Below are 144,179 nucleotides of genomic sequence, written 5' to 3'. Positions count from 1 at the left end.
GGATTAGTTATGTGCAAACAATCACATCTATGCTGAATTACCCAGAGCACACAACAAACAAAGTATGTTGACATTATGCTTCTATCCAGACTTTCTGGCAGCTGCAGGTGCTGCAAAATGCTACCTGATCTGGCACAAAGTTAGAGTGCAGTGACAAACAACACCCAATTCTGCATAAAGCCTGACAGCATAACAAGAACCTCAGCTTTGGTTTGGTTTTAACAAATTTGCAGAAGATTGAGTTCAGGCTATGTTAGAGGGCATTTTTTATTCTGTAGCCAAGGTATTTTTAGAATGTGGTACTAAAATCCCTAATCCGGATTTACTGTATCATCAAACAGCTACTTGAGTTTAATGGCAAGAAGGGTTGTTGAGAAAATGTAACCCAAGTCAATAGAGCAAAGTCACTTGGAAAACATGATTCTCTTATTGGTTTGTCTGGTTTGACAAATGACTCTTAAGAGTCAGCTGAAAGAGGAGAAAATTGTTGATTCTGGCTTTCTGATTCAAAAAGCAGATTACTATGTATTCAGCATTATATAAAGCTATCTGAATTTAATATAAGCTGTTCACAAACATATCCCAACTATGACTTTATAGCTACAAATCAGTCTGTGGCATGTTCTGCTTCCTTGAATTAACCTCTGCATTGTTGGGCAATACATGGAAAATGGCTCTGACAGTTCATGTCATCTGGCTTAATCTTCTCCCTCCCTAACTCTCACAAAATGAAAATTTGGCAAATTACTTCATGTTAATTGCCATGAATAATATAATAAATGATATAATATAATATAATATAATATAATATAATATAATATAATATAATATAATATAACAATATAAATAATATATAATAAACATAATCTAATCTCTGTTTTAATTCTCTAAAATATCAGTATTTTCTATTTTCAAATATATTGCTGTGCTTGATAATACTCTAAAAGAGTATCTCAGTTGAAGAAAATAAGCAGTTATTTATAAATGAAGCATGGCTCTTAACTGTTTTGCATGCAAAGCATAGAATGAAATCCAAAAAATTCAGTTAATTTCCCCTGACAGGCCTGGAGAAACAGATACTTCACATGGAACCCCAGATCCTTATACTGTGCAGAGACCTGCTCAGGTTCACTAGAGAAGTCAGACATACATTAAACTGACATACACTTAGGTGCTCAATGAATGTTGGCCAAAAAGTGCTTCTGTCTGTTTGAGATCTGCCACTTGCTCCCCTTCCCCCTGCACTGGAAACGTGAAACCATTCCCTTAAGTAACTGAGCAGGATTCAGTTTTTCTTCTGAAAGTTATTGACTGGACCTTTTTACATAAAAGCCTGGGGATTATAGCAGTTGCAAATGAAGCACTTAATTAATTTTGCTTGTTACCCTGAAAGAATTCATATGCATGTCTGCCACCTCCCTCCCAGGGAAATGTGAACCCCTAAGCCACACACTGACAGAGGGTGAAGGGCAGAGCAGCAAGAAGACACACAAAGTGCTCACAGGCCCTTCTTGTGGAGCTGGAGCATGCAATTTCACAAGTCAGTGAGCCATATAAACCTGGCTTTAGAGTCTGGTGGTTAGTCAGTCATATGGAAAGAGGTATCCTGGGTTTTGACTCATCTATTTTATACTAAATAACAAGATTTAGACTGTCTGTATGAGGATTTGTGCACCCACCTCTCTCTCCCCACTTGCCAGCCACAGTGCTGACAACTGCAATGTTCACAGCTTAGTTCCAGCATGAATGCTGCAGCTTCATTTCAACTGCAGATATATGCTTGCTGCATGGAGTCCTGCATCAACAGAGGACCTAAACTTATGCTTCCCTGGACTGCAACTAAACTTATGCTTCCCTGGACCTTCATGGCATACCTGCAGAAGAGTTTCATCTAGAGTATTACTTTTGTACTGTGCTGTGATCAAGGATGCTCATCTTGTGACTGTCCTCCCTCAAGTACCTCAGTCACCTGACTTCTACAGAGGATGCTTCTGCAGAAGGTTCTGGGATACAGAACCCTGGATTTACATGCTGTCACCAAAGATTTTATGTGCTTGAATCCAGATCTGCAAAACAGTCTTTCTATGAAATTCAGTGCTAATGCTGAGTGTAGGATTGTTCATATCTGTATTAAATAGAAAATATAAAAGCAGGTAAGAGGATTCTGTCTATTTTTTTTGGCCATTTTCATAGCACAGAAGATACCTGTGACACAGCACAAAAAATCAGAGTTATGCTGTTCCATCTGTATGGAAAAATCTAAGGTGGAAAAATATCATATAGACCTTGCAATAGTGGCTATGCAAGGCGACATATTCAATATGGCTGCAGTCAGACATGATAGGTAAAACAAAAGAAATGGAATTCTGATTACATTGGTGTTTCAGGATTAATCAAAACTTTGTCACTTGGCAAAAAATATGGTATCCTGACCATATTTCAAGTTCGTAGCCTCTACCAAATTCAGGATTTTTTGGGTTTTTTTGGTTTTTTTTTACATTTTAGAAATATTACTGTAATGGTCCCAGTTGTTCCATGACATTTTTAGTGATCACAGTTTTGCGTAAGTGGAGTTATGTCTCAGAAGTATGAGTGGTTTGTCTGTGTGTAAATCCTGCCAACAGTTTATCTTTTCTAATCTCACTTTTGCCATTAACTTACGTTGCAGATCTGCATTCATAATTTAAGTTTGATTACTGGTGTCACTTAAATTTGAGCTCTGCCACTGAATTCAATGGAGTAACTTAGGCCTTTATCCATTTAATCTCCTGTTTCTGTATTACCAAGACAAGATGAAAAATTACTGTGCTGGATGCTGAAAGAGTGGTCAGGTCAGAACAGATATTATGCAGCTGAATCTTGAGATGCGTAGGCGTTTTATATTAAACTGTCACTGGTGAACACAAGTGGCACTGGGAGTCGGGGACAGAAGCCCAGCCCTGCCCCTCCAAATCGAGAGTCCAGCTTCAAACATGGGCTGCAGCAGGGGCATCTCCAACGTGCTCTTCTCCTAGCCTTGTCACTCCGGCCTGCACATCCCAGGGGATGTGATCTCCGTTACCCTCTTGCTTGGTACCTTGCCACTGGTGTGCTGGACATGTGCATTTACTCCCTTGGGATAATTCAGAAATAAATTTCAGTTCTCTCACTTCCTGAGAGTGGCTATTCTAGCAACTAAGCAGTTATGCACTCTATGCTACCATAGGGTTATGTGGTTAATTATAGTCCTGGCCACAATTAGCATTTCACTCTTCTCTGGGGACTTCTAGCTGAGTTCAAGTACCAATCCAGCTCACCCATTAAATAAGAGCAATTGGGGAGAGATAAGCATCCATTTTCCACTTCTGAGCATACATGGGAGACTAAAGGTAAAAACCTCAGAAATTTTTAAGCTAAAAGGGCATCACCTAATGAATTTATGTAGTTTACATGGGACAGCCCTGAAAATTACGACAGACTACTTTTCTCTGGGATTGTGGCAAGAGCTGAACATGCATTTCACAGTTTAGAAGGAACTTGTTCTGAGGAAATATGTCTGAGAATTGGTAGAAAAAATTAACAATATTACATTTTTCTTCCTAGATTTACAAATGTATGTTACTAGTGATATTGTGATATCTTAATATTCTTCAGATTTCTGCTAGGATTTACATCTTTGTACATCTGTGGATTTAGTTCACTGTCTGTATCACTTGCTTCCTCACAAAAGAGCAGATAATAATAGGTAGTGGGACAGGAACTCTCATCTGATTCTCCTCAGCCTTTAAGTGTTTCTATACTACCTATATTAATTAGTGATAACTTGTTTCAGATTGAGATCTTAGAAACCTGGAAGAACTGTCATACTGAGATGCATGCTAGAACATCAGCAAATGCAAATGCAAAAAAAAAAACCAAACCAAAATTACAACAAGCTAAAAAAACCCCCAAACAAACAAAACCCTCACACAACTCGACACTCCCACCACCACCCCACCACCCCCAAAAAAAAAAAAAAGTTCTCAATACTGTTTCAATACTGTTCTACATATAATATTCTCAGATCACTGGAGTGAGAGTTTAATGCAAATTTCTCAGACAGGTAAACAAGCCTGGGAAAACACCACCCTCTGGGAAAGATGCCCTGATGCATAAAGCCAGATAAACACAGAAAAATTTTTAATGAGATAGGCGGGAGACAGGACCCCAGCCTGAAGCGGAATGGAGAGGACAGGCAAAGAGCAAAGAGCAGTTTAATGAATTTGTGTTTACAGTTACTGACACAGTAAACTGAAGATATGTGCAATTGGCTCTCTCATGGCTTATTTTCCTGTGTCTCTTTGTCCTAAAATTAGAGATACTCTCCAGCATGAAAGCTGTATGGTGGCCAATCCACTACGTCAAGGTCTCTGGGAGAGGAGTAATTCTACTCAAAAATCAGAAAAAAAATCAAAAGTCAGAAATACTAGGTGATAAACACAAATAGGGAAAATCTGGCCTGAACAAAAACAGCCATTTTATCGTGCAAGCAGAGGAGTGGAGAGGACTGGCAGGAGCCGCAATTTAACCAGCTGCAGTAAGAACTGGTAGAAGCTGATGATCTCTGATACAAGTCCACTCTTTCTGTTTGCCCTTCTGTAATTCATACAGCTTTTGAATAGCTGCTAGCTTATGTAATACATAGAATTCATGGTGTGGCCTGTCTGAAGGAATAATATTTGAAAAATTCTATTTTGAATTCCTCATTACTTTTGCCAAATGAGAGTTACTGTCTTAGCTGAGACACTGAGCTTCAGTGTCTTCTAAATCACCATGCCTTTGTATAATATGTATTATTAAGTACTTTGTAAACAGCTTTATGTTCAGTAAAATGCTACAAAGAAGGAGTTTTGATGGATTAGGTTTCTTTTCTAGGATCATAATGTATTTTCCTACCTAGTTTGGAAAACATTTTGTTTCCCATGATGCATTCAGTTGAAGCATTGCTCTCTCTGTAGTGTTCTGAAGTTATAAGGTAGTATCTGCATTCATTATACAGTAATGTAAGCTGCTGCCATTCAATTCACATGGCCTTTACAACTTCACCTAATTGTGTCTCTTAAGTGAAAGACCTAAGTAAAGTCCATTGAATTTATAACCATGGATCAGCATAGTATAGTGTTATCAAATCTTTATCATGAGACTATAAGTTACAATGACTATTGTCTTCAGCCACTTTTTTTTTTTTTTTTTTTTTTTTTAATAGGACAGGAATGACTTTGCAATATTTTCCAACATCCTTACAAAGTTTCTTCTGTGAACTCAAAGGATCATCTCCTTCAACATCACTAGTGAAGTCCTTACAGCAATACCTTGGTTAAGAGATGCCAACTAACCTTACTGATTTCAGCTGATTCAGATCTTGCTGTGTACGGTGCTTTACGGGTTGGGACATGAGATTCCTGAGTTCAAAAATAAGCCTTGCATAGCAGCAGTGGTCTCATGCAGTGCTAGGAAAAGTTCAGTCCAGTGTGGATACAGCTTGGATACAAGGCTGTGTTGAGATTTTTCTCCACAGCTGTCAACATGAAAGACAGTAGCCTGTCCCAAGGAGTAAGAAGGTATCACTCAAAGGACAGGCAAGGAAGTTTCATTTAGCAAGATCTCTCTTTGTTATTTAGTCTTGGTAGGTAGTAGAACAGAGGTTTTTTAGTGTAAGCTGTTCAAGTCTGATTCTTATAGCATAAAGCTAACATTGAAATTCTGTGGTCTTCTCACCTATGCAGACTTGATGAGAATCCCCATCCATGTGGGGTGGCCTTTTCACAGATCTGGTAAATTTGTTAACAGGACTGAAACACTAATTCCAGTACACTTCTTATTTAAATGTTACTCTTTGGTTAATAAGAGCAGTGTATAGAGTATGCTCAGGTGCTCAGTGGAGAATCAGCTCAGCAACCAATGGCAAAGCTCCCAGATAAGAAAAAGAGCGATGCTAATTTTTTGTGGGAAAGCGCCATGCTGCTTGAGACACACTGTAGTTCTGCCCACACTCAGTAATAAGAAAACAATGTAGTAAAATATTATGATAATAGGTTCCCAGAACTAGCAATGAAGTATAAACACCTGTATTCCCATTCCCTGCCTTTAAATCAATTGTCAAAAATCCAATCCTTTCCTAATGAGTTAATATTTGCACCCACAGCAATCAATGAGAATTTTGTCTCTGACTTGTAAAAGGCTCCAGGGAGAGCCTTCTTTATTCAGTATTATTTAAAATATCATGGACATACGTGCAATAAAAATTCTAAATGGAGAATAAGGCATTGGAATCACTAGAAATATTCCAGCTGCCTTCTGTGGAAAGAAATTTACCTCAATGTGGCCTGGAAAAGAAATTCAAGAAAAATGTTCATACTCCAGGTATTTCTTGTTTTCTCAAAGTTTTATTTTATTGTTAGAAGGAAGTAATTTTTTATGTGATTCCCACAGAAGCTCAGATATTTAGCTTGATATAATTAGTCACAGAATATTAGAACAATTAATACTGGGTCAGAGTGAAGCACCTTGTTTCTCCCGGAGGAAAGCAGTTCATGCCTTGGAAAAGGCATCGTGCATGATACTTCACATGCCTGTTTTTTCCAGCCTTCTGCAGCCCATAGATTTCCTGAAATCACAGCTGTATCTTTTTAATTTAGGACCATGAATGCATTATTTTACTCTATACTTTTTATATTACTTTTTAACCAGTTCATATTTTTGCTTCTCTAGTAAGTATTCTTTACAGTGAATTCTGTGACTTAAGTAGTTATACACAATGCACAAGTCTTTCTTTTTCCTTGCACACTAGTGCTTGATAACTTCATTTTTTGCCCCTTAGTTTTGTCTATAAATGTCTAAATAACTACATTGTCTTCATCTTCACTGACTTACAATTTTTATCGGCGACTTCCAGCATAATCCATTGAGTCTTCTGCAAATTTACAGGTTCTAGTCAACTTAACCTGTGCTGATATGGAAGGAAATCAATATTCTTGATTATAATTGTTGCCTTTGTACCTGCTCTTGTGCTATTACATTCTTTTGACATTAATAAAGAAATAATAATCAAAATGGCATCCTGTCAAATTTATAATAATCACATTATTATTATTAGTAGTAGTAGTAGCAGTAGCAGTAGTAATAATAATAACAATAATAATAATAATAATAATTTAAAATTTATTCTAAGATTTTCACTATTCACTTTTTTAACCAGTACTGAGCATTGAACAGATTTTTACAAACTTATTTACTAACTCCAAGATCACTTTCTATAATAGTAATATTAGTTTTCAGCCCAGTATATAGATCTCATTAGAACTGGTTATGTTTATGATCCTGCATTTATAAGCGTTACATTTTCCTTGCAAGTTCATTATTCAGCCAGCAAATATTATGAATATTCATTTTTAAAACCTTGAATTGACAGAAACTGTAAAATCATCTTCCTTTTCTAAATAATTTATTATTATACTGAACAATGCAAGCCTCAGAACAGATCCTGGGCATCTCCTTTTCATGTAAAATCAGCTGGTTTTTTTCTACTCTTTTCTTGTATACTTGGATGAGATCTGAAATTTAATGGGATCTTTGATTCCAGCTATGATTCCAGCTTTATTCCTTGGAAATGAATGCTGTAAAGTAGTTTTAAAATCTACACTCTACTACATAATCTGTATTTCCCATGTCTTCCTGCTCTTGAGGAGCTTTCCAATCCTCTGGTAAATTTGTGAGGTACAACTTTCTTCTGCAATACTACTGTCCATTCTTCCTTACTATAAAATATTTATCACTTTTTGATTGATGAATGGATATTTTATGAAGGCTTCTACTAGTTTTCCTAATATGAATGTAAGATTTCACAGTCTGCAGCTCCTTAATCCTTTTTGGAAGGTTTTTTTAAAATCCCTGTCAAAATGACTACTTCTTATTACTCCATTGTTAAGATAATTACAAATATTAGCTCTTCCCATTTGATAAATAAATTCCAACTCCCTTTCTGAAAACATGGACCTGTCATTAGCTGTGCTGTGCAGTTAAAAAAAGGATGCAAATTTCTATATCTCCTCTGTGTAGGAAAAACAACCACAAAATTCTGCTTTGCTTAAAACAGTTCCCTTGTCCCACTGAAGTGAGCAGCTTTTCCTTCACAGCAGAAAACAGGTATTAGTAATGCAGTTAGTCATTGCAGTCACATCCCTGCAATCTGCCGACTGAGGCAAGCTGAGAAACCAGCTGAATCAATGACTTCACCTCTGTTTACTTTAGTGGACAGGAATTAAGGACTTACTTAATTGTACTGGGAGTTGGATACCTGCATACTCACAGAATGTGCTGAGAAGGATTGAAGTTCTGCCTTCGGGCAGGAAAGGTTTTTATTTGCTACATTTATTGCCACTGATTTCTGTTTTATCTCGGGGTAAGACCTGGAGAGGTTTGGTTCACTCTCATGAAAAGCAAACCAATTTCAGGATCACAGTGTCAGGATTTCTCTTTGAATTTATAGGACTTGAAGCCTTGGGCATCTCTGTCCAAAATTCTATATATGTCTACAGCTTGGGTTTTTTTTGATGGCTGTGTTTTTATGTTGTTTAATGTGCTACCCCTCCACATTGTTGTGATTTTGGAAAGCACTAGTCCCTGTGGCAGAAGTAATCTTCTGCCTTATTGAAGTGTGTATGTTCCCATCAGCTTCTTAGGAAAATTTAACTTCATAACTTAAATTTCTCTGGCCAAGACAGCTCTGAAAGTCTAGCAGTGTAGAACACTGCCATCAGGAAAACAGGGTTTGGAACTGAAAAAGTTTCTGCTGGGCTGATGGAAACTTGGCACATTGTATGATAACTTAATGAATGCTGCTGGAAAATAGACCCTAAAACTCCTGGCAGCAGAAAGTAAGCCAGAGCTGGAGTTTTAGTAAACAAGCTGCTCATGCACAACCCTCAAAGGGTGGGAATGCTGTTGGTCACTGCAACTTCAAGTGCTGGCTGTTAAGTGGCAAAGGACTAAGGCAGAGAGGAGCTGCACCATCAAGGTCTCCCAGATCTCTCCCCACTCCCACCCTCTCTTAAACCACATGCCAGAAAATAGCTGCCATACAGGCACTGTCCTCTAAGGTGGTGAGACCATGCTTTAGGCTATTTTATTCAGGTATCTGAGTGACTGCTGTATTTGCAAAGTCTAAAATACATAGCCTCAAAGGGCCCCCTTGGCTGTCACTTAACACTGCAGAGGTTGATTATTATAAGAACTGAAGTTTTTATCAGTTAAATTTCTTCCATATCTAAGTTTGCAACTGCTCATACATTGGAGTTGCCAAAACATCATCATGTGACTGCCTTTAGCTTAGGTTTCAAACATATTTGAGGTATATAAATCAGACATTATTCTGCCTGACTGGCTGGCAGGGCCTAAACCAGCCAGCAGACTCAGATCAAATCTAAATTTCTGCTCTTCATTTAAAGTGAGACCAGATGACATAATACCCTTTTTACTTTTGTGGTTACAGCATTACAGCATTATCCTGTACTTAATTTCCTTCTCTGCTTGAGTGCTTATCTCAGCAAGTGGATGATGAGGTGCTCATTCTGACAGAGAGCTGTGTCAAACTGCTGTCTGGGGTGTGTTTTGAGACAGCAGGAAGAGGCTTATGTTCAAATTAAACAGGAAATATTCACTGGGGAGGTGGTGAGAGCCTGGACTCTTCATCTTTCCTATCCTGGATGAGCAGGTTCTAGATGACACGAATTTCACTAGATGATGGTAAGGGTTTTTGTATCCTTTAGATTTCACTGCAGAGAGAAGGACAAATTACTGTGTTCTGAAGTGCTCAGTAATCTTAAAACTGGACATCCAAAACATGCAGATGCCCATTGCCCTGTGCTGGAAAAGTCAAAACTCTGTCTCCCAGTCTGAGGTGAGAGATTTAATTACACAGTAGGATACCAGAGGGGTAATTACACTCCTCCTCCTGTGTCTTATGAGAAAGGGGTTGTTTAGGGACCTGCAATCAAGAACAGATGATTTCTGCTGGGTCCAGGGCTGCCAGATCTGTCTCACAGCAGCTGCTCATCCCTACCTTCTTCTGGCTGTCAGCACAAACACACAAATTTGCTTCAGGCACAACAAAAGAGATCAGCTCTAACAGTGCAGATTGTTGGCATCAACTTGGTTGAATTTCCTTGGGGTGAGGTAGGGAGTTGCCCCACAGACTGAGTCATGGGTGGCCTGGGGCAGGAATCTCCAGCTAGGGAAAAGAGAAAACATCTGCTCCTGCCCTAATTTCAGGAGGGAGTTCAAAGTTAAAAATACCTTAAGTGGGAAGTTTTTCCATTTATTTCAGAACTCCATGCTGGAATGGGTTTAAAGGCTCTGGATGCACTTAAATCTCTCTTTGGAACAGTCCACTACCTAGTCATGCTTTTCTTCAAGTAAGCTCTGTTTCTCTCTTGCTTGGAGTCCAGTTCTGGTCTCTTTGAAACTATTGCCAAAATGCCCCTCAGTGTGGCAACAGAAAGACTAGGGAATGCAGGGACAAGTGCTCTGCAGTGTGTCACCTCCACTATCCTGAATGCCTCCAGACAGGTTGAGAAGGTCCCTGTCCCCAGCAACCTCTGCAATTCCCAGATTCTGGCTTCCTTCTTAAACCTCTCCTCTCCTTCCTCTTTCTTCTTGAGTACTTTTTCTTCTCACCTCCTTTTTACTAGATCTGAACTTTGACTGATACTGAATGGGGCTTTTTTCTGCAGACTTAGAAGCTTCAGTAAATTCTGCCAGGGCCAGGAGAGCCTGGGGAAGGGAGAATGAAGGAATTGGGATGGGTTGGTGTGTATCAGGTGTGCATCAGCGAGCCTTGATCCATTGTCACAACTACTCGTGCAATTGCTCCTTAACCAGTTCAGCCACATGGACATCAGTTTCAACAGATTAAGTGCCAAAAACCTTGGATCTTTTTGACCAAACAGGTTAGAAATTAAGTACATTAGCACCTTATCTTGGTGGATCTGATGGCTCTAATGGAATGAGAAGATGGAGCTGGGGATGAAATAAGCTACAGGTGTCTATAAAATTATACCCAGTCCTAACTCTACATAGAAGGGAAAGTGAAATGTCAGCTCTGTGTGCCAGCAAGGTCACTGAATCTCACTAGGACTAAGCAATTTCAGAAGAAGGCATCATCCTGGAGTAAATTCTAAGGGTGTATTTTTGGATTTGTAATTTCCAGGTTACAGACTTCTTGGTAAAAAACTTTTAGTATGTTTACCAGGGGGTGACCTGATATATATGGCTTTTTAGAAATAAAGCAACTTTTCCAGATTCCTAGTCATTTCATCTTTCATATATTTTTCTCTGCTTTGCACTGAGAAGGAAAAAATTTGCTAATATGAATTGTATAAAAGTCAGAGGGAGGAAGAAAAATAAAATTATTCACAAAATTTTATCATAGATGCCAAGAATAGGAAAGTGGAGTTTTTTATGTGGTCTTATAGAATCACAAGCTGTGATTTTCCCAGATAGTAAAATTAGCATCTATATTGCTAGGACAAAACTCCAGATTAGCTCTGTTAAGAAGACAAAAGGAAAGGTAAATAGGAGCTTTAAATATGGGTATGCTTATTTCCTTTCAGACTTGAGTCATCAAAAGAAAGGTAAATTTAATTTCATTTGGGAGGTTAGACCAATTACTGTGTGGCAAAAGAGTGTGCTAACACATGCTTTAGACTTTGCCTTCATTTGACTGGAAAGTGACTACACAATGATGTGAGCAGAGTTTTAAGTCACTTATTGTCTTTTGTGTACTGAAAAAGCAGAAGTGGCAAAAAGACCTCCCTCTTCATATCAGCAGCAGAAATGAAAATGTATTTATCACATCAATGGGGTTAATTTCTTAAAAGATTTAAACAAGACAGTTCTAGTTAGGGTTAAGATAGCATTAATTCCCCAATTAAAGAAATAGTCTTACTGGTAAACCCATGACATTTTCTTTAACTTGATATTTTTTAAACATTATTTGGACAAAGTTTATTTAAATTGAGTGCAAGTTTTACAGTATTATACATCAAATATATTGTAGCTTAAAATACATATTACTTATGAATATCACAGTGAGGTTTAATTTGGGTTTCGATTTGCATGTGTGTAAGAAACAACTGAAATTTCTTGTATTTTCAACAATATAGTTAATAGTCCCTCTGCTAAGGATAAAGCACGCTACATTATAATTTAAAGCTATCTTTATTCTAATTGTTTACAGTATTCTTTTTGTAGAGGTAAATTTGTATTCCAGTAATCATCATCATTATATCATAAGCCTCTGACATGCAATATTGCTAATCTGCTGTATCCCTTAGTTTGCCACAGTTCATTGGCACTATTATTGATATTGATGGCTTTATTTTTTCCAGACATTAAGTGAGCAATTCATCAGGAGAACAACAAAGACTGGAATAGAAAGATAAAACATCCAGGTCAGTAACTCACTGAGTGTCTCACACCTAGAAATGGTGGAACACACAAAAGCCATGAGCTGATTTGATACATGGACATGCCAACATGAGTAACAGCAGGAGTGTCAGCGTGTATAAGGGCACAGGTGCTTGCTGTGAACCCAAACTCTCATCTTACTATATATTTCAGTCATAAAAGTCCTGCTGGCAAAGATCTGAGGCATTAAAAAAAAAAAAAAAAAAAAAAAGACCAGTTAATCAATAATAAATTGTTTCCAAATTCATTTTTATGTAATACATTTCTAAATAAATGTACAGATTTTCAAACCAGCATGCAGGGACTAAGAAGTATTCCACCATCTAAAGATGCAGACAAGTGCTAGGAGAGATTTACAGAACTAACTTGGGCCCAGACTTCCCAGCATTTTGACATCAGATGATGGTCTTGAAATTAATTCAGGCCCTTTTAAAAAGTAGGAGCCTATCAAGATTGTGTGAGGAGTCCAAGCTCATGATATGGTCAGTGGACAGTATTAGCTAGACCACAGAAATGTCTCTTTCCATTGGCTGTAAAATGCCCCATGTGCATTTTTAGTATCCGCTTATTTGAGCAAACTGATGGGAAAAGGGTTTAGCACTGAAAATCCCGTTATGTATGCTCACCCCATGCTTTTCAATTACTAAATCCAAGCGTAAGTCCACCTCTAAGTAAGTGCTGCCGGTTTTGTAACTGAAAAGTTTGTGACTAAAAATGCTGTTCTTTTAAAAAGACCACCAAGAATGAGAATGAAGTTGGAATTATTTTAAAATATTAAAATATTTCTGTGCACAAGAAAACAACCACATTTTGCCTTATTTTACATAACTGGCAATCAGATGAAACAATCCTGAAATGAAGGAATAATATTTTGTTGATGTTTGAGATAAAAAGATGAGTACCTGGCATAGTATTTTTATCCTGATTATTAGTAATCTGCATTGGTAGTACCCTGGACTAGCCAGTAGGCAAGTCACTTCACAGAAGCATAAAATCCAACCTCTAACTAATTTCTAGACTATATTTTATGTATTTGCTGTTTTATATCTTTAAACATAAAAAAAAACCCAAAATCTAAATTTATCAGTATTCCCCATTATCAGCTAAGGTAAAAGTTTGAACATCTCAATGAGAACATTCATGAAACTTACACTTGAGCTCACTTTCTACTTTTCCAGTTTTTTCTTTTGTGATTTTTGATAATTTTCTATTACTGTGGCATCAATTTGATTTCTTAAAAATGTAAATGCAGACCACAAGATAAGACAGGAGATATGTCCTTTTTTATAATTTTGCCACATTATCAATGCCTTTCTCAATGCACATCCAGCTTATTGCATGTCATGATTTCTTCAATGTGCTTTTTCTTTCCCAAATCCTCTGTGTTAAAGAACATAAGCAATGCCTGAGATGGGTTTCATTCCTTTCCAGGTCATGCCAACATAGCATTAGCCAGGCCAAGGATGGTAAATTGCAATTATTCTCTAATAGATTTTCCGCACTAGTAAGTCGTCACTTAGGAATTTGGCTGCTTTTATTGTTTTTTTATCTTTTCAGAAGAAATTAGAGTTACTGAAAACATGTATCTTCCCAAAGGATATATTCTGCCCTTGGATGAATGTGAATGTGTTTAACTGTCAGTAGATTTTTTTATTTCTGCAAGAAACTTTAAATTTTGCCTAATCATTTTAACAAAAGCAGAAGGTCTTGTTTTGTTTTCTGTAGCATTATCAGGCCCATGCCAAAAAAAAATCCAAACAAAACAGCAAAACTCAAAAAAACCAAGAAACCCAAACCCAAGGAAGCCAACTCCAACTCTGAAGATATTTATTTCATTTGAACCTAAAAACATTACTTTTGCTAGCTGTGTGCCTGACTTGAGACCCTTTAGCTTGGATCACTTCAGAAAGCCTAATTCTCCTTGGAGAAAAAAAGGTAGGGTAGTAGGTTCCACCTACTAAATGGATTGCTTTGGGAAAAAATTAAAACAACCAAATCCCTAAGTAAATATGTATGAGTTAAGGGGATAAAAAAAAAAAAACAAAAACAAAAAAAAAAACAAAAGAGAATTTACTATTCTTACTAATTTGATTCCAGGTTTCAGATGGCTCACAAGGCCTTTTTGATGTACTGAAGTAAATACAGTGGTGGAGCAGTAGTTCAAGAGCAGAATGCGATAACTTGTAGCCATGCATATCACTTGTATTTTTAGTTATGTATCTGTAATTCTACTGCTTGCTACTTGCTACTTTAATCTCTATTTTTATATTCTTTTTTTTCTAACACACTCATCCTGTTTGGGTTTTTTTTGTGATGTTAGGTTCCTTGCTGTAACTACAATTTGTCTGACTACGCTTGTATCTTTTTTCCCTTCTTTTCCTTCTCTGTGTTTATAATTAGGGAGCTCATTGAAAAGCCTGTCCTTGCTTATAAAAGTCATGGACTAAATGCAGCTTTTGGAATTCTAGGCCAGCACCTCACAGAGACAACACTGGTTATGGCTCTATCACATGTGGTTTTCCAGTTTACTGTACCCAATGCTCACCACATCCTCTGTCAAAATGATCCATGTTGTCTAAATGTCCCTTTATAACCTGTTGGAACTAACCTGGCTCTTTCTGATTGGAGTGGGGTTAAAATCAGGCATAGGTTTGAGAAATACTCCATTTCTGCATTTGGAGAAAAAGATAGATTATATGTATTTTCCAAATTATTATTACAATTTTTTTTTTAATTTCCATCTGTGTCTAGTTGCATTATTAAATAGGTTCTATTATAGCCTTTTTTCTATAAACTAAGAGTCTTTCAGATAATATGGATCTTTTAGATCATTTAAAGTCATACGTACAATCTGCTTGTGCTGCTTTGTAATAATTCAGAGAAACCATGAACATTTTCAGAAATTGCAATAAAGTTACTGTTTCTGATGATAGTTTTGAAAAAAAGAGTGAAGAGCCATCTTATTCTAAGTATGTTTTCTTAATTCTGAGATAAGCAGTTAGACATCTGACATGGTAAATAATACACACATTATTGGATAATTCTCAACAAGCAATCAAAAGAATGTTTAGAGGATCATTTAATATGATCTTGTCAAAATAACCACTTGTTTTATTTAGATTGTAAGTTTGGTCAAAATCAGTGTTACACTATACTAGACTGCTGTAATACATTGCTTGATATCAGATAGTTTTGTGTTTCAGTCAAAAATTTAAATGACAAAAGATAAATACAAGGTGTAAAGAAAGGACTAAAATATTATGTGCAATATGAATTTGTTCTTTGTCAGTCACTCCTGAGACAAGATCGCTCAAGACTCACAATTTGTTCTTAGGTGAGTAATTTCTTACTATGTGCTTACCTGGGTCTGTATTCACCTGTGTGTGCACAGTGAGTTCAGGCAGAATATTGTGGTACAATCCAGTGGAAGCAGGCTAAAGCTAAGAAAAATCAATAGACAAATTATAATAATAAAACAGTTAGGAATGAGGACAATTAGTCACTAGAACCAGTTCCCTGAGTGCTCTGTGGACATCTCTTCAACCAGTGTTTTAAAATCAACACTTGCTATATTTCTAAAATAAGTGTAGTAGTTCAGCTAAATCATGTCTTTTGAATCATTAGTCCGAAGTCCAAAGAGGAGAAACAAAGACACATCCTTTTACTCTTCTGATCAGTTTATCCACTAGTGGTATTAGACTGGATTCTGTGCTTGTGTCAGTTTCCCAGTTTGTTTGGAACATCTACTGTTTTGAAATAACACTTTCTGTACTTTTTTATTTTCCCTAAAGTATTCTTTATTTTCTTTAATTTTTAAACATTTAGCCACCTCCAAGAGAAGGCATTGGAAAAGTAATATTTTCTACAGTATAAATGTTTCTGGAATTATTACTTATCATAGATACTAAAAAAAATGAGTACAAAAAATGATGATGAAGACTGAGCGTTGGGTTCAATTTTACTTTGTACTGAGTATTGCAAATATTACTTTGTAAGGCAGCTTTTTACTCCCAGTTGGCACCTGGAAGCAAAAGAAATTTTGTTGCACTTTGCTACTTTTTATAGTAGAGGATGGCTGCTGATACTTGCTTTAAAAAGAAAATATTGCTGAAATTAATGGCAAAATTTCCAAGACAAAAAAAGACATGGAACAAAGGCTGCCACAAAATCATTTATCTTTGAACATATCCTCTGAACCACTGAACAGAATAATGAACAATATATGAGTAGATGTTTGCATTCACATTGAATTCACATCTGCTTAGATATGAAAGTGACATTCCTCAGGTAAGTTCATTGATTTCCTGCCAAAACATTTTTAATATAATAATATAAAAAAAGAATATTGTCTTCATTTATGAAATGTACAAACTTTTGCTGATGGATTACACAAATTTGAAAGCAAGATTTTTATTTCTTTAGAAAATTCAAACCTAGGAACTATTTCAAGCAATCAGACACAAACCATAGTAACAGACCATTAAAGTAATTCTGTTAAGGTTTAACAAAATCAAGACACAGATATTCAAGTATGTCTATTAATTTTGGCCCCCTGTGAATATGCATTATTAAATAGTTTCTTACAATCTACCGTACCATGCATACAAATTTGTGTTTTCTAGAAGTAATTTAAAATTAGCAAAATAAAGCTGTGAAAAGCTGTTTACTGAGTAATGCCACATTAGTTTTAAAACTGGGCATCTGAGCTATGCCATTAGAATATAAACATGTTGTTAAGCACTGGATATATAAAATTATATATGGATATATAATTTTGTGCTATAATGTACAATTATGAACTGATCAGTCTTAAGAAATTGTGGCCAGGATTGGCACCTGAGCAATTTGAAAGTTCTCCATCATACACAGTGTTTTTTTGCAAATGTGCCCTAGAAGGGAAGGTGTTAATGTGCTAATGTCTCACCCCAGCTCATGCACTGTGCAAACAGTGGTGTGCATTGGACAGCTTGGGGACAAAACTGTGGTTTCTCCTCATACAATGTAGCAGCTATTCACAATCCAGTGTTAAAATTTGCATTGCTTAGGGTTACTTGTCTTGTCCAGAACACATCCAGACAGCTCTTAAGTTATCATAAACATTTCTATACAGTAATCTTATCGTCATTCCTGTTACCTGTCTTCAGCTTGCATGTAAGCCCCTCTTAAAAAGAGGTGCAATCAGTGGCAATATAAATATCAAGGCATTTATCAACATTTGCTGAAAAATTAGCACCCACTCTAGCTCTGAAAATATAGTAAATGAAGATATTTTTAGACCTACCTGAGATCCAAAGTATTGTCCTGCTCCACTAGTTCACATAAAATTAGAGAAGGCTGATATCTGTCCGATATTGGCTGAAGCACCAGGTTTAGACAGTGCAGTAACTTCAAGAGAGCAGATTAAGGCTGATCTACCTGTGGTTGTGGCATCAGGAGACATCTGTGCACATGGATGACTGTCACCTAGGGATGGGCTGGGCTCTGAGTGAATGGAATCCCACCTGAATGCACAGGGCACATATGCGCTCTCTGCTTTCTTCTGCAACATTTGATTCCCATTACTGTTCAGCATGAAAGAAGAGGTTTCTTCATATATGCATAAGGCATTAGTGTAAATGATTATCAGCATACTTAGTTAATGCATCACTTAATTTTTGACCAGGAAAAGAAGAGGCATCAGCACCTGTGGTTCATTGACCAAAGACTGAGAAGAACTGTACTTATCCCTCAGGAGGTACATATTGCATTTTTTCTTGATTGCAGGAAAAGCAATTTTCCTGAAAGTAATTTAATACCATGCAATTGTTCCTACTCACTGCTCACTCTTTATCTGTTCTGCTGTTAATTAGAAGATCACATTTTTTTAAAAGATATCATATCACTTGCAGTTACAGTTATGAACTTCACCCAGGGAGTGTCATTTCCCATGCTGATCTCAAACCAGGCGTGAACAGATAAGCTAACGTCATTTGCTATGCTCATAAGAGCAGAAAAAGAATTAATTTCTGTTGGTGTAGTAAGCTCCTCATTTAAGTGCCATAACCTTCAGTTTGGGGATCCTAAATGAAATACTTTAGGATATAGGTCAAAAGAGGAGAGTGAGTATTTGCAACAGGAGAGTTGTCATTCAGGACAGCAGCACAGCACAGAACTCTGACATTGAACTGTTCTTCTTTTAAGATAGGCCTCACACACTGTAAGCAACCTGACTGAATGCAGAGTGTTTCCACAGTCTCTCATGATTTTCGAATTGGTAATTAATGATGGATTGTTACCTGCACATAATGAAGTTATTTTCCACAGGGTTATAGTGTGAACAGACATCTGGTAATGTGCATAAGTGAAAGAGAATCATAAAAATTAGAGTGTTAGGTTATAGGACTCTTTGGGGCAAACAAATTCCCTTTCCTAGAGATAGTCTCATTTGAATTAAATTTTGAACTATCAAAAAAAATCACTCCATTGGAAACAAGCATTCTGGGACATGGCTCTTGTTTACACTATGTGTAAGCAATGCAAATTGTCTATAAAGGAATGAATATTCTATTTGCATCCACTTTACATCAGCTTTCTACTGCCAGATTGGTATAAAGGGGCCTTTGGAAATCCTTGAAGAAATTTCTGCAAATCTTAAGGGAAAATACACTGTGTTCACATTGGTTTTCATAAGATAGGAAGCCAAACTTAACAGGCATTATCTTTCATAACTTCTTCCTCAAGGTAAAATATAGGAAGTACAACAGATACAAATATCAAATCAAAATAAATTTGGAACCAAAGTGTCACTTAAGCAGTTAGTCAAGAAAATTGTTGTAAACCTCTGTGTGAAAGTGTGTGTGTTGTTTTTGTTTGGTTTTTTGTTTGTTTTTGTTTTAAATGGTTATCTGAAAAGAGCAGGCAACCAAATGTAGAAGGTATGTGTCATATGTCTGGGGTGATGTGGTAATAATATGTTCTAATGATCAGGGTATGTACCTGAAGGCATTTTATCTTTGTGTATGATTTCATTCTTCTATTTCTACTGGATTGAGGCATGCAATTTCTTTTAGAAGGGCTTTACTAGAAAATGAAAATGTGTTAAAGCACATTTCTCCTCCAATGAAAATGAGAATAAAATAAGTTTACCTTCTGAAAAAACAATGTAACTACTGAATCAGTCAAATATGGTTCATATGGTAACCTAAACAAAAAAACTGAATGCTTTTTGAAATTTGTTGGATTTTTTAAAAGAAAATTGAAAGATATATTTTAAAAGCAAACATTTTTTATTTCATTTCAGATGTAATTGTTGCAAAGTTCAAGTGCATTAAAGTGACATCCCCCATACCCCATTAGAATGTGTCTGTTGTTTATTCCCTGAAAAATCTGTAAACCATCAGACAGTTATAGCACAATACCACAAATTCAGAGTTAGGAAGCGCAGTATGGGAGAAAAGTTACTTTGAGCTGCAAGATTAAACCAAGATCTTTTCAACAGATGAAAATTTTAAAAATGCTTATCTTTTTTGAGGTATCTGTCAGGCAAAAGATAAATTCCAATTTTGGTTATTATGTTGCACTTAGCTAACAGACCCTAGAGGGTTTTTAAATTAATTATCTATCTTTCCTTATTTTTTATTTTTATTATTTGCTATTTTAAAAAATTATTTACTATTTTTATGGGCTTTTATGCCCACCTGAGGTGACAGCATTTTATCAAAATATGAAGTGTTTATTATGTAAGCTGTGAATTGGTTATTTTACAGTCCTTGAGGACAAAATGTGTACTGTCATCCAAGTACAGCTTACACATAAACTACAGTATGAAAATAAGTCAATACTTATGGTTAAAAGAAATGTAGAACCTAGGATACTGTAACAATTTGTATAGATTACTGGTAAGTCTTCTAGCACCTACATTTTTGAAGTATTTGCATGTTTAAAACACTTCCTCCTATTCCCATAACCTTCTATCATTTTGTTGCTGTTACTGTGCAATGCTGGAAAAAACCCAACCCCACACAACTGGCTTCTGAATTATGGAACTGAATTTTCAACTACAACCATGTCAGGTCTTGTCAGATGGTGTAGAGATAACTCATTTTATGTTTCATGTTAGGCTATACACACACACACACACACACACACACACACACACATATATATATATGTGTAAAACGTGTATCTATATTCTCCACAGTTCAGTGAATTTGGAATCATCTTGAAGTACCCAGAAACATATGTGAATAGCCTGTGAGTGCACAGTATCAAATCATTAGAGAAGTCCAGTCAAATTGAAAGAACTTAGAAATGATCCCACCAAAGCGAAGTGTTCCAGTTCTAGCCCAGTTTAAAATAAAACAAAAGTCTCTTTGAAGATATGATTCTTAACCAGAAAAGAGTGAAATGAGATATTTAAACATTAGATTAAAATTAATGCCTCATCCTGTATACCCATACACAACTAACGTGACTTAACATGTTAGAAAATAATTAATGTGGTTTGGTAAGTAATTTTGCAAGAGCACAGATCTGGATTTTCAGATGTTCACTTTGTGCTTTGCTTGGCTCAAACAACTCTACTTTAAAGTCTTGTGCCTTGATGGAATGATAATTGGGTGTTGATGAAATACATCAATCATCATTGTATTGTGATTTGAATGATATTCGTTCTAAAGTTGAGTGGTAAGATGTGAAATAAACCGTATGGGTTTGGTGATTGCACTTTAAAAGCTCCTTCATTTCCAGTCCAACTGTGAATCATTCTTTAAATCAATAGAGCTTACTGAATCTCTAGGATTACCTGAAAGAGTTTTGAAGTGTTGTCAGTAAGAAAAAAAATGTCCTATTTTCTATTACATCTATCTTTATGTTCCATATCCTCCCTAATACTTCTAAACCCTTAACGAGGATGTTTTTCCACCATTCTCGCTGGGACAAGCCAGACTGATTTTGAAGTTTTGTTTAGCAAGTCATTCAGTGGAAGTGTTTTCTAATCAGTAATTTAAATGATTCATGTGGAAAGAAATTAAAATAAAGATAAAACTGCACAAAGTTTCATTGATCTTAGGTTTATTTACGCTAGTTACTTTAGATCATTGGAAGGAAATTAATACTTGCCCATGGTTGAAAACAAGTATATAATTACATAAAAGAGATTAGATAAAGCCAAAATTGCTTTATATGTGAAGCTGTTTTGATTGTTACTTCCATAATAACGAGCCATTAACTACACAAGTGGTTCCTTGATCACAAGGACAGAGCTGAGGCTTGTCAGAGTTATTCTGATGACTCAGAAAGTCCAGAGGAAACAAGCCTTACAAAGGCTACAAATAATGTAATCAATATTCCTTGCAGTTCTCATGAGGGGGGTATATCTTCAGAAAGGAATACAGATGATGCTGTAGCATACTTAATCCTTGAAAGATGCATTTCAGCTGACTGTCCCTTCTGCTTTTTCCATCCTCTGGTGCTGAGACCACAAGGAAAACAGACTAGAAAATCATAAAAAATTTGTTTCCTCTGCTTAATATTTATAGGCATCAGAGAAAGAAGCTAATATGAAGGGATTTTTTTCATTCCAGTGCACAGAAGCAGAACAGAATTTTCTGTTACTGCTTTTTCACATCCAGCATGTTAAATCTTCTGAGGGTCTTAGTGCTAAATAGCCAGTGATCAGAGTTTCTGACATTAGGGTGGGATTTCATAGTTCAATAAGGTCATATATCTATATCTATCTATCTATCTATCTATCTATCTATCTATCTATCTATCTATCTATCTATCTATCTATCTATCTCTATCTATATCTATATCTATATATCTATATCTACATCTACATCTACATCTACGTCTACATCTACATCTACATCTATCTATGATGATTTCAAATACATGTTTGTGTGTGTCAGAAGGCACAAGAAGGTTCAGAGCTGAAGAAAGTTTCATGGAGCAGTTTCATGGAGCAGTTAAGTGGGAAGAGGAGGGATTATCACCTTAGGCTTTTGTTCTTTGGTGTTCCTACACCATAGAAACTAGGCTGATGTGTGAGAATGAGTCAGAAAGTTTATGACTAGGGAGCTTGGTTGATCAAGACCAACTGAGAGAGAGCTCAGTAATGTAGCAAATGAACTGGAGAAGTGTGTTGCAACTGATACAACCCAAATACGTTTGAAGATGTTGAGGGAGAAGTGAACAGTAAGAGATATACAAGGGGAGTCCTTTTTACTCTTTGCTGCAAAATATGTGGGATCTTCACTTTCCCTTTTTCTTCCCCTTGTCATCCATCTTCCCTTGTTCTCAGTAAAACACTTCTCTTTGACTTCCTCCTCTTTGGTTACAGCGTCCTTGTTTTCCACTCTGAAAGTATGATCAACATGCCTGGGAATGTGTGGTACAGACTGCTGGCTGCAGATCTTCATTTATTTTGGCTACAGAAACTACTGTTAATTGTTATATTCCTCTGCCTCTTTCCTCGTGAACACAAACTGCTTTGAAAATTATGAAATTAATTAATGATGCCACAAGATTTTTGCCTAATTTTGATTATTAAGGGTTTAGACAAATTTCAGCTTAGGCCAGATGCTGGAGTTGTATGTCTGGGTCATGTAAGTCAGAGCTTTTAGCTTTCAGCTTTTAGAAAGCAAGAATTACCTGCTTTGGGGAGAAAAAAATACACCCCCAAACAACAACAAACAAACAAACAAAAACCTTACAAAAAACCTAAGCAACAAGCCATCAAAAGAGGCCCCACATCCCACCCTTGTAAAAGCTGCAAATTTTTGCTTCCCTGGACAAATAAATAAAAATGATGCTCAGCTTCTGCTTTGTTTGTTACTTCAGTTTTCTCCAACAGTCTCTGTCCTTTGCTGCATGCATGAGGCTGTGCACTGTGTTCTCAGTCCTGTGGAAATTCATCAGATGTTGAATGTGCAGCAAAGTTCTGAATACTGCCAACAGGAAGTGCCTAAGATCCTCAGGATGATTTATGCTAACAGGCAGCTCCCAGTTGCTTCAGACCAGCTCTTCAGAAGAGCTCATTTCTTGCATAACTTTAATGAAAAACAAGATTTTGAACAGTGATGAGAAACAACAGACTCTGATTGACCAGACTTTCAAAGATACCAGCCAAGATCTAAACTTTTCATATGATGGCCACTTAATCTGAATCTAAGCAGAGGCTGAGCTTGACTTAAGACTCTAGGTATATGAGTATCTGCCTCTAAGTTTCTGAGTATATCTAAGAAAGAGGATATGACTCTAAGTTTCTTAAATTTGTCAATCTCCAAGTTTTCTCTGGCTAGATAAGGAAATTTTTTCATTAAGACTAAGTTCTGGCTTTGAATACTAGGCTTTCTTCCATGTATTGGCATGAACTTGAAGTTTTAACTTGAAAATATTTTATTAGCTATTCTCTAGAGGCATAAGTGTACAGTTTCTATGCCTAGGCATGCTAAACCCCAGCAATTCTGGTTTTATTTATCTTGACTGGGTTTTACTGTATTCCTTTAGGTCATATTATCCTCCTTGTATATTGCATGTAGTTTGTTTTTTCAAGTGATATATTAAACTGGGCTAGCAGAGACATGCTGTTATTTCCTTCATATGGAAGAAGAATGTAGGGAGACCCAACCAAACTCACCCACTGTAGTTTGTTGCAGTGACATTACAGGTCAAGGTAATGACCTCTAGAAGAGTTGGTTCTGTTTAAACCAGTAATCATTATACCATTATTTTACATACTTTCAATGCTATAAATAGTAAGAGATTAGTCACCTTATATTATTCCAAAACATAATTTAAAAAGGATTTGAGGATAGAAATTCAGTCCAAAAAAAAGTTTCTAAAAATTCCATTCAGGTTTTTAATGAGTTCTGCTCTTTTTTGCAAAGTCTGAGCAAATGATATCTCTGTATTTTTCAAAAAAAAAAAAAATAAACCAAATTAAGATATCCACAAATTTTTGCCATATCCTCTTAAGCAATCTTCATTATCTCAAAAAAATAAAAAAAATAAGCTCATAGTGAAAAGCTGAGACTTAAAATGCAAGAGGATGGGGACAAGGGAAAGAAGACTTTGTTTAACAAACATTTGGTTCTGTGTATTCAAGCCTGCATTAAGTGCTTGGCCTATCTACCTACCTGTGAAAACAGTCAAAATGCCCCAAGGTATTAAACCAAATGTGTCAGCAAATACTAGGAGTCAGGTGTTTAGTGCTCTGGGTGTGTGGATGCTTGAGATTTTGCCAGGCACCAATGAACACTTTCATCAGTGCATGGTTCATAATGTGATAAAATATGCTGAAAAAGAACAATGGTGGAAACAACAAAATAAATAGACTCTCAGCTTCAGTCTGATGTAATTCTCACTAGCAGCAAAGTGATCTCAATGTATATTTCTTTCCACCCTGAATGGTTCAGTCTCCATAAGCTTTAGGCATGTATCTTAAAGTTGGGTTTTGAGAATTTAATCAGAGGGTGGCCATAAGCAAGTTATGTATTTCTGTTTTAAAGTGTGCAAGGAAATCTTTCCAGACAGCTGCACTCCTGCTCGAGGTTCTTCATTATCTCCAGCTTCCAGAGTAGTCTTTACTACCCCAGACTCTTTGGAGTTTATTGCTCTCGCTCTCCATACACACATTATTTGCAAGGGTTCTGAGAACATCTTTCTCAGCTTCCTCTCTTAGCTGTGGAGATCAGCTGCCTGCAATCAACTGACAATGCCTGTGGCTACTTTGAGCACCATGGAAGGAATGAGAGAAGTTTGTGAGCAAGTGTCAAGAAAACTTTTAACAGCTAATGTGTGAATGAAGTTTTAGAGAAGCTAAGTGTAAACCACTGTCCTTGTAAAGGGATTTTTATCCTCCCTGAGATAAAAATCACTGTATGTTCCCATTTTTCTTGTAGTCTTTCCTTAGTATCTCTTATTAACTGATGTCATAAAAGGAAATAAAAACTGCACCTATCTGAATATACTATAAGTTTTCCAAAATATCGGGATAAAGGCTATAGAACAGAGAATGAAAATGGATATAACAGCTAAATAAAAGGTAGGATGAAAGAGAGGATCACTGAGAAGCAACATCAATCAGATCATTTTTATTAGAGCATGGGAGGCCAACTGAACTTTTTAGGATACATTGCAGGTTAGATGGAGTTAGGAAATTAACTAGTATGTACAATCTGCTGAAAAGATTGTTTCTAAAACTTTGCACAGATTTTTTTTGTGAAACAGTTTTTGTGATGATGGGGATCTTTTTTACCTGAACACTGTCTTGCTCATTTAAAAGCAAAATGTTGGTTCAGCATATACATTCAAAGAGTAGTTGACACAGACATATCCTCACCTGCCAGATATGTTACAGAAGTGTTCCTGCTGAAAAAGGTGTGGAACTAGCAACCAAGAACAGTAACACCTTAAACCAGAGAAAGTAGATTCACCCATGATCGCCTCTCAAAGCCCTAACACATCTGAAGAATTGCAGTGGAAATAACTATAGCCCAGCATAGATAGTGTGAGGAGCTCAGTTCCAGGCCTGTATGCTGTCTTTGGGCAAAAATGTGTGTCAGCTGGAGGCTGGAAGCAACTGTGAGTACCTTAGTGGGCAAGGGAAGAGCTAAGGGCGTCACCTATCTAGGCTGCTGTAAGGTCTGTGACATGATCAGTGTATCCAATAATATCATTCTCTCTAAATTGGAGAGATATTGGATTTGATGGATGGATTCTTTGGTGGGTAAGGAATTGGCTGAATGGTCACGACTCAATGTCTGGATGGAAATCATTGTTGAGTGGTGTCCTTGGGGGGGTCTTTACTGGGACCAGTACTGTTCAATTAATCTTCATCACTGGAGATCTTTAAAGATAGACTTCCTTTCACTTCCTGCTCAGGATGTTTTATGTCTAGTACATCCCAAAGGTTGGATCAATACATAAGTGTTGTGAAAGGTGTAAGTATTCTAGGTGACTTCATTACATGATGGTTAACTATTTAGGGTTTTTAGCTTTTTTTTTTTTTTTTTTTAATGTCTGTTTGACAATGATAAAACTAGCAGGAAAAATAAAATAATTAGCACAGCCAGTGTGCCTGCAATTTTCCTAAAGTTAATTTTGAAGGGCTTTGCTAAAGTCCAGAAAAATAAGACTCAAATAATGCTGGGTTAACATGGAAAACTCAATCTCTTCCCACTAGTGGGTGAAAAGTTTTGAGGGCACTAGTATTCAGAAATCAGAATCAGATGATAACGTGATGCTTGTGTAATACAATGTTTACATTTGGAGTCATTCACAGAATAAGAAGAAACAATTCACACTGTCACATATACTGCTTCTTTGATCCAACATTGTATTTATCTATAGTATAGTGAGTAGATTTGCAGTCCTAAATGATTTAGACATTCTGTACTTTCAAATGAAAGAGGACCATTATGTCCCTTAGTTTTAGCTTCTGTATAACACAGAGCAGAATCTTTCACCATGTTTTTGCTTCATATTGCAGATAAACTTTTTTGATGTCCACTGTTTTGGAAAATCATTAGAAACCAGATTTTAAGGCTTGATCTGATAGAGAGGATGCTATCCCATATTGTACTGTATTTTACTGGTGCTCTATCAACCTTGTTTTTAAATATGTGCTGTAATGAGTAAGGCTCCACAGCTACAACACTTGCTCTTAATGTGTTGTCATTGCTTTGTATAATCAACACAAGCCAGGCTAACATCTTCCCCAAAAAAGACCCTAAATTCCTAAGGCAATGAACAGTGATAGTACATCTCTCACCCAGATGCATGTTCCATGTCATCACTAGTACATAATCCCACGTGCTTGTTATTTTTTTTCCCAGTTCTATAGTCTTTAAGGAGAAATATGTTCAGCCACTTAAATATCTTAAAAATAAGAATGATGAGTCATGCCTAAATAAACTAACAGATGCTCCAGTATACCTTGGGGTCAGTACATCAGTCAGATTATTAATTATCACATAATATGCAAACACATTATCTTCATCTGTTCCTGTGGTGTATTCCCAGGAAACCTAGGCAACGTTACATTCTACCAGGAGATAATTTGGCTCAAAGCACATTCATCAAATCTTCACAATCCCTTTTTGAAGAGGTGAAATATACATAAACATTTCTAAAATAAGCAAAACCAAACAGCATAGGCTGTGTATGAAATACATTTTAGCACAATTTTGCAATAATTTTCTCTATGACCACAAAAAGAATCTTACTATGGCAAATCCAGGTGATGATTTTTGAAAAATAACCTATGAAAAAATGTGAGGATCTCCAGGATGAGTGTGTATTCAGAATATTTGAGATAATAATCCTTTGTGTGAAATTCAGGTAAAATATGGCACTGAGATCCTAAATAAACTTCATGGTTTTGCCTTCTTTTCCCTCACTGCAGTTCCCTTACAGTTTCTGAATATCAAGACTTCAATATTTGTTTACATAGTTATTTATATAGTTTCTGTGTGAAGTTCAGCAAAGCAAAGTGCAGTGCAAGGTCCTGTACCTGGGATGTGGCAGTCCCAGACACACCTGCAGGGCTGTGGAGAAGGACCTGGGAATGATGATTGATGAAAAACTCAACATGAGCTGGCAGTGTGTGCTAGCAGCCCAGAAAATCCTGGCTACATGAAAAAGACCATGACCAGCAGGTCAGGGGAGGTCATTCTCCCCCTCTATTCTGCTCTCCTGGGACCCCACCTGTAGTGCCCCCAAGAGAAGAAGAACATGGAATTGTTGGAGTGAGTCCTGAGCAGGGACACCAAGTTGGTAAAGAACATCTCCCCTACAAAGAGAGGCTGAGAAAGTTGGGGCTGTTCAGCCTGGAGAAGAGAAGTGTGCATGGAAACCTCAGAGCAACCTTTCAGTGTCTGAAGGGCCTACATGGAATCCAGACAGAGACTCCTCATCATGAATTGCAGTGATAGTAGGAGGAGTAATGGGCTCAAACTGCAACAGGGCAAAATTAGGCAAGAAATACAGAAGAAATTCTTTACAGTCAGGGTGGTGAGGCACTGGGACATCTGCCCAGAGGAACTGCAGATGGCCCATCCCTGGAAGTGTTCGTAGGCCAGGATTCATACAGCCTTGAGCAACTTAGTCTAGTGGAGGTGTCCCTGGCTATAGCAGAGGTCAGTAGGACTAAACATTCTTTAAGGCCTATTAACATTCTGTGGTTCTAGGATTTTATGATTCTATGTACAATTAGGCGCTTTTACATTCTTGGTGGCGAATTTTGCTTTCATACTGATATCTTTGAAGTTATGCCAGATTTATACAAATATGATCAAGAATCAGTAGTTATACATCACTCTATACTGTAAATGGTGATATCCATATGGATTCAAATTAATTTGCTGTAAAGGTCATGCAGCACTTTTTTGGTTATCAAGAAGGTGATAACATTATTCATGGCAAGCTTTGTAGGTGCAAAAGAGCTTGGAGAAGAAATAAAGAGGAGGGAGATCAAGTTATGATTACATATTTCTATGTATCATTTAAGTGGGTGTCCTTCAGCCAAAGACTTTTCTCAGTATCCAAATGCAACATAGAATAGCTGAAAACCAAGAATAAAGGTAAGCATAAGGAGGACAGAAAACTGTCTTGGAAAGCAATGAAGCACATAACATTTGAGTATTCAGAGAAATTAATATCTTTTGGTACTAGCAAATTATGAATGGAAGATTATGGGAAAAAGAATCCATGTGAATCTTAGTTATTTAAGAGATAACCAAGACACAAGATGGAAAAAGACAAGCAATATTATTTCTGTAAACAGCACTGTTATACTAGCTTAGCATATCAGTGCTATCATCTATACCTGAAAAGAATGCACATACATTAAAATTTTCAATCAGTCCTGAAGATGAAGTATATTTGAGAGTATAAAGCTTGTAAGTTAAAAGGAGCTCATTTTCTGTTAATTTCTTTCTTCATAGAAGACAGCCCCTATGTTCAAGTGATAGTGAGGAAAACTTTGATACTGAATGAGAAGAAAAATGTTAAAAATTCTAGTGAATGTATCTCAAACCAGGCAAATGAAACTATAAAGGAAGGTGCTTTCATAACATCAGTTAAATGCAGAGATACCTGCAGAAAGGCAGCGTATGACAGATCACTTGGAACTGTCAAAACCAGATTGTAGTTCTTTCTTAAGGAGAAGAAGTTAAACTCCTGGAAGAAAATATATGAGTGAGGAAATCAGAAATGGCAGAGTCATGTCATCACAACTGTTTTCTTGATGTTGACATTTTATTTTCCATTTTGGGGAAGTCTTTCCTATTTTCCATTCCTCTAGGAAAAAAAGAACATACTTTACAATCCATTTGCATACAATACATTTTGCATTGGACTCAGAAAAAACATGGCAATGACTATGATCAAACACAACATGCCTGATTATTTCAGGCACTTATATGCAAGAGCAAATTAACCACTTTTAATTTGGCTTTACAAGTGAGAGATGTATGTTTGAATTTCTTTGTTTGGCTAGATTTTAGTTTGAAGTTGCAGTAAATGGACAGTTCATACTGTAAATAGACAGTTCAATATACATCAGGTTAAGATTCAAAAAGGTACAAAGAATCTTAATTGTATGACCAGGGTTGGTATTCGTCCATACACCAGAGCTCAAACAGGTCAGACCAAAAATACATTCCCTTTTCTGCAGATCAGACTGGACTAGGTTTTTGTTATTGTTGTTTCATTGTTCTGTGTTTGCCAATGAGAAGAAGAGGTTGTTTATTTACTTATGATTTTCCTCTTCATGGGTTATGATTCATCTCTTTCAGATCCTTGGAACATTTCTTACTTAATGAGCTCCTTGCTACTCAAGAAGCCTCGGGCTGTGGTGGAACCTGCGTCTTTCCTGTTCACTGCTGAGAGAAAGCAGTTGTTTCAGCCCTCAAAAGATGAAATGTTTTTGTTTGACTCAATTTGTTGGCTGTAACATAAGCTATTTGGGAAAAATGGTTGTGAATGGGAGGATGTGAATACAGAAAGTTAGAATACATGACCTAAATGTCTTAACTGCTTTTAAAACTTACAGACTAGGAAAGCCATTAGCAGTTATTTGTATAGTTTTTCTTAGAAATTCCTTTCTTTTCTGTACTTATGTCATACCTCAATCATTTTGGTAAAAGAAAGGAAAAATGTAATACACTGCAAGAAAAAGCTCTGAAAATACAGGTAATGTAAAGAATTTCAAAGGGTTTGTTTCACTTTATCTTTACAACACAGATTAAATGTGTCTGAAACTTAATTGCCACCCTGCTTTCACATTATGTTGCCCTATACAACATATGAATTATAAATATTTATATAAATGCAACAGTAAAATAAAATATTTATACATTTGTCTCATTTGTTACTTAGTCTTGCACTTTCCTATTTATATTAAATTTAGATGACAAATACATTTTACTGAAATTTACTATAATTAATATATGTGTTACTATATTTCTTCTGCAGCATGAAATTACAATAAAAAATCTTAAATAAATAATCAAAAATATTCAAAAGAAGAGACACTTTAACAGGAAGCTCACTACCTGTTTAAGGGTCTAAACCACTTCCTGCTCCAAGGCCAAAAGTAAAGGATTCTTACTTCTTACAGATAGGAGCTTATGCACTGGGCCATGTTTGCTCATATTTTCCCCAATAACAAACATTTTGTGTAAATAAGATTTGACAATATGAGAAAAATAGAAGTTTCATATCATTCATATCATTTGAATAATAATAAAATGCACTGATTAAAATATACATGGTCTTTCTTGTCTTTTGGAGGGCCTACAGAAAGTATTATGTAGTTCCCAGCCCTATGACACACAAAACACTGGTTAAAAATGTATGAACTGAATGTGTCTCTCCAAGCAAAATGTGGAATTATCCACTTAATAAGTATTAAAAAAAAAAAAAATGTTTTTATTGCTGTAAAAGTGTCAGTATCTATATTCCATACAGATAATATGAATATCTTTTCAAAAACTCATAGAAATATAAATCATGGCAGTAACATATTTTCCCATTGGCTTTTTATCTTCTTTCAGTGGTGTAGGCATATCTTTTAAAAAAGCAGATGTGCTGCAACTGCGCATGCCCATCAAATAGTTTAATGTGCTTCCTTGAGTGATTATTTTTTTTAAAACAATTTTTGTAACCAAAACTTATCAAAAAGTAAACAAAAAATGTAAAATATTTTTTCTTTCATATCACTTTAGAGCAATAATAATTACATTAATAACAATTACAGCAAAAACATTCTTTGAGTTTTACTTTGCTTTTTCAATCTTGATGTTTTCTGAAATGTCCAAGTCATTAAAACTTGTCATGTGAGCAATGACAGAGCATGTAGCAGCCTTGTTGAGACTTATAGCAGTATTCTATAACACCCAGGTATATTATTTTGGACACACTTCCAGTATTTTCGATTCTCTCTACAGCAGCAAGAAATAGAAGACATCAGCATGGGAGACTTTGTGTAGCATGAAATACTGGTAATATATTGATGAGTCCAAACATTCAATTTGCTGTAGCCAGAGCGAATTTAATTTAGTGGACTACATTCAATTTATGCATTTTTACATTGTTCCTTCCTTGATAGATAATAAAGCTGTCTTTATTTGTTTTTTTAAGAAATACTTCAGATCCATAAAACCATAGCATTTTCTTCTGTTCTTTATTTGCATTGAGATCCCTTTATACTTCCCTGGCTATAAATGTCAGTTACATCCCACACTGCCAAAATGCTTTAATGGAATTTTGGAGGTAAGTGAGGATAAGGCCCACTTTGCTAAACACAGAGATAGAATATAAAATGATAGTGAACCACATTTCTCCACTTACTGACATGTACAGTCTAAATGAGCATGGAGAGAATCAAAACTAGTGGAATTTACAAGCTAGGAAAAAAGAAGAATGTATAATGAGATGGAAATTAAAGGCAATTTACACTTTCCCTACCCCTCATGCTAGCTCTTTTTCCTCTTGCCACTGTTTTTACCAAATCCTTATTATGCAGACTACAACGTCATATGCTGAGATTTACACATTTTTATTCTGATACCCATTTACCCCCTCTTATATATTTATCTTTTGACAGAGACCACACTTTCAAAGTTTTCTTTCTTTCCTTCCTTCCTTCCCCCTCCTCTGAACAACACTGGCAGCAGCAGTATCACAGGGCACATCTTCCCTCACTGCCCTGCCTCAATGCCATTCAGGGATTATTTAATCTCCTAGGTAGAGATGGGACCATATGAGGCTCTTTATTCAGGAAGAATTAATGGTTCCCTGCAGGACTGTATAACTCTTCTTTACTTATATTAGGCATAGTTTGATTCTAGTAATAGCCTGGTACTGCAGCTTTGGAAAAGACATTCATCATTGTCTTTCCGTTTCTTGTTTAGAGGGCGGGATTATGCAAAAATGGAGTGTGAAAGGGGATTTGAAATGCACTTTTTAACTTGTATGTTACAGAAACTCTGAGAAATCACAGAGGACTATTCTGAATTAGCTTTCTTATTGAAATCTGCAGTTTATTATACTGAGAAGGGGCTCTAAAGAGCAAATAAAAAAGTCTGGGTGTAATGACTTAGTGTTTACAGAATATAACTGCTACAAGACTGATTGCTTGATACATTACTTCTTTCATTGTGAGCCGCAAAACAGGTAGAGGCATGGTAGACTAATTTGGTTTATATATTCAGCTGTAAGGCTAGACACTGCATCATTCTTCTCATAAAGCAGGGACTGGAGGTATGTGGGGCCTGTAGCCATGACAACAATAAAACAGCTCCGAGCCTGAGCTGTGAGTAAGAAACTCAGCCTTGTCTCCAACCCTTCCTGCTCACGACTCAGCTCTATACGATCTCTGGAGAGGGGGCTGGGTGCTCATGAATGATCTATTGAGCAGAGGTACAGTACTGAAAAGCATGTCTACAACGAGCCTTTTAGCAGAATTTCCCACTGTTAGACTAACACGAGCTAGTGGTGACATCAGCCTGAGCATGCAGAAAGTCCTGGCAGCTGCTCTACTTCACCACACGGATTTATTGCTGTATAGTAAACACTGGTCATAAAAAGACAAACAGCTTGTCTGCATTAGAACTCCCATTGTTGCCAGCACTGATGGAGCTGCAGGAAGAGTGGCGAACACCTAGAACTCCAGCTGGAATCAATATAGTTTGCAAATACCCAAAAGTCCCTGAAGATGAGAGACAAAGTGCCTCTGCTGCCATTTTATTGGTATGAACAGGCAATATGAAAGTAATATAGGAGCTTGTGATGTGTTACATGTTAAAAATGGATTATCTGCACACCTCACGTGAAATAAGCACTAGTGATAAAAGAAAATATCAGTTTCAGACAGATCTGTTTTCAGAGCATAGCTCTTTGTTGCTAGTGGTATGTAGTGCATATGGTTGCAGCCCATGAAGACCTAGATAATCACATGATGCTAACAGAACCTGCTCTTTTCATATAATGCTTAGCACCCAAAACCAGTTGAAAATACATGAAATAGTGTAGGAATGACAAGTGGCAGTAATTGGCAAGTGAATGGGGAGAAACTCAGGGCAACTAATACAACAATTTAACCCGTCATATTTTATTTCAAATGAGAATTTCTACAAATCCTATGAGAAATCACTTCAGTGCTTTCTGCTTTCCTTCTTCCACAAAGAAGAAAATCACCTTCATATTTTATACACGTGGTTTTCCATCTCTTTTGAATCACGAGAGATCTTACATCATTAAGTTTGAACTATGCAAACTGGTCTTGCTGGTAAGTATTATTACACTAGGGCCTCTTTTCAAGAGGGTCTCAAGGCTATAAAAATCAAATGAGCAGGTTTATTATATTCCTGATGACAACTGAAGATTAATTTAGCAATGTAGTTAGTTAATGAGACCTGTGATCACCTTCATCTGGACTGGTGTCTGTAATGACTGAGAAGAACACTGAAAAGGAAGAACTGTAATGATAGGCTCTCTTTGCAGCGTTTTAGCTCAGAGTCTGTTAATTAGTTTCATTTTCATCTGATTTTGCAGTAATAATGCTTTCTGATTTTAGATATGAGAAATTACAACACTATAACTTTGATTTTGCTGGTGTTAGAGTCATCACTGGATAATAATATTGAGCAAGAAACAATTTTGACTAACTGTGGGTGTCAGTGGCTCGTTCTTTGTGTTTCCCTCACCAGATGATGGGGTCCCAGCAGATCGTAAATGTCAAGCCTGGCTTTTAGTAAGAATTCTTGGGCTCTCATGAAGATAAGAAATCCACTCACATGTCATATCCAGTAGCATATCACAGTTACTTTGAGAAACTCTTATAATTAACTCCTAGAAAGTCAATTGTTACAAGTTTGTTATCTTCTCATGAGTAATTGTAAGATAACATTTGTGCCACAATCAGTAGCAGCAGGTCATGCTTAGGATCTTGTTTTTTTCTGTCCAGTTCAGATCTCAGTAATTTTCTGTACATTGTTTTTCTACTTGTTAGTTGTTTCTCCATCTTTTTAATTTACATTCAATCACTCTGTTCAGAAAAATCTCACAAACTGAAAAATACTCTAGTTAAGTGTTTTTCATTTTATTAAGGTAATTATCTTTGTTATCCAATTAGGAAAGGCAAAATTGTAATTTTAGAATGTGAGGATTTATGTGTAAAAACAAATAAAAGAAAAAGTTGGAAAAAACCCCCAATGCATAACACTTCTTGGAAAAATGCACCAAAGATGAAAAACAAATTTGTCATCCTCACAGTCATTTTACTGTTGCTACTTGGCTATACCATTTTGATTAGGTATCAAACAATATCTGGTGTTTAATGGACCTTTTAGTTCATATGAAATAAATGTATTGCTTTTATAATTGAAACAAAGTTAAAATTACATTTGACTTGTGTATCACTAGTAATTTTGGAAATATTGAAATCTTTCAACTATAGACATAAACACACAAAGTGCCAGCATTTTACTTACTTGACAAAAAAAATATTTCTTTTAATTTACCAGAAGAATCTACCTATGCAAGCTAGTGTCAGCAATTACAATCACATAGACTTAATCCTTCATAAAAAATGAGAAGAAAACCCCAAACCAAACCACTGCATAAGGCACTTCATTTCTTATATAATAATGTTTCTGAAGGGCAATTTTTCTTCAGGACAGAAATAGATTAAATGTACTGGATGTATTGAGTTTGAAGTATTTTAACTGGGGCTCTTTTATAGCTTGGCTTTATAGCCTTGAAAAGACTTTATAGAAGCTTTGAGAAGTCTGAGATTTTTGTCATACTACCTTCAACACCAAACTAAAGTGTAGCATCCACTTAAGATATTTGGCATCACAGGTGGCAGTCAAAGAAGTGATCATTCAAAAATGTCATCCAGGCATCTAACAGCAGCTGAAGGGAAGCCCTGACTGTAACTTTGAGTTCTCTTTCTGACTGTTGCATGCATAGCTTGTCTGAACCCCCACGTTCAGATGGAGCATCTGACATGACTCTTTCTCCTTGCTTTCTTTAATATTCTATTCCAAAAATGCATCCAGGATGATCCTGGCTACTGTGCATCCCCACAGTCCTGTCCCAAGGATCCCTGCATCCCACCTGTGGCACTGGAGAGCTGGAGAGAAACTACATGGCTGTGCTGGAATTGTCTAAGTTGTCCCTTCCAGGAAGGGACAAATGCAAACCTGAAAATCGGGAAGGTTCATATTTACTGTATATTTCTGTATATAAGGGCTATATTATCACCACCTGGAGCAAGGTAGAGGAATAAGCTGGGAAAAACCTACTTTTAGCAGAGTTATAATTATAAGAACAAGTCTATAAAATAAATGAGCTCTGTCTGAAGCAGAATTGAGGATAAGAAACATGCTAAAAGTTACTGTCATAGTAAAAATTATGAGTCATAGACAAATTAAAGTGGTTTGGTTTGCTGAATGAATAAGAGTATTAAACAAATAATAATCTTTGTATCCAGTCTATCAATGGAACTCAGATAAGAAAATTCAAAATACTAATAATGCACCAGTGGAAAAACATGTTGTTTCTGCTCATTCACTAGTACTATCTTTTAATTAAATTTAGATTAACATGCTAGCAAATATAGGAAAAATTATTCAGGAATTTATCTTGTTCTTTAAAGTAAGACATAATTTTAAGTATACACTGATAGAGGTTTTATGGAGGTCTTTACAAAATTTTATAAGAAATAACTTTGTATTGAACATTTTGGATATTTTTATCAGAAAAAATGATAAAAATTATTATCTTATGAATAGCTTATGAAAGAATTTTTCTATATATGTAGGAGGAGGTATATGTGTGTGTGTGTACACATTAGCATGTGTATCCATGTATTTGTTACAAGTTGAGAATGTTAAAATCTAGAATGTTAAAATCTAAAAAGATTAATGTATTTTGGTACTATTCACAGACTTCCAGAATAAAGAATAATACAAAGAAACTTTAGTGATAGCATAACAAAACTAGTACTCAATTTAAAGATTAGAAATTATTTTAATCATTATTTGCACAGCATGAATGTATTATAATATGTATGTTACCAAAAAATACTGAATTTCAAAAGGATTTTTTTTTTTTTTGGCAGAAGAAAATACAAGGATATTTTTCTACAGTGTCATCCTTCAGGGACTTTAGAATGGTTTGCAATCATTAATTTGGCTTCAGAACAGTACTCTGATGTAATTTTTTTTGTGGGTAAAATGAGGATCAGAGTGAGTAAGTGATTTGTCAAAGTCACAAGAAGCCTTGACTTTCAATGTTTTGCTGACAAAAAAGTGTTTTACCACAGGATAACTACAGGCAGAAGCAGAGCAAACACCTTTAGGCTTCACGTGCAAAATTTGCCCCAGGCAAAGCAGAATATGTATAAACTTCCTTAGGTAACTGGCAGTGAAAGCTACAATGTCTTTATTTATGCTAAGACTTTTATGCTAAGACTTTTAAAACCCATCAAGTACCATCGGACATTTTTGTAATAGTCCTTTCTTCCTTCTAACTTCTAACAATGTTTTCAGACAAGCCGGGCAGAAAAAGGAGGAAAATTTAGGTGCATCCCCAGAATGCCTTGCTTTCAATCTGTAGACGAAGTATCCATTTTCATATAATCCTGAAGAAATGAATGATCTTACATACAAATACAGGTCTTTTTACTGGTCCATGACTGTCAAGAGCAGTACAAGGAAATAATAAAATATACACTGATCTTTGCTAAGTGCCAACTCAAATTATTATGTGGTTATTGTGCATTTAACAATGGAGCTCCCCAGTGCTGTTGCTTAGAATGAGCACTTTGTTTTTGATCAGATATGGATAGTTTCCATGAAATCTTTCTTTCAAAGTACTGTTCATGTGCAACACAGGATCTTGAAATTAATGGATATGTTCTCCTCAGATATGCTACACAAATAATATTTACTTGTGAATATTCAGTCACTTTCAAAAGGCTTTGCTGTTTATTAATTGCCCTTCTTTATGTCCCCTTTAAGACTTCATGTAACTCACCATCCTTCTTGCTAATTTTTATTACTCTGTTGTGTTCCTATTATTATTGCTGTTATAAAGTACTGCAGCTTTCTACATTGACTATCTTCATTCGCATTCTTATTTAGTCATGATCTCGTTGTGGAGAGGTAGGTGAAAAAGTGATGAGATTAGGTTTGCCCTTAGCCTTTATTACTGGAGAGCCACAAGGAAATAAAGCTTTGATGTACTTAGAAAGCTAATCCTGGTGATTATGGGGAGATATGTGCAGTGGGAACTAGAGGGATATACTTCTTTAATCTCTTGGTGTTGAATACTTAATCCAGTAAAGATTTTTGGCAAGAAGATTGAGGAAAGAACAAGTTAATTAAACTGTTCACAGGTATTGTTTTCAGGAAACCATATTTGATAGCTTTCTAATGAAGTATCTGAGATTTTTGTTTTTGTAAAAGGACACTTAAATAATATAATTTAATCAATGTACTATGAAACATACAGTTTTTATGTTTTCAAACTGTTAAACGCCCAAAGATCCAGCTTCACTTTGCAGAAACTGGACTTGAAAAGTGTGGTGGTTATAGCAGTGCAGTGATTTCTTTTCGCTTTATTCCATTTTAGCCCAAATTTGCTATTTTTAATGCAAACTGAGTATGATGAGCTATGAAAGCAGCATATAGCTAACTTCAGATTTGTCCAAGTAATCAACACAGAAACCTCAGTGCTGATCACTGGCAGCATATATGCACATTTGCGTAGACAAGTCTTCAGTTAGTATCTCAGGGAGATAAAATTGTGCCATGCATATCTTAGGGAAGAACATCATCCTGATTATCTGTGTCTGTCTTTTTTTTTTTTTTTTTTTTTTTTTGCAGACAGATTGGTCTTAGGGCCAGCACATGCTAACCAGCTATAGACAGCAGCTATGACTGTCTGCATGCTTTGATACCTGGGACAGAAATCACCCCGGTGTGCGTTCATACACGCACATGCACTTGGGATCCTGGGGTACTCAGAGCAGACAATGCTAACACCAGATTCTCCCGGGTACAAAACAGGCTTTTAGATCTCTATTACCAGTGTGTTTTTTCTTCACAGTAACACTTCTATGTAAGAATAAATAACGACATAAATGGTCGAACTTTTAATATTACAAACCTTACAAGATGATACCACTTAGAGCAAAGAGAATATAAGGATGTAGGTTTCTGCTTCTCAGTGATATTTTGAAAGTATTCAGTGTTTTATTAAAGATGCACCAAATATAAAAAGGCCTTTCTTACCAGTTGAATTTATTCAGCTTAGTCAGAAGTGGCAGCTGTTATGAGTATACATGCTTTTTATCAACAGGGGAGAATGAAGACTGTATCTGGTAAAGGGATAGTAGTGAAGTTTTGACTCAAACCCAGAATTAACATGTAATTTTATTCTTTGATAATTTACAGTGATGACATGTTGATTTAATGAATATACACTGTATATTTTAAGTTGACAAATATGTTAGATGAATTACCTGTGCACACACAGAACTGGATGAAGTGAACAAACATTGTTTGTACACCAGAAATAGGATCAGGCTTGCAGACACCATGCTTTGCTTTTTCATTTGGTTGGGTTTTTTTGTTTGGTCATACATGTTTTTTTGTTAAGGTCATACATTAAGACATGTAAACTGTGCATAAGCAATTATCTAACCACACATTTTTTATCCATCTGATAAAATATTTTGTCTTTTATTCTTCTAACATTTATTTTATTATTTTAAGGAGGTTAGAAATTACACAGAAAAAGACATTACACAGTCTTGTATATCACTGTGCCAAACTGCTGGCTATCATCTTCCCTAGCATTTATTAGGACTAGGAGCACATGTCTTTGAGATAGCAGTAGATCCTGGGCTTCTGTGTTATTGAGGTGTTTATGAAAATGAACTGTTAACAGCCAGTCCAGCTTTTAAGATTAACAGTCATAAGAGTTCCTGAAGTTGTAGTAGCCAAGGAACATACATTTATAGCAAAAATATGAGAGATGATAGATTTATACAACATAATGTGAACATTTCAGTATAAAATTAGAATGTTATTTAGCAATTTCAAAGAGTATCAATCATAGAAGACATTTACATAGAATTAAATAGCATCCCTCAATTGAGGGATATTATATTCCAGTTATATTCCAATTTAAACTTCAATCTAGGAACAGCTTTGGTGAATATGAAAGAAAACCTTTGTTCTGCTTCATTTCTTGTTGTTATCAAGTCTTGTGTTTGAAGAACACAAAGAACAATTAAGTGGTGGAGGTCATTATCACAGATTATCATTTATGAGTTTCTCATGAATATGGGTTCAAGGAGGAGTTAGACAAATATTCAGGATGGGTTTTCGAGTTTACAAAGAAGTTTGATCCAGATGTAGTTCATCTGGAACTACAGATTCTGTAGTTCAGTCAGTCTCAAAACTACTAACTGCCAGATGCTGACAGGAAGGGATTGCATGGTAAGCAGACGAGGAATGTGCCTCTCTGTGTACTGATTCCCATGCTCTTTTGCTATCTGCTTCTGGAGACAAGATGTGCACCTAGGCTGATATTAACGTTTAGTACAAAATAACCACCAAAACTTTTCCTTGGCAGAAAGACTTGAAAGAGAAAAGGAAACTCCCAAAGCTGTTTTACTCCTCTCATTTTAATATAAAAAATGTGAGATTAAATGGCTCCTGGAGAAAGCCATTCCCCTACTAAGTATTAAAGAAGACTGAATAACTTATACTAATAAGACTGCAGCCTGATCTAAATGATTCTCCATAGTTTGTCTATTCAAATTGAAACTTAAATTCCATGGAACAAAAACATAGCAAGCTTCTTGTGGTAATTAGATGTTTAAATAATAAAGATATGAATGAAGACTTTTAGAGATCCTGTGAATGACCAAGGTGCAGGATAGCCTATCATAATGACAGGAGGACTATGCTACAAATAAACTCCTTCCAAGTAAATTAACCTCTATATCCTATTACAGATTTTTCTTGCCTGTTCCAGTGAAATGCTTGGCAGTTTTAGCTATCACGTTCCTGGCTGCCTGCTTCTGGGGCTGCACTCTGCTTCAGCCTTTCCCCTGTTACTTGACTCTAATGTGAAAGGGCGGTCTGTAGGGAGAGCTTAGCTCTGCCTGCCTCCTCCTTCCCTCATAGAGCAAATTCTTCCCAGGAGTTGCACAGACAGAACTTCTTTGGCTTGTTTGTTTTGTCAAAGATTAAAACAAGAAACTGAGAAAAATTGAAAGATTAGGTATCAATCTAAAGCTGTTTTTTTTCCTCACTCAATTCTAAGCAATAGACTTTCTCATTTGCTTTTATTTGTTTACCTTTCAAAAATTCAATTTAATCCCATAACATCATATGGAAATGAAAGTCCCAAATGCAATATGTTTTCTTCCTCAAAGTACTGATTGCTTTGGCTTGCATGTTGCTCTTCAGGTTCATACTTTGGCATCATAGTCTGGTATCAATATTTTCAAAAGCTCATTTGTAGCAACTCAGACTTTGTTTTCTTCCCTGCAGCTAACATTCCCTATGTGACCTTGGTGTGTCACCTAAGATACAATCTTTTGTCTTTGAAATTAGGGGTGACACCTTCTGTGATCCTTCTTGTTTTCATTTTCTTCAGTACACTACACAGAGAGGTTCCCTTGTGCATTCTCATCCATCCTTAGTCACTCGTCTTCCAGACAGAAAAAATTATTAGTCTTGTCCAGGCAGGAAAGAAGTGAAGTGAAAGACTGTGAGTGTTATGTCACTTCAAATGTTAGTAGATGCTCAGGTAGAATTGTTATGTTTAGGCCATGGGAGTATGTAAAGAGCACTTAGTAGCGGAGTAAAGGAAGGGCATTTTTCTTTTCTGTCCTTGTATTTTAAGCAGGTATCTTTTTGAAAGGTAGATTGAAAACCAATATTATTAAGCTATTAAAAAACATAATTTTTGATTTATGAAGTTCCTTCACTGAAATGGCAGGTTATGTTCATCAGAAGAATGATATAGCAATGAAAATAAAAGAAATTGAGAATGTTTCCAAAGAACTTTGCTGTAAGACGGAAGGATAGTGCACACCTTTAATGTATCTTGCAAATATGATTCATGGTATTTTCCTCTTCTGGTTTGTACCAGTCCTGCACCTTTCAATCCAGTGGAAGTTATTCCATTTGAACAGGAATATGATCCTGCTTAATGAAGAAAGTGCTTACTAATTTTCTTGGAGAACAAAAATATACTTTGAGAAGCTCCTCAAAACTCAACTTGAAAATTTGGACAGGAGACTCTGCCAAGTAGTTTGCATTGTAGGTAATATAGAAGTTAGTTTCTGAATATTACAGAGGACATTCTCTACCACTTTAAATTCTCAATTTAAGAAGTCACATTGCATCACTGAGAAGGGAAAGGCTTGTTAAGGATACACCTGGCAAAAAAAGAAAATAAATCTGTATTTTCTCCCAGTTCCTCCCTTTTTTTTCTAAAGAGTAATAAAGTAAAGATATTTCCAGAATTTTGCATGAAAGCAGCACATAGATGCAGAAACATTGGCCACTCACTACCCTCGCAGTAAATGTGCATGCTAATTTATATCAGGTTCCCCTTCTCAAGAAGTCTTCAGATCAGGCCATGGTTTGCCATGGTTATCTTCCCACACACATTATTAATTTTTATTTTCTGGAAAACAGAAGGAAAAGACCATGCACATAAAGGTCTTCTCCTGACACAAATCATGTGTGTTTGACTGGACCTGGGAACTAAGAAGCCTTCAGAGGCTTCTCTCATTTTAGGACTTGTAGGTGTATGCCTCAAGGGCCATAAGATTAGCTGCTCCTGTTTGCTGCTCTTTGATTGAATTCCACTTTTATCACATTTTTTACTGAGTCAGAGTGGTAAGTAAAATATAATTACCTTCACTCATGTTGTGAATGTGAGCTCTTCATCTGAACTACAATAAACTCTACAGAAAATTTCTAAGCTTAAAGTCTGTTGAATCCAAATGTATTCTTATTGTTTAAGAGAGAGTAATTCATATTTGTGTCCCATCTATACCAAAAGATTTTTTAACATAGGTACAAAAATATATATCTTTAAGGATATAGAAGTTCTTCCTCTGCCTTGAAGGAACACTTATTTGGAAAATAAGTACAGATGTTTACTTTTTTGCTTTGCTTTCTTCCTGTTTTGTCCATGCTATATGGAAGGAGATTCCAGTGAATCCACCATTTACATGGAATGCTCATGTCTAGATGATGGTGTGTGTCACATATATAATATCTGTGTGGAATGATACCTTTATTTATGCTAAGAAAAACCCATGGTTTTATGTTTTTTAAGTATGTGAGCATATTTCACTCTTATTTCTGTAGCCAAAATTTTAGGTAGAGATACTGCTTTGGAGAATAAGGTCATGGAACAAACCCAGACTGAAGATGTCCTTGATCTTTGCAGGGCTTTTAGTCTAGATGTCCTTTAAAAGGTCCTTTCAAATTCAGTCTATGCTATGATTCTATGAATGGACAGATCAGCAAAAATCAGTTTATCTCAGACTAGCAGAGAATGACTGCCATTGAGGACTCTGCTCAAAATGGCAAAAATATAGAATGTTTTTAAATTTTTAGGATTTTTTATTTACTGCTGATTTACAATAATTGTGCCATAGGATGAACAGAATTTTCTACTTTACTACCTAAAGTATATCAAGGATGAGATTAGTAATTACGTGACCACCAGCAGCTGTCCCTTTCACTTGCATTGCCGTGTGTACCTGTGTCATACGGTAGCTGCTAAAAGTTCAAAGTCAAAGTGTCAAGTGGTTACAAGCGGCATTGCTGAGATGTTGGTCTGATACCATAAGATTTCCTTTGGAACCTCACAACTTATGTGATCCTATGGTTCTAAACCTGGGCAAATTTTCCACCCCAAAAAAGCCAGCCCCAACTCCTCCTTTATGTGCACACTAGAACTTGTTAAACTCAGTTTTGACATTAGAGTGCCACACAGCTTCCCAGTCACAATTCAGATTGAAGGAGGACAAGAATGGGTCAGCAGAGCTAACTACAGGGACAAGACTTCTCTTCCTGTCAGCAGCATGGATTTAAGTTTGACTACAGTGGCTTAGCAACAAATTGGGTTTTACAGAGCACCTAGACTAAGGCTAGACTTAACTCTGTAGGTGATTAAAGTCTACTGTGCTGAGCTACCTCCATTCATGGGGTGAGTGGGTGCCTCTTTGAGATCCTGGTCCAGTTGTCAAATAACTGGTGTCCGTTTTGCTCCCTCTGCTATTTTGGAAGCAACCTCCAAGAAGTAAGTAATGAGTTTTCTTGGATTGCCATTTCTAAAATTCCATCCAGTAAAGTTAAGCAAATGGGTCTCTGTAAACAGATGACTACACACATTTTCTAAAGATAATTTAAACTTGAAGTGTAACCAAGGAATAAAGCACAGAGATTTCTCTCCATACATCCAACTGGAGACAGACAGGGAAAAAAACTTGTCATCAGAGAGCTATCATTCAATAAAACAAGAAAAGATCTGACTTCAGTCATGAGAAGTAGGGCATTACAAACGGAATTGTTCTGTACTGATGACTGCAGTGAGGACTGGCAGACGCTGACAGCAGTAAATGCCAGGCGTTCATAATATTCCTTGTGGGATGAAACACTGACTGCTTAACAAAATTAGCAGGACTGTTCCAAAACTCATTCCCAGAACTCAATATCTGACCATACACTGAATGCTGGGACCACACATGAACATGTTTCTCTCTTGTCTCAAAGTGACAAGACAAAATTACATTGGAATCATCACCCAACTAATAAATCTTACTGTCAGCTGGGTCTCGTTGATGGTTATTTTTGGTTTTTTGTTTGTATTACTCCTAGCATGCCGTCTTGGATAACTGCATTAAGATGACAATATTATTTTTGTCTTTAAAAAGTATTTTTGTTCTCCCATGTGGCTGTGAACAGTGGGCATATGTGGAGACTGGAGGAAGGAATGAAGTGTATTGTTCTTGTCACACTGTTCATTTATCATTGATGACTTAAGCATATTTGCTTCTTGTACACTGTGTGTATATCCACAGGCTTGAAATCTCTCAAATATAGGAGGGAAGCTCTGTTTATGAAATGAGGAGAAGAAAAGAGAAACATTGTCAGGATATTTGGCATTGTTTATTATCTCTGATAAACCACATTCGGTATTTTAGTGTTTGGCCAATGAGCATTTGTCCATCTGGTAAATTCACCATAAGTGCAGCTGCATCTGGAGAATATTGAAGAAATTTGGTTTAATATTAGAAATTTCCATGGAATTGGAATAAGCTGTACTTGTGCAAATCACAGCTCAGAGAAGCTTTGTCTAACTCTACTAGAGGTTGGCAGTGAGGCTGGCAGTGATACAACTGTCCTGGTGGAGAGCAAGCACAGTCTGAAGTCACAGGAAATCCACAGGGCAGTTCAAGTCCTTGTCTGAGACACTGTAAATGACAAGTGTTTTGCAAAGACTGATTCTGTAGATGGAGAAGACAGCTACGCAACAGTAACATGTGATGTTGTTTTTCTTGATCTATTTTTCATATAAATTTTTCATAAGACAGAAAAAGAACCTTCAGATTAACACGTATTTTTAAGGTGTATTTAAGTGAACCTTTCTTGAGAGAATTCCCCACACTGCCTCCTAAAAAAAAAAAAAATAAAAAAAAAATCACTTGAGAAGAAAGGGAAACATCTCTGTGTGTCTCAGAGTAAACATTCCTTGCTGGGCTCTTGGCAGGCACTGAGCCCACCCCTTCAGAAAGAAATCAGATCCTGAAGCAAACTAGGTAAAGGGAAAAAAAAAAACCCCAAAAACCAAAATTAAAAAACCCAACCTAAAAAAGCAGCTGTTAAAATATTTGGGCTTTTTCCTTCAACCTAGTGCTAGGCATATGATCATTTCAGTTGTTTGGCTAATGTGCTAGAAGCCTCAGACCCTCTTAAATGTTAAAGAGAATAACATGGATGAATAACATCTTGTTCTTCTCACCACCATCCTCCTCATCACTGCCTTCATCTCCACATTCTTGGTGGACAGTCATAAGATTTATTGCATAATTTTTTGGTGGCTGTTAATCAAGTATGCAGTTACAGCTTGGTTTAATTAAGAAATCAGAGTGATTCTTTTATGTAGGTCACATCAGTTTTTGATTCTGAATCTCATAAAGTTCTAACCTTTCTGAAAAGTCAGCTATGTATCTATGAGTTTTAAAAAATCACTTTTTTAAATGCTTCTGAGTACTTTTTATGTCTGCAAATGCCATTGCTCCTTTGCTAGATATATTGTCAGATAAACCTTTGTTTGACTATGGCCCTTGGTGAAATCTATCGTTTTGCAACAGTGTTTTCAAATAGGATCCATAAATACAGTCTGAGCTCCCAATTGTTTGAAGCATGGTCGTGCCAGAAAAGGAACAATGGGTAATTTAATGTTCCTTTCTTTGCCTCTCATCATTATTCATTTCAATAGGAATTACATGAAAATCCCGTATTCACAGCCCATCAAAGAACAAGGATATGCTGGCTCAGAGTTGTGAATTTTTATAAAATTATCTGAATTACTGTTTTCACTGAAAGGGAGGAGCCTGATATCTATAATGCTTAATTCATTTCTTTTTCTTGGTAATTGGACAGCACTCAAGTCTGTGGCTACTGGCTTCTGCTCTCAGAACACCACATCTCTGTGACCACAGCACAGCTGCTCAGCACCTCACTCTCTTGTTAAATTAGGCTCAACCTCCAGGCTTGCTCCAGGTCCAGCCACCCTTCCTCTCCTTTCCGCTAAAGGAATCCTTATCCTCACATGTGACATTTTAAACCAATTTGTATTATTTTAGAAATCTTCCTGATCTTTCTCTGACTCAGTTTCAACAGAGTTAATTCAAGATTTGAGAAATATTCCTCAAAGTACATTTTTAGATATTAAGTGAAAAGACCAGTTATTCTTAAGTAGTACTGCATTTTATCTCTGATCAAGGTTTCCATGTCCTTGAAGATACAAATTGTTCAAATAATTTTTTAACCTGTTGAGAAGGTTATATCACCCTCAACAGCATCTTTATTTCTCAAGTAAAATAAGGAATATACAATGAGCAGGGTTCAAAAGTCTTCATTGCTCAAGGATAGGAGGTCCCTCTGCCAAAGAGCAATGCTAAAGTGTTCAGGAACTGCATTTTTCCCAGTATTGGCCCAAAGCTCAGAAATTAACTCCTGCAGGGACTAGGACCATCACAGGCTGAATTACCTTCTAGTGTGCAAAACCTAAATCTTTAGATCCCCTAACTTACAAAAGCACAGCAATACAAAATGCTTTATATTAAAAAAAAAAAAAAAATCCCAATAATGACAGACACAAACACATAAAAGCCCTACTGAAACAAAGCCTTTGCTGCAGTCAGCTTTTCTTCTTTTGAGACTGGTGAAAAGACAAATAGTGTGGCAAAAAATGGCAGTCACACAAATTACTTCTAATAAAAAAATAGAATTGGCCAGGTGTCTGTCCCCTAATGTGAGTGCCATATCTGTCATGCTTACTGTTAAAAAGTCTCCTCTCCTGTCTTAGTGCCTACTGACTTTTGGAGACTGTCCTGTCCTGTGTGATTCCCCAAACCATGCTTGGGATGATGCCCAAAAGATTGAGAATATGCAAGGAAGCATGTCAACACTTATACAATGGGTTGTCATAGGCCAATGCCCCACCACTATGTAATTTTCTTGTGTAGATGCAGTGCAGAGTAAGAGCCAATGTAGTCTATTAGAAAATAAGATGTAGCAGAATTGAGAAAAAGGGCAGATTCAGATGAAAAGAACAAGTTCAGCAGAGTTTACAGCATCTTACTGAGGCAGAAATTCAGATCTAGGTGTTTAATATCACACTGCAGGCAAAACAGCATTATCTACATCATCTGGAGGTGGGATGCCAACGTAATGAAGCACTGTTTATTAAACCTTTTTGAAGGAGAGTTGTAAGGAATGCTATTTCTCCACATCTGTCCAGGGAAATGTTCCAAAACAAGATTTACAGGCTGCATGAAGACTCCTACTTTTCTTCCTAGTGCAATGCAGAATCATGCTTTTCTTCACCTTGGATACTCCATTTCCTCCTCACTGCCTACACAGCCTTCCCATGTACAGCTTTTTGAGGTGGGCCCTAGCCATAAATGCCTGTGAGACCAGGATTGCAGAAAGCAGCAGTTCCTAAGACCAGGACTGTAGCAAGCAGTGGCTCTTATTTCAAAGGCAGGTTTTTCAAAACTCTGAAGTTGGCCTTTTATTTGGTATAGGATTTGCAATGACACGTTCCACTATTTTCTTGGGAACAGCCAGAGCTGAATTATGGGGAACCAGCATTGTAACACTGAAAAGTGGCGATAGGAAATATTCATAAAGAAGTATTATCTCCTGAGTTTCAGAAAAAATCATGCCCTGTTAGACTGGTCTGGATAGCAAGAATGACCTCCTATAATTGAAGTTCCAGCAGCTTCTTAATTGAAGTGCTCTTTCAATCTCTAGTAGCCAAATGTCACTTCCAAAAATTACATTAGCCAACTCTCTATCATTGCATTTCTTCCTTCTGCAGTATTTGCATGCCAATGTAGCATTTTTGCTATGAATTTACTGAGCAAGATAAGGAGGCACAAATGTTTTTTATTGTTGTACATGCAGGATGAGTATAGGTGCCTTCTAGTTATGAGGCAGTGTTGATTTAAAGCAGCTGTGCAGTTCCATCCCTTCCACTTGAAGATCTGGTTTGTTCCCCCTATCCCAGGCTGCAGCTGCATTCTGCAGAAGCAGCCACAAAGCTTTTCATCAGTTCTAAACAACTGTTTGTTGTCTTTGTTTCCTTAACTGAACCTCTGTGTGAGTTGGGTCCATGTGACTTCATTATTTTATGATGAATGACACATGAAAATTTGTCCTTACAGGTGACAACAATAAAATAACCTCCTCACTGTTTCTTTTGTGTCAGAAAAACTAAACAGCAGTTTTGACCGGGACTTTTTTATACAATTTTTTATTGTCTGGTTGTAAACCAGTTGGTTAATAATTTTATTCTAGAATGTTTCCTTCCCTTCCCCCTCATTTTTGCTAAAGTAATCTGTATTTTCCAGCAGCAACAGGGAAACTGTGCCCTGAAGCAATCCTATAAACACTTGCAAAAGAGCATAATTTTTCACAGTCAGATATTCATAAGGCAAAAACTGGGTAGCTTCATGCAGCAATAGTGAAGGGCTGCAGACAGGCTGTCTAGTGGATTGTGCACTAGGCTGGGATCCAGGAATGCTTGAATCCTAGTGCTGGCGCTTCCACCAGCTTGCTGTGTGGTCTTGGGCCTGAGCAAGCCGCAGCTCTGTCTCGCAAGTTGCCCATGTGTAAAAGGAGGATAATAATATTTGCCTGTTTCACAAGAGTCAACACCCCTGTGTTAATGTTTTTACAGGACTCTGAAAAAGCTAAAGAACTGCCAAAGCGTTTAAGCCTCTACCAAGCAAGGCATTTGTCTATGCATTTAGAATAAAACTTGCTTTAGTGAGCAAAAATATTTCAACCATTTGCAGAGCTTTTCATTGTTGGATATTCAGTGATGTTTTCAATTTATATGAGTGAAACTAGAAAGAATTTTTTAAAAGATGACCAAAGCAGTGGTTTTGCACTTTCTGTGCACTTCAGTAGACTTGCTTATCCCTTTGTCATATGCTCTGTTATATTATTGTACACTAGCCAACTGCTAGATTCCCAGATCCACTACTGAACTTAGGCAATCTATTGAACTCATGTGGTCTTTCTTTGCTCATCTGACACTTATGCCGTGAATCTTTTTAGTAAAGCTAAACTAGATAATTACAAGATCTGCAGAATAAAACCACGATAATCTAGGATAAAACTGCCACAGTCAGGGGCAATATTAATTCTATTGTCTTGAGCTATGAAAGCACTAAGCCTTCCAGAGGCAGAGAGTGTTTGCTGTAATGCTGGGAGTCCTGCATTTAACCTGACACAGACATAAAGATGCACTTTGAGACAAATTCTTTGCACAAGTTCTGTAAAATACAGTGTGGAGCACTGGGAGATGAGGAGTGCTAATTTTATTTTTCATATCCTTCAGTCCTTCTCTCCTCCTCTCCATGGTACAGCTCCATGAGTGGATGAAGCCCTATGTGAACTGAGGTTGAATTTCAAGAGCCATTTTGGTCAACATGGGAAACGTTTCAAAAACTGTGAAACATTCTGCTTAAATGTTTCTGGTTTTTAAGCACCTCTTGTGATTCGAACATCAGAAAACAGTAATTGGTGTTAAGAAGCAGTGCCCAACATCTTTCATATAAAAGCAGCATTTGCCTCTGAGAGTCCTTTCTCTGCTTCAATCCAATGGAACCTTTAGTCTTCAGACTTTTCTCTAGTGCAAATAACCTTAGTAATGCAAAAGAGAAATAATTTTAGCTTAATTCAGATTAAGCTTGGCCAGCCTGTTCACCTGTCTTACAGACCAGTCTGGTGTATACATTGCACTGGCTCTGGCCTGCCTTGTCAGCACACATTGGGAACACAGGGGAGACAAATGACTGTAGAATAAGAGAAAGAGAAGTGCTGCCTTCTTTTAGGGATCAGTAAGTAGGTACTTTAATTCATTTATATACCTGGAGTCTTAGTAGGGCTATGACCAGGTATATAGGCATTTTCCAAGTTGCAGGCTGAGTGGCAAGCAGGTCCTAACTCCTTTTGGTTTGAATACAGGTGCAGTGATGTGTTGAGATCAATCAATTGAGCCAGCCCCTCTTCTGGCTGCACACATACTGAGGGAGGGGCAGAAACCCACTGCCCTGGATAAGAAAGGATGAAAGCTCCAGATTTTTTTCACAGACACCAGTCAGCTCTGATTCAGCATAACCTGAAATCATACCCTAAGAAACACTTCAGTGGGGAAGAGGAACAAAGTCCTTAATTTGAACAAATCCCAAAGAGAGACCTAAGGTTTAGAAGACAGAATCACTACTGTTTTTATATGAGGAAGTAAAGATCTTGTGACAACCAAGATTCTTGTTTAGGAGCTACATTCACATTGAAGAGGTGAGCTACAAAGGGCAAAAGAAAGTTTGAAACTTAATCTAAATGCTAATTGTTACTGTTTTTTTTGTTTTCTTTTGGCACACCTGTATCTTTAGATGCTTTGCTTTCTCTTTAGCATATTTCATCTTAGCAAATATATACTTTTGTCTTCATGGCAGTTGAGCTCAAAATGGTTTCAATGTGGGTGCATAATGCCGAAGTCTCACATTTCTTGGAAAGAGCCAGTCCCTAAACTTTTCTCCCTATTCCATCACCTCTATTTTGTTGTGAAACAGTGCAATACAGCACCAGCCTGTGCAACAGCACCAGCCAAGAATGCTCTCTTGGCTTACAATGATGTGCCATATAATATGTGTGAACCCCAAAGATTCCTGAAAATTACTATTGCAACTCTTTCACTGCCATGTTGATGGGCTGGGGAGCTGATTTTCCCAAAGCTCTGGTACACAATTGTTTCTATCACATTGCTTGCCTCAGAATCATCGAATCTATTAGGTTGGCAAAGACACTTAAGGTTATCCAATCTATGGACCCCAGGGAAAAACATTGCAGTTACCATATTTGAGTATTATCTATAGGAAGAGATTTAGAACACATAACTTTTGTTATTTGATATTTAATAATATTGCATACATATACAGTATATTTTGTATAATTATATATGAATGTATATAATTTAACTGTAACTCATATAAGACATATTGAATTATTAGAACAATAGAATCATGTGTTGGAAGGAACCTTAAAGATCATCTTCTTCCAATGTTCCTGCCATGAGCATGGACACTTTCCACTAAACCAGGTTGCTTATAGGCCCATCCAACCTTGAAAACTTCCAAGTGCAGATGTAGAAAATGTGTACCTGAATTTTTGATCACAAATTTTTGACTTTTTCTGACCAATGACAAGGCTGAACAACAACACAGAGTTGTAGATAAGATATTCTCATGAATGTGTAAATATCCACCTTCTTCAGGGAAAGGATATTTTCAAATTTAAAATTATTTTTTTTCCTTTTTAAACATCTCTTGCTAAATAATATAAAATATCTTAGATTCTTAATCTTCTGACACCAAAAATCAGTTTCTCTATTTTTATATCCAGATTTATTATATGTTATTGACATAGCAAGCATAAGGAAGCAATCCAAATCTGTCATCCTTAAATTATGTGAATGAGGACATCAACAGCATCAGTTTTGAGCACCTTCTTAAAACATCCTTTAAAAATTCTAGAAGTCTCACTCTAATCTGCTTGACAGAATACTAAATACAGAGGTAGAAGAGGATTAAATGAAAATTGTTTGAGAATAATGAGGGAGTGATGAGTAAGATTTCTAGGTACCATTTCTACCATTTGTTTCTCCTGCAATTTTATTTGAATTGAAAAATTTGCATTTTGCACTGAAATTTATTCAAAGTCTCACATTTTTACAAGGAGACACTGATTTCCTTTACAGATTAGCTGAATGACTTGGTGCCACAAATCTTACTCTGTGTCTGGCACAGGCCTTTTACACTGTATCTTCTACTTCTATAATTTTCTCATTGGTAAAAATTATGTTGCTTTTCTTTAGACAAGATTGTGAAGCCTGAAGATGGAAAAAATATATCAGTTACAAAACCACCCCTTTTAGACCCATCTGTTTTTCTTGTTCACAGTGCAGGAATCTCAGACATTTTTTTCTCATATGTTGTCCTTTTGCATTTTAATTGTTCCACAACAAGACTTGCTACTGCTTTCCTCAGAAAAAAAAATTCTAAAAGATCCCCAAGATCAAGAAATAGTTCCAAATATGTGGCCTGTATTTGACATTTCTGTATTTTTTTCTAGATATATCTTCCCTGTTTATATTCTAAGAAATGGCTTGCCTCACTGCTATTTAGAGCAAGCAGAGATTTGTAGACCATTCTTGAAATAGACAGACAGGAAATTGGCTTAGATTTACAGTATGCTGAACTCTGTGAACCATCCAAACCTGCAATAGCATGAAATAATTTCTGCAAACTCCGCTTCTGCCCTTTTGTGTTCTGGCTGCACTTGGAGGACTGGAGTGGCACATAACCCTTCATGTACAACTACATAATCATTATTGCTTTCTCTCTTTTAGGCAATAATCTTGCAAGGAATAAATTCACAGGATTTTTTTTTCAGTGCCATCAAAATAGCCATGTTATATCCTACATACATGGTGTAATCTCAGCTAAGGGCCTGTATTTAGTATAGAGCAGTGTATCCTGCTGCTAAAGTACTTTCACAATAATTCAGTAATTGAGGTTGAGAATTATCAAGACAGATGGACGCATGCAGAAGGTTCATAAAGGTTTTACACCTTTAAAAACAATTTAAATGCTGTAATATGATTTACATGTGGTTTGATTAGGAACTTTTTACCTAATTTAGTTACTTCCAAGTTAAAAAGAATAGTTTGAATTTTTCTACCTGTTCTTTCCTGTGTAAGTGAAATGGGGCTTATCAAAGGAGATGAGGTGAAATACACTGAATCTTTGCCATCACATTTTGCTGGTTATTGAGCTGGAAAAAGAGCACCTCTGCACTAATGCAGAATAGCCATGAGATACACCTGCCTTCTGTTTGTGCAATTCCCTACCCTCTGTTTATGTGTACTAGAACAATATTGCACTTATTTGTTCTTTATTCTTGAAACATCTTTGGAGCAAGGTAACCTTTGAGTTTCTGTTACTTTTCTTCTACTTCCTTCTACTACAGTCTGTCACTAAAACTCACTTTCATCTCTGAAAACCACTTAAATAAACTGCCCTTCTGCTGTGGAAACAGGTGGTTTATTTGATGCTGCCTGACTTTATTGTTTTATAAAACTTTGATTGGCCCATCTTCAGTTCTCTGACTGCCCACTGGAAGTGTAAGGATCAGCAGCAGCAGTGTTGCAACTACACATTTACAGTAGGAACAGGTAATGCCAACAGGTCTGCAAGGAACTGCAAGCAAGAGCACTCACCTCTGATAATTACCATGGAGAAAGAAGGAGCCCTGACTTTACAATGATGATGAGAATCTTGTAAATGACTTTACAAGAGCATTGCCTGTGTAAGTCTCAAGAATGATGATTTCTTCTGATAATTGAGAAATTCTAATTATTTCCAAAGCAGAGATGTTGTTAGGAGCTTATGTCAACAAACTCACTTGAAGTGAATAAATAATGGCAGTAAGAAATAAATGTTTAATTTCCTAATCACGCTGTGATTTCACATTATTTGTAACTTAGCTAAATTGGATACTATGGTTGTCCATAAAAGAATAATTTCATGACTATAGTAGTGATTTATTTAATGAAGAAAATACATTTCATGAAAAATTGAAGTTGGTCTAAATTACTTTTTCAAAAAGAAAAGAATTTTCTGTATGCAAATTAAGCATCAACATTGAGTAGCAATGTCATATGACATAGGACATCAGTAACAGAAAAATCAGCTGAAAACTTTCTGAATAGATTACTGATAAATCGTGAGTTGAGGATTATTTAAACAGATGGTTTGCAAGTTAGCTCCCGATAAAATACATAGCATTCACAAAAAGCCTAATCAAATAAATTATTACACTAAACCAAAAGTGGATTTACTGGTAGATCTATCTACTAAAATTACTCAAGAATTTTTGTCATTAAAAGATGAAACAATGTGCTGAAAGAAGACAAAAGAAATAAAGGCACAGAGAGCTGATTTATTTCAATTCAAAAAGACCAGAAATCTGTCAGGACTGATACAATATTTTCCTCTTCCAGTGAGAAATGGAAAGCTGTGGCTTAGATTCTGCTCAGTGGGTACAGCAGTTACATAATGCTCAGTGGGTGTTAATTTTTCTAATTAGGATTCATGATCAATGAAGGAAAGAGAAGAAGACCAAATGAAAGACTTTCTGATCTAAGATATGGACAGGAATTACATGTTCTTTGAAACTTCTTCAGGTGGATATACAGGATTATAGGACTAGAGTGGAGTACGACTGGAACTCCACCCATTTGCCATGAGTTTTTGCTCAAAAGATCCCTAAACCTCCCACCCTTTTTTAGGAATAGTTTAATATTTTGTAATTATTATTATTAGTTCAACAGATAAGGAAACCAGATTTTGGCCATATGGCTTCACAGAAATACAAGAGAAATTAGACTGAGAGAGCAAGCAGGACGATGAGATGGTTCCCATGGTTTCTGAAATTCCTGTTCAAGATGTCAATCTTAAAGACCTGCTACAGTCTTTTATATTCTTAATATTTTCTCTCTTTTCCCCAAGTCCTGGGCAAAAAGCACAAGTTTAATTTTACAAGCAGTTTTGCTAGATATTTTAGAAGTTTTCTTTATTATGTTCTTTTAAAATATGCTACTCTGTTATTTTGATACTATTTTGCTCTCATTTCAGTATGGCTGCTGCACAATGAAATCTTAATTCCTTTTACAGTTTAGTCTTTATTATTGTAAACACAGTTGACTGACTTTTAAATTTTTTCCCAGTTTGCCCATTAAATGTATTTAAACACATTTTAATGTCATACAGAAATGTGTTTAGATCGCCTGTGGTTTTGCTTGTCTATCAATGAAATGCTACTTAAATGTATTTAAATTAGTTTAAATGCACACACATGTTCCCTGGAAGGGAAATTTCAGAACCCTCTTGTTTAAAAATACTGATATATTTTATAGCTACAAGTTCTGATTTTCATTGCAAAAAGGTATGCTTCTTAATTAAAATACTTGAAATAAAGAATATATAATATATATTATTAAATATATATTTATATATTATATATATATATATATATTTATGGTAAGTTCAGAAGAAAGAAATCAGGAAAAAAATCTTTAATAGAATTTCTCAGGGAACATATTTTATTTAGAAAATTCGAATATTTAGATTCCATTCTTGATTACAATTTAAAGCTAGACTTTAAAAATTAAATGGATCAGGATAGCACAGAAAAAATCCTTTAGTTTGATCTCTGCATTAGCTGAGACCACTGATTATATTGGACTTTTAATCTCTGATGTCTATGGTTTGGTATAGGGAATCTATTCTGCAATATGCAACATGTTGTGTTGGAAACTCCTCTATTAATGGATGTGAAAAGAAAGGGAAAAGAAAACAATAATAGTAATACTAGTAACAACAACAGCAACAACAATAATAATAGCAGATAAAGACTTTCCTTGAGGAAGTCCTGATGCAGTTGGACAAGATCAGTGCACGATATTCTTCCTGAATGTTTGCCGTCTTTACAGAGATAGCAAGGTTCAGAGCTTTTATTTCTCACTGCTGATGCATTACTTTCTTGAATGCTGTGTTTTGCAACCTTTGAAGCCAGAAGACAAATCTCCAAAGCATGAATAATGCATATAGATTTTTTTTATGTTTAAGATCAATCCACCTCCACTGGTGACTGGGCATGTTACAGGTGGATGATAATTTAAAAACCATAAAATTTACATAATTACCAGTTATAGGGCCGTATTGGTAAACATTTCAGTTTTTGCTTCTGCAATTAGAAGTGTAAAAACATCTGTTTAAAAAAAGAATCTGTGATTATCACAGTTAATTAATTTACATGAAAGACAGAAAGATAACCAAAGCTGATTTGTGTCTCAGAGAATTTGCAAACCTATTCTAGATGCACTGCAAAATGACAGTGGCAATGATATACAATATCTTGACGGAGGCAATCACAACATGGTTCTTATTTTGAGGCAGAGCAATACACCTTGAACTGAAGGAGTGATATCAATGAGAATATAACAAATATTTACTGCAACAGTATTTTAACATCACTTCTTTGCCAGAAAAGGGAAAGGCTGTATTCCTTGAGGTATGTGTGCTTTAACCATGCTTTTGTCCTATTTAATATTTCCCCTTCATTATCTTGACTGTCCAGATAGTAGAAATATCTATTCATAAGAACACATTCAGCAATTATTTATTTCTAAACCCAAATACCATAACATGAACAGTATCTTGTCTCCCCAGAGAAAGGTTTAGAAGTTTTCAAAGAAAGCACCTGTGTCCTAGAAAAGGCTCATTCATTAGTGCCAGGAAGAAAACAACCCTGTTTTTTCATACCCTGTAATCTTAGTAAGTACCTAGCTTCCAAAAAACAGCATGTGGAATGTATAATGAAATGTGGATGATTTAGGGAACAAAAAAAAAAGAAGTTGTAATTAGCAGAAATTATGGCATTTACAAATTGCAAAGCACAAGAAAGTTGTAGCTTCATAAATCCAAATATTTCTCTCTGCCTGCTTCAGTATTTAAACAGTGTCCAGCCAAAATCCATTTTTTGACATACATTGTCTGCAGGTAGAACAGGACAGCATGAGAAGGATCTTGTGGAAGGCTCTCCATTGACTTTGATTTATTTCTTTCCTCAATTCTTTGAGTAACTCCAATTGAAGCAGCAAGTCTTTCTTTCATTGCCCCTGCCACAGAGTGCAGAGGAACTATGTGAAGTTTAGCCCTCCAAAGAGAGAGTGAGCTGAAGTTTTACCATGTGTTTTATTTAATTTTCAAATAAATCAATTACTAGAAATTCATCTATCAATCTATTAGAAAACACTCTGCATTCACAAACAAAATAGCAGTCTCTCAGGTTGGATTTCTGTTGTACCCAGGACAGCTTACTGATTTTCAGGACTTTCACCACACTTTTAAAAAGCCTCTCATTTTCACAGTGGTTTTTAAAATCTCATGAGCTTTGAGATTAGTGGTAAAAGTTGCACATCTTCTGTAAAGATATTTGGTGATAAAACCTGCAGGGTGAGTTCATCTGCTCCTTGGGGTGCTCAGTGCCTCATCTGCTACAGCTGACTGATACTGGCTGCAGTCACATCCACTACAGTCCTATTACCCCCAGAAAGTCTGCTGCAGGCATCACTACCCAGGAGCACCTACTAGGGGATTTCTGGAGAGTGAACATTTTATACATAAGAAAGAAAGGATGATTTATAGTAAGTCATGCTCAAAAAGGCAGTAAACATATGTGTAGCTGACATAATCTGGAGAAACACTAAATGAGAAATAATCAAAGGAAAATGATGATTAAACTAATATATACATGTCATGGTTTTAAAGCAGTAACTAAAAAAATTACTTATTTCTTGCTGTGAGATATGGATTAGAACAAGAGCAAAACAGGCTTAAAACTTAAAAGGAATAAAGAAAGTTTATTAACAAAACTACAAGAATAAAAACACCAGAATAAACTTCCAGAATACTCTTTTATCTCTCACTACCTGACCATTCTTTTGTACACATGACAACATAGAGACAGAAAAACTTTAGAACTTTGGTGGTTAAAACAGTCCTAATTCTTGCTAGAGTCTTTTCATCAGCCTTTGTGGAGAAACAGAAGTTTTCTTCTGCTAATCTATGGAGTTTCTCACGAGAAAACTATTTCTGTTATAGTTTTCTATTTTCCTGATGCCAGCTTCCCGGAAATCTTGTTATCAGAATTCATTCCTCCCATTTCACATCACTCTGAGGTGTGTTATGGGTCAATGAGTCTAGGGATGTTATTTTTAAGGATGAGTTATTCAAAGGCAAAAGTTCTCTTCATCTGTTTCTGTGAGTTTCTCTGGAAACAGTTTTCTCATTGGCTCTCAAGGCCTCAAATCTTCAGCTATTACTTTATCTCACTCTGTTCCAGCACCTCACTGTATCACAATTACTCCACCTTTTGCTCAAAATCCAAACCTTGAACACTCCATTCCTCCCTATATACTCTGTCATGAATTAAAGGAGTTTTTCAAGACCCTATTCTCCATCTCCATAGCTTTAACAGAAAAATATTTCAGCTCATAAAGCATCTCCTTATTCTCTACCTTTTCTGAAGCTTCTTTTCTTTACTGTCTCTGATATAAAGTCTCTTTACATGCTGATTACTCTCTTTTTCTCTCTCTGGATAAAAGGATTAATCTGCAAGTCTCATCTGGGTAATGAAAAGGTTAAAATCTTGACCAGGTTTTGTAGATGGTTCTGTGATCTCTGCCAGAGCAGCAGCTGGAGTTGTCTGCGATGGAAGATTCCTCATGGCTGCTCTGCAGAGTGTGGTCGCTGTCTCAGCCCGCCGCAGGTCAAGAGCTTTTTCCTTTCTTTATTCGGCAGTCTCTGGTGAATTCAGTCACAGCAAAAACTGCAGCCGAGCCAGGGACCGGCCTGGCCCGGCCAGAGCCCGGGGCAAGCCCTGCAGGCCCCATCTCCCGGCCGGGAGCTGCGGCAGGCCCAGCCCAGCCCCCGCCCGGGCTGCATGGCCTGGGCAGGGAACGGGAGGCCAGCTGGAGCTCTGTTACCTTTCACAGCCAGGAAACAGAACAAGAAATTCTCAGGCTTAGGTCTTAAGGTGGTGTTCACAGGTTGATTTCACTTTTCAATGGTCAAAACTGCTGTCAATTCTTAGAAATGACCGATAATTGGTCAGGAGAAAAGACTCCCATCAGTCACCAGCAGATTCAACTTCCTTAGCTCTCAAAACTATCTTAAAGGTAAAGTCACCCCATGACAATACATCAAATATTTACCCCTTACAGAAATAAAATAGTCATTACATTTTCAGAATCCTAGGCTTTTTGCATCTATAACTACTAAATATATAGAGATTTTGAAATTTATCGAGATATTGTATTAAATATTAGCTAGGATAGGGCTTCAGTAAGGTCCACTGTGGTTTACTTGGTAAAAATGTTAACATCACTTATTTTTATTAATTACATTAATCTTTAAGATGTACTGCAGCTTTGTTCATTTCTAGTGTGAAGTTGATAAATCTGATTTAAGCTGATGAAGGAACAGGAGGATCAGAGATAATTAAAAGGAAATGAGGATTCATGAGAGCATTAAAGGATTCATGAACCTCTTTATATTGTATTAAATAATAATAATTTCTGCCACAGTAATTGAATATGTCACTAGTCTTGCATGTTTTTTGATACATCAATTAAAAGTCAAATAACATGTTTCATGGAAAATTGAAGCAAAACAGGTATCAGAGGAAGAAAGGCAAATGTTCAATGAAAGACTAAGTGTAAACTTGCCAGAAGACTGAGAAGAAAAAAAATCTGTCCTCCCTTCTATTAAGTGAAAATGGAACTTCTTTAGCATAAATTGTCTTGGCAATCTTCATCATCTATTGATCTCAAATTTTGAGGATGCCTTTTGGATTCTCATGCTGGTTTGATGAGAGGGATTGTTCTTATTCTTCAGTGAAAAGTTTATTTATGCAGTGATAAAACAGTAGTACTTTTATTTCTGTCAGTAGGGGTTAAAACATGGCTAAACAAATAGATTGCAATCTGTGGGACATGCTGTCCTGGTTTCAGCTACCACAGAATTAATTTCTCTTCAGTAGGTGTTACAGTGCTGTGTTTTTGGATTTGGAACGAGGATAGGGTTGGTAACATATTATAGTTTTGATTTTCTGCTAAGTCACATTTATTCTAATTCAACAACTTTTTTTTCTTGTCTTGTGCTCTGCCAGAGAGGAGGTAGACAATGGAAACTGAGAGAGAATGTAGCTGGGACGGGTGACCTGAACTGACCAAAGGAATATTCCACATATGGCCATGCCGAGTATATAAACTGAGGAGTTACCTGGTCTGGGCTCAGGAAGGGGGTTTTGGCATTGATCAATGGATAGTGAGCAGTTGCATTGGGCATCGCTTATTTTTTCATTTTTATTATTATATTTTACCATTTTATTTTACTTTACCACTGTATTTTACTTTCTTTTCAATAAATAAACTGTTCTTAGCATGCAAGTTTTACTTTGATTGCCCTCCCCATTCCACTGTGGTGGGGTTGGGAGGAGAGAGGGGGGTTGGGTGAGTAGCTGTGTGGTGTTTAATTTCCAGCTGGGTTTAAACCATGACATGTGGTTAATGAAGGAACAAAGTTAAATAGAATATTGTCAAACTGCAAAACTTTATTTATTTTCATATATTAGTGCTGTACTTCCTCCTGCTTGAAACTACATTTTCATTTCTCTCTACAGAGTCCCCATTTTTTCAAGCATTGGGGTGCTTTGAACCATTGGGTAATACAGACCAGAAGTGACTAAAGGGGATCATCTAATTTAAACCTCTACTCAAAACAGGGTTAACTTCAAGGTAAGGTAAGATTGCTTAGGGACTTTGCCTGCTCAACTACTGAGTTATTTCCAAGGTGGGGTGTTCTCTTGATTCTCTGGGCATCCATCCCTGTGCTTGGCTACCCTCACAGTCACTGTTCTTTGTTTGCAGTTAGCTTTGGTTTCCCCTGCTTCAGCTGGTGACTACTGTATCTTCTCTTTCACTGTATATTTCTACTAAAATCTCACCTTCACTGTCTCCATAGTCCCTTTTTCATAGCTAAAGACTAAAACTGGATACTTCATTAGCCTTTTCTCCAAGCTGAACAAACCCAGCGTTCCCATCTTTTCCTGACATCACATGCATTTCCCCCTACCATCATTTTGGTGCCCCTCTGATGGGTTCTCTCCAGGTCTTTGCTCTCTGGTGTACAGGGAGGGAACAATATTCCAGTTGTGGCATCATGAATGCTGGATAGAGAGAAGTAATCACTTCCCTCTGCCTGCTGGCTATGATTTTGATAATGCAGCCCAATATTCAGGAAGCTTTCATCACCAACAGACCAGACTTATTTTCCATTTAACTGGATTCTCTATGTACCCAGAATTCAAAGTTACAGTTATCACAAGAGACTTGCTGGAACTGTTACTTAAATATCTTGATTTCTACAATATTAAATAGTTAAAGAAGCAGGGGAAGGAATATTCACATGCTTCTTACTAAAAATGTTTCCCCATTATTAGACACCTATATTTGTTTTATTATGGTTTGAACATCCTTTGGAATTCTTGAGCATAACCATCAGCTCGCAGTTTACACAAGGTATACATTCATTCCTTTATGGAATCTGGTGACTAAAACAAGAACAGCCTCCACCCAAAACACAGATATTTATCAAGAGGCGAGATAATTCATAATCCAAAATTTTATTGGTAGTTTGCAATACTTGGAAAAGAAGCATCAGATATATTGAGTGAAGTCACAAGAGAAGAAGCAAAGATGAAAGCAAAGATTCAGTGGGTATATATGGAAAGGCCTGTACAGAGACGTTGCAGTTGCTTTGTCTTGAGAGAAATTATAATATAAATAAAAAGTGAGGGTAAAACATTTAGAATATACCAAAAGCATACTACTAGAAAGGATGGCTTTTTTCCAACTTTTAGCCCATGGTGATAAATATACCCCTATTTGGTTTTCATCATAATTAAGAAAACATGACTTTTATGGAAAAAAAAATAGTTCTTTTTATAGTGTAAATCCTCTCAAGTGTCCAATTTGCTTGAAGAGTAAATAGCTTTACAACCTAACAGATGGTGAGATTCGAGGAGAATCTACACACCAAAAATGTACCAATCTAAGTGGCCATATACTGACAATGTACAAATACACTGCTCCAAGGAACTTGGTTTTAATTTGGTGGCTTGATTACAGTAGTAGCCTTCAACTCATACTCTTAAATTGGTCTGAGTGGTTCATAGAGGTATTTTTAATAAAGTTAAAATTTTTTAAAGCTTAATTGACATAAGGATCTGGGGTTGAAGAGCCTACACCAGAAGTCTGATCTGATTTCTAGCCAGTATCAATTTACGCCCTTTGACTGTGGAAGATGAAGGAGCAATGAACACAGACATAGCTGTCTAGGCTGAGTCAGATGAGTTAGATACATGAATGAAGTCACTCAGTGACTTGCCTGGAAAGAATGCTGTTTCCTTCTACTGAAAATGAAGTCCCTTTCTGCTTAGATACTGAGGAAGTGTTACATTTATCCTTAAGGTGATAAGGTTTAGTGTCTAAGACACCCAGTGAGCACGAGTGCTGTGCAAGGGAGTAGAGACATCACTCTGACAAATATGGCTTTGGAAAAGACATAGCATCCTTGTGGTACTACATTACCACCCTTGTATATCTGAGTTAATGGATTAGAACTTTTCTTTCTTACATGTGTATCTGTAGCACACCCATTTACAAACTCCATGCACAGGCAAGAGGAACCTTCTAAATATTCCCATTACACCATGCTACAGCAATGAAGTTGAAGAGCAAGTATGAGGTTATTTAATGTTTTTTTTAGAACTAAAATACTTCACTTGTCCTGCTTCTCTTCTTAGCCTGCCCCTTTCCAGTCTCTGATGGGCCATGTTTATGGAATGTACACATGAGAGTGTGCATATAAGTGAAATACCTTTGTTCTAGGAATGCACCAAGTAAAGAATAAAGCTTTATCAATACTTTATGAGCTCACAGTATTGTAGTCTCAAATTATGAACTAAACTTGAAAGTACAAGGGAGGGCAATTTAGAAGGGAAGGAAGGGGAGAAGAGGGACTGTCTTTAAGGTCATATCCAACCCAAACCATTCTGTGATTCCATGAAAACAAACATGAAGACATACAGAAGAGAAGCTTCTTTGCTTTCTTTCTGAGTGGGTGGTGGGTCTGCACTGAATTATGTGTTGGTGTCATACCCTTATGCCAAGATGCATGACATGGATATGCTCATGTCAATAACAGAAGAGCAGGGGTACACCCTGACAAGCCTATAATCCTGTCCCCTTTTCCAGTTTTGGTACTTTTCAATGGCAGAGGAGCAAGTGAAGAGCTGGGGCACCATATACCACTGAGGAGTGTGTGATTGACAGCTGTACAGGAGCCATGCAGAGATGGACAGTGGGGTGGTGATGGAAGATCAGGCCGTGGTAGCCTGACCTTTTTTCCTCCCTGGTAACTTGTGACAAAAGGACTGATTGGCATACTTAGCTGGTATGTGGGAGTTTTGTCTTTATATTTAATATGAAATTTAAAAACCAGATTCCCAAGCCAATGCCCCTACCAGTGTTCTGAGTGCTAGTATTCTGAGCTCATTTGCTTTTAGTTGATCCTTTCCTACTCTGCATCAAGTACTGCATTTGCTAGGTATTTAGAACACACGGGGGAGATAATAAACATTCTTTTAAATCCATGGTCTGGATTTGACCTCTGTTTCAGATGGGTCTGAGTGTTGATCTCCTACCTCCTAGGTGATTATTCTAACCACTGCACTCTGTGGTATAGGACCAGCAGCAGTGTGGAATCTATTTCCTTCATTCTTCTCAAATATCTTTCTCAGACCAAAATATTTATGTAGTGCTGAATAATTATTTCAAAATTAAACTTTGCTTTGAAAATCACTATTTTCCAACAATTCAGTATAATTTCTAATCCCTCAGAAGCTTTCTTTTTTCTTCTTTTGCCTGACAGATAGATAATTTTGCAAAGTTTCACTCAGTTTTACTAATATGGGATCTAATACCAGTCAATTTTTTGAGTTAAAATGAGTTACACTATTGCTTTGATAAATCTATTAAAGTTAGAATTTATACAGAACATTTTTGTTGAAGTCAAGCGCTCCATGCTGGTTCTCCAATCCCCTTAAATGCACCTGAATAAAAAATTCTAACAACAAAGGATACCACAAGGCACTGTCCAAAACCTGCTCTCATTTATGGAACTTTGACACCAGGTAGGTTGCATCTGGGCAAACAAGAGCAATGTCTTAACCTGGACTGAACTTAGCTTACTCTTTTCTAGAGGAAGATAAAATATAAGCCTTCAGGATATCCTTCCTAGTAGGAATATTTTGAAGACTGCTTTTCTTTCTAGACTTTGCTAGGATCATGAAATTTCTTTTTTTTTTTTAGTTTTTCCTAAACTTATAGGTTCTAAAAAATATTTATTTTGATAAAATAAAGTGAAGATTTAAAAAAAAATTTAAACTTATTTGGCTTTTTTATTAGAAATAGGAAGTATCAACAAGGTTGGAAAACTGCTGCACGTGCCTTGCTGAGTTAATGTAGACCAAAATTTATTTGTGAAGAGACTGATGATTTTGAATTATATTAACACAAATCACCATGGAGTGATTTAAAATCACCATTTTAAATTCAAAACCTGGGGAACATAACCACTGCTTCCTAATTTTCACTACTGTTTAAATCTAACACTCAAATTAAAGCACAAAAATAGAAGTCAGAGAAAACTAAAAGAACGAGGGAGAAAAAAGGTGCAGTTAAGCATACAGACCAAAACCAATCTGTTTGATTAATGGATTTTACCAAACTGTCAAGTTGATATCTTTCTTTAAGCAAACAAAAGTGTCTGTAAGTCATCTGCTCGATATAAAACATCACTCCTTACTGATATGAATGAAAAAAATGAATCCCAGGCAATTACAGATGTGGTGCTTAACTCTTTTCCCTATTTCAAAGTCCATCTCATGAAATAGAATTGTAGAATCATTGAATGGGCTGGGTTTGAAGGGACTGTAAAAATTATCAAGTTTTACCCACCTGCAATGGGCAGGGACACCTTCTACTAGACCAGGTTGCTTGAAGTCTCATCCCACCTGGCCTTGAACATTCCCAGGGATGAAGCATCCATGGCCTCTCTGGGCATCTTCTTCTGGTGCCTCATCATCTTCACCATAACAAATTTCTTCTTTACATCCAATCTAAACCTACCATCTTTCAGCCAAAAATTATTATCCCTTGTCTTGTCCCCATAGGCCTAGGTAAAAGTCTCTCAAAAATACTGACAACGTAATTGTTAATATGGACTTCAGCCCAAATAAATCAAATTGAGCTGCAACTCATTTTAAATAATGCCTCAGGAAGCTCCAAAGGACAGTTGTAAAACACATATATCCCAGCTCAGAGGCTTCTCTGTGTCAATCTGGGAATTTCTTCTTAGTCCTCTGGGAAACAGAAAAAAATTATAGGATGCAAATTTCACGAATTATGTATTTTTCAGGTAAATTGATCTTTAGAAGGATCAGTAAGTGATTTACCAAGGCATAAATCACTAGTTGTAAATTCCATAAGCCACAGCAATAGTAAAAGTTGTGACTATACTTCAAGTCTTAATTTTTCCTCCAAAATGCTTTCTGCTCAGATAGAAGTAAAGAATCACTCAGCTGGTGTTCTTTGTTTCATTTGAAAAGGACTGGTCATATACCACAGATGAAAGTTCAACTTTTGTGCCATGGACCTGTCATTTATATAAAATCAATATCCAGGTGCTGTCAGTTGTTCTGCTCTGTTGTTAACTGAGACTTAACCTGTTGCTCAAAGGTGAATAAAATACTGATATATGGGAAGTTGGTCCTGATACATGCAGTAGTGTAAATCTAAGTGTATTTAATATCAAGTAGAAAGCCTCAAAATTGAAGTCAGTAAGGTCTTTTCTATATTCTGTACTAAAAGTGAAAAAATAAAGGAATAGCTGGGATAAGGTATCTCTGTGACAACCGAGCCTAAAATCAGAGAAACAGGATACATTTCTTCCAGAAAGGCAAGATATTGCAATTCAGGTCCTCTTGACAAAGCCATTCAGCAGCATTTCCCTTCATTATGAAAGGAAAATATTAAAAATTACTCGACTGCATTAAAAATTATATTCAATGTAGCTATTTGTGCAGCCAAAGGGAACCAGTGGAATGAAGTTCAAAATACAAGGGTAACTGGAAATATTTAACTCCTTGAGAGCATCTGTATCACAAATTTCAAGCAATTCTCTGAACCCACTCTAGTTGCTGAAGAAGAGCACACTGTATGCTAAATGTTACTGCATTGATCAGTGCTTAAAATCTTGACCTTAGCAAGGCTTAGATTAGCTTAGTAGAAGCAGAAGTCAATACATGTCTTTGCCTCCAATTGAAAGCCCATATATATTCAGAAGAGTAATAATAGACAGCAGTGATTCTACTTTATATTAGATTAATTTTCCTGTCTAAACAAAAAGTATAAGGACTCTGCATCTCTGAGCAGTACAGTCAGAGATGAGCTGCATTTTGGTAAGTTTCTGGAGCCTGAATTTCCAGGATCTGTAGAAGAGAAATGGACGTGACAGAAGGACAAGTGCAAAAAGTATCTCCGATTTCAGGAACAAGCCCACACGTTCAAGTACACAACAGTGAGATAAAGACTGACTAAATATACCAATTAAATGTGTTGGAAGTGTAAATTACCTTTATCTAATACAAGTGTGTATATCTATATGTATATATATATGTGTGTGTGTGTATGTATGTATGTATATATCTGTATATACTAGAAATACCAATACAGATGTAGAATAAAATGTAAGGAAGACAGATTTTACCATGCCTTTTTCAACCATGGGCATCAAAATGTGTTGAAACCTGGGTTTTAGGTGCACATCACAGAAAAACAAATAGTATCACCAGCTATACAGACATATTATAAGCACAAAATCCTCTTGGAAACTTTGTAACAAAAATTAAGTCTATGTTTTTAAACATTTTGCTCAATAATTCCTATAATGCTATCCTGGTTTCAGCCAAGGACAGTTTTTTGGTTTTGTTTTATTTGCAGTACCTTTAGGGGGTGGAGCCTGGAGCCAGGTGGGCATGTCTAGTTTGTTATTCTATACCACCATAACTGCTCAAGAGTATGAATTTCAAAAGTATTCTAGGGTGACGCCTTTAAAAGCATCTGCCTTTCAAGGACCACAGTAGAGGTCACTGCAGGCAAATGAATAAGTGCTTTTAAAATCTGGAGTTAAGGTTTGAATTTACAGGAGGTATTGTAATTTACACAGGACATGGCTGGTTTCACTTTGTTGAGTATCAGAGCAGTTCAGCACAACTGTTTCTTAAACTGGCATAAGCATTCTTATCACAGCCTAACACCACTTCTTTGGTAAAACGTTTTGATTATATAGAAAACTAGACTGATGTACTGATCGGGCAAAAGAAGGGAAAGGAATGATGTAAATGAAGGAAAGGAAGTAAATTTAGGAAGAGAAGAAGACAGTGGGGAGGAAAGAAGGGTAGAAAAAAGAAAGAAAAAGAAAAAAAGGAAAGAGAATAGGAAAAGAAAGGAAGAAAGAAAAAGGTAAGATTGCTGAAAAGATTAATTTTCGTTTGTCCTGGTTTGCAGGTTCAGTTCAGTACTCACAGAGCTGTGCCAGCACAATTTAAGGAGCAATTCAAGGGCAGAAAGAACTAACTGGAGTGTGAGAAGAGAGGAGGAGTGTGCTAACACCATACTGCTGCTGAGAGATGCAAATTAGATCCAGTGTCAGGCTCAGCAATTTCAAACAAGGAGCAGTGTTGCCTTGCTTTAGCTGGGCCTGCCCAAACTGACCCCCAGCAAAAAACTGGCACCTGCCAGCTTCATTGGCAGCTGGCTGATCATTTTCAAAATATTGCTGTCACTTGAACAGAGGCACTTAAAGAAGGAGATGAGCTCCTAAGTATTTTTGAAGATCCACAGCTCTGTGATTTTGGTGTATGTAGGCATAGATGTGACAACTTTCAGCACCTGCACACAGGAACTACAGAGCTGTACTTCTCTAAGCAGCCAGCGTGACTGAGCACAAGCCTCCTAACACAATCTTTCCCCAGAAATATTTCAGCAGAGTGTTCATAGTTTGTTTACTGATAAAGCACCTCTGTGTGCAATGCAATATGCAATGCTGTAGGCAAATCTCAAATTTATAAATTCACACCACCCCCAAATAAATCAGCTATCCCTGTAAAAATGCTGCTTTGCTGAGGCAGTGATGTCTGTGTCAGGGCTTTTCTCAGCAAAGCTTTTGGTCAGGAGTGTGCACAACTCTGCTTGCTTTGCATCTCAGCCAAAGCAACAGGAGCCTACAGCACACAGCTTAGGCACAGTTATGTTGTAGTGTAATTGATTTTCACTTACACTGAATGTCCTAAAAATGCATTTCCCCAGCTAATTTTGGGCAGTGCTTAGCTTGGGGTTGTGAGAAAAATATATTATTTGGGATTTACATTACTGGAAATGTTAACTGTTCTCAAATAAATTCACTTGAGAGGAGCAAATCTGGATTTTACCAGGGGACAAGGGGAAAGAGACACTTGAGAAAAGTTGCTGTTAGAGATGAAGAATATTTTATCAGTATAACAGCTCCAGCATTATAGTATCCTAATAGTGGGAAACAAAACATGAGATAATTGACCAGTATTGCAACAGCAGCACACATTTTACATGCAAACTGGGTCTAAATTTAAATTAAAATTTAAATGTTTTATATGTGTGGGTACACAGGATATGATTTTTCTACAGTTTCTAGATGATCAGGAAGAGATCATTAAAGGTAATTGTGATCTTTTAAGTACTTTTTTCTGGTTGATTCTGTGAAACTATTTACACACACACACACATATATATATATATATGGATGGATGGATGGATGGATGGATGGATGGATAGATGGATGGATGGATGTGCTTGTGTGAAGAGGTATAATGTATTCCAGTAGGTGCCCAAAGGAAACCAGGGGGCTTTTGCTGGGACTTTTTGCTGTGCTAGTGACTAGGAAGCCACAGTCACAGCATTCATGACAGGGCAAAATGAGGTTGCTCTTTTCCAGGTGTATCTGGTCCAAAGCAAAACCAGAGTATATCCCTCAAAAAATGTGGGCACTGAGGTGAGCATGTCTGCCACAGCATGAGTAGATGCAACCTCCCTGGAGTAAACTTTTCTAGTTTTTAAATTTTATTTTTATTTCTATCCTGACTTTAGGTTTGCCTTTGGGCATCTTTTGGCTTTGTATTGGAGAGATATTAAAAAAGCCTTGGAGTCTGCTGAGGTTTCTACTGGGAGATGTATCTCATCAGGAGGCCTTTTGTCTGCACACGTGCTGCATTGTGGAGCTTCTGAGCCTCTTGCTCTTCCTCAACACTCAGCAAAACTTCCTTCCCATGCCAAAGACTTGCATAGCTTGTCAGCCAAAGGTACATTATCAAATGATTCCCCCTCCAAGTAGCCCTTGTTACTGCACAGGACTGTGTGTGGAACTGTGGGTCCAGTGTTTGGATTTCATAGTCTTTTTTTTTTTGGTCAGTTCAGTAAAGTTAGTACCTATAATAATAAGTGCCTATTAAGGTATTGCAGTCTCCTGCAGCCATGTGGTGCCACATTTGTTTAGAAACATACTTTGTAGCTTCATTAAAACTCTTTAGAATGTTTGTCTGTTTTAAAATGCCTTCAGAGAAATTTGAATCAATCAATCAATCATTCAATCAATCAATCATTCAATCACTCAATCAATCAACCAATCAATTTTTTATTCAATGTATACATTTAATTAATGTGTTGGTCCTGACCTTTGTAGCCCAATTTTAATTGTGATTTTAGATCTATAAGAGAAAATTAAGAAAAAAAATTAATACATAGATCATATTGCATACTTCATATTTATCCATAAATTTCCAAAATATTTAACATAGCACACAGCAGGAATAAACCACAATATTTTTATTCCTCAGGAGATAAAGGAGTGCAGGAACTAAACTTAGGTATTTAGCTCAGAATCTGCAATATTGCTGACATTCTCAAGCACACAGAAGTACCTTACAGAGACTTCTACAGCCTCTTTCAGTTCTTCCACATAGTTTCTACCATGAGGTTTGTCTTAATATCTGATCTGAATTTCCCTTGTCACATAAACCTCTCTACTGTATTTTTTATCTGTGAATTCTGTTATTCTTTGCTGATTCTTTCATTCATTCTTCCAGTTTAGTACTCAGTAATGGATGTAATATTTCTTCCCAGCTCTCTACTACCTTTCACTCAAAAGAAAGACAAGCCTATAGGCAACTGCAGTAGTAGTTATGTGATTAAAGAATTTGCCCAAGGGGGAGAAAATGGGACTCAGCTTCTTGTATTATCAGAAATCCTGCAATGCTGATGGTGAGCTGAATAGGCCCACAGCCAAAGTTGGTTTAGCGTCTCATTAAAAGCTTCTTGTTCTACTCAGCTACAAGCCTAACCTCTCTCCTGCATTCCCCCTTTCATGCTGGCAAGTTTGCTGAGAGAATGCCTTTGAAGTTGAGGTACACAGTGGAAATGAACAGGGGAACCAAGCTTGCTGCTGTTGATGAGACTTAAAATGAGACAGAAGCCAAGCTGTTGTCAGTCATGTCAACAGTGATTTACTCTTAAGGCTTTGCAGACCTAAAGTTCAGGCATCTGAGGAAAAGCAGGAATGAGAAATGAGGTGCTGATAGACTCTGGGCACCTCCAAAGATTAAGCAGGAGCTTTCAAGGTCTCAGTTTTAGGTTCTTAAATTCCAAGTCTCACTTAAAAATATCATCGCCTTTCTTGACCCAGGCCTCGTGATAGCTGTGTTTCTGTGACCGCCTGTTTGGAAAGGGATTTGCAAATATCTACACTCCCAAGTATCTGTTAAGTGAGATAGTAGCACTTGAATATTTCATGTGGTCTGAAGCTGAATATTATCACAGAAGCTGAGAAAAGCTTGGATATTCATATTTTCCAAACTGCTTTTTCAAATTAAAAAAATGCTTCAGACTTCTCTCATAACTAGCTTTATTTCATTCCTTGATTAAACAGTCTAACCTGTAGACTTACCTACAAACAGAGAAAATAAGGCTGAACTACAGGATCCATAGCTCTGTGGATCTCAGGTTCTCAGTAGGAAAAACAGGGTGTATATGGAAGGTATTCTTTTGGGAACAGACATCATTTGAAGAGAATTGTTTCAAGGTCATACTTCTGGATGTAGTCTCTTTAATGTTGCCATGACTCATTCTGCAAACATTTGGCATGCATTTTACATTACATATGCTGAAATATATGACTTTTAAAACTGAGATGTTAAAAGTTGTGAAAACTTCAGGTATTGCAAAAGGGTAGGTTCCAATAAAACACTGAGGAGCTTGAATTTTTACAAAAAAAGGTATCTTTTTATTGCTAATCTGTAAAACTGAGTTCAAATGTTTTTAACACGTCTTTGTTAAATGTCTGGCACTTCTATCCTGGATATGCTACAATCTCCATCATGCTGACCTCTTTGCAACCCTGTGTGTGGTCCTAACTAGAAACCAGTCAGAAAAAAACCCTGAACAGCTGGGGAGAAAAAGCAACTCATGCAGTTTCCATTCTCAGAAACTGGCTGGTCTGGGATACCTAGAAAAGGCAGTATTCAGATCTCATTAAATATTTTTATATGTTATACAAAAATAGTATTTCCTGAAATTCTCTAAAAATTTTCTTGAAGAATGTACACGCATCCTCTTAAATATAATAGAAAGGGGTTTTTTTTACACCAAACTATTTGTGTTCCTAAAATGGTGTTTACAACTTTTATAATCCCTTCAAGTGACTTTGTGACTGTTACACAGATTTTCTGAAACAAACAATAATTGAGTCTTGTAGGTAGAAATATGTTAAAAATATTGTGACTTTCTAGGAAGGAACAAATAAGAAAACAACAGTTAATAGTGGACTTTAATTAGTTAACCATTGTTTTGTATCAAACTCTCTGCTGGTTTTATAGTTTAGTTTTTGTTGCCCAGTGATATGATGATGATTTTTTTTCATGGAAATATCCCACTGATTAAAGTGCTAGCAAGGAGGAGACTGGTTCAAGTCTCCAGCTCATTAGAAATGTTGGTTTAGTTATTATACCTCTGAAATGATCACTGAAAAAGAGCCAGTATGGCAAAGTAGAAGAAGAAAAAAAACCTTTCAGAAATAATTTTAAAAAGTAGCCTTTTAAGGCAACTTAAGTTTAAAATCATTATAGGGTGAAAGAAAAAGAGTTTGGGGAGCAGATTGCTAAGAGCTGTAATAAAAGCAATTTCAAATGTATCAGTATGAGGAAAACTGGCACAAGTCCCTTAAATAATTAAAGGCAGGAAAGTCAATGCAGAATATCTAGAATTATTTTCGTGGTTGTGCATTGTCAGAGGGATGATTTTTAGAGAGAAATGTAGTCTCACATTACAGTTTATGATATGTGACCCAGTCTGACAGCTTGTAGTTTCCAAAGCTGAAGAGTCTACTTGTATCAGACTTCTGTTCCTTTACCTCACATTTGTCTGGTCACTCCCAGCATCCACCTTGTACCAGCTCCTTTTCCCATCAGTAATTTTCCTGGGCATATAACATGCCTTCATGTCAGTGCTTGAAGAGAAAGAGATGATGAAAATTTGACTCTTAAAAGAGATGTCAAGAATGAAGGACTGTAAATTCAATGCAAACTGTCCAATAGAAAAATAAAAAAATAAAATAAAATAAAATAAAATAAAATAAAATAAAATAAAATAAAATAAAATAAAATAAAATAAAATAAAATAAAATAAAATAAAATAAAATAAAATAAAATAAAATAAAATAAAATAAAATAAAATAAAATAAAATGGAGTTACAGATAGAAAAAGGTATAGGATATCACAGGGAAAATTTCCACAATTATTATAAAAGAAAACTAGATCTTGTAAATCTCTCTCTTAAAATATACCGGGGAAATAAATAGAGAACATCCAGTTTGTAGCTGTATTTTCACAAATGCTTATTTCTAGGTATATTATCATATTATTTTAAACCCTATGAAAGCAAAGTCATTAAAAGGTCTCATAATTCTGATAGAATAGTTGATAAGTACACTCTAATGCAAAAAGAAAAATTGTTCCTGTCAGCATAATAAAGAAGCACAAAGCTGAATTATTTAAGAACAAGATCTGAAAATCATGGTGGGTCATAAGTCTCTGGAACACATCAGCTCAACTTTGATTCAGAAAAGCAAGCAAATTATTGAAAAACATTGAGATAATACAGGAAGTTACTGTATTGCTAAACATTTTGATCTAAAAGCTTCAAATTGAGATTAGATGTGAGGAGTTAATATTTTTAGAAATGTCTTTATTAAATTATAAATTCAATAATAGATCCAAGAGCAAAGTAATTCTTTCAAAACTACAGTTACACACATTCAAGTAAAAAATGAAACCAAAATGAAAACAAAGCAATTTGACAGGTTTCTCAAGCTGTAGGTTGATAAAAGCTGTAAATGAGCCTAAGCCTGGTGCAGTGCTGAATGAAGAGTGCCATTGTGCTGGCTGTTCTGGACTAGGCACTCCCTCCCCTGCCCTGGGCACCCCTGAGCACCTGTACAGCAGAGAGCTGGATCAAACAGCAGCTTCTACAATGATGTTTCAACTCAGGTTATTTTAAATTGGTCATGATCATGAGGTGCAACTTCCTAGCACAGGGGCTTGCTCAGGCTTTGCTTTGATAGGAAGCTGAGAGGCAGTTCATGGGCATCTCTGTGCCTGTGGATTTAAAAGCCTTCCTAAATCTACCACTTTGTGAGTATCCCCATAAGCCGCAGTAGCGTGCACCTTTCCAAGTGAGATAAAAAACCTACATCTGAGCTACTTCTAGCACCTAAAAGAGCCAAATTAGACATTTCTTCAGTTGCTTTCTGTACTTTATTTTTGCTGTTAAATTGCTACAATTTCAGGAAGAATTCTAATCTATTTTATAGGAACAGCACTCTGCATAGAAAATATTAAATTTCTTAATCTCACAGAGTGTTTTTTTGCACACTACAAGATTAGCAAAAGGGTAGGGGAGAGGCTTCTGTAGACAGTACTTCTGAGTAGGAACTGCTGTCACAAAAAAATTCTCTAGAACACCTGGTGTCTCTAATAGCAAGTGAGAATTTTAATAACATTTACCATATGTGGCCCTGACTGACAAGACAGTTTTTTGTAGGCTCTGTTCCCTGTCTAAGGTATTGCCTGGTGATTGTCTGCTGGAGAGTTTTCATCCACTGAAATCCTACTTGATCTCCCTAGAATCACACTTAATGAGAAAGGCACTGAGCGACAAATCAAAGAGTGATTTCTACATCCAGAGAGGATGTACAGGTGAGTAGATTCATTACGTGAATAAGGGTTCAAAGACAAGCTCATAAATTTGTCCAAAATGTCATTGTTCCAAAGGTAACAGGAAAGGAAATGCCAGAACAAATATCATCCTATTCTCGTTTCCTTTTGCAGTGTTCTCCTGGACACAAAACAAAAAGGAAGTAAAGAATAACTTAAATTTTATTTTGCCATTTCATGGCTATATATCCTTAGTAAGAACTAAAGCAGGCTCTCCACCTGTTATATTCTTATGCTACAGCAAATACAACAGAAAGGGAAGAAAAGTAATTCCTTCTGTTCTTTGACCAAAGCATGACACAGGCTTTCCACTTCTGAAGCACTGGGCAAGACACCCTGTGTGTCATTCTTCTGAAAGGTTATAGGTAATACTCTCCTGCTGATGAATACTGGATATCTTCAAGAATATCCTTCATAGCTTCAAAGTCTGACTAGAAAAAGTTATGGGATGGTCCATCTGCACAGGGCTTGCATAGCTTCTGCAGAAGTCCTCACTTGGATTGACTATTAATCCTAAAAGTGAACAAAACTGGGGCCTTTAAGCTCCATGCCATTTTTCTATTTCCATATAATTGTTTGCTCTCCGGTTACACTCTTTCCTTTTTCAGCAAAAGTCCAGGTGGCATTCTGTTGCTTAGTCTGGGCTGGAACACTCTTGCATGTTGCTAGGGCTTTGAGAAGAGCCACGTGGTTAGATTTTGGTTTATTTAAAAACCCAAAGGAATAAATCCCAAATCATCAAATGAGGAGATCTTTTAGGGTTTTCTACTTTTCTGTCTACTCACCCCAGCAGCATGCTGTTGCAGCATGACTCCTGAAAACCTCAGGGAAGCAGAGATTTGTAAAATGACACTGAGAATAGAGAGCTCCTAGCAGGTACCAACCCGCTAAGTACAAGTCAAGAGCTTCTTACAGGAGAGAGCCAAGCCACACAATAGGAAGGGAATGCCCTTTTCTGTGCCCTTTTCTGTTTTAAGGCTGGGAAAACTCTTTAACCCAATGACAGAAGTAACAAAGAATCTTTAGATTTAAACAACTGATAATTTTATTGAGCAGTCTTTTTCTGGAGGAGGGCATGGTAACTTGGTGAAAGCATAATTCAATTGCCATAAGTAATGGAAAATAACTTCTATAAATATTTTTTCTTATTATTTGAGTACGGCTATTGTTATGACTAGAGTAAGGTTACATTTTCATTTACTTCTCTGTATTCCTATTGAATATTGTTTATCCAGTCCCTTTCACAACTCCACAACTATTTGCTTCATGGTGAAAAATTTTGCCTTTTGAAAAGGGAAATTACTTAACATGACTGCAAAATAAGGAAAAGAGAGGATATTTCCATGTAAATTACTGAGCTTAATTTTGGCTGATTAAAATCTTACAACTCTGCGTGGCTCCACAGTAGATTTTTTTTTCCAAAACATGGTTTTGGAAACAGTGAAACACTATTTTGTTGGCGAACAGTTACAGGCATTTAAGCCTTTAATCAAGCTATGCTAAATGCTTCAGTTTATAAATTGTTTATGAGTTAACCAGGACTTTCCACACAAATCTGTTTCACTTTAATAATAGTCTGGAACTTTTCTACACATTATCCTGTCCAATACAGTCTTCTACTGTTCAGATCTGGCTACTGTTACTGTCCAATTAAAATTAGTCTCCCTTACAGAAAAGCTAAAATAATGTTCATTAATTCAGTTTAGTGCTGCCAATATTTAATAATAATAATAATAATAATAATAATAATAATAATAATAATAATAGCAACAACAACAACAACAAAACAACAACAACAACAACAATAATAATAATAATAATAATAATAATAATAATAATAATAATAATAATAAATTTTAAAAAGGGTCTCTAAAGATCTTCCTTCTTGCCCCTGTTACACAGTATAAGAAAGGCAGGCACTGATTCACCTCTACCTACAGTCCAGCCTGCCTTGGCAAGCCTGATGGATGCCTTGGTACAGCTGTTTCCGTGTGCCAGCCCAGAGTGAGGAGTTGTAGTTTTGCTCTGAGCTTTACACAGCTGCAGTTCAGCCATGTCCCTGAGCCCCACCACCATCCAGGGGGATTAATCAGCCGTACTAATGACAGGTCAGTCTGTGGGGTCAAAGCATTTTGTCATGTTGTTAAGTGCTTGGGGTACACGCTTAGACACTGAATACCAACAGAGAGAAAGCACGTGGGGTCACCCTCCTGGCAGAGAAGTGGTGAAACAACTATTGGCAAACCTGTTTGATGAGCATTCCTGCCCTCTCGTGGTAAAAATCTGCTAAATTTAGTTATTACATGCCATACTTGCTTGTCAAGCACAAAAAAAAAAACAACAAAAGACTAGTAGAAGAAAATTATGAAATATTTATTCTCTCATGTTTTTTCACATATCTTTCAGCGTCTGAATTTCGAGAGGTCTTTGTATTCCTTCAGCTTTTGCCTGCACCAGATGAGATTCTCAGAGATACTTTAATCTCTAGTTTAAAAAAATCCTTACACCCAGTTTAGCCAGATATACTTTACACGGACATAAAAGTGGACATTATTCCAGTTTTATTGCTACTCAGAGTTCTTACTTTTTGGGGCTTTTTTTCTATATTTGAACAATTCTTGGGAAGCCTATCACTAATGAAAAGAAAGTAAAATCCTGGAAGAAATATGTTAGGGCTGTAAATATACCACTTTCAAGTTCCTTCCCAGTATCAACATACACTTAATTATGCTGAAACACGTTGCACTGTTGTCCTTTATTCCCAAAATTGTTTAGCAAGTGTCTGAAAACCAAGGTTATGTAGAATTCTTGTTTTTATTAATGTTTTCAAAAAGGCTATTTAGATAGGTAAAATCATGTCCTTTTGACAGCTCCAAAAGTGGATTCTGAAAAAAAAAACCTTTTATTTGTGAGTCTAGATAGTGCCACATCTGCTCTTCAGATGTACAGCTTGCATTGTATTAGCTCACTTGCAGTCTTGACAAGGGCTGAATCATACTCGTGCTCCATCCGTACTGGCTTGAGTCATGTGATGCTGTAAAGTCAAACTCAGATTTAGACAGGCCTAGGAAGAACAAAAATATCAGCTAGATGAATTTGCTTGCTGTGAATGTTCTTCTTTCATCTTGTCATAGTAAAGGGTTATTTGGAAAAACTTGGCACCTGCACACATTCAAGGGGATACGCAGAAATACAAGAATTAGCAAATCAAATGGTAGCACCAGACATAAAGTAAAATATTGCAAAAGTGGATAAGAGTCAACTAGCAACATGTCTATCTCCATTTCACAAAAATATTTTATTACCCTTTCTCCTTTCTTTTTATGAAAAAGGTAGCCTATATAAAACAGGATAATGAGATCTTTACTGTTGCAGACAAGAAAGAAAAAAAATCTTCAGCTGTCTCATTGAAAGGGACTGTAAACCTTTCCAAGAAAAAAAAAACATACAAAAATATTCTGTTTAGCAGAGAATGTGTAAAGAAGCACATCAAAGAAAATAAATGTAGAGACAGATGTCATGCACATTTCAATGAAAATGGCAAATTCTTCCAGATTTGTTGCTGTGAGTAGTCATACATCTGTGACATGCAAATTTGGCTTTTCTTCTGGAGTGGAATATATTTATAGATTTATATCCAAACGCTGATTCATTAATGAAAAATCCAGGGCCAAGGTTTTCAAAAGGGACTAATGATTTTGAGATCTCAAGTCCAAACACCTCAAATTAATTTTATGTTCATTCATATAAAATTGACAGGTGGGGACAGTGGAAATGAATGCATGCAAAAAGAATGAGACACTTGACCTATGCACTGGGTTTATGGAAAACAACTCATAACAGCTTTACTAATCCTTGTTGCATAAAAATGACTTTGTGAAATGCCTATCCCTATGAGACTAGCCATTGATGGAAATAATACTTTCTAAATAATTCTTTATAGAAATAATATTTTTTTTAACAAGGACTTAAGTTTCAAGAAGCTTATTTTGATTTGCTGTTTTCTGCAACCGGCTTTCATTTTAAGATTTTCAGAGTTTGTTTACTGCTCAGTATATTAATTTGGACTTTGGATAATTGTTTAAAAGAAAGATACAGTTTTAAACAACCTGTTACAGGCTTGCTTTTCTTATGAGTTGTTAAGATAATGTGGTGTTCTTAATTTACTTCATGGTAATGTGCCTCAAAATATTGTTTACATCAAACAAATTAAAACTATTTTAAAAGAATATTTAAAAAACTGTAAAAATGGTTCTCAGTGCTGGAAACAACATCTGCCATATATTGGTGTTACCTACATTCCTTACTCTTGGGCTGCATCACAATCCAGGCTACTGACCACTGCAGGAAGGAATGAATGAGTCCTTTACACTAATGCCTTGTGAAAGTATCTCCCAAAGTGATGTTGGAAAATAAGATTGAAATGAGCTTTTTTCCCCCTCCTTCCTGTAACGCAAGTAGGAGAATCAAGATGCTTTGAGATTTCAGATATATCACACATGTCTTGTGCTTGCCCTTGAAGGGTATAACAAAAATTGAAGGCAAAGCCCTTTTTAGTTGTGGGAAGTATTTTAAGAGACTGAGGGTTTTTTCCTGAGTTAGTTACCACAAAATCCTCATAGAAGTGCAGAACATTATTCAGCCGACCTAACTTAAGATGCTAAGTTAAGACATTCATCAGAAGCCTGCTCACAGAAAGTTCTCTTAATCATTGATGGAAAGTAACAGATGTCTCCAGATAGTGATTCAGATGGTGGGCTGAACTGCCTTTTTTATCTAACCTCCCTGATTGACTGTGAAACCTTTTCTTGTTCCTCACCCACCAGTTTTTGCACTTATTATCCTAATTCCTCTAAAACAGATGTGAACTCAGTTTCATTTTATTTAAACCTTCAGACAATAAACTTATTTTTCTTAGTTGCCAGACCTTTCAAGAGCTGACCATGGATACAGGGGTTCCTTGGATCACAAATTGAAAATCATTTCCATATAGGCAGTAGTTGCCACAGCAACAAGGCTTCAACAATGCTCAAGCAATTAGCTGTACTTGGGATGAATCTTGGCTTTTATAAGATTGTGTACCTTGATTGAATGAAAGTAGATTTCAAGGCATTGAAGGGTTCTATTGAAGAAGAAGATGTAAAATGAAAATTTGTTCTCTTCCACAGAATAAGGGAAGAATAACTGTTTGTCTTAAAATAGGAGCTATTAAAATGAATCAAGGCTGTCTAATATTTCAGGAATTACAGTCTAATTTCCAGGTCTCAAGAACCAGCAGTGTGCCAAAAATAGGCTCTATATAGAGACAACAAGGCAAAGAAAACATCACAATTAAGGGATAAGTGTTTGAGCCTTAGGGTTTAAATACTCATTAGAGCAAACAGGCTTATTTGCTTGCAGATGTGGGAAATGTACACATTTTTCTTCCAAGGAAGAGTCAGCAACTCTGTGACCAGAACACTCACTGGAATAAAGTTGCTTGACAGAAACAGAAATTGTTAGGAGTGGCCAGATCAGGAAGCCCACAGGGGGCAAGGCTGCTGCAGTAACACGATGCCTGCAGGTCTGATGGCAGTGAGACTGACCATGTAGCACTGGCAGAGGTGTTGGCTGGGCTGGGCTCTCTTGTTTCTCACTGGGACACTGGGGTGTGTCTTTGGGGCTGTGGGATGAGATTTTGACAGGGTGGTGGCTCCTGTGAAGCTCCAGAGAACAAAGGGATATTGGTGTTTCCCCAGCTGCACTCACTTGGCAGTGATGAGGATGGGGAGGAAGGAAGGTTTTGTCACATAAGCTAACAGAAAGTTCAGGGACTTTGAGCAAAATTAACATTAAACAAAAATGTTTTAGTCATTGGACAATTAAGTGTTCAAGGTCATCCTCTGAAGTTTCTTATCCTTATTACCCTTATTTCTTATCCAAAAGTTCTTGATTAAACATTTCACAGAATTTTGTATGCTCTAGGGGGAAAAAACCCCAAAATTTTAATGGATCAACTCTTGCTGAATCAACTTCTTGCACTTTACAAGAAATTTTTTGACCAGCTATCATTGCACAACTTTAGTCCTACACCTCCCAGCTGCTACAAGCAGAAGCTGATGGTTACACTGATGTTGCACAGATGAGAAGAGAGCATGTGTTGTGTGGGTATTGATTTTAGCCAGCACAGGAGCATAATGGAGTCTTCTACAAACACTTAGAAGTGATGCTTTAATTTTATTACCTTTACCCACATAACTTCCAGCCAAAAGAAAGACTTCTAATAGCTAAGTGTTTTTCTTTAGTTCCTCAGTTAAAACCATATTGACTTCATGGAGACTTATTCTTTGTGGGGAGCTATAGAATGCTATGTACTTGTGAATGGTTTATTACATTTCATGTAACAAATGTAGCTCAGCACAATGACTTTTGCACTACTGCACAGATTAGTTTTGTGTCCATCTTTTGACCAGAAAACACTGGCCATTTTTAAGAGAAGATTCATACACTGCAGATGCACTTTATCATACAGACTGCTATTTTCGATTTCATTTTAACTTATGCAATGTCCTCTGTGATATGCATTTTGATGGATAGATCAACAAAAATTAAACAATCAAACTAATATGTGTTTCTTTTGTCTGTATTTTGCCTATACCTACTAGTCTTCTTCATGTGGCACATTTTATCAATAAAATTGAATTAACCCTCTCAGAACTGCTTGCACAATGGAGATTAACTTTGGAGGCCTCAGGATGGCTGAGACTTTACTGCTCATTGTGGTTTCTAGAGCAAACATACGGGTTTAAATATAGGTTTAATTGCCTATTCTGTAGACATTTTTTTTCAGAATAGTTTATAAATTGTATATGCTTTTTTTATTTTATTTTAATAACTTGTCCTCATTTCCTTTTTGTTAAAAAAATATGATTGGTTTAAAACAATAAGTATTGCTCATGGTCCGTGTGACTTATAACTGGGACAAAGGAACACACTTTCATGGATCTGAATCTGCTTTTAGTCAGTATCTTCCTACGAGGTACCACAGTCTCCCCTCCTGATAACTTTTGGCTGTAACATACTGTACTAATGTTTTGACTGGGAGTCCAGCCCCTAGCAGATTAAAAAAAAAGAACCCCAGTTGGGCTTTTATGTGCCTTTACAGGACCACAGCCAAATCAAAATATTTGGTTTTCAGACCTCTGGTCTTTAAGGATTATGAAATGAAACAAAAGCAGTTTTCTATGGAATGTACATAGTTTTTGCTAAGAAAAGAAAATTGGTTTGGTCAAAAGCCCAATTTTACATTGAAAGACTTCCAATATGAAGTGTTTAGGCAGCCATAAAATATAGTTATAAATATGAATTAACAGAATTTAATATTTTAGGTTATCTCCTTACACTTACACATACACACACAAGCACACACATACTATGGACAGACAGCTAGTAGGGCAGCAGTATTCATTTTACTCATTATTTAAAGAAGGAATGAAACAGTGAAGCAATGTTTTCTAAGTAATAATCCTCAAACAAATTAAAAAAAATATTCTCCTGCAAGGTGCATAGAGAACAACATCATTAACATGATAATCCACTGAGAAACTACTTCCTAGACTTTAAGGCAGACACCTGTAAAAGATAACTGAGCTTAGATAAATTTTTAGAGTACAAATTCACTGAATAAGTGTGGGTTTTCCAATTGTATAATTTTAAAAAGAAACAAGTGTGGGATGGTTATAATATTCGCTACACTGCTTAATGAGACAGAGAATTAGCTCGATTTCGGATGTGTCATATCTGGTAGGTGAATGGGTTATTAACTTTAATGCAGTAAATGCAATGTTAGTCTCACATTTAATCATGTAAATCCAAGATAATGGTTGGCAAACTCATGAAATAAAATCTGTAATTTACAAGTCCATAACAGAAATAGTGACCTGTGTGTATATGTAAGTGGATAGGGTGGATTGTGAATAACAGAAAAAGCAACAGAGGAGAGGAGAACAAAGAAGTAAAGGTGCATTTGAGCAAGCATTTATAATGATATAATCCAGAAAGCAGCTTAAGCACAGCCATAGGCCATGTGGTTTCTACTCTTGTCATCGGTTAAGTCTTAAAAACCGAGTGATTCTACTACTCTAAGTGCAGGGACCATGGCACCAGCTATTGGGTAGGGCATATGTATGCTTGCCTCTACCTGATTCATCAGGCTTGCACAGAGGAAAGATCAGTTAGACCTTCGATTAAAGTGATAGACATAATAAAGTAATAGACATAATAAGGGTATTGTTTTCTAGGCTGAAATAACATCCCAGGTGCAGCATAGATACAGCCCATCATGCCATACAGTGCTCCTAAAACTGCACAGGAGATTCATTAGCTGACATAGGCATCAGTCTGGACTGGCCATCTATGGGGCTTTTTGGGTGAGAGATCCCTGAATTTCATCCACACACCTCAGGGTCAGATCTCATTCATTTATCTGTGGATTCTTTTCAGAATACATGCAGTTTTGGGGGGTAGAAAAAGGTGATATTATGACAGCTTTGCAGGAAAACAATTAGAATGTAGGTCAATATAGTAAAAATAAGACTGTATTATTCTACTTTGTAGTGATCCTCAACAAGCTGAAGAAAAAAAACCCTGCTCTTGTAGTAAGACAACAAAAGAGATTATCAGCAAGTATGCAAATCATGTTTTATTTTTAAATATCCTATTAGAATGGTAGTCCTGAAAGTCTTCAGGAACTAAAGGTACTGGCTTTTGCTCATTTTCACATGGAGACATCTTGAACATGCTGCCCTCATAAAAAGTATCTGTATACTTCAGTGAGGGATGGGACTCCTTTCCAGGCAGCTGTTTTCTGCTCTCTGCTTTAATATTAATAAACAAAATCTTTCAGAAATTAGTGAAGTAATGGAAAGTCTCAGGATAATGAAATAACAGCCTACAGATGTATGTTTGTGTGATAGACCAAGTAGTCAGCAAACAGGCAGAGAAATAAAGCCAGGTTAGCTCATTACTTTTTATGTGCTTGGGATCAACAGAGATGGTTCAGTGATTCCTTAGATGGCTTTTGTGCTAAGTTTAGGGTAGTTTGTTTTGTAAACACTTGCTTAATATTAGATGCTTTGCTCTGTGGAAAGGGTTCAAAGTAATGATTTTTCTTTGTAGAAGGGTGTATGAAAATTTTATTGAAACACAGGTTTTGAGTAGAGTGATTTGATTAAAAATTACTTTTTATCAGTCTGAAAAAGTCAATGCAAATGGTGAACTTCAATTAAGTTTTGCACATTTAAGTGGCTAGGCACTATAGGAATATATGCAGTTAGATGCTGAAGTGAGTGGTTTAGCTCAGTTTATTTTAATCTAGGTATTTCAAATATCATTCTGTTCTTTTGATGACTTTTTTTTTTTCTAGGCATAATTACAGCTACATACATTTCCAAATATATGAGAGAAGGTTGAATTGACCTAAAGGTTGAATAAATTTTAAAGGAAAGTGTCTAGGGTGAAGTTTCAGCTGGAAAGGGAGAGGCTGATTTAGGAAGAGAAAGACTAACCCCAAATCTTTATTAGAAGGTCATATTAATTTTAAAGTAAAATATTTTAAAGATTTTTGTGGGTTTGTTTTTGGTTTGTTTTGTTTTGGGTTTTTTTTTTTTTCCTTTTTCTAATCAAATAAGAGGGTGTGGTTTTAGGTTTTGGTTTGGGTTGATTTTTTGCTGTTCTGGGTGTACAAAACTTTCTCAAGAATTTCCCAAATGACAAAAAATCATGGGCATATTGCAAGCTACCATAATAATTCCTTCTCTGCATGGGAACATGCCAAGCAACAACAAAAATGCAGAAATTTGAAGGATCAAATAAATAACAGCAGAAAAGTCTTAAGAATCTCATGAAAAAGATTTTGGAGTATCTTTTGAAATAAGAATTGGAGTATCAGGACTGTAGGGATCACTCCAAAACAAGGTCATCTATAACTGACTTATATACTTCTTTTCTGTAGGTGCAGCTGATGAGAAAGTCATAACATTTTATTACCTCTCTCCAAGGTTACAAAGTTCTCATTTGTAGCAATTTTTCTTGTTGACATCTGCCCCTGTTCTACCATGTCAGAAGAAAACCTATTGTGATTACAGAATGTTAATACAAAAGACCATAAAGCGTAGCTCTGCTTTGAACCCTTCCTCCTTCCACACTGCTTTATTCAGCAAATCTCCTTTCTCCATGCATTCTGTAATAGGTGCCTGTGCCAGTAATACAAATAAGCTTTCCCTCCTGCAGGGCCAGCACAGCTAGGAAATACTAAGCTGCAAATTTTGTTCCATCTTGTATGTCATCAACAGACCTGTTTAATAGCTTTCATCTGCATGCACCTCTGCAGTTCTGGTGAGGGAAATAGGCTGGTGGTGCCATCCACAGACAGCTTGATTTGGAAGTCAGTGTTGCACAGATGTCGCTAGGACTTCATTTGCTTTGCACAACATTGATAACTGACATGAAAACCACCCTAAAAAATCCTGCTGGATTCTAGGGAATGCAGGGAAAGCAGTCAGAAAAAACAAACAAACAACAGAACAAAGCCAAAAATAAACCAAACATAAACATCCCATTTTATTTCTAAACTAAATACATCTGATACAGAAATTCTTGAGACCCAATGTTGTGGTAACCACAATGCCACTAGCACAAGTACTTTTCAGGACAGGACCACTCTTTTATTAAAAAATCCAGACCTACAGGCTAAAATATCAATTAGTCTGTAATAGGCTTTTTTTTTTTTTTTTTTTTACCTTTTGGGAAACACTTTCATACAAAATTGGCAAATCAAAATTAATTTATGGAAGGTTTGACAAATATACTCAGTATATCAAACATGACAAAGAATTAGAATTACCTTAATTTTCTAATGAGAACAGTTTTTCTAAAGGCCTAAAAACATTTCTTAAGACATCTAAGCAAGAGTTTTGTTTTAGGGTGAATTTTGCTTGATAATGAGCTATATTATGATTTGTGTGGTCCTGTGGGTAACCACTCCAGGGCCATGCAGTAAAGAAAACTGGTTCTTCTAAACTCCCTATGAAAATGTGTTCATTAATCTTCTTAGAAAGTGTGATCATGTGCTGTCCTACGTCTGTGCATGTTGTAAAATGTGTTCAGAAGATTTGATTTGTCTGAACCTACCTGTATAAATAGCCTGATCACAAGTTTTGTAAAGTCTACCTTGCTGCTAATCAATAAGTCAAATCTACAAAGACAAATATTTGTGTTGGAATTCTTCATTATTATAATTATAGGCATTTATATAAAATTAAATGTTAGTAACTTTTAATTTATTCAGGAAGAAAGGCGATTTTTCTGACAGTAAGCACACATGGGTCTGCTAGCAGATTTTATAGCTAAATCATGATAATAATTTTGTGCATATATAGTGAAAGAAAATATTGACTTTTATAGTTGTAGATTTTTATATAATTCATTATATCAATATGTTCTGATTGTAATTCAATATTTCAATTTATAGGACAGTTCTTCTATGACTTTTTCACCTATGATACCAGTTCTGCAAGTCTGTATTCATCATGTTATATATAAACTATAATCAGATTTGCAGATGTCAGAATTCTCAAAGCATTTCACAGAGTAGGTAAAGTTCTTGATGCTTTGGTGGAAGCAATATTAAGGTCTTCAAGAGACAAAAAATATCTCACTTCCAAAGAATTATTATTTTCATTCATTTTGTATATCCATCTATAGTCTGGCTCTTGATCAAAAATTACAATATAAATACCCTTAAGTTAAAAATTTAGTTAAAATAGCACTTTTCAATGTGCTTTTACTTATGTTTTTTCCCCTGCCTTCTCTGAAAAAAAACATCTTTTATGGTCTTTCCTTGCCTGTTTTGATTTGTATTTCTATGATCTTTTTATATACTCTGACCTTTTTATTAAGACTTCCTTCAGACTGGATAGCCAGCATGATATATTATCACTTGTGTTATTTGATATAAGCATTTGTCTTATGCCCAACAAAAGCTGACTTGATGTGTGTGCAGGCAGAATTTACAACACTTGCTTTTAAATTCAAAAGCATTAATTTGCTCTCTCACCAGGTGAAGTAGAACATGCAATCAAAGTTAAATGTACTGGAACTGCAGAGGTACCAGTGCCACTGTCTCTCACTGTGATATCCAAGTCTGGGGAAAGTTTCCCTGAAGTCCCAGCTTCTTAAGCCATATGACTTTACAGAATTTGCAAAAATTGTAGAGAATTCCTATGACCCTAGAATCAAGCAAAATAAACGAAAACTATTAGTTTTAATTCCACGTTTTTAAAGATTTGGTGATCTGACTCATGACTTTGGGACACTGGTTGGCAATATTAATCAAATCCTTCTAGCTGACTCTTACAACAGAGTTAGAAGTGTAGCAGTACACTCAGTTTTAAAATGAATCTATATTGAGATAGAGATGAAGAACTGGGGCATAAGCAGACAGAAACAATAACTCTTCCAGACTAAACCAAATGAGGACAAAGGAGGAATGTTGCTTGTGTATGCCTTCAGCTCGTGGATATATTGGAAACCTGTCATTGCTGAGCTACTATCCAAATTCTAGCAGTTCTTAGACACAAATATATCCCACTTTACTGAGAATTCTGATCCATATTGCTCAGTTAAGAAATTGAGTGTTTCCTTCCTATGTTTGCTAAAGGTGAGAGTCATTTGCAGAGAGAGCACATGAAAAAAGGTTTAAGTCAGAGTAGGCCAGACAGCCTGTTGAGGCATCCTTCTGCAAACCCCTGCACAGCACAGAAAACTGAACCTGTTGGTGGCCCCAAGTGAAGTCAAAACTGAAGGTCAAAATGCCCCATTTGCTATAGGAAGGGAATGAGAGAGAATATCCTAAGATTTAAAACAGTAGTGATACCCAAGGATAATCCCATGAAGCAGAATGTTTTCCAGATGGTGAGGAAGAGACCTAAACAGCTGAATTGTCATCTGTCATCGATTACAGAAATCATTAACTTGCAAAATTATGTGTCTTTGTATAAACAACATGGGATAAACACAGAACCTCATAGTTGGGTACAGATCATACCCTCACAATATGACTTTTTTTGTAAACACTCTGCATTTGTAAATCACACCCAGAATCACACAGAATCACTAGGTTGGAAGAGACCTTCAAGATCATCAAGTCCAATCTATGCCCTAACACCTCAACTAAAACATCACATCGAGTGCCACATCCAGTCTTTTTTTAAACACATCCAGAGATGGTGACTCCACCACCACTTCCCCAAGCAGATCATTCCAGTAATTTATCACCCTTTCTGTAAAAAGCTTTTTCCTAATATCCAGCCTATATTTCCCTTGGTGCAGTTTGAGACTGTGTCCTCTGTTCTGTCAGATGCTGCCTGAAGAAAAAGACCAATCCCCACCTGCCTACAGCCACCTTTCAGAGAGTTGTAGAGAGTGATAAGGTCACCCCTGAGTCTCCTTTTCTCCAGGATAAACAACCCCAGCTCCCTCAGTCACTCCTCACAGGGCTTTTGTTCTAAGCCCCTCACCTGCCTTGTTGCCCTCCTGTGGACATGCTCATATATTTCTACAGATCAATTTTATATATCAAAATATTTAAAAGTTGAACATCTCAGTTATGAGACTCAAATATATAGTAAATATGTGTGTTCAAAATGTGTCTGCTTAGAAAAAACTGAAGAAAGCAGTATCCTGTCTTGCTTTGCATCCAACAGTTCAAATATCTAATGGGAAAAGACTATTCTCCAAGAATTATTCATTTATATGCATACTTGCAAAATCTCAATCTTCAGTCTGAATCCAGCACAAGACATTTTTGTCCATTCAAAGACACATTACAAATCAGGTTATCTAGATAAAGATTATCATAATGTAGTAAAAATTGTGATTTTTAATTATTAAATCAATGTCTCCTCAAAGAGACTTAAATGTGGAATAGCATATCATAAGCAACCAGAAAGAACATCACAGCTGAAATCACTTTTCAAACCACAAAGTGGAAACAAATGGGGAATTGCTTTTGTTGCTTCTGAATAAAATTGAAGGTAAATTAAAAGAGTTTGGAGGAGATATTTTATATGATAATGTGAACATGTATGAGAAACTCCCAAGTTCTGAGTTATTAATAATTACCTTATATTAAATTGCTTAAAATTCCCTATGATGAAGTTGATTCAAATTTCCTGCATTAAGCCTGTTCCTGAGTACAGTCACAATAAAATAGTCATTGAATGTTCTACAGTTAGCTTTTACCTAGTCCTCCTCCTCCTCTGCTAGCAGGAAGCCTGTCTGGAAAAAACTGTCAGTGAAGTGGTGGGCTATAAAGAGTAACATTACTAAATTCCATGTAAAGAAAATATTTTAACAGTGAATGACTGCCAAGAAATTCAGAAAGTGATTCTCAGCAGATGTATTTTTAATTCCTGATTTTGCAAATATATCCAGATGTGATTAAAATAAGTCTATTTATTTGAAAAATCAATCATCTAAACTTTTTTTTTTGTGAGATAGACACTTTTCTGTAAATATTTATATATGCTTGGAAGAACCCAATCCTGCACACAATCACTAACATGCTTATGAAAAGCAGGACCTTTTAAAACAGCAGTCTAAAATTTATGCTATGGTAGCAGTGAGCGTGTGTGAAGTAAAAAGTTCCTTACCTAGGAATGCATTGAAGCAGAATCTAAACATTACTTTTATTATATCTATATTTAATACACTCAGCAGACTGCTTACTAGGAGACCATAGCACCTACATTCCACTGGCCCAGCTGGTTCCTGAGAGAGCTTCTGTTTCTTTTCCTTCTCCATCTACAGATATTATACTTGCAGTATGAAACCACACTCGTATTTACTGCATGACATATATTTTGTTTTTATAAAATCAAGCTTGGGAGCAACCACCTCAGAGAAGCTAATCTCTCAAACCTCTCTAAGGTGTATCTTTTCTGTTCCTACTGAACTGCTGTTAAAGTACAGTAATTTGCAGTAGTTTGATAAATATCTCAAAACCGTAACTTCTCACCAACATTGTCTCACAATTTAAGATATCAATAGACTATCCAGAATTTAGTAGAATGGATTTTTATTACAAATCTTGCTTCTGTGATTTTTTCAGGCTTTTTCCATTTTTGTACTAAATCTATTTTATTCTGTTTGTTATTTTCACAGCACAATGGACTGAAGCAGTTAGTGAAAATAAAAGAATATTTTGTGTTCATGCAGTCAGGGAAGTTTTGGTTCATACAGACCTGCTGCTCTGATGGCTACCTCAATCTAAGTGTAGGCATTTTTCTAAATACTTTAAGAAATAGTACTACAAAGAACTAAAGTGAGAAAATATTGTAGCTAAGTATTCCATTGCTCTTTCCGTGTTGCGTTTTCTATGCCAAGAAATTTCTCAAACTTTTAGCTGCTTTGGATATTTCGTGCTGTCCCTGACAGAAGATACAATGCACCTAAGATTCCAGAGGCTTTTTGCCTGTGTTTTACCTCTGTTTTAAAGGCTATAAGGTTGATGAGGTTTTGTTGCAGTCTGATTTCAGGGTGAAACACAAATGGTTGTGAAGTTTTGAGGGGAGTTTGTGCGGAGAAGAACTGAAGTGATTCTGCTACATGGGAACAACATCTATATTACATGCCATGTCCATGTTAATCTTCTGTGATTCAAACAAAGAAGTTTGCTTTCCAGCTGTTGTTGCACCCGCTGTCCCACACTGACACCTAGCTGAGTCTGATGCCTGCCTGGGCAGTTTCTCTCCTTTTCTGGCAGACAGATATTGGAAGATTACACCTACCCACAAAAGAAATAACAGAAATAAGTGCACCCTATTTATAACTAGCTTCATAGAGAAGGGAAAAAAGCTGAGATAAATGTTTTTTCCCATTTACCTCTCATTCTGCCTTAAAAATAGCAAACGCAAGTATCTCTGGGAAGTAGCCTCCATCAGAGCATCCACTTCTGTGCAGTCCAATAAAAGACAGAAGAGAGAAGCTGGCAATTACTGTTACCCATCACTGCAGAGAGATGGCTTCTGATTGCCAGTGCTCTGATAGTCAGAAATATTGTCCTAACTTTTAACCTAATTTTACTCCTGACTATTTTGCATATTCATTCTTAATCCAGGAATGGTTTTTATGTCATAAAGACAATGATATTGCTTATTCATGGAGAAAATAGTCTGTCATAGTTTTCAATCAGCACTCCCCAAAAGGCAAGCCTTCCAAACACGCCAGGTTTTCCATTTGGTGATGTCTTTCAGGAAATGAAGCTTGTGTTGACACCACGGATGCACTCAGAGTAGGCTGCTCCATGACTGCTGACGCACATGGCTGAGGTCAGTAGCACATTAGGCTGATTCGTAAAGCCAGCGGCCCAGAGCAGCAGTGAGCAGCTGAAAGCTTTGCTCAGAAGTTACAGCAGGCTGCATGCACATGGCTGTGCTGCTTCTGGATGCAAGATAACTTGTGTGAAACTTGCTCGGATATCTGTTTTACCAAATTTTCTTGTGCTTCAAGCTTCAGAACTACCTTATGTGAACAGATGCGGATACCTCTTCAGGATCCTCAAATTGTTTTTCATTTCTTGAGTACTGTGAAGGCATAGCTTTCCTTGCCATTATCTATTAAGCCAAGTGAGACAAAATGCAACTGTCCAGTTACAGGATAATTAAATTTGTATTTTTTCTCAGAGAAAAAGTATCCCCCACACTGTGAGAGCACACTGCATTGTGAATACATTAGCCCTCCTTGATGTCAATACCTAAAACAGTATAAACAGTATTCCCATTGCCTAATTTTTTTTTGGACATATTGGTTAAAAAAGAGATTACTAAATGTCTCTAGATCCTGTAATATTATATATACAGTCTTGTGAATATTGCAATCTTCCAAGAAATAGCCATCATAGCAAGCTCATGGCATCTATCCACAACCAAAGGGATTTCTGTTTAGTTTTGTCTTAATGATGCATTTATCTTTAAGGGCTTTCTTTACCTTCTCACTCTCTGATATTCCAAAGGTAGTATAAACTTTATCTTAACAAGAAAATACATGGATTTATATAATAAAAAAAAAAGTCAGAAATAATGAATTATATAGATTTCCTATATTCCTGAGAGGTATGAGGAGAATTATTCTATACATACAATTTAAAATGCTCCATCTATTTTCACAATGAAGTTAAACAATGACTTGCAATTCTATAATGGGTTTCAGTTAACTGCAATTGTGCCAGCAGAGTAAGTGATACTCAGTGCTCTTGTTTCACATAAAGAAAACAAAGATGCAATCAACACATCCTCATAAAGACAAACACTGCTCTCATTGATGCCCATTGTTAGGCTGGAAATTATTATTAGATACATTAATGTCTTCAGAGGTTAAATAATTGGAGGAGTATTAAACCTGGGTCATAGCTAAATTAATTTTGGTTAGTGGTTTGCTTTGTGTTGAGGTGTTCTGAATGTAAGCCTAGACATGAATTAATTGGGACCACAGGTTCTTGGCCAAAGAAGAGAAGCTTCTCCTTCCTTCTCCTTCCCCCATAAGGCAAAAGAGTGATTAGTTGTCAGCCTTAAGTATCTTCACAACTGCTTATGGGCAGTTCCACCCCCTTTGCTGCACAGCAGGAACAGGTTAAAATCCCCACATTTTTTTTGTCGACCTCTGGTCACAGATTAGCCACTTCAGCTGTCTCTGTCTCAGTTTGATCACTCACCTCCATGCTTTGTATCTGCTATCCAAAAGGAAACATAGTGCAGAGCTGCAATGTTTTTTGTCAGTTTTTTCAAATCTCTCAACTCGAGTCATGATTTTAAAATCAACAACACATTTTTAAATAGGTAAAAAAAGGTAATGTTTAAATCTACTTTTATTAATTTAGGGCTAAGGTACATCCCATCAGTCTGAGTAGCATCTGTGTCTCCATGAATGAATGTGTAATGTCTTCAGCTGAATAAATGTTTCCATCTGCTAATAGGTCTTAACCAAGAATTATTTTTTCAACACATATTCATGTGATTTATTTTTAACATTTTCTTGATAAGGTCTTACATTCTCCCACAGCTCCATCTATAAAACTTAATTTTTAAACATTTCATCCTATTCCAAAATGTTGTTTGAGTTTTCAAGATTGTTTAAATTATTATCTGCTCCACTCAATTTACTTCAAAGATACAGAGAAAATGAACTCACACTAAAATGTTGAAGTAATGTGGTTTGATTTTTTCATTATCATTCTGGATTGGCAGCTAACCATTATAAAGTAGAAATTAATTTTATGTTCCCTTTTCTTATGCAAAACTATTTTTATTAGTCCAACCAAACTGAAAAGAGCTCTGTAAGAAACCAGAAGACTGTAACTCGATGTGAAACAGTATAGAAAACAATTTTCACTTTTTTACCCAATGGCGAGAGCACTCAGGTGGGAGTGAGAGATCTGTCACACACAGGTCTCTCAGGAAACATTGCTGCTGTGGTCTAACCCCAGGCAGCAACTAAGCACCACACAACCACTTGGTCTCTCTCCTCCCCAACCCCTCCCTGAGGAGAAGAATCAGAAAAAGACAGTAAATCTTGTGGGTTAAGAATAGTTTAATAATTGAAACAAAATAAAATACAACAACAATAATAATGATGATAATAATAATAATAGTTGTAATGAAAAGGGGGAAGATAAGAATAAAACACAAAAAAACCAGTGGATGGATGCCCAGTCCAACTGCTTACCACCCATTGGCCATGCCCAACTTGTCTTTGAGCAGTGATCACCCCTCCCTGCCAATTCCTCTCATTTTATATTCTGAGCTTGATGTTCTGTGGTATGGAATATTCCTCCTGCCAGTTCTGTCTTGTTAATGCTCCCTCATGGCTTCTTGTGCGCATTCTCAATGGGCAGAGCATGGGAAATGAAAAAATCCTTACTTAGGGTAAGCACTCCTTAGAAACAATTTAAACATAAATGCATTATCAACATTATTCTCATACTATATCCAAAACACAGAACTGTACCGGTTACTAAAAGGAAAATTAACTCTGTCCTGGGTGAGACCAGAACAATTGCCCTGAAGATTTTTGCCAGGTCTTTCCCATGCCCAGCTTTCCTTTGCAAGACACTACTGAGCTTTGTGCATTCCTGGGCAAGTTAATATGCAGGATATGTACTGCACATTCAGACGTGCAGCTCTGAGATGGGACCAAGAATTCATCCCACTGATGGTTAGGTTGGGTGTCAGAGGAAGTGGGTCATTTGGGCTGAGATTACACCTGGGCAGATAAGCACTTCAAGTCCATCTCTAATCTAAACTCACGACTATTGGATAAATGTGAGGAGGGAGATGAAAAATTTCAGTTTTGTTCTGTAAACTCCTCCCTGATACCTTAACAGCATGTCTGTGCAAATGACCTCCAGGGGTGCCTCCTGAAAGAGACTGAGGGCATTCTGTAGGGTATTTCTGTGGTCTGAGTTTTTCCTCATTCAGCATTCAAGTCTATATAAGAAAAAATCATGATATGTTGAGGTATGTATAAAATTAGCTCTGGGCACCTTAGCAGCACTCATGATTTACTGCTTTTCCTGAGAGCAGATCCAAAGGTGAGAGAAACAGCTCTGATTTGTTCAATCTGACTAAGCTTTGCCAGTTACCTAGGTGTAAAATGCTTAATGTGATCATCTGAAGGGATGTTACTGCAGGCGTGGGCATTGGAGCCTGCAATTAATGGCACCATTGGTTAACAAACACTTTCTCCCATTCAGCTCTGAGTCTCAGATAAAATTAAAAACGAGGCCAGGTTATGGTACTAAAAAACCCAGAAGCCAAATGACAGTACATGGCTAACTTCTTCCCACCAGGACAATTTTTCATGGAAAAACTGTTGCTGCAATCATAATACCCTTTTGGGAACAGTTCTTGTCGCAAAATCCTGTTGAACTGTGCCTGGCACTATTTTAAGTGTGCTCTAACAATACTAAACAGCTAAACCATGACAGCAGGTGTGCTGGTAATTAAGTAATATATCATGTCATTTCTTAGGGCTGTGCCTTGTTTTTTTTATTAGTTAGGTCTGTGAGAACAGACTGGTTATAGTTGTCTGTGGTTATAGTTAGTTGTATGCAGCTTTTTGAGATATTATATATAGACATATATATAGTGGATTTTATCAAAATCACCTCTGTGTCTTATGGGTTTTATTTTTTCCATTTGAATTACTGCATTAAATCATCTACTCTGACCTCATATGTATCAGAAATTTGCATTTTGCTCGTATCAAACTCCATTAACTACCACTTAAGTAAAGTCGCTCTTTTCAAAAGGCATTTGGCCTTGATCTGAAGATGTGTAAAAAATTGTATTTGTCTTTGTATTTTGATTCGGTAGAAAAATTGTTCTGTTAAGAAATAATGCTTTGCTTCTCATTTGAACATCTTGATTCAGTTTCAACACAGCACTTATCCTTATAGTCCACCACATTAGAAATTCCTTTAACATTATATAGTTTCTTTTGATTTATTAATTATGCATGACAGCTAAAAGAGTAATTTATTTAATAAACATATATACATATGTGTATATACATGAATAGGTGCCTGTGTTTCTAAATATATTTAAATATATTTAAATATATATTTCTAAATACTTCAATAAATACAAATGCAATATCTATTATGGAATGCATAGAGTGTTTTAATGTTGGTCTAACCACTGTTGTGTTGCAGAGATGTTGTGCTTCCCTATATAGACATATATCCTACAGAATCATTCTAGCACATTTTGCTGACTAAAAGAGAATCCTATCCTAGAGCCCAAAGAATCACAGAATTATAGAATGGGTTGAAAGGCTCCAGTGCCTTACTGTCTTATTAAAGGACTTTTGGATTGGGTTCTTTTTCAATTTGAACTGAAGATTGATGAGAGGGAGGCTAGTTTTCTCTTGTTTGGTCTCAGTTGTTTATTTTTTCTTATCAGCATTACAAGGTACAAGGAGCTATGTGCACTAAGATAGAAAAGGGGTAAAATGGCTAACAAAGATCTTCTTCAAGGTATTTTATATGTCCATTTACCCAATTAACAGGTGCCAACTAAATTATTTTTATTAGTGACCCAATGACCCAACACCTGTGTGCTGCACTGCGACATTTTCTACCCAATCACCTACTACTACCCAAAAACCCCTAGGAGAACATGAAGAAGAAACAAGGACAAGAGACAACACCCTAAATCCTCCATCTTGTCTTTTGTTCTCTAAACTACTTTTTCACCCAGTGATTTAAAAAACTTTCTAATCTACACACTTACACTTTTCTTATCTAACTTTAGCATTTGTTCTCATGTATCACCATGAAAACATGCCCATGAATTTCATATTATATGAAATTCAGTGTTTTTTTGAATCCAATAACTAAGTATTAAAAACAAGGGCACACACTCTGTATCTCAGACTCCAACACCTTACCACCCTTACCATACTTTCCTCCTAATATCCAACCTAAATCTACTTTCTTTCAGTCTAAAGCCATTCTCCTATCACTACATGCCTTGGAAACCATTTCTCTTCAGCTCTTTTTAGTTCTCTTTATCTACTGGAAGATGTTCTAAGGTGTCCCTGGAGTCTCCTCTTTTCCAGGCTGAACAACCCCAACTCTCTGAGCCCATCCTCATAAGGGAGGTGCTCCAACCCTCTGATCACTTTTGTGCACCTTCACTCCAACAAGTTTAAAAGACAGAAAGGCTTATGTTATTTCTTTTCATATTAATTGTTATTTTTAAATTGTATTTTTCAGGAATGACTTGTCAACCATCAAGAAAGTAACTGGATCATATAATATGGTTGTCATTTTCTCTTTCTCATTTATCCCCTGAGCCTTCCTTCTTACCCATGTACTTTATTGACTTTGATTTTTTGTTTGACTCAATTTCATTAATAAAGATGTTGAATTCAATTCATAGGACAAAGTCAGTCCCAGAAGTACCTACAAGGAAGCCTTCATATAAAGCCATGTACTACTGACCATTTCTCTCTACCAGTTGTTCATTCATTTATGCCTTACTCTGATTGTGTAGTGTACTCTTTTAAACAGAATGTCACACAAGTGGCATACAAAATCTTCTGCCAACTCTCAACTATGTTTATTAGCCACTGTTATGGAAAAAAAATTGCATCTCATCAAAGAATGAAAGCAGTTTTCTTTGATAATATCTCTCTCTTTAAAATTCTGTTTATGAGCATTATTAAAATGTTTGTTGAGCAGTCATATATAAAATAGAAAGTCCTGTCGATTTTCCTGTCATCTCTCCGTGGATTGATGAAAAATCAGATATAGCCTGTGGTAACTCTGAAATCACCCCACTGGCATTTATAAACTCTGGTTTAACTTTAGGGGATTTACAATCTTTGGAACTGCTTTAAGGTAATTAAAAATTACAAGTGAGTTAAATAATTCTTCTGACAACTCTTTGGCTTGAAGTGCAAGTTACCAGAACTTGAGACATTCAGACCTCATTTTCCTGATGATGACTTAAGAAAGTCCATCATTATACAGTAGGAATATATCAACTTCCTTTTCCAGGTTTAGATAGATAGATAGATAGATAGATAGATATAGATATAGATATATATGCATACATACAATGGATTTTTAAAAACACCCCTTTTAATGGCTAGCCTTGAATTTTTTTCTCCTGAGTCTTCATTTCCCTTATTAGACTCTTTCCATTGAATTTCTTAACTACAGTACTAGATTTTGTTTGTATTTTGTGTTTTTGGTGATCAGAAGAATGTCTACTGAAAATCCCCATCTATAGTTATCAAAGATAGCAAAATAAACCAATTATTTAATAGATGCCTCTCAAAGACTCTAGCTTTATTTCTTCTCACACAGTGATTTTCTGATTCAGAATTGCAAACTACTCACAAATTTTGTTTTATTTTATTTTTTTCAGTTTTAGCATTTAACCTTGCAGTATAAACAGAAGACAAGTAGAAAATAAAAAGAGCAAAGATGGAGGAGCAGCCAAACCTGTCTGTCTCTGGAGGAGCACAGAGGGATGGAGGAGCAGGCTCAGTGCCCCCTTGCCTCTGGGAGCTAAACCTCTTCGTCTTGGTCACTGAGTCTGGTGGGACTCTGCCACTTTGATGTGTTGCTGACATCTGAGTCTTTAAGGAGCTAGCCTGAAATAAAAGAACGAACAGTTTTCTTTCTCACACAGCAAAGCTTTTCTAGAAATTTACTCCACTTAAATACATTCACTTGACAGTAAAGCATCTTGGCTCTTCCTTGCATACACAAACCAAATGTGAGGGAGTAAACCTCTCTGTCTGTGTTCCTTAGTGGTTAGATTAGGTCCTACAGCAAGACTGAAATAATGTCACCTGAGCTTTTGTATCTCTACTGCAAATCTGTTTTATTTCTGTCTATTATGAACTGTAATTTTAATTTTAGTTTATATGGTTCCTCAAGCAAATGATTTAATTTTACAGTACTTCAGGAATCTAGCAAGTAGAATCCAAGCTGAAATTTCAACAAAATTCTGTGATTTAAAAAGGGAATATTATTTTTATTGTAATTTTTCACCTGAAATGATACCTTACTCAAAAAATATTTTCAAATACGGAATTAAAAAACAACTTTAAAATGAAATTACTTTTCTGAGAGAAAACAGAATACTGCTTGCCTCATTTCTGAGTATTATGATAGGAAAATGGGAAGATGAGATTTATTTTCTTCACCTTTAATGAGATGAGTAATAGTAGGACAAATGGTGAAATATGAATAGTATTTTCCCAGGGGCCACTTCCTTCTGATGAATTATGCTCTATTTTCCTTTAGCAGGCATTGAGTTACTTTTATGTGGAAAATTCAAAGAACTGACAGTAAGACACAAGTTACAGCTCAACAAATCACGATGGTTTAAGAAAACTAACCTTTAAGCACCACTTATTCTGGTGCTAAAGAGTTGATTTAATAATTTAGAAATCAAAATGTAACATTTAAAAAAATACAAATGAAAAAATTGAAAATATTTTTTTCTTGTACATTCACTGTTATCATCATTATCAGCTCCTAAGGAAAATATAGAACTAAAAGTATGGAAATAATGGGTCAGTGAATTTAAAATGACTTCTTGGTTTATAGGCTAACAGGTTAAAAATATGTTAATGAAACTACCAGACCTATGTTATGCAATAGCCAAAAATTTAATTTTTAAGTATTTTTACAGAAATAATTACATCATTCAAAAGGTCTCAATTGCCTTTACATATTATATTGGCCATCATTAGCACTTTTATCTTTTTAACCCAACCTCAGCATAGTTTCTGTATTGTATCTATTTTTTCTTCCTTCCACAAATAATCAGATTCCAAAACTGATTTGTCCCTGATCCTGTGAATAGTTAGCAATATAATAAGAAATTACCTCAGCAGAGGAAAAGGAATGATGGTATTTCCATCTGGACACAAACCAAGTCCTCTGTATTCCAGCACTTTCCTGCTTTAAGACATGTAATATTCTGAACTTGGGTGTTCTTTACCATGTGTGAGACAAGAGCCTCAGACTTTGCTGGTGGCCCTGCGACCTGCTTTTGTGTAAAACTTGCAGAAATTACCATCAGTGTTTTCAGACACAAACTTGCTCTCTGGAAAATTTCTAACCAGTTCATCAGCTGAATGGGCTTCAGCTGCTTCTTACACAATCCAGTGGCTCCAGCTTTCATTTGAAGTGTCCAAGATATAAGCTTGACAAAATAAAATGTTCCTTTCCTTGACAACTGCCATGTTTTGACAGTCAGGCCCAGAGAACAGGAATAAAGAAGTTTACACAAGATGAACACTGACAGTCTGCTTTTTCATCTTTTTTTTTTTTTTTTTTTTTTTTTTTAACTCTCAGCTCCCCAGAGAACAAGTTCACAAATGGTAAAAAAAAGACACAATTCCCATTAGCCCAATGGTTCAGTGAGTTTCATGATGTTCATGTCACTGGTACTGTACAGACCACAGACAGCAAGGGCAGAAATTCAGCTTCCCCTGTAATCAATCTAAATCTTATCTATCAAGTCTATCTTGAATACTTGAACTGTGTAAAGAAAATATTAATTTTTATGAAATAGAAATAATTTTGCTATTTTCCCTCATAATAAGCATTAGAAAATTTAAGGAACAAAAGAGACAATTCTTCAAGCAAGCCACAATGAACACATTGGGAATGGGAAACCAGAAATAATGTACGGCTCTCAGTGATGTTGATGCACCTTGTACTACCTAGAGCCACCACCAGCATGTAAAGATGCTTATCTACACCTTGAATATAGAAAATAAGCAGACACCGCTCAGGAAACAGACAGTCACTTACACTGAGATGATCTTTTAGGTAAACCCTCCCTCCTGCATGCTGACACCTCATAAAAGGCATGTAGGTAATGCTTTCCTAAATATACCCAATTTTTTTCATGTGTGTATTAAATAATGGATTTTGTTACTTCTAAACTTTTGATACTTTTTGTTACTTCTAAAAAAATGTGTAGCTATAATTATCCTTACCTATCCTAAGTTAATTCCTCACACAATATCTTCAATAACCACCAGAAGAGGATATATTTTTCAGTTACAGATCATCCCACCCTTCCCCATCCCTCCTCCCCACCACATTTGGTGGATCCACAGTAAAAACATTTCTTTCAAAGGCTGCACTCCTACTTTTCCTTTCCTACAAACTGCAGATTATAGCAGTAATATTGATAAATATGAAAAACTCATATGTAAAATAAATGTATTTTTAGTACTCCATTCCTGGCTTTTTAAATTTTACATATCAGCTACCAGTTTCAGGTGCATTAGTGCTGTCCACTAGCAGACACCTGAAATCCCAGTCAGAACTGAACTCCTGAAGAGATAATGCTGATTATTAAGCATATGTATTTGGCCAGATGATTTTAAGTAAGTATAGTCCTGATGTCTTTGGCTTTTTTTTTTTCATTTTAAATCAATTAATCACTCGATTAAATTATTTTCACTTTAAATCTATTTCAAAGTTAAAGAGTTCTAAAAGAATTAAGTCATAGGCTTCAAAGGATCACTGCTCAATTTTCATTCAGGACAGAGACCTTAAAAATAAGTAATTCATTTTTTTAGGCCAAGAGAAAAATTCTTTCCATTGCTTTTTGGTAGCCTTCAGTAACTAGAAAAGGAAAATTCACAGAGTAGCCTTAAAATCCTGTCACCAAACAAGAACCACCAAGAAAAATACACTGAGGAAAATATCTACTCTCTTTTCCTTCATCTCCTTTCTGACTGATTACAGTTTTAATCTCACTGCCTGGATGCCATATGGGTTTCAAATAGCTCTTGCAGGGCTGTTGCTGCAGTCCAGATCCCTATTTGTGCTGTTGCTATGCTTATCTAAGGAACAACTTTTTTACACTCCTCCTGCTGTTTCTATTTACCCTATGATAGGTTAAGCACATCTGAACTCACCTTCAACCAGACCTACACTGACTTGAAAATTGTGTAAAGCTGCAGGAGATATCTATTTGTTGCAATTTGTAGTATTTCACTCTCTTGCAAGGACTTCTTTGGTTAATAGCATGGGATGTCACCTGCAAAATCTGACCAAGGAAACCAATTTTATGGTATGCTATGAATGATACCCAATTCAGAGTATGAACAGTGATTTTCTAAATTGGACTGTTCCCAAGGGTAATCTAAATTTCCTTTTCTTTTTTTTTTTTTTTTTTTTGGTTGGTTTCATTGTTTGTTTGCTTTGCTATGTTGTTTCCAAAGTTAAATTCTGCATCTACATACTCAATTCTAGAAAATGCTGAGGCAGGCTTTGGTCTAACTTCCCTTCAGGGATCAATTCACCTGGGGAATATACTCTCTGGAGAAGGGAAAACTCACCCATTTCAGATGCTGTATTGTATTACTTACTGGAGTGCAGGGAAACTACACACAAGAAATAAATTAGAAGAGCATGGATCAATAATGGCACAAGACTTTTGCCTACCTAATTATAGATATGTGCTAAAGTAATTAGCTTTCTTAACTTCACAATTCTTATGTTTTTTGGATCAATTTTATTTCATAGTTCTCATTACTGATGTTTTTGGTACAGAATATAACTGTTTTGTGTTTCCCTCTCACAATTGGATAGAATTTGTGACTTTTCTTCAGAAGCACCACTGGAATGGTAAGTAATGTACACGTGTACAGAAGATGCTCAGTCAGCTACGGTACACAATTCTGTGACTACAATCCAAAGGGGTTTTTTTGTACTGGAAACCATTTTTTCAAATTGTTTCATTAGAGGGAGTCTTTGGCATAAAAGTGCTGTCATAACATGTGATAAACACTTCTGACTTTTAGCTAAGTCTATATAAAACTTGGTTTATTGAAAAAAGTAATATCCATCTGAGACTTTCTAGCTGCTAAAAGTGATTTATCGGTCAGATCCCCATGTCCTGTTGTTTTCCATTATGTGCTCTCACAACTGCTGTTGATTTTGTTGAGAGAAGTTTAGGTTTCTCTAGGCCTTGCAATATGTTCTATTACCTCATTCTAACTTTCATTATCTATTAAGAACCACTGTTGTAAAAAGGCAAGCATGTCGAAATTATTAGCAAATAGGAATCTCAAGGTATATGATGCCAATTTAGTAATGGCTATACAATATATTAGAGCTCATTTGGGAGCTGTCAGAAACAGCTTCAATAGTCTCAAAATAAACCTTAGCAACCTCAACCTTTTTATTACAGAGATATTATTTTTGTGACTCAACAAGGATTCAATGTATCAATTATTTTTTGAGTCAACGAGGATTCAATATATGAAGATATATTGCCTTAATTAGGCAGCCTATTAAAAAGTAATGGCAGGATAATTTCATACAATGATAATTTTACCTGGGGGACTGATCATTATTTGATTACATGATGCTGTTGTCTATTGGTTGTGTAACTTATTTACAGCTGATAGTGAAAACAAATAGCCAATGAATAATTAGTTCCCATGTATAGGTGGCAGCATAGGGACAATGTGGCCCAGCATTATTAACAGCTGTGATGGACACAGAGACACATACTTAACTTTCTCAGCACTCACAACACTTCTCCTTCCCATACACTGACTATCCCCACTCCATCCTTTTGTCTGCCATACTGGATGAGTGATTAACAAACATCCAGCCAGTCAAAACTTCATCTGTTATGAAATTTGCACATTGACAGGGCAGGCACAATCCCAGTGGCAGCCAGCATGCTTTTGTTACAGTGTTGGAAGGAAGTGTTGTTGAAGCTAGAAAGGTGGGACAGAATAGTAGCCACTTCCAGATGCAGGGAATTCATCTACAGCAGCCACTGGGAACTGTAAGAAAGAGGAGGAGCTCTCTTTTTAGAATGATCATGCCAAAGAGAATGGCATTGTCCAGCTTTGCTATTTGAACACATTGTCTCCCTTTTCTTGGGATCTGATCTTCAAGATTTTTGTCAATATTTCTAAAGAGGATAAATCCCTACTAAATCTCTATTATATACTTCTGAGCCATTTTCAGAAGTAATCAGAGGGCTACTTCACAACAACCCTTCAAAAGCTGATTTTAATACATAACCTAAGGAGAGGTAAAAGGTAAAGTGAATTTTACATAGTGGATGGCCATCTTTCCTCACTTCTTTAATGAGGTTTTTTCATTCAGATCTTTTCAGAAAATGAAACTGTATACAGAGTTTAAAACAATGCTAATTAAACTGTTAAACTGATACAAGCATATAGTTACATATTTAATAGCTCAAAAGTGCTTTTTTTTAAAAACCTTTACCATGAAGATTGTTCTAAGCTGTACAGGGTAGGTTGTGCCTGATTAATTTTATGGATTGCACTGGGTCAGGCTTGATTTACTTGCTGAACTCAATATTTTAAAAATCTTTCACTGCATGTTTGATGACATGGAGTATCATTTTATTGGTTTGTGTTGATTGCTGTCTAGATTTCAGAAAAACCTTTCAGCATAGATATGATTTCCTCATGGGAGATGCATTAAAAACCAGAAGACCTTATTGAGTGTATTTAAGTGGAAACTCTTATAATTGCCTTCAGAGCTGCTGCCTGTAACAATGGACCCTGCTGGTTTGGTTTTCTTTTTACTTTTGGAATTAACTGTGATACTGCAGCACAAAACTCCTCCATATCCCAGGAACTGCAATGGAAGAGGCATCTACTGTCTAAACCTGCCTTTTGCTTTTTATTTCCCTCCTGCTGCCCTTGTATGTGCAGAGACATTCTGGGGTTTCTTTAGCTATTCCTTGTGAAAATAGACTTGGAATCAAATAATGTGAATGAGATGGTAAAAAACTGTTGCATGTCTTGGAGTGAAAGAGGTCCAGAGCGTAAATTCTCTGACTCTTTAGGCAATCATGGATTAATTGTCCTCTCTAGAGTCTTACTTTTCTTCATAGGATGGGATGGGAAAGTACAATGACTAAATTAAACTTAAATATATAATTTTGGCTCCTTAAGTTAAGGTATATATACTGCACTCTTTGATCAAACATATTTTTATAATACATTTTAACTTCTAAACATGCACACTAGGATCTTTCTTCTTACTATATGCACACTGTATGTTTTTTTCATCCTCACTGGAATGCTCACATCTCTTGGGATAATCTTTTATTGTGTTTCTGTTTTCACAAATTCAGATAGTATTTTACCTTCAGTGAAAACCCAACACTGTTGTATGCTCTGATTAGGACTTTGACTTGATGCCTCTGGAAACAAGACAAGATGAAAATATATGTATTTTAATATTATGGCCCCATTTTATTTTTGTGCCTTGAAATAAATCCAGGACAGAGGACATTCTGTCTGAGAAAAACTATAAGCTATTTCAAATCACCCTTTAGTGAAAAATTTATCACTGAAGAACTATCTGACTTAGAAGCACTGTCAAGAAATCTGTGGAAAAGATAATTCCATGATATTATAATTTGTGTGAAAGAATAATGCCTTTTTTGGCAGATGATGTTCAAAATTTTTCTCTGACAGATGGCATGCACATTCAATCTATAATTACATGGTCACTTAGATGCAATACCAGTTTCTGATCCCACCTGTTCCCTCTTTACTCCTTTTGTCTGTCAGTGTAATTTTCCTTGCACTGGGTTTTTTGGTGGCTAAGGAAGGAGCTGTAGCTAGATGAAAATTAACTCTAAAACATACATTTTCTTTTCACATGGATCAGTACATCAGCTTACTGTTCAGAGGTCTAAGCTGGCTAAAAGAGGACAGAGTGTTGGGAGCAAGGCCAGAGTGATATTTCCAATCTCTTTTCCAGCTGTTGGTCCCTGGGCCTGTACTATGCCTGGAGTTATTTCTCCCAAGTTCAGGACTTAATTGTTTCTCTTGTGGAACTTCATAAAATTCCTGAATACCCAATTCTCCAACTTGTCCAGGTCCCTCTGAATGACAGCACACCCATCTGGTGCAGCAATCTTTCTTTCCAATTTTGTATCATCTGCAAACTGCCTGAGGATCCGCACTGTCCCATCCACTCAGTTAATGAACAGATTATAATATTGCCCTCCTTAGCAGCCTCTAGGATACCCCATTAGTGCCTTGGAGCTAGACTTAGTGTTACTGATCAGTTCTGTTTGGGACCAGCTGCTCAGGTGTGTCAAATCCACCTCACTGTCCATTTATCTAACCCATATCAGCATCTACAAGAGAAGTTCAAGCCTTCCGTCTACATGTGGTATAACTGGATACCCCGCAATTCCCTTCAGCCTACTTAGAGGTTGTTAATATTGTTAATTTGTTAATACATTTAAATACTTAATTTATTTATTTTTATTTTTTTTAATCTACCTCCAAGTGAGACCATGCCTTGCTGGCAATATAAGAAAACAACAGGTTTTTAATGGTCCTTTTTACTTGTCTTTCACTGCAGTGCACATGGCATCTGATTCATTTCCTGCTGGAGACATTGAAGAGATCTCTGCTGATCGAGAAGGAATGAAGCTGGTCTTTGGTGCTGCACTGCCTGCAAATATTCAACAATGTCCACAAGCTCCACTGTTTCTGGAGACTGAGTACAATATTAAAGCAAAGAAGTACAAAAAATCCTTATCTTGTATTGTCCCTTGCCCATCTATCTTAGGGCAGAAAAGGTATTTTTAGAAGAACATATCAAACAAAATAATTTGTGAACTCTTCTTTCTTTTCTCTTTACCCTTTACAGAATGCAGACTGCATTACAAACAGCAAGAGATTTCATAAGCTTAAGCTTTGCTCATGGTAGAAGAATCCCAAATGTTGACAGTAGGAATGTGGCTCTTTTTATCAAAATTGTTCCTGCTTACTGGATTTATAAATTACTGAATCCAGATGGATTTTTATCTTAGTTTTCATCCTGATGCTATTTCACTTGGATATCATTAAAGTAACAGGAAGTTAAGAGACTTTCATGGTTACAGAGGAGAAAGTTGTGTTTTATTGTATTGACTAAAAATATATACTATTGTCTGAACTGTATAAATCAGCGAGTTCTATCCCAACATTTCAGAAATAACATAGCTGCCAGTAATAGTACCAAGACTTGTCCTTGGCTGAAACATAATTTTTTTTTTCCTTTCTCCAAATAGCTCTCCTCAAAGTAGCATAGACAACTTATTTTCTAATTTTCATGAAATAAAGTTTTGTATATAATATTATAGAATAGCATCAGAATGTATTTAATATTAGAGAAAATGTAAGTATGACTGTCCTGAAATTATTTTTTTTAATTTTCAGTCTAAAGTTCCAGGAAAAATGTTGACCTGGAGAATCTTCTCCAGCAGTACTCTCCTTAGCAAGAGGTCTCACCAACTAACCACAGCCAATCACTTTTTGAAGTGAAAACATATGGACAGTTCATCAGGGCAGGCTAAACAATAAAAGTATGCTAAGAGAAAACCTTCTAACCTGGATGAGATACAGACAAATGAGCTCTTTGTTTCACAGGAATCTCTGAATCACTGTTTGCAGAAGAATAACGAGCTGTTATTTTTCCTGCAGTGGTTGGCATTAATAAAATTTTCTCTAGAAGGAGGAGATAGACAAGTGACAGTAAATGTTGTTCACAGATATTTATTACGTGTTAATTGAGCTATGTGTGGACTAAGTCAGTCATGCTTGAATAACTATCATTATGTACATTAGGTACATTAGGTACATTAGGTACATAATCCCATTATCCCCATTACATATTATATTTTGTTTCCTTTGAATCTGGTTGCATGTTTACAACTTAAATGCAAGTACTTTAATTTCAATTCCATTATCCTTATTTTAAGATGAAAGATGTGTGGTGATTTTCACTTGAAATATTACAGTCTCAGCTCTGTCTTTTTTCAGTCACAGATCCTAGGAAAAATCACAGAATCCTTTGGGTTGGAAAAGACCTCTTTAGTCATTGAGTTTTACCTTTGACTAATCACCATCTTGTCAATTAAACCATAGCACTAGGTGTCACATCCAGCTGTTCCTTGAACACCTTGAGGAACCATGGCTCCATCACCTCTCTGGGCAGTCCATTCCAATGGTTTTCTTGCAGGAGCACAGACACACTTTGGCATTTAATAGGGAATGTCATATTTGGATTAAACCATACAATTTTAAGTTTGGCACCATCAGAACCAGGCATGCTAAAAACTTTACCCCCAAGTCAGATGACCAGAGGCACTTGGCATTCAGACTTCCTAGTAAGTGTCCACAGGCTCCCAAAACAACAGTTTATAGCAGGAAAGAGAAATTTTCTAGAAACAAAAGAAATGAAACAATTTCCTAAGTGAGATTTCATTTGGAAAAATACCTTAACTTATTCTAATATGCTTTTAGATTTCTTTGTTCTTGTGTAGATTAAAATGATGTTCTCAAATGCCATTCAAATGAATAACTATTAGCACAAAAAGAATAGCCATGGGATGTTGGTGTTATTTATTATGAATTAAAATAGAAATTAAGTTGGTTATTTGTTAATTCACATTTTCTTCCCTGGTGCACATCATACCAAACAGCACCTGTTTCTCACACAGTTTTTCATTTTACTTGTGAAAAATCTATGGAGAAAAGAACCTATAGTCTTTTCTAAAAAAAGCCTGTCACAAACTGTCTAGCACTTCTACCAAGTGAAACTGACACTTCTATAGTTTGATAAAACTTTAATCATATTTATGCAGCATCTTCATGTCATCAGTGATACCCTCATTATGTCATCTCAGCAATGAATTATTTACGCACTTTAAAATTACAAAAAAAATAACTTGGCATGTGAAAATTAAAATACTCCAAAGTCTTTAGATCTGAGACAATGAAATATATAGTACTAATTGTTCTGGCATTAAAAATTACATAAGGACATGAGACATCCAAGATCAGCATGCAGAGATAATTTATAAAATACCTGGTCATTTATAAAGTACCTTTCTTTCGTGTGCAATCATGGACCTTTCACTCATCATGCACTCCTCCTTCTGAAAATAACTTTACAAGCACATTCACTCCCCTAAACTTATCAGAGATATTTACAATGCTGGAGATGCTTTTCACTCCAAAAAATCTCCCTGTACAGGAATTCCTGGTAACATGGCCAGACTTTCCAGCTTCTCTGTTTCCTAGTGAGGATGGATTTTTTTGTGTGTGAGTATGGACATTGATTTATATGGATACTGATTCATATGGTACTTTTTTATGGGCATCCAACAATCACACTCATGACATCTTACAGCCAAGACAGTATGCCCTCCCAGGAACAAGTCTAAAAATAAGCAATTTTCTTCCTATCATGTCAAATTAATAAGTATTTGTATAAAAGCTTGAAATTAAACAATTATTTAATCACTGTTAATAGCATAGAAAATGGCTTTATATATTGCTCAGAGCTGTGAGAGTTTGCAAATTATGCAAGGCACTTCATCCAAATTTTAAATCAGAGGCCTTAGATCATGAAATTTTCTACCACATTATAATGAGATTATAAAAGCAATGTTTTTGTGCAGTTTACTATTTCTTGCAATTCATTTTCATTATGAATTACTGCTTTTGTACCTTCAGGAATTCAGTAACTTGTATCAAAGCTGGATATCCCACCACAAACTAAAAAATGCACTGAAAGAACTTTAAAAACAGTTGATATTCTACTGCTGGAATTTGGGAAGAACTGGAAGAAAGGTGAAGTTGTCAGCGCAGTGACTACTGAACTATGTCTATAGATTCTACTGGGAAGTCACACCTGGAGCTCAGATAATATTAATATAAAATACTATTCTATTGAAAGATTAATTATACAAAATATATCTTAGGAAGATTTACATCTAAAAGACTTGCAACCTTTTTCTCAACAGCAAGCTCACTGGGCTGTACTTGAAATAGATAAGAGAAAAATTTATGTCTGTGTACACAAATTTCCCCACCCCCATCTTGTGAACCAAAATAAACTCTCCAGCAAAAAAATAGACATTTTTTCTGAGTGCCAAGTTGCATCACTTGCTTCTTTGGATATAGGAAATTATTTAAACAACCGTGCAGGTTTTACAGAACCATTGGTTAATATACTTTGGGGACTGATTTCTTATCAGGATAGAGCCTGTTGAAGCTACATGATGAATTTTTGGCAAAGAAGTGTTGTTCCTGTGATGTTCTCCATACAAGCACTTTCCAGCCACAGTGATTGTTGTGTAGATTGCTTTTGGCACTGTTGCTCAAAGACGGGAAGAGAGGAGACCGCCCCTCTCCATAAATTACACCATGAGAAAAAGACTTTCAGCCCAGCTATAAACAGACAATCATTAAAAGTTATGCATTGCCATCCTCAGGCAACCAGTGGTAGTAGGAGAATGAATGTAATGAGCAACACGTACTGACAAGTGCTTTGGGTTTTATAAAATATGTTAACTATAAATTGCCTTCAGATTAAAAAAAAAAAAAAATTACAGAATTTAATGTCGAGGAAGTATGTGCGTGGCACTTGTTGTTATCAAGTGCTCCTATTGGGAGAAAAGTTCTGTTACTGTGTAACAAGATACCATTGTTCCTATTCAGCAGAAGAAAATACATGGGTGTTGCAGTCCACAACTGCAGGATCGTGTCCAGGGAAGCTACAGTTTCTGGGAGCCAGCATGTAATACCAGTGAGATGGGCCTCTGTTCATGAAACCATTTATTCAGCATGGGAACTATCATTCAGAGACAGAGAGACCTGAACAAAGGCAGGGTGAGGGGTTTTGAGGGACAGAACTTTTGAGGGTCTCCACCTTTGAGGGTGGAGTTTAGGGTTAGGAACCACTAGAAACACAACAAGGGAGAAACCCCCAGGGACTCAAACCAAATCAGAACTCCTGGGCCACTCCTCCCAAGAGGTCTGGGATGGGGTAACTTCATCCAGGGCTCACACTGCCCATCCTCCAAAGCAGGAGGTCAAAATTCACACTAGCTTGGCTTACAGCCATGCCTCTCACATTAACAATGCTTATCTGAAACTAAATCTTTGCCTTCCTGAGGCACCTCACAACACATGAGATCTTCCCTTTCCCAGAAGCTAGGTATAAACTCTTAGTTTAGAGAGGACAACTGTTCACAACACATTGAGAGTCTTCTTCTCTTTGTACTGTGTATTCTTACACAGGCACTCTGCCACAAATATGTAAATCAAAAACACCCCCTCACACATAATCTTGTATTAATTGTTCTTGGAAAAATATATACTCTAATTCTTCTCTCTTTTTCCCCCCAATTCTTCATTAAAAGGACATTTCTGAGGGATGTTAACTGGAACAGGAGTTTGACCCTCAACCTTCAAGGTATTTTTTTGAGATATATGGTGCAGCAGAGACAATCTTACTTCTTAAACCCACTTAAAGAGGGCCCTTGCATGTCCCACCCCCAAGGATAAATAAGACACTGACTATCCAGAGACCCAAGAGATCAAAGTGAGTCTAAGAAGTGATAGGATGTAACTAGACCGCTAAATGAATACAGAACCTACTAGCCCTGGGCATACTACACAGGAAGATTGTTAAAACTTCATCTTTCCTTACTTACATACTACTTATGTAGTAACTACTAACATAAGAAGTTCCTTCTGAAGACAAAGACAGGAATGGATGGCTGATCCTTTCCTTGTTCTTATAAGCATACATAGAATCATGGAATGGCTTGGGTTGGAGGAAACCTTAAAGATCACAGAGTTCCAATCCCACTGTGGACAGGGAAGTCATTCTCTAGGTCAGGTTACTCAGGGCCCCATCTAACATGGGGCTGCCAGAGGCATCCACAGCCTCCCTAGACAGCCTGTTCCAGTGCTTCATCACCCTCTGAGTAAAAATTCCCTTCCTAAGCATCTAATCTAAACCTACCTTCTTTCAGTTTAAAACTATTTGCCCTTTGTCCTGTCACTATATACCTATATAAAAGTACCTTTAACTTCTTAAAAAGAGAGGGAGAGAGAGATGAAGTGATTTGCATAGTTCTGTGCTTTAATTACAGAGCAACTTTTGCCTGATGACACTACTATCCTAATTAAGTACCATTATGCTACCCTTGGGACCTTTCTGATTAAGCCCCAATTATGTGGAGTATTCATGACGATGGCAAAAAACATCCCCTTTTCTAACTGTTGCAGCACATGGTAATGATGTAAACAACTCTCCTGGGACCAAAGGATGCAAACAGTCAGACAGTGCTTTTAGAGACCCAGCAACAATTTCCAAAGCTGAAGTTCTCAATGTTTTAAGTTGTATTTAAGGTAATCTAAAGTTTTTTAAAATACTGGAAGAGTGAATATGCAGTCAAGAATAGATTTTTAAAAGCCTAAACCCCAGTTTTTCTTTCACCTTTCTTAGACTTCAGTGGCAGATGTCAGTGTTCTTCAAACACCTGTCTTCAATACTGGAGTTTATTCATGCAGAAAATAGTTCTCTTATCAGCAAATTTGTCAGATTTTTGCCTAGTCTTTTGACTCTTTTTTATATGACTGATCTGTTGCCTCAGAGTTCTTACTCTGAACAACATATATAACAATTCTTAGAGAAAGGCACATGAAGACATAAATGTTGCATAATATCTAATATGCTGACGGGAAATGCTGAAATATTGATCTGAAACGGGGAAGAAATGTCTCTATTCTGATTAAAGAAGATGCATTTAGCCAACAGACACATACTGATGCTTTAAAAATTTCATTTGAGTATAAGCAGCCACTAGTTTGAAACAGTAAAAAGACATTTGAAAATTTCCTTCTTCAGAAAGTAGAACAATGTGACAGTAATAGAAATTTTGGACAGATGTAACTTCTCCTTTCTTGTGTCTTGGTCTATTTAAAAGGTCCAAGGTAAAACACCTGCCATAGTGATCTTCTCTACTCCCTTGGACTTTGACAAATATAAAAATAAGCTTGTCAAGATAATATTAAGACTCATTGCTCACGGATATAAACATGCAATAAATTTTAAAGCTGAAGAAAAATTAGAGTGTAATATTGTCAAAGGAGCAGCTAGATAATTTTCCCTTTGTTCAGTTCCAAAATGTAAAATTGAGTTGTTTTCTAAAGCAAAGGAGTAATATAAATTTTAATATGATGAAGGCCAGAAAGGCTAAAAGACCATAATTACAAAAGAACCATTTGCATGAAAAAAGAGTGGGATCAATCCTTAATCATTAAAATGATGAAGCCAGGTATTAACATATACTGAAAATCTTACCAAACTGTAAAATAGGTTCTTTAAACTGTCATGACAGAGCTTTCTTTATACGTAATTAATAAAGTTGTTTAGTAGCCCAACATTTATAAACAAACTGAAAGCCAATCCACATACTTGCCAAAATTATTCCTTTGACCATGAGGATTGTTTTTTTTCCCTCCAAATCACACCTGTTCATAATAAATAAATGTGTTTTATTGTCAGAGTATGAACTGTTCAGCAAGTTGTGTGGACAGTCACTTGTGAGATGAATGCCTTACTCTACCATTTCTGCTAGCCTTCTTTGCTTTACATAGATATGTGTATCTTGAGTGACGCATGTGTTTATGTTAAAATGATGTTGAAAATGTCACCTCCTGATTTCCTCTATCTGCTGGAAGACCAGAGTAGTACTATGATAATGCAGAAGAGGACAAAGTTAAAGTGAACATTTTGTTTAGACATAAATTAATGCCTTAGGAGGTAATATAATGGTTTTATTTCTGACTTGTGTCAGCACTCTCAGTCACACATAGCACTTTCATTATGCAGGCCTTCAAAGCATGCCTAAAACAGACCTCTAAGCATGGGGGCAAAAAATGTGGAATAATGGATACGGTTGGAAAGAAGTTATTTAGTCATGGAAAAATGCATCTTCAAGGCAAACAAGGAATTAATAGCTGTTTTTTGGCCGAAGCAAAAATGTCAAACTGTGTAAAAAATTTTTCATGAAATGTAAAGAAACTTCAAACTGGGCACTGTCAGGAAAGCCTTAACAGGGTGAAAACCTAGCTCAGTCTTCCAAGGACTTGGCAGAGGAAGCAGAAGATTGTGAACTGAGTCAGCCCCAAAGTAGGGTGAGCAGCGGGACTGCATCATGAGAGAAGCACAGGCATGGTCCCCACTGCCCACAGGGAGACTGAACATGGTCAGACACACAACTGGCTTTGAAACTGTTACATGGGATTACTAATCACTGAAATATATCTCATGTATCTTAGGTGTATGTCAAGACTAAAGCATTTATTTTTTCCACTGTCTTTTCAGACCTTTTTCAGCCCTGCACAAGGAGATCTGGGGGTGCTGGCTGGCATCAAGGCTGAATGTGAGCCAGCACTGGCAGCCCCCTTCCCTTCCCTTCCCTTCCCTTCCCTTCCCGCACCTTCCCTTCCCTTCCCTTCCCTTCCCTTCCCTTCCCTTCCCTTCCCTTCCCGCACCTTCCCTTCCCTTCCCTTCCCTTCCCTTCCCTTCCCTTCCCTTCCCTTCCCTTCCCTTCCCTTCCCTTCCCTTCCCTTCCCTTCCCTTCCCTTCCCTTCCCTTCCCTTCCCTTCCCTTCCCTTCCCTTCCCTTCCCTTCCCTTCCCTTCCCTTCCCTTCCCTTCCCTTCCCTTCCCTTCCCGCACCTTCCCGCACCTTCCCCCACCTTCCCGCACCTTCCCTTCCCGCACCTTCCCGCACCTTCCCGCACCTTCCCGCACCTTCCCGCACCTTCCCTTCCCGCACCTTCCCGCACCTTCCCGCACCTTCCCGCACCTTCCCGCACCTTCCCTTCCCGCACCTTCCCGCACCTTCCCGCACCTTCCCTTCCCTTCCCGCACCTTCCCTTCCCTTCCCGCACCTTCCCGCACCTTCCCTTTCCGCACCTTCCCTTCCCGCACCTTCCCTTCCCGCACCTTCCCGCACCTTCCCGCACCTTCCCGCACCTTCCCTTCCCGCACCTTCCCTTCCCGCACCTTCCCGCACCTTCCCGCACCTTCCCGCACCTTTCCATCCCTCTTATTCTAGGAATAGGTTGCAAATTAGATTGAGAACTATACTGGCAGGTATGTCCAATTTTTTCTATGTCTGCTTTTTCTGGGTCCCTAGATGCAATCAACAAAACTGAAGGAAGTGTTTGAAAAGGCTAAGAAATGTCAGTCCACCTTTACAAGTTGATTTTTTTGCATATTTTCCACCACACAATGTGAAAATGTTTCCTTTTTAAAAAAGAAAAGTCATTATTTTTATCATCAGTTTAGTACTGGCATCTGCCACCCCAACAGCTGTTACTCTTATCTAATTGGCCATTTTGGAACAGGAGAGGAACTTCTATTAAAGAAAACTCGCAGAGCAGTATTATGAAGTGAGTCCAATATTCCACTTAATTAGTCCAAAGTGATAGTTTTAAAAACATTTTGCATCTGCCTATTAATGGCAAAAAAATTAGTTTCTTAGGCAGTCAGTCTCAGGCTGAGTAATTCTGGCATAAATACTGAAGTTCTACTGATGACTCAAGGAAATCATTCTCTTTGAAAACAATTCTGTTCATAATGAAAATAAGTTTATTTGGATTTTTTTCTCCTTCATATCTATGGGTATAATCAGAAAAATAAGATATTAATTGGATGAGTAATTAAATATTGTATGATTTGTTGCTTAGTCCAATTAGGTCTAGAAGTTGAAGCTGCTTGGCATGTTGGCCAAGAAAAATGTGGATCTTACTAGCAAATATGATACAGTTGTTTTTAAAAGCTGGAGTTAGTGATGTTGGTTTCTCCCCTCTTTGCTGTTTTTTGCCTGTTAACTACTTTCCTGATATATGTTATGTAGGACAATGGCACAGTGTTAAACTCTTGTTAAAAGCTTGGCTGTGGATTCAGGCAGTTAGGACAGAAGCAGAGAAACAAAATCAGGTTTGAATGGACACAATTAATGTGAATTTAGGTGAAGAGGGGCAGGTTTGAAAGTGTCTTATAAAGCAGAGGCAATATCTCAGGTTCACACAGGCTTATGCTGTGACTAAGATAATTAATCATGCAATTTAGGGCCTTTACTTTTGCATATACAAACCTACACCTGCTAATAACTGCATATAAGTACCTTTACACCTGCACATAAGTACCTTTATTTGATAGAATGATAGCTCAGGGTAAACATTTATTCAGATAACTACACCCCAAAATCAAACAACTGGAAGCATTGTCACTTGAAATTTTTATTGAACTGGATAATATTGCTATGCAGATACAAAAATAGTGCCTCATACTCAGGATCAGGTTGAAGCCTCTTACAGAAAAAGTGTTGGCATGTAGGAACTCAAATATTTTTAACCCAGCATGGCAAGCTTCAAGCAGCTGTATAAATGTGTAAAAGTTGTTTTTTTTCCAGCGCTAGCTTAGGGAGGAAAATTGCCCTCAGTATGAAGTTCTGAATGTGACAGCCAACAAACTGAAGAGCATTCAGGGACTTTACCAGCCACCAGAACCTGAAAGTCTATTCAACTAACTGTGAGATTGGTCCCTGACTTGCCTTTGGCTCTGGCCAACCAACGCTTTTCCAGACAAAGCTGGGCATGATTCAGTACTCATGAGGAATCAGGTAAAATTCTCAAAAGGAAGTTTTGCCACCCCCACTTTGGAAACTCTGGCTTGCATAAACACAGCTTATATTATGGCAGCTGCTCTTTCTGTCCAGAATATTCCTAGACATGTTTCATATATTTAGATAAAAGTAGGGAGCGAGGATTCAGTACATTTAAAAATTGATGTTCAGAAATAAGGAAAAAAAAAGAAGAAATAGCAGAAGCTATTACAGCTTCCTTGTCTGGAGTGATGTGTAGGTTTTTTCCAGACTAATTGATGCTGTATAGTCTGGTTGTTTGTTGTCCAGAACTCAGGTTGAAACTCTTAAAACATTTACTACCCAGCTTGCCAAGGTTTCAACATCTTATTCTTGACTCCATCATTCGCACTCCTGAACCTTCATCAAGTTAGGTACTTCAAAACCATTCAAAAATTACATCTACCTGAGAGGTGCATTCTTCTAAAATATGTACTTTGTAACCCTGTTATTTCATCCACAACATTTAGCAGTCAGTTTCAAGGGTAGGTTTATAGATTTGGCTTTGATCTTTTACAAAACAGTTTGAATACTGCTTTTTTAGATCTACTTTCTCTGCCAATGACAGGTCACAGAAGAGGCCTAATTGCTAGAGAAGGTCTGGATTAAATGAAGGGCACTGACCAAAAGTAAAATTTTCAGTCTGAATTCACCTTTTCTCTTAGTTTGTCAACATTTCATGTTGGTTACATCCAAAAAACCTTTTGTTTTTCCAGGGTTTTATTTTTAGGTGATGATGTTGATTGATTGATTGATTGATTGATTGATGTCTATTTTAGGAAAAAGAGATTGCTTCAGACTGGTGAGACAGGAGAATATTTCTATATATACCTAATATATGTATTTTAGTGCAACTGATAATGTTGCACCTTCACAAGGAATTAACCTTTCTTTATTTACCACAATGTAAAAGGATATTACTTCCATTGCTGCATTTTCACAGTGTATTTTGCTTGGGTCTAGTTATTACTATTACTGCCATTATTGCTATTTTAGTGGTTGCAGTTATTGTTATTACAGGATTTTTTTTCCTTTTTATTTCTAAATTAAGTACTCTTTGGAGGAATGTGTATGTGTTTTTTGTTCTTTATTGGCATTAGTTGGAGTCCTGAATACCATTTATTTGAAGTTTAAATGAAGGATGCAGGCCACCTTTCTAACTATCTATAGTTTAAGTCAGAAGAGCCCTATTTGAAAATATTTTAAAAGCAACATTATTTTTGTTATTAACATAGGGATATGACCACTAAACACGAAGTCAAACTCAATTTGCATATTTATTAAAATGCACATGAGCCTGAATGACTGTGTTTTGCAATCCTAAGGGCAGTACCTCCAGATTTCCTTCAGCACAAACTGTCTCCTACTCCAGGGATGAAAATACCCCAATCTATTTCTGTACAGAGGCATTTTCCTTCATAAACCACCTAATCATATGAGGGATAACTGGAGGAAAAAAAAGGGAAAGGAAAAAGATGTATTTCCACATAGAGTACAAAATTTACATAAGTTATCTTGGTAACTTAAACACAAAGAAAATAATTCAGCTCTGAAGAGAAAAAAGAGAAGTAGCATGGTAGCCCTGTATTTACTGCCTACCTGTGCTGACTGTGGAAGCTCATGTTAAAGAATCTGTTCTGCAGATCTTCAGTCTGCTTTGGACAAGCACAGAGTTCCACACACAAGGTCCTGTAGCTTTCTGCTGCAGAAAAAATATTAAAAATATTTTCAAAAATGCAGAAGAGAAATGGAGTAAAAATTACATTATTTTGTTTTTTCTGCTTTTAGATAGGATTCTTTTAAAAGATAATGAGTGTCTCAAATATTTATCAAGGGAGATATCAATGTACTTTTCCACTTAGCCAGAATAAACAGATTTATAAACTTACATTATTTACCAGTGTGGAATTTGCTTCTGTCTCAAGGCTGCTGTAACTTCCACACTTAGATTCAGTTCACTGGCAAATTCCTCTTTTAATATCAGGTAAGTTTGGAATCACCACCCCAAATCCTGCCTGGGGGAAATTAATTCAAATTATCTGAATCAATTTGTGCAATTTTAATATTCAATAACAAAAGGGAAATTAAGTGTTTTCTTTGGGACTAAAATGATACTCTGTCTCTGCTTATACTTTCCCTGACAGTCAAGAGAAGAACTTCAAATAACTTTCTGAGGTATCATCCATATTCTGGAATGCTTTTTCATTTCACACAGCTCATGAAAACAGAAGCTTTTAAGTGACATTACTTTGAGGTTCAAGTCACAGAGTTTCCCCTTTCCTCCATTCTTTGTCTTGCTGTCTTTCTAAAAGCTAAAGCAACAAAATGTTGAAAAACTATTTCAATTGATTCAGCCATCTTAACTTCTTCTTTAAAGGAACTTTGGACTAGGTGGAGGGTCTGCTTGTATGATTTCAATTTTTTATCACTGAATAAATTGAAAGATAAATTACATGGTAACATGATCTAAGTCAGATAGTTAGATGTGAATTCCATCTAAATGACCACAGACACAAAACAATGGGAAACTGTATGAGAAACACAAACCTTGTGTCCATCCACTCTGGGTTATCTGTACCACAGGACTCACACTGGAATCAGATCACAGCATGATAGTTTCATGTTAAAGTTTTGTGAAAGATACTTAAACTGTGTGACGGCAGAAACTTTGAAGCAGGAAGAGATTAAGTCTATTTAATTCACCACATTAAGAAAACATTCCTGCACTCCAACCCACGATATTAAGTTCTTATCAAAGCTAAAAATCTTTACAAAAATTAATAACATCGCTAACAATCATATTCAATGATTTCTCCCAAAACACAATTATTATCCTCTTTCAGTGACTCAGTATGACCAGGAACTGTGTTACTGACCCAAGGAATATTTTCTCATCCGAAGGCTTTAAAACTTTCTCAGACAAAAAAGAAAAAATGCTTAAGCAAGAAAGTCTTTTTAACAGAAGGAGTTTTGTAACAAGCCCTTATTGTGTACAAGGTCAAGCTTTGTCACACTGTGAATGAAAACACTCTTGCAGACTATATGTGTTCCCAGAAACCAACTGAAAACCAGTTCAGTCTGTGGACTATGTATTATATATATATGTCATATAGTATGCACTAGACCACTATATGGGTCTAGTGCATACTATAAACAAAGCAACCATCTGCATTTTTGATCAGCTGTGTTTCTGTCTTGATCTTAAGGTAATTATTAATAAAAATGATATATTGATAAGCTAAAGCTGATATTCAAAATATTCAGCATTGCAGTTCACAATGTAAAGGAGGAATGCTTACTTTCTATGTCCTGGTTAATTCAGATCAGCCCTTGCAACAGAAATACTGGCATGACTTGTACCTCATCTAAATACCCATTAATACAGTCCTCAGCAATGTACACAGGTTTTTCAGGAGAAACAGGAGAAATAAGTCCTACTCAGTAACCAGAAAAAGGGTGTCACCTCTGTCTTGGCTAAAATGAGCTTCACAGAACTCATTCAAATGCTATATAAGTCCTCCAGCACTTTTGCTTTCTCTTGATGCACCTTCTCAGTTTCATTTAAGTTAGAGGTGGTAGTGAATCAAATTGGAACAAATCAGGACTGACAAACAAGTAATTTTTTTTCAACAGTAACTGAAATAAAACTCAGTAAAAGTAATGAAGTCTCCCTGAACTAAATAAAATTTCAGATGGATCTCCGGAAAAAAGAGAATTTCATAGAACTATACTTAGGAATGGCTTGTGTTCTGACATCACTACTAACTATCCAATTATTTCTGAATCACACAAAAAAAATAGAAAAATTCACAATCAAATCCTAATTATTTTCTGATGATGATAGTTAGCAGTTTGCCAACCAGTAAAAATATTAAGAAATATTTTGATTAGATTTGAATAAATTCTGAGAAGTCTAGAAGAATTGCCTTGATGCACTGATCTACTGTCCCTCTAAAAATAAGAGATGGATGAAAAATGAAAAGAGGTCTCTATGCCATCAACATGAAAAGTCGGGTTTTTTTGCTCTGTCTGAGCAGTTTCCCTGTTTATGACAACATTATCCAGGCTGTCTGAATAAATTCAGCAAAACTATTATTTCTGCTGTTATTCAGCAAGCAAGTGCAGAGCTGTCATTTATTCATCTAATTCTTTTAGAAAAACACTTTTAGAAATCTGTTGGTGGTTACCATCTGAAGGTCAAGCACAACAGAAGTTTGGTACCATGAAGGACAGTAGAGATCTCTGTGGTTTAGTTTTTTGGTAAAATAGCTGTCTCAATTGTTTAACTATAAATACAGAACACTGATAAATCAGTCTACTGATTTTTATTGTTTGAAAATCAACTAGAGAAGAACTATAAATAAAGACAGTGAAACCAGCTTTTCAGTAATTACATGATTTGAGAAATCTTCAAGTCATTAGCTCATTGTCTTTTCTGCCATATAACACCTGCGGTAGATAATTACAGACAGGACCACAAAGACAGACTTCCAAACAAAGGAATACTTTATTTTTATTGGTTTACTGAAGGCAGATCATGCCAGAACAAGCATTTATCTGATGGAACTACAATGCTATACTGAACATGAGAAATGTATGATTTTAGTCCACATATTTTAGCTGTCTGCATTGGGATGAAAAGAATCATGTTGATGAAATCCCAGTTTGCTCTATTGCCTATGAAGTGAACCCAGGGTACATAGGTCAGTCTTGCAGCTAAACTACAAATAGTACACCAAGATCAAGGATTCATTGTTTAAACAATGAAGATAAAAAATATGATTTCAAGAAGCACACATGAAGATTCCACACTTTGAGAAAAGGTACTCAAAGGTACTGTTTTACTAATTTAAGGTGCAAACCACCTAAATATGGTGGAGATTTATTCTGCTTCTTCACCTGAAAACAGATATTTTAAACATTAAATTTAGTAATTTTTTACACTTCCATCTTTTCTGTATTGAATATCTGTTGATATTTTATTGCAAAACTGAAAAGATGTGAGGGTTATGGTTCAATACTGAAAAGTCTGTGTTTTTCTATCATATTTCATCATCTACTTCATCAAAATTCCATTGTTGTATTCTACCTTCCTTTCAAAATTAAGCATCATAAGGTTATTCCTTATCTAAAATTTAGTCATTATCATTTAGCCTGGAACCAAGAAAAAATTGGCAGATACTTTCAGTGACTGAAAAATTGAAAACTGGGAAATATATAAAAACAGGCCCGTATAAAAGTGTTTGATAAATCATGGTGAAATGTACATGCTACAAACATTTATACATACACAAAATAAAAATATGACAACTTTTTACCTTATTCAAAGGATTTTGTGTTTAATATTCACAATGGATTTTTTTAAAAAATAAAATATTTCACTTTGCATGTTAATTAGGTTTCTCTAAGAATCAGCATTTTAACATTTTAATTCTTTGAAATTATGCACATTTTCTTATGTCTCATATCTCAGAATTAAGTTCTGTATAAGAAACTTTACTTTTGTATGCTGCTGAAATGCCAAAATACTGGTTAGGATGGAGATTCTGAATATTCTCTTAGCTGTTTGTTGGCAATTATTAAATTAATTAATACTAATGCCATTATAATTATGATTGTTTGGCAAAGGTATGTTTCTCAGTGGCAACAGAAATTAATCAAGTGATTAGTACTTTGTGCTGCTGCCCTTGTTCTTTTTTTTAAATGTAGTTCTCATTCCCAGGTGGTTATTACTCGTTAGGTGAAGATATGTGCATGAAATACTCTTTTTCATTCCATAAACTTACAACACACAGTTTGAGACCTGAAGGAGCCCGCGATTAATCACTTACTAATTGGATCATTCTTTCACTGACAATAAGTTATAAACTACATAAAAGGCACTCAGCTCCATTGTTTGTGAGATCCAGATTCCTCTAGGGAAACAGCACATTTTACAGTGAGGAATCTATCACATACAGCAAAAATGCTGTTCCCTATTCAAGTGCAAAATGCACTCAATTGCACCATACTATCTTACATAACAGTTCTGCTTGCTAGCAAGAAGAAAGAGAAAAAAAAAAAAAGGAAATAAAAGATATAGAAAACTTTCTGATCAAGTTCATTAATTGAACTCTAATTCTTCTTTTGGACTAACTTACACAGTTCCCACTGGTTCTATTTATTGAATGTGAAATATCTTATATGGATTGGTTAGGATTTAGACCAAACTTACAAATGACTCAGTTCTTAGCATAATGAGAATGACATCCATAAAAATGTCTTGACAATGTACAAAGATGAGATGAGATCTTGCATCTCTGATCTTTGAATTTGAGGATGAATATTTTCACCAAATTCAGTTTTACAAGCTAGGTAGAAAGACACGTTTGGTTATGATACTTCATGTAAATATAAATGTGTGTGTGTGTATTCAAGGTGAACCAGTTCTGAGATAGCACCAAAGACTGTAACAGAATAGTTTAGATAAGACTGCATTTTCTTTCTGTAAAAAAGTGTTTATCTGTATTCATTTCAATATCTTAATATCTTTCTCTGCTGGAGAAACAGGTTTGTGGACTATGCATTTAGCCTCCCAATAACTGAGGGCAATGTTCAACTACTTTAAGGTTTAATTTTTTTCTAATTAGAGGTAACTGCCTTGAATTAAATGTTGGTGACATCTTACTGAACAGCTGCAGAAGAAGAGTGGGTTTAATTTGTATTTGAATTGGGCCACAGTTCAAATTATTTGATCGGGTTAAAAGCATAAAAATACTAAATTAATGTGGAAGTATATAAGTAATAATTTTAAAGCACTTACTAGCAAATACATAATCCAGTGGAGAAGCTCACAGCAAAGAGTGTTTCTTGGTCCTTATTTCACCTGGATTTTCATAAAAACATGAAAATATTATTTTAGATTGTTACATAGATAATAATTCACAATTAATAATTGTATGGAACAATTCACTTAATGTGCTTAGACATTTCAGGTCACACCAGAGATGCATGCATGCACACACACACAGGAACACACACACATGTTGATTCCAAATGCATGAGTAGAAGACAACTAGAAAGGATTGTACATTGTTTTTAAGGCCTCTGAATTCACTCCCTCATGAGCTCATCAGTCCAAGAAATAGCATACCACTAGTAACAACAAGGAAAAAAAAATCAAAAACCTACAAATTCCCCAATCTTTTGGGATTTCTATGTTATTACACAACCCTAGAAACAGAGCTGAAAATTGAATTTGGAGCAAGGGACATGGCAGGATATTTCTGACTAAAATTTCTGCTTAAGCTGCCAGCCTAGTCTCACTGTGTTGAGGTCACTGAGCTATTGCCATCCCACAGTATTGCTTTGCCTGAGCTTTTGAAGCATCAGCAGAAGGAGCCAACAGAGGCAGGCAGGAGATTGGTGCTGGCTCAATTAATTGAAACATCCAGAATTGATGAATGCTGTCAAGAGCTCACTATGAGGATGGTTACCAGAGGAGCCTAACGAAGTGACTGGGAGAGATCAAGGTTATTACAGGAGCTGAGGGAAATGGTTGAAAGGAGCAAAAAGGAAAGGGAGAACACAGTGTAAGAAAATAGAACACTTGTAAATCAAATCATGCATTCGGGAGTGGGTAGGATGCTGGCGGAATTGAAACACTGCACAGTAAATATCAGTTTCTACTTATCAGTGAACATGGTACCACTAGCATGAGAAGACAATATTAACTTATTTAGTTATGTGATAGCATGATCCTTGCCTTTCACGTATACTTAATGACAGACATAATAGCCAGGATGTTGCTATTTTCTTTCTGGCTGAATTTCCAAGGCAGAAAATAAAAAAAAATCCCCATTAGTACATTTTAATTTTCTTTTTTCTCAAAGATACCATGCTGAATATAAGTAGTTGTTATCTCACTGCAGAATGTGCTTGGCTGAGTGAAAAAGTAGTATATTTTATAAAAATAATTAAAAGGAAAATATAGGCAACATGTAACAATATACCAGAGAGAGGGAAAGGGGCTAAAGCACACTGAATGAAAGGCAGAGAGAGAGATGGTGAAGATGTTTTACCAAGAAGTCTAATCCTCTGGATGACTACAGAAATAAAGACTTGTAGAATGTTCCATAGGAGTCTGAAGATTGATTATGTGTCCTGCTTCCCCTGTGCTTCCTGTGCTGAGAATGTCTTTTTAAACTGCTGATTTCACAATCTACGAAGGGGCTGACGAAAGAGGTATTGGCTGTAATCTAGATATAAGATTGAAAGGTTCAGAAACCACCTTGAGAACATGACAAATATTTCTGTTTCTCCCAGCACCTCAAAGAAGTGCAGACACTGAAGGTGTGAACTCCTTGATTGATAACCGGTAGTTCACATTGCATGAGCCTTCGCTTTGCAGCTGAAACAGACATAAAACTAGAAGTCCTAGAATAAGATTGATCAAGTCAACCAAGTCAATAAATTTTTTCAAAATGCATGTATTTGCCCTCCTCAGTAGACAGATCCTCACTCAATGAAACTTACCGTGATACCCACATGAACAATCGTTCCTAAATTTCAGGAAGGTAACATAACCACAACATCCACTAGATGAGGACCTGGCATAAGAATTTTTCTTGAGTTATGTAACTCAAGTTTTTAGTGAAATAGCTGTTTCCTTCCATTATTCTTTCCAGATACTGGTTAAACTCATAGTGACATTTAGATTTGTATGCTGCATCTGTTTGTTGGCTTGGCTGGTTTTGGGTATTTTCTTATTTTGCTTTGCTTTTCATGGATTGAGATTATATTTGTCACTTTGCCAAAATATTTGCAGAATCAATCTCCTCCTTTTATTAGATCCTGTGGTCATTGTTTAAATAATAATGAATTTAACCTTTAGAATCAACTCTTTGATCTCTCTGACTAGATTTTGTAATCATAAATGCACCAATGCAGAGGAAGAAAAAACTAAACACTCAGTATTGGCCAAGAAAGAATTGTAAAGAAACTAGAATCATTCAGAAGTACAATAGTACAATATAACAATTTCTAGCACCAAAACACAATTCTGTGCTATCTGATACACTACTCTTATATTGCTAAACTCTTATCTAACTTAGAAAAAAATTTTCAAGTATCCTGAAATTAATTGCGTTTAGACATCTATATTTTACATGTTTTAAAATATTCTTCAAAAAAACCCTTAATTTCAGGAATTAAGGATTTTCTTCCTCAAAAATGTGGCTATATTTAACCTTCAAACTAAAAAATTTAACAGAACTGCTGATTTTTTTAGCCCTAAGGAAAAGTCACCTAGAGATATTCATTGTAAGCTTCAAGCCTGCAAAAAATTACATATTCAATATGCAATAAAAAATATCTGATTGCTTCATTGGAAATTTAAAGCTGGTAAGAATATTATGAATTGAAACTATATTCAGAAAAGGGCTAGTTTGATCAACTTGATTTTTTCATAATGTATAACACTTGAGTTAGTTAATTTGATATTTAAATTAATGAAATGGAATGAAACAGAATGAAATAGAAAAATTAAGTTTCAAATCAAATTTAAAATGGATATTTTCCAAGATTCCATTTTTCATTAATGATTTGGCATTTTGATTTTGCACCCAAATCTGTGAAAATTAAAATACCATTGCCTAGAATTTGAAACAATTCTCTTTATGGTCTTACCTGTTGTCTTGAATAAATTAATTAGTTAATATTTTTAATTGGAAATTTTCCAGTCACGTTCACTATTTTAACATTTGTGAGTTCATTTTTCAGACAGATAAATCCTTGCAATGGTTGTATCATTGCAATAGGTAGAATTCTTCCATCAGATTCCTTTAGCAAAAATTTAACTTCATTATGCCAGAAACTGGTATTCAGCCATTGCTGAAAAAACAAACAAGATTTCTCACAAGAAACATGCACAGTACTTCCATTGCTTGATTCTGTCTACATTAGAATTGAGGCTACCCTCATTCTGTCATGGCCTTTGTTAAACTATTTTAATGATAATGCCATAGTTTTTTAAGTTTGGTCTAAAGACTCACTGTGACTTGTTGTAAGTTTTCTACTGACTTCTCTGGGATAAAAGCAGGGAAAAATTTTTCACATTTAGTAGATATCAATAAGATATAATATTCATAAGCACTGTTCAAATAGTTTTTTATATAGAGTTGTAATCACATAAAAATACTGATCCAGCAGGACTGTGATCTTTAATCTGATAATTCTGAAATAGTTGAGGCAAAAGGAATTTAAAATGCCACAAATAACATTTAGAATATACTGCTGTATGTGATACACACTGAGCATCTATAGATGTTGTAAGGGTATATGAGGGTATGGAGGAAAAGAGCAAACTCATAAACAGTGCATTACAACAGACCTTCTGTGACTTTATAATGACAGACTACTAGCAAAACACCAGTTTTGCAAACTGAACATTTCAACAGACCTGAAACTGAAAAACAGATGAAGGTGTCTGTAGCTTATGCAAGAAATTAACAGTTCCTATGCAGTGTGCTGAACAGTGTCCGAAATCACTTCCCTCTGAGTTATGAGGGAGGTGAATTAGGAATGCAAAATATGTAAGAGAATAATATTTTCAAAATAAAAAAAAATCAAGAGTTTTAATAATGGTGCAATGTTATCCAGTAAATAATTCATTACTTGCATAGAAAAATGTTCTGACTATTTATATATGTTGTTTATAAGCATATTTCTATATGCCTTATATAAGGAGTCAATGCAGCAACACTCAAGAGAGATTATAACTTGGCTTTTTCATCCTGGGTGATTTCCTTGCTGTAGGACCATGAGAGCAGGAGCTGAACCAATATAGTGGAAGGACTCAGGATTTAGCCATTGACTGGACCAGCTAAGACCAGCTACTTCATCAAGATCTAGTTGCTGCTTACTGCTTCTGTGGGGAAAAAAAACAAGCAGAAGAGGCTATGAATTGGAAGAAAGAGCTGGTATTTGGACAAATAATCTACCTGGGAGTAGATGAAAGGTGGAAGTAAGCGTGTGCTGTAGGTAGGAGGGAGCAGCAGGGAGCTGTTGCTTGGAGCTGAGGCAGCACAAGGTCCCTGAAAGGTTATCAGAGGTTGTGGGTGAGTGCTGACAAGTAGCAGCAGTCACAGAGGCAGAACGCTGCAATGCTTTATCAGAGCAGAGATTTCACTAGAAACATTCAGCTTTGCTCGGTGTTGGAAGCTCTACTGTCCCCAAAATGCAAACCATGTTTTATGAAGCCAGAATGAGAATGGTAGCATTGGTACTGCAAGAAACTTAGGGAATCAGTCTATTGCCACGGAAGCTCAGAATTCCTAAAAATGTCCCAAGTAATGACACTGTGACCATATTTAATTCTTAATGGTGGGAACATTGAAAAGATAAAAAATACGGGTTTCTTGAGAAGGTTGCAATTTGCAGGGAAGTGACTGTAAGTTGATGCCAAGTGCACACAAACAACATCTATCAATATTACATTTAAAACAGTTCTGTGATATGCAGGTTTGTTATTTGGACAGGCAACCTGACAGCAGAGATTGATGCACCTATCAGAGAAGAATAAGAATATAAATCTGTCTTATCAAAAGGAGAATGCAGGGAGCAGATAGGGCTGATGTCGTAGACGTAATCTATTTAGGTTTCCAAGAGACATTTGACATTGCATGGTAGAATAGAATAAAATATCTTCAGGTTAGCATGTAAGGCACAGAAGACTCTTTTCCTCCCAGGCTTCTCAAGCTGCAAAGTAGTACATTGATTCCCAAATGAACATAATTACTTCTCTTATTTTTCTCTCAGTCTTTTTGTTTTTCTTCTAGAAAACCTCCTTTTACACATCTTCCACTTTTTTTCCTTTGTCCTATGTTTATCTTTTCTGTTTCCTTTTATTTATCCTGACTCTTTTTTACATAAAACAAACATCCTGACTTGAGCAGATTGATTTATGTTGTCTTAGCATCCTGAGTCTACCAAGGAAAGAATGGGGATGGGCCACCATCCCTTGTGGCCTGGGAACTACAAAAGTCTCACAAATATTCCCAAATGAAAGATGGCTTCTCTTGGGACTTTTCTGAGACTTATCGGTGATCAGCAATACAGATTTTATACAAGTATTGAATAAGCTACTCAAGAGAAAATTGGATTCTAGAACTCTTACAAATAACAGTTCAGAAGATATGCAGACACAATGAAAACACAAAATCATTAGTATCACTAATAAAAGTTCAGGCACCTGCAGCACTATTCAGGCTTCTGAACACCTCAATGTAATCCCTTGTTTCTTACATTTTAATCCCCAGGGATTCCATTTCAGGATGCTTAAAGGCAACATTTGTTCATCAAAACACAGGAAGGAGGAAATGTACTGTCCTGAAATATGTATTAATCCTGATACACTGCCACTTACTGTCTTGTGCAGGTAAATGAAAATGCCTTTGACATGTCACAGGCAATCCCTTGTGTCAATACCCATGCCCCTTCCTTTGCAGTTACACAGTAAAGCAAATCTGTCACTGAGACTGCATCAGTTCTAATAGCAGCCTCCATCAGAAATTTAGGGTGCAAAGCACAGACATCTGTTTTACCTCAGGAGAATATGCTGCTGTCTTTGGCAGCAAGTAAGGCACTGCAATTTGGAAAGCAAGAACCTGTAACAATGCTGATCTGTTTGGGGTTTTCTTCAAATGATCAGAGCAGTTTGCATATAGTATGAGGCAGATCATTCCTCAGAACTCTTACACTTCTCAGAGAATATGACTTCCAGGTCAATCGAATTTTTTCCAGGTCAATCAAACTTGCACAATCAAGTTTTCAATATGTCTGTGGATGGGGACCTCCTTTGGGCCCCCATTCCACATTCTTACCACCATCACTGTGATTTTTGTTCCTTACAGCCAGTTTGAATTTCCTTTTCTGCAACTTACAACTCTGCTTTTGTGCATTTGCTGTGCACCGCTAACTCCTCCTTCTCCACACCCCTGCATTAGATAGGTGAAAACAGTCTTTCTTGTCTTCAGAATGAACAAACTCATTTTTCTCAGTGTCACTTTGGTTTTCCAGTTCTTCCTCTAAATTGTCCCTAAGAAGGGCCCTTTTCTGGACTTCGTTTTCAAAGTCATCTTTGCACAAGTGATTCCAAAGTGGGATGCAGAATAGATGTGATATCACAAGTGCTGAACACAGAGGAACAAGCATTTTGACTGACATGCTGGCAGGCTGTGACTAGTGCAGTTCAGTGTATAATTAGCTTTTTTCTGCATAACACTACATTAGTAAGAGCATTTTAAGATTTTATGTTTAAGGTATATTTTGATTTCAGTTTAGGAATATCAATATTTAAAATTTGTAATGTTTACTGCCTGTAATACTCAGAGTTACTACTTAGAAAAATTTTCACTAGAAAATGCACATACCAGAATTGTTTTGGATAAAATGTAATTTTTTTTTTAAAAAAATTACCTAAATGTATTTGTATACAAGGACTAACATTTGGCAGGGGAAATGTTCACTTGTTGAAATAGTGCAAATGTTTTTTTCTATCAGATAACACTTTTAAGTAATGAACACAAAGGTAAAATATATCTTAAGAATTTTCTCAGTGCATGAAATCTACCCAATAAAAAAATGCTAATTTTTGTGTGAGGCAAATTTCATATAAGTTTGGCCTTTCCACTAGTCTCTGCCAAATTTAGTCAGGAATTCTAGATAATAAACTGATCTTTGGGGGTCATCTGACACAATATAACAATGGCACAATAAATAACCATCAACATCAACAGGTGTATTGTTAATTATGGCCACAGTGACCTCTTCACTTCTACACAGTAGGGCTGTTCATCCTACATTTGCATCTTGATTTATGGAATGATAAATTTACATAGATGTGGATGGCAGGAGAAATCAATTACAGAATCAGAGGATATGTTGACACAGGTGAGAAGAAAAGAAGAAATTTCATTTGAGGCAAAAAAATAAGACCAAATTTTGTTGTCTTTCAGAATTAATGCAATCTTATAATCTAAAGACAAGGTTCAACATTTGTCAGTACTGTTGTATAGAATTTTTTCCTGCCATGTGTATTATATGGAAATGAAAAATAGAAAGGTTGCTATAAGCAAATAATCTAAACAAAAGCAGCATACAAATCATATTGGGCCAAAATCATGGTGTTGACTTCACTGATCACAGCACTTAACAAAGGTGAATTTAGAATTTTAGGCTAAGTCTTCCCCATTTAACAAGACAAGGCCAAGGCACAGCTGGGTTTAGTGACAGGAAAAATGTATGGTATTAATTATAAGGAATCTCACAGGCATTGTTTTACCCTTGCTTCCTCAAATTTTTCCAGACAGCAGTCAATACTTTTGGGGAAAATATGCCAGTGCCTGTTCTTGAGACTGTTTCTAATAATACTTTCTTCTCCCAATAGGGCAGGTAAATGAAGTGCTAGTGAAATGATACCAGATGCACCTCTGTGTTCTGACATTACTATTATTATTATTAATAATAATCATCATAATCAATTTATTTATTATTTATTTTTTTCTTAACAATAAGAAATAAGTTAACTCTGCAAATAGATTTTACTGCCCATCAACCTTAGAACACCTCATGGACATAGCACCACCCTCCTGTTTTAGTCTGGTTTTTGGCTTCGGTTAGAGTCAAAGAACTGAAGAAAAGTTCACCTTTTTCCATTTTTTCCCTGTAATCTGTCTTCCACTGGAATTCAACATATTTTATTTGATGCCCAAGAGAAGGACAGGAAAAATCTACTTTCTTAGCTGTATGGTTCAGCTAGGCTGAGAAGAATAAATGGTTCTAAATTTCTGGATGTAACAGAATGCAACATTGACAATGCTCACCTCAGTAAGTTTAAGAGGTCTCAGTCTGGACTGCCACGCCTGAACCGGTCAGTTCTAATGTATGAGCATTGTAAGCTGTTACCCAGATGTCTGCATTTGACCAGATGAATCACCATTGATGCATCTTTGTTGAAAATAAAGTCCTTAGTTCTATTTTAAAGTGGGAAGTATAAAATGAATGTAATAAAATCCCACTCTATTTTATGGATTGTATAAAAAAAAATAAGATGGTATTTGCTGATTGAAGCAAGCCATTGTGTATTGGCGAGGAGAGTTTTTATCTTTGGAAAATCTCATCTCCCATTCTAAGCCTTTTCTTCGGACAAAATACTGGTGTTTGTCACCAAATCTTCAGTAGGTGAAAAATCATCCCTAAAGCAATAGAAACACAGCTTTGACTGCTGTCCAATTGGACAAAAATTTAAAAAATTTGAGACAATTTCTGTATACATATAAAAGACATATATAAAAAAAGAACCCCAGCTTATTTCTCCTCACTGATGAATTATTTCCTCAGTCCTGAGAAAAACAGAACAAAATGGTCTTCTATTCACAAAGTGGAAAAGCATTCAACAGAGCAGTGAAAATAAAAGATTTTAACCCTACACCTATTGCTATCATGAACTTCATGTACAGCCTTGACTAAGTCAGTTATCCTCCTTACATCTTCAGTTACCCAGCTGACAAATGAGCAAATCCTAATGCACTGAGTGCTGCAAAAAATAGTTATTACCTTTTGAAAAGCACTCTCTAAGGGTCTGGTGTTGTATAAATGACAGATACTTATTTTAGACAAGAAAGCAACAGATATGACCATTTTGTTTCAAGGATTTTCTAAAGGAAAACAGAATTGTTGTCAGTGTAAGCTATTTTCTAAAATAGCAGCAATACAGAGGTGGATGCCTCTCTATTGTAGGCGGATACAGTAGATGTGAGGCAGCTACTTTTAAGTTGACACATTAAGAAGCTGAAGTGGTTCTATGAGATAGCTGAGGGAGTGTGCTGACATTTATGCTGTACCTCTGGTTTATGCTATCATTATTCTATATGCCATGGAACACATACACAAACACCCTAGTGCGTGACAGGGCATATAAATTCTTACCAAAACCTTTGTGGAAAAAATTATAAAAATGTATTATTAGTGTTAATATACTAGCATGAAATTCCCTGTGGTGTGATGAAAAGTGTTTCCCAGTGAATGCATCTCAGCACAGATCACATGGACTGAAAAAAGAATTTGGAATTCTCTGTAATGCTCTCACTGTGAAAGGATCAATTTCTTCCAAGCCCGACATAATAGACCTTAGATGTATTAGAAGCTGCTAATTAAAACAGTCTGCACTTCTGAATGCCACTCTTAGGCAAAAAAGGAATGAAAAATTAGATCCATTGCTGGTGTATATGTTTTCAATAAAAAGGTATGAATAGAATGAACAATAGAGTTATATGAATGAGGATGGCGATATACTGCTTTTCATTATTTTTTACAAAACGTCAAGCTGTTCAGCATTCCCCTTCTCTCTCCAAAACTGTGGAAGAGAATTTGGTTTGGATCCAAAGCTGGACGAGGGGACTGGCAATTAGTACAGAACGCAGCAGTGACGGTTTCTCTCTCTTGCTCATTGTTTTACTTGCAGTAGTAAGGACACAGCACATGGCTGTATAGCAGGCTGGAGACCATAGGTTCACATTTCAGCCAAATCTCGTATTCTAAAGTGGAAATCTAGCATTTCAGATTGTTTTTACTTACAAATTACCACTAAAGCATGATTTTTGTAATTATCAGTGAAAAGAGCGCTTCCCTCAGTCCCCCAGAAGAATTAACTTGGACTTCTGAAAACCCTGCATGTCGGCAAAAACAATTTTCTAATGTTAAATGTCTTGTAAATGAAATATTATTTCATTTATATACTATGAAACAAAATAATTTAAATATCAAATAAAAATCAGAACTGCCTGAATGTAAACAAGGACTAGATAACAAAATATGTTTAAAACATTACCACTATAGGAAAATCTAGGTAATTTCTTTTTCCCCAGAGAAATATCCTATTACCTTCATACCTTATTCCAAGTGTGATGAAACTGTAATTTTCGATATGATATCATTGTGTAACTTCTTGTTACAATCGGGACCTTTCCCTTGAGAAAGGAACCTTTCCCCTGAGAATTCATCAATGAAGTATCAGCTGGTGTTGCTATTAATACCTGAGAATACTAAATGCTAGTGATTTATGAAGTGCATAAGTCTTTCTTAATTTCCTAGTTTTGGATAAACTGAGAAGTGTCCTGAGTTTTTAACAATTTCAAAGGCTGAAACCCTTATTAATACATAGAACATCAACTCAACAGCAAAGCAAACATTTTTTCCTCATAATATATCCGGTGTTAAAGGCAAGTAGATATTTCTATCATTAGGTACTAACTGATCAGTTCTGAATTAATCTGGAATCACTGGAAGGTAATTCAGATACAGTGATTTTTGAAATATGAGCATCTAGTGTCATCAAGATGTAAACTATCATGTACATGTTCATGTACAGTTGATAGTTGTGACACGGGACCTTCAGGAGACCCAAGTCCATATAAAACAGCAGCAAACGTGAGGCAGAATAACCCAGGACATTTCATATGATACTAGGTGTCTGTATTGGCAGCTGAATCAGGCCCAGTGGCTGGGGTTTATCTCCCTAATAAATATATATGGCATCTGCATGTACATATGACTAAGCTTCATGTGGCTGTCCCTAGGCAACAGAAACATTTTCAGTGTGTGCCTACAAGTGTCCTGGGACTCCTGCACTGGACTGTGACACCCATAAAGCAATGCCTAGGTTTGGTTTCCTGCTGTCCAGTATAATTTTTCTGAGAGTATTTAGCCTGCCCTCTAGCTCTAGAGAAGAGAGGGTGTGTCTTTAAAATGCTGTCATAAGACTACTCCCATAAGATGTTTTGGACAGCTGACATGATTAGGATTGAGATCTAGAGCTTTATAAAATTAAGCATCTATATCAAAATTTCTTCATGAGCAATGACTAGGAGAAAACATATAAAACATATTCTAGGCAATAAATGTTAAAATGGCTTTGGTTCTTAATCCCACACCTTTAATTAAATAAAATAAAATTAAGAAAATTCTATTAAGGCTGTAGGTTTGTTATTGTCACATATATTATGGAGGTCCCTTGTCCTTTCCTGTGCTTAGATATTTAAAAGTCATAACAACAGCTGTTCCCAGCTACAAAATGTGCCTGCAGTGTTTAAAACCAAGCATATGTTTCAAATTGTATTGTCTCACCTGAGTCCAGTTCTCTTACAACTGAAGACAGTTTGAGTTTATGTTCACATGTATTGCTGAAACACCCTCTGAATCCTCTGCTGAATATACTCCAGCATAATCATAAAGTCTCTGGAGCTCAAGGATTCTGCCTCCCTTCTTAATATGTGAGAAATACTCTGAGAAATGCAAAAGAAATTTACCTCCTTCCCTTCTGCCTAGTCTCACCCATGCCAAATCACTCAAATCTGGGCAAGAATCATTTTGCACCATCCGGTTCTTTGCTATTATAAAGTACAATGCTTGAAGATTCTCCCTGACAACAGATTCCCACACATTTTTTTATCTGACTATTCAATAGAGCAAATCTGCCTGATGCTATGAGGATACCAATCTTTTCTAGTGTTGTCAGTATAAAAAGGCTGTTGTACAGTGAAGCCAGCATCTGGCTAGCTTATTTTTTGGTACATTCAGAAGAGATTTTTTAAAAGAGAATAGCTCTTTTCAAAATTTTAGAAACTATATTATATTCAACAGTGAGCTCTTTGTCTCCTCTTTATCCTCTTTTGTCTCTGTCTTTTCACAGGTGTGCTGAAATGCTCCTGTTCCCCCACACTTTTAATACTGGGATTAGTGGACACCAATTTATTTGGTTTCTGTATGTTTCTTATGCTTATGATTTCTCTAATCTAAAAGTAATGGAAGATCCTGTATATTTTCAGTGGATCAATGCACTTTTCTGTCTTCACATTTATATCCTTGATACACTAACCACCACAGAGAACACAGAAAACTTACAAACCTCATTGGCCTTCTGCCCCTTTGTGCACTCATATAAGGATTAGGCGGAACAAAGCTCTACCTCAAACATTGTAGCTACTTACACACATGTGATAGAAGCAAGGCATTTCCAGAAACATTTCATTTCAGAAGAAAGGAGCATTTTAGCTCCATAAACTTAATCTAAGCAGCCTTCTGAGTATAACCACCTTTAGCTTCTAACAAGACGAAGGAATGAGGTTGGCATCTCCAGACAGCCACTGCTGAATGAAGAGGTCTAAAGGACTTGTTCTTCTAGGAAGGTGTCTCATGTTTCAGAATTGAGGTAGAGATGGTTTCAGGGGCTCTGCGCAGCCCTTGCCCTCATCAGAGGATGATAACTATAGCAGAGGTATCAGGTTATCTTCTGTAATGAGGGGCTAGGCTCCTTTCAGTCAATAATTAGTAAATTCTGTAGTAAGTCAGCAAAGGTGTTTTACATAATAGATAGGAAAACTTATTTAATGAAATCCCCTTTTGCTTTAATGTTAGAAGCAACCTATTATTATCCCCTTTAATCTCAAGTGTGCACAGAGAATTCAAAACAGACAGAAAAAAAATCTTACAGAAAATTAGGTCTCTTTTATGATATTTCCAGGCATTTTAGTTCCAGACTACAACAGTCATCCTTTAAGTGCCATAGTCCTGTGGGCTTTCCTCAACTAAGCTAAAAAGGTCAGACCTTTCTGAGCTAGATAGCGTGCATCTGGGAATGTTCTCCATTCTGTATCATAGTGGCTACAACCCTTGTGACAGGTCATGGCAGTCTTTTGAATAATTTCATAAGTACAGTTATGCATAAACAAGCATCTTACAGGGCATTTATCTGTAATTCAAATAGAAAAATCCCTATTATTCCATCCAGCAGAAATACCTAATTTTCTGCTTTTGAAGGAGCTGTTATATAAAACCTATTATCTCCCAACTGTTGTTTATTTTTCTCTTCCAGAGTCAAGGCCAGGTGAGATTGGTGACTTCTTGTAGGGGAAGAATATGGCAAAATAATTATTCCTCTTCTTTTTAAAGATCGTTTAAGTAGCACTTGAGCTTTTTTTGTGGTCTTTTATCGATGTGAACTATATTTATACTCATATGCATTTGTCTTGTCTGGAGTACCAGCAAAAACAACTGTTGTAGAAGCTGCTCACAAAAACAACTGATTTTTGTCAAGATAGGTCTGTATTTTATACCTTTTCTCATTTGATAAAGTAGAATGCCTAATAACCCTTTCTTTTCCTTTATTTATTTTTCTTTCTTTACTTTTACCCCCTTTATTTTTGTTTTATTTCTTTACTGAAGACTAATATTTTCAATAGATTGTGGCTCTGAAGAATTCACATTTTAAAATACCACAGCCTGAAATTAATTCATCTAACATCAGCATGCAACTGGAGTATCTCAATTACCAGTACAAGTCTTTGAGGTTCTGCATATTAGTCTCAGCTAGAAAAATACAGGTATTTCTGAGATTTCTGAGCCAACCCTTAGATGAAGTGAATTATCTTGTGCATACTTTCACTGCATTGATTTCACAATGAACCAAAGACAACTGTGTTCTTATTACAGGCACCTCAGGTAGGTCCCTGAAGTTAAATGAGATAAATCTAGATTCAAGTCACTGCAAGAAATACCAGTGAAAATATAATTCTACATTCTTAAGAGAAAGTATCATCTTTGAAAGTCAGAACTGATGGCAGATACACTGGGAAGACCCATATCTTTCATCATATAGTACAGAAAAGCAGATGGCATTTGTTAAAATGATCTAATAAGTTTGAGAAGCCCCAGGCAAATTGACAAAGCGGCAAACAAGATGTGAAGTTACAAGCAATAAACCAGTTCATCTCAGAGGGAGAAAGGTTCTGCAGGGAATAAACATTGATAAACAAAAGAGAGGGTAAACTTTGTCTGTGATGGGGAGCAAACAAAAAACCGCAATAGATTTAGGAATGAATATAATGAGACAGGTACAGGTACATCTTAGGTAGGAGTTGCAACCAAAGTCAGTGAATCTGGTGGTCAGGCACCCAAGGAAAATAAATGTGGGAGTTATACAGTGAATAAAGTCATGATATTCACAGAAGGGCTTACCCTTTAATTTCTTTGATGGAAATGTGAAGAAATACAAAAATCTTATGTAGGGAAACCATCCTGCCAGCTCATATACCCTGATGGGCACTAAACTTGTTCCTGTCGTTTAGGGAAGAGATTTTGGAATCACTGTGGATTGTTCATCCTCTCATTGTGCAACAGAGTTTACAAACATGTATCTGGTGCTGAAATGGTGGTGAAATGGAGAGATAATGAAAATTAGGCAAAAATTACAATCCAGTTTTGAGAAAGTCCACATCTTGAATGTTATGTTGATTATTTAGATCACATCTGTGTCAAGAAAATGTAGCGGAACCAAGAAAAACACAGAGAAGGAAGAAAAGGATAACTGGAGGTATGAAACTGCTTCTGTACGATAAACTGAGTAGATTAGGACTTATGGGCTGGAGAACTGATAAAACAGGAGAGTTATGAAAAAATATATAAAAGAGCATTAATGTCTTTCCAAGAAAGAAAGAACTGAGAACTTAAATCCTCAGTATTAAATTCAGTATTATTAAATTCACAAGATATAGTGACACCCAATTGTAAGAGGCTCTCTAAAAGTGAAATACATAAAAATTATTAGACTGCAAGTACTTACAGTACTCCTGAAGATGACTGTAGCCCTTATCACCACCTAATGCTCAAATTATCACTGAATGTGCAGAGAGAAGTGCACTTTTCCTACTCTTGCCCTGTTCCCAAACACTCTCTGCTGTATGCTCTCATGATATCCAAGAGTGGTGAGAGCTGCAATCTGAATAAAGAGGAATGTGGAGAGAGAGAAAGAAGCTCTGCTGTCAGAAAGACACACATAGTATGTGATGTCATAATCCAAAGTCAGTAGGCAACACAAGAGTTGCAAGAACTCAATTTTTAATTTCTGTGAGTACATGCAAATTGAAGAAACACAATTTAATCTTGTCCTTACTCTTGAGAAAGGCTTTCTAAAAATCACTCAACAAATATCTGTGATGTTAAAACTAGTGGCCCCTCCAAAGCATCCTCAAATCCACACATTTGAGCAAAGTACTGGAAAACAGTATCTAAAAAAATTAAGATCAATAAAACTTGAACACAGAAGCCAGTGAGTCTGTAAGAGGAACCAAGAGTAACCAAAGAGAAAAGCTAGAAAACCTAATGAGATTTTTATCTGAGGGTAACACTGCACTGGTGTATATCCAGCTGGGAGAAAGGTAGTTGGCCTTAAACGACTGGTCATGGTCCCATCATTGTTTCCCCTGAGAAATTTTATTTGTATTAGAAAGACATAAAGAGGAGGTTGTAGTAAGGTAACAGTCAGTTTCTTCTGTTGTGTGAAGTGAAAGGAAAAAGGCCTTAAATTGTACCAGGGGACCAGGGGAGGTTCAGATTAGACAGTAGAAAAAAATATTTTCATTGAGAGTTTAGGCACTGGAATAAATTACCCAGGGCAGTGGTGGAGTCACATCTCTGGCAGTGTTCAGGTGTCTGGAGGTGGATATGGTTTAGGGGTGATTATGGTGCTGGGCTGTGATTGAAGTGATTGAAGGTATTTTCCAATCTTGATGATTCTGTGATATTATGTTTCCGTGAGTAAAAAAAAAAAAAAGAAGAAAAAGAAGGCAGGTAAATGCTATGAAGAGAAGATACATGAAATGTCTTGTTATAAGACATAAAATGTAAGATCTAGACTTATAGCAGGGCTATAAGACACAGACTGACTGTCCTGGTGCAGCCGAACTACCTTCACTTATTTACAAAATCAAGACTTAACATATTATCATCTCCATCATACACCACACCTAGCTTCAGAAAGACTCATTTGCCCTAAAGACAACAATGAAATGAATATTGTACTCTCAGTTCAGCTGATGCTCTCTTTAACAATCACTAAATATGGTAGATCCTTTTTTTTTTTTTACTACAATAACAATAGAAATCTATTGACATTTAAAGCACTATGATAAACACTGATTTATTTTAGACCTATGGTTTGGGGTATCTTTCCAGCAAAATAATGCCAAGCAAGGCAGGACACAATTTCTTGAAATTGTTTAAAGAATAGGTTTCCTGTTTCTCTGTGCATGCAGTACATCCTTATCTAGTGAACTATCTAAATGAAGAACAAAAAAAAAAAAAAAATGAGGACAGCCTTCATTTAAAAATGTTAACAACAAAACCATTTAATAATCCAGTTCTTCCTTTATGTAGTGTCCTTTGGGCAAAGCTTCAGACAAAGCTTTCAAAGGCTTTGTTCTCTGAAGCTAATTGAGTTAGTTGTGAAATATGATCCAATTCAAACTTACTTTTGCCCAAAGAAATACAACTAATAGATTATTTTAAAATAAATTTCTTTTTTTTTTTTTTTTTTAACTTGACATCTGATGTAGAACACGATTTGAAACAGGGAGATAGGGTCAAATCATTTCAATAAAAGATGCACAGAGGGGGTGGCAGGAGCTTTGACTGCAAATAAGTGAGGTTGTTAAGTCGAAAGGTCTCCACATTTTGGACCTGTGTGGATTCCCATTCCCCTCTTTCAGGATATCCCAGAGAAACTGATGTTACACAGAATACTAATTTTGTGTGGTTCCTGCAGAAGACAAATTGTGGCAGGACTGTAATGCATGCAGCTCGCATGTTTGAAGGAAGGAGATAAGGGACACCTGGGAAACAAGTGCTTTGTTTGTCTTGCTTTCTGGATTCCATGGAGGAATAATCCTTGCTCCTCTAACAATGACTTCTCTGTAATCATACCAGTTTCAAAGCCCCAGAAATTGTCTGTCCTGTGGACCATTTCAAATGCAGCTCTAAATTCTGCCTGTATGTTCTTCTCTATGCAATCTGTACAATCAAAAGAAAAATTTATTTTTTAATCACAAATTAACTATGAAGACAGGAAGTTCCAAAGTAACCTGCACTATATTTACCATGTCTCTTGCATTCTCTGAAGGGCATTATAAAAAATCTTATTGCTAATTCATTTATAGGTGCTTTTTAAAATTCATAGTATGTTTTTAAAAATGATTTTTTTTTCATTTTTAAATTATGAGTTTTTATTATTTTAAGAACACTCTCTACTGTTGGTTGTCAAACTCACATGAAGCTGTGGTTGCAAATAATTTGTCGTTATTTGAAGTAATTTGTAAGTATGAAATAAGGTTACCAAAGTGTTAATCAGGCATGATTCCACTTCATGTAGAAACCTTGAAATAATCCATTTGATAGAAAAAAATCCAAAAGTAGTAACATAAATTATTCACCCCAAGTAATTCAGCCAGACCTAACAAATACAGTAAAGAGGAGTTTGCATACTACACAAAGGGATCATTTAAAATCCTTTATCACTTTGTTCACCTCTTCTGCCCTTCTTCATCTTCTTTGCAATTCCAATAAGGCTGCAACATCACTGCCACACAAAAAGCATTAGTGATTCTATTTAAAAGGTGCCAACCCTGTTGATTTTCTGCCTACCCCATTGTCAGTATAGAAACATGCTTTGTTTATATTCTGAAAGGGATATGGGATTTATTTTGGTAGTTTAGTGCTTTTTCCCAAGTCTGTACTTCTAAACAAGACCAAACTATTGCTGAGGTCATACAGTATCATGATAATTTTCATTTTTTGAATAAGCAGATTATTAATTTGGACTTTATGAAGGTTTCCAATTTTGAGCAGTCATTGCAACTTACTATGGAGCAGTAGAAAAAATCAAACAATCAACCAAATTACCAAAACAACATAACCACTAAACTTGCTTAGTTTGAAGCATAATGTTTCATTCCCCCACTCTTAGGATTACACTGAGATACACACGTCTTTGAGGCTTCCTCCATTGCATTTCTTTGATTTCATTTATACACAGACAGCACCTCTGTGCCATGACTATGTCTTACATCTGGTACCAGTGTTTCAGTCCAATTCTTCCCTGCCCACATCTATTCTGTCAAGACAGGACTGGATGTCTGCAAGGTTCCTGGGTAAACTGACTTCTGAGAAGAGGGAGTACTTGGAATTACAACTGAGTCCCTATTGCTAATCCTGCCCTGGCCTGTTCTGTTCACTTACAGTATGCTTTCCCACACCAAATACCCTTATATTTTACATATTATCTTAAGGGGAAGGGCCTCAAGTTTTCAGTTTATAAAGTATAGTCAAATCCTTTCAGCTGATTATCATTTGCAAAAATAAGAATGGGAAAACAGGTTTAGCTGTATGCTCTTGTTTCTGTTTTACCACCCAGAAAAAAGCAGTTAAGTCTCCCTTTGGTCAACAGAAACACAATTTGTCAAGGGTTACATAACCCAGATCTCATAATTTCCAGTGCTGGTCTAACTTCTGTTTCTTACCTTTCCAGATGATTAATGTCTTCAGTTTGCTGTACTTGATCTCTTTAGTACATGAGAAGAAGAAACATTACACAAAAGTGGTTATTTCTGTGCCTTTTCACAATCCAATAAATCCTGGAAAGTATTAAAAATCAGGCAGAATTACACAGAATGATATCTGAAAAGTTTCTGAGATGTTCAAGTGGTTGAACCATATGATCAGGTTACAAAATGGTCTCACAGAGTGTACAGTAGGTCACCATCTCATGAAGAACTTAGTATAATCTTTATTTGTAAGTAAATGGAGAGAATACCGAAAGATTTCCAGTATGGACTGAATCTGAGAAAATTTCTTGGAATCTCTGTATCTGTGCTCATAACTCAACAAAGATCTTCTTGGATCTATCTTCCAGTTATAGTGCCTACTAAATGAGGATTTGAAAAATAAAATGAAATTCCCCTGAGTGACACATTCTTGCTCTTTTAGGAAACTTAGTTGTTATTTGAAAATGTACAGACTCCTCTGTTACAGAGCAGGGCTGCTCGTGACTGGTGAGTCACCGCTTCTCTGCTGCAGAACACAGCAATCCAGTCAGTCTTTGGGATTCATTGCACCACTAACATTAACAGCTGCACATTTGCACATTTGCTAATAGTACCTCTTTGTGCTGCCAGCATCCCCTTGCTGGCACTCTATTTTCTTTGCTTGACACTTGCTGTTGACTCTTGTGAGAGGAAAAGTACTGAAAACTGTGGCATTTTGGTGTGTGCAACAAGGCAATAGCTGATGAAGTTCAAGTACTCATACTGTGAGAAATTACCCGTTATATTGGTGCGAGGAGCACTTTCAGGACTCTCACTCACAGTACTGTCTTAATGCTTTCTGAACTGAAGCCGGATACTGAGATCCATGTATAACCATGCTTACGGGGCCTTACTGAAGAACAAGCCAAATAAAGTTACAGATTCATTGGCAAGTGAGATAGAGATGACTCTGGTAATTAAAATAAATTACATTGTGTCTCAGATTAGAAGGCATATATACTTGCTTTTGCTTTCAGTGCTACATGGAATTCTTGAGAGACGTAAGGAAACAACAGTTATTATAGGCTGCCATAATACAAAAAAAAAAAAAAATCAGCAATGTTAATAAATACAATTTGATTTTCACTAGATTATAGTGAATTTTGTTATACACGCTATTTTGGAAGAAAAAGTTTTCAGATTTATTTCCAAGCCAAATTCTATAAAAAGTGGACATATAAAGTCCACTTTCATTTTTCTCTGCTAATTAAAAATATATTACTACAATTTTACACGTTAGATTTCATACACTAGATGAAAGAGGATTAAGACAACATTCAAGATGAAGCTGGACATCTGTGGGGTAAAATCCTAGCAAGGTGGAAAGCAAATCCATCTTCAATGACATTTGCTTAGTCTTCTTGTGTCATAGTTTCATTTGGCATACAGCTAAACACCTTGCAGCTTCTCACTCATTGGGCTGGGGGAAAGAATCAGTAAAAAGATAAAGCTTGCAGGTTGAGTTTAAACAGTCAGTCACAAAGTGGAGACGCACATCCCACGCCCCTCCACTACCACCAGCCAACTCCACCCAGTTTAATTTTTCAGCATGATGCTATTTGGTTTGGAATATCCTTTTGGTCATTTGGGGTCAGCTGTCCCAGCAGTGTCCCCTCCCAGCTTCTTGTGCTCCCCTGCTGTAGTGGTTTTAAAGCACTAGCAAACTTACTTATTTCTTGCTGTGAGATATGGATTAGGGAAAGGGCAAAACAGGCTTAAAACTTAAAAGGAATAAAGAAAGTTTATTAACAAAACTACAAGAATAAGAAACTAGAATAAAATCTCCAGAAACCCTTCTTCCCCACCACCAAACCATTCCCTTGTTTAACTGACAACATAGAGACAAAACTTGGTGGTTAAAATATAACAGTCTTTTCATCAGTCTTTGTAGAGGAAAGAAGTTTTCATTTGTCATTCTATGGAGAGTTCTTCACAAGAAAACAGTTTTCTCATGTCTTTCTATTCCTCTGATGCCAGCCGCCCGGAAAACTCTGCCATCAGGTTCTCCTCCCATTTCACGCCACTCAGAGGTGTGTTCATGGGCCATGAATTCAAGGGGTGTCATTTTAAGGATGAGTTATTCAAAGGCAAAAGTTCTCTTCAGTTGTCTCTGTGATCATTTCTGGGAACAGACGTTTTCTCATTTCTTCTTGGGGGCCAAGTATCTCTATCAACTCTCACTTCTCTTTCTCTGTTCCAGCATTTCATGACATCACAACTACTTCACCATCTGCTCAGCTTCATTAATGGATTACCTTTGCTCAGATCTACATTTTGAAATACTTCATTCTGCCTAAAATACTCTTTCATGAATTAAAGGAGTTCTTTTCAGAACATTATTGTCCATCTCCATGGCTGTAACAAAAGAATATTTCAGCTTATTAAAGCATCTTCTTATTCTCTCACCATCTAAGGCTTGATTCTTTCCTTCACTGACATTGATAGTTTATGTTGTCTCTTTACATGTTGATCACTTTCTCTTCCCCTCTGTCTCTGGAAAAACAGATTAAATCTGCAGGTCTCATCTGGGTAGTAAAATGGTTAAAATCTGGCTCAAGCCACAGCTAGGTATTTATGAGATCAGATTTCAGCTCGGCAGTGCTGGAAAAGCAGCAGACCTTTTTTTCAGCCCACAGACGTCTGTAAGAGCAGTGGAGGCGAGCAGCCATGGCCTGCTCCAGCCCAGGGCCGGGTCTAGGG

This window comes from Pseudopodoces humilis, chromosome 5 (genome assembly GCF_049639895.1).
Source record: "Pseudopodoces humilis isolate 2021_Gansu_Grassland_sample_001 chromosome 5, ASM4963989v1, whole genome shotgun sequence".
NCBI classification, from domain to species: domain Eukaryota; kingdom Metazoa; phylum Chordata; class Aves; order Passeriformes; family Paridae; genus Pseudopodoces; species Pseudopodoces humilis.
Note: the sequence above shows the minus strand (reverse complement) of the source record.